Source organism: Rhea pennata, chromosome 3, assembly GCF_028389875.1.
Source record: "Rhea pennata isolate bPtePen1 chromosome 3, bPtePen1.pri, whole genome shotgun sequence".
Lineage (NCBI taxonomy): Eukaryota > Metazoa > Chordata > Aves > Rheiformes > Rheidae > Rhea > Rhea pennata.
The window spans coordinates 116,939,462-117,083,640 of record NC_084665.1 but is presented as its reverse complement, the minus strand read 5'-3'; the positions used below and the strand labels follow the sequence as shown (position 1 = coordinate 117,083,640).

At 36.7% G+C, this 144,179-nt stretch overlaps 1 protein-coding gene and 1 long non-coding RNA gene across 10 annotated transcripts; one reads left to right on the top strand and one right to left on the bottom strand.

Moving 5' to 3' along the window:
- Positions 1-61,152: 61,152 nt before the first annotated feature.
- LOC134138957 (uncharacterized) lies at positions 61,153-67,164 on the bottom strand. The gene is made up of 3 exons (XR_009958039.1): positions 67,078-67,164; positions 64,392-64,521; positions 61,153-61,617 (listed from the first exon to the last, which is right to left on the bottom strand). It is a non-coding gene; the product is annotated as an uncharacterized LOC134138957 (long non-coding RNA).
- Positions 66,354-126,554, top strand: CYRIA (CYFIP related Rac1 interactor A). 9 transcript variants are annotated; one of them, XM_062573147.1, is made up of 13 exons: positions 66,354-66,570; positions 81,795-81,846; positions 83,652-83,719; positions 101,955-102,034; positions 114,809-114,930; positions 115,832-115,937; positions 117,036-117,172; positions 117,256-117,333; positions 117,608-117,724; positions 117,814-117,893; positions 119,338-119,464; positions 122,182-122,303; positions 124,355-126,554. In XM_062573147.1, exons 4-13 carry the CDS (start codon positions 101,962-101,964, stop codon positions 124,416-124,418), a joined length of 1,026 nt encoding a protein of 341 aa, XP_062429131.1. In that variant the 5' UTR covers positions 66,354-66,570; positions 81,795-81,846; positions 83,652-83,719; positions 101,955-101,961; the 3' UTR covers positions 124,419-126,554. The 9 variants fall into 9 exon arrangements, with proteins under 9 accessions (XP_062429131.1, XP_062429134.1, XP_062429135.1 ...); XM_062573150.1 differs by lacking the exon at positions 101,955-102,034 and adding an exon at positions 101,687-101,766 and having other exon boundaries at positions 66,355-66,570; XM_062573151.1 differs by having other exon boundaries at positions 66,356-66,570; positions 122,233-122,303.
- The last annotated feature ends 17,625 nt before the right edge of the window (positions 126,555-144,179 follow it).

Here is a 144,179-nt window from a genome sequence, read left to right as displayed (position 1 = left end):
ATATGAAGGTTGGGGGCCACCTGGGCTACAGTTACCATGAGATGATAGAGTTCAGGATCCTGTGTGGAGGAAGAAAGGCAATAAGTAAGATCACAACCGTGGATTTAAGGAGAGCAAACTTTGGCCTCTTCAGGGACCTAGTTGGAGAAATCTCATGGGTTAGTGTCCTAGAAGGAATATTCAAGCATCACTTCCTCCAAGCTCAGGAGTGGTGCATCCCAAGGAGAAAAGTCCAGCAGAGAGGGAAGGAGACCTCCATGGATGAGCAAGGAGCTCCTGTCAAAACTCAGACAGAAGAAGAAAGTATATAGAATGTCAAAGAGGGGACAGGCCACTTCGGAGGAATGTAACATTGTCAGAGTATGAAGGGATGCGATGAGGAAGGTTAAGGCCCATTTGGATTTAAATCTGACAAGGGATGTCAAGGATAACAAGAAGGCTTTCTTCAAATAAATCACTAGCAAAAGGAAGATGAAGGAAAATGCGTGTCCTCTGCTGGATGGAGTAGGTGCCCAGGTGACGCAGGATGCAGAGAAGGCAAAGTTACTGAATGCCTTCTTTGCTTCAGTCTTTACTCCTAAGGGCAGCCCTCAGCAAACCCAGAGCCTGGAGGCAAGGCAGAAAATCTGGAGAAAGGAAGATTTTTCCCTTGGTTGAGGAGGATTGGGTTAGAAATCATTTAGACAAACCTGACACCCACAAATCGATGGGCCCCAATGGGACACACCTATGAGTGCTGAGGGAGCTGGCGGATGTTATTGCTAGGCCGCTCTCCATCATCTTTGAAAGGTCATGGAGAACTGGAGAAGTGTTTGAGGACTGGAAGAAAGCCAATGTCACTCCAGTCTTCAAAAAGAGCATGGAGGACCCAGGGAAACACAGGCCAGTCAGCCTCACCTCCATCCCTGGAAAGGTAACAGAACAGCTCATTCTGGATGCCATCTCCAAGCATATGGAGGAAAAGAAGGTGATCAGAAGTCATCAGCATGGATTCAGCAAGGGGAAATACTGCTTAACCAATCTGATAGCCTTCTCTGATGGAGTGACTGGCTGGGTGGATGAAGGGAGAGCAGTGGACGTTGTGTACGTTGACTTAAGCAAAGCTTTTGACACTGTCTCCCATAACATCCTCCTAGATAAGCTCAGGAAGTGTGGGTTAGATGAGTGGACAGTGAGGTGGACGGAGAACTGGCTGAAAGGCAGAGCTCAGAGGGTTGTCATCAATAGCACAGATGCTAGTTGGAGGCCTGTAGCTAGTGGTGTCCCCCCAGAGGTCAGTACTGGGTCTTGTCTTCTTCAACTTTTTCCTCAATAACCCGGATGAAGGAACAGAGTGTCTCTTCAGCAAGTTTCCTTGGAACAGGTGCAGGGTCCTGCAACTAGGGAAGAATAACTCCATGCACCAGTACAGATTAGGTGCAGAACTGCTGAAGAGCAGCTCTGCTGAGAAGGACCTGCGAGTCCTCTTGGACAACAAGTTGACTATGAGCCAGCAATGTGCCTGTGCAGCCAGGAAGGCCAATGGTGTCCTGGGCTGCATTAGGAAGAGTGTTACCAGGAGGTTGAGGGAGGTGATCCTGCCCCTCAACTCAGCCTTAATGAGGCCACATCTGCAGTCCTATGTCCAGTTCTGGGCTCCCCAGGACAAGAGAGACATGGAGCGGAAGAGACTCTGGCACAGGGCTATGAAGATGATCAGAGGGCTGGAGCATCTCCCCAGTGAGGAACAGCTGCGAGAGCTGGGCCTGTTTAGCCTAGAGAAGAGAAGACTGAGAGGGGATCTTGTCAATGTGTATAAGAATCTGAAGGGAAGGTGTCAAGGGGACGGGGCCAGACTCTTTTCAGTTGCCCCATGTGACAGGACAAGAGGCAATGGGCAGAAATTGAAACGCAGGGAGTTCTGTCTGAATGTGAGGAAAAGTTTCTTTACTGTGAGGGTGACAGCACTGGGACAAGTTGCTCTGAAAAGTTGTGGAGTCTCCTTCTTGGAGACATTCAAAGCCATCTGGACATGGTGTGGGGTTTTTTGATGTGTTTTAGATTTTAATAACATTTAAGAACACTATTTTTTGGCACTCAGACTTTTTATCAGAACAAGTTTATATATACTTACACCAATTGTATTATCTGTATCACTAGGGAAGAGTAGGATTCACTCAAATATTGAGGGATTATCTAAATCTTTCACACAAGAACTACATATTTTGAAATAGAAAATGCATAGCTTAATTAGGGAAATTAAAACTAAATGCCTAGAGAGCACAGATCATATTGAAGTTGCATCTGAATAACTTCTTAAAACTATTTGGGGATAATTTAGGGTAAATTATACTTTCCACAGAGACTGTAGAAGTAGTTCTGATCTATTCACTTTCTCTGAGTTTCCTTGACCAGAGCTCTAATAACGTCCTTTTATTTTCAATCATATTTCTCTTTTTAATATTTATTTATGCATTTATTGCATTTTGAAGACAATTGCTTACATCCTAAAAACAAGAAGCAATCTGGACAAGGACTTTGATCCTAAGTTTACAGCTTGAATACTAAATATATACACTACCATCTATTTCTGAATTTTTATATAAATATCCCAGTTTTTGAGAACTCAGACAAACCAGTCTGTGGACATTTTAATATCAATTAACTTTTGACCATCTACTTGACTAAAATCTATTAAATAATTCACCACAAGTAGTACTCAATGCAAATTTAGGCATTCTGTTGAAGTGGTTATACACCAAAGGTTTGTATTACCAGATATTTAAAAAAATAATTTAGACTTTTTACTTTTATTGTTAATATGATTCTTTGGTCAGTGTTGGGGTAGGAGAGGCTCCTGCTGTGCTAAGAGGTTGTCAGAAGTCCCAATATATGTCATGACTGACAGGCTAGTTGTAGCTCACCCCTTTTCTGGGTAAATTGGGTACATTCACTGTCAGGACTCTTTGTTAGTACAATGATTCTATATCAATATAACGCATAGATCAGATAGACTTCCTTAGAGAAGGAAGCAGAAAATGGTAATAATGTTCATTGGTTTATATTCTACATTAGGCTTAAACTACCTGCTCCAAGAAATTACAGCTAACTGTTCCCAGCCCCTCAGCTCCAGTCCAGTCCCATACAGAATTATTTAGGATTTGTATTTGTTTGGATATTAATTTATATTACTTGTACTATAGGACTGCTTTAGGCATTTCAAAGGAGAAACTGGAGACAGACCTGCATACGAAACAGCTTGGTCTCTTATTTCCTGAAAGGTCCCAAATGCAATTTTTTTAATATGCATATATAATTGATATTAATAACCATTAGATAGGTGAGGATTTTGATTTTAGGAATTTCAGTACTTGGCAAAGAAAGAGGAGTTACTTTAAATGAGAAGATTTGATCTAGATTTTTGGCTATGAAAACTAGTTTCCATATCATCTGCACCTAGTGAATGAATCCATGATCCTGGAGTTTCTTCCCAATGTTTCATTGAAAACAGTGCTAGTTCCAGCTAAAGATAATCAGAACATAGAAAGTTAAAATTTTGACAGATGATAAAAATATTATTTCTTCTTTTATTCTTTACAGAATCACAGAATGGGTGAGGATGGAAGAAATCTCTGGAAATAACTAGTTCAAACTCCCTGCCCAAGCAGGTCACCTAGAGCACGTTGAACAGGATCATGTCTCAGTGGGTTCTGAATATCTCCAGAGAAGGAGACTCCACAACCTCTCTGGGCAACTTGTTCCAGGGCTTTGTAAAGAAGAAGTAAAGTTTTTCCTCATATTCAGGCAGAACTTCCTGAACTTCAGTTTATGTCCATTGCCTCTTGCCCTGTCACATGAGACAACTGAAAAGAGTCTGGCCCTGTCCCCTTGACACCCTCCCTTCAGGTACTTACACACACTGATAAGATCCCCCCTCAGCCTTCTCTTCCCCAGGTTGAAGAGGTCCAGCTCTGGCAGCCGTTCCTCCTAGGGCAGATGCTCCAGCCCTCTGATCATCTTTATAGCCCTTCACTGCACTCTCTTCGGTAGCTCCATGTCTCTCTTGTCCTGGGGAGCCAAGAAGTGGACACAGTACTGAAGATGAGGCCTCTCCAGGGCTGAAGAGAAGGGCAGGATCACCTCCCTCCACCTGCTGGCAACACTCTTCCTAATGCACCCCAGGAGACCATTGGCCTTCTTGGCCACAAGGGCACATTGCTGGCTCATGGTCAACTTGTCATCCACTAACACTCTCAGGTCCTTCTCTGCAGAGCTGCTCTCCAAAAGGTCAGCCCCTAGCTTCTACTGGTGCATGGGGTTGTTCCTCCCTAGCTGCAGGACCCTACACTTGCCTTTGTTGAACCTCAGGAGGTTCCTCTCCACTCATCTCTCCAGCCTGTCCAGGTCTCTCTGTATGGCAGCATAGCCCTCTGGCGTGTCAGCCACTCTCCAATTGCAAAAAAAAAAATTTATGTCCTCTTAATTTAAAATTATTTTTACTATCATTTTTTTCCCCAAAAGCCTCTCTCACCAATGTCAAAGCCCTTGCAGAATCATAGTATTTAACAAAATCTCCAGAGGTGTCACTAGATCATCATTTGGATAAGCCCTGTAGTCTAGAAAAAACCTTTGCCATTTTTTTCATCCCTGGGCTTTCATTCATATAAGTGTATATAGCACTGTTCTGACTTGAACAATGCTCAGACATGAATAGCTTCTTTATATAATATTTAAATCTTTAATGGCGATAGACATCACAAAAGCAGAACATTACACTGAACATACTATTGTTTTTAATATTTTACAAGAAAAAAAGTTAAAAGAGTTTCATCTGTTGTTTGACACTGGTGTCTTTTTTAAAGAAAAAATGTAATCTTGATTTAATTTTTACATAAAATATTTTGTTATTATATAATATCTCAATTATTTAAATATTAATTCAAAATAATAAGGTCAAAATATGCTATCTAAATTAAACAATCCAAATCAATGCAAGTAGAATTGCTCTTCTAAAGAAGATACTAAAACACTTCTTCAGCTATGGCCATTCCTGTTACCTGTTGGTTTTGTTTAACTACAAGACACCAGGGGTCACCTCATGGGTAGCACACGAATATGTAGGTGGCCCTTCTAGCATCTCTACATGAAATACTTGATGTTTGGCAGATTAGCTACAAGTTGCTATTCTGTTTATCATAGAGCTCTAAAAACTGTCAAAACCGTGTTTCATTTGTCTAAGGGTTGAAATGCATTGGAAATTTATCATACAATAAGTTTTAATTATTCCTTTTAATTTATTTTTAATTAAAAATATACTAGGTATTTCTTCATTAAAATAATACATTAGCAGCTACTTAGCCTCAATTTTAACCCCTCTGAAGACAAAAGTCATATGCCTTCTTTAGAAATTGCTTGTGTGTATATCTTCTCAAAATCTGGAGACCTTATGGAACTAATAAGTATATGCAAGCAGTCTTGAGATAAATTTAGTTGGAAACTATGTATAATATTGCTACATAGATTGCTCACTGCCAGCAAGTGAGCTTTTAGATAAAAGAGCTTCCAGAGAGGGTTAAATCTAATAGCTTTTTTTTTTTTTTTTTTGTTTCATTGTAAATCCTTAGGAGGCCTGAAAAAATGTTTTCAGTTAATTTACTGAAGCAGGCTTTCATTAGAAATATACTGAGCAGTGCTTTAATCAGTACATGAATCCACCAGTTTCAGATAATTTCTGCTAATCATCATTTCTCAGTGTAAAATGACTTGAACAAGGATTTTTGTTGGTAGTATAATACACAAAGACACAAAGCCTTATGAGTGTGATGCAAACTCATCCTAGCCCATGGAGCCCACTTGATCACCTGGCTGAACTTGTGCTAGGTCTACCTAAGGATACAGAGTAATTAGAATTACATATCTGAAATTTCATGTCTTGGTGACTGAAAAAAAATCTGTTGCCTAGAAATAGGCACCTGGTCTACATTTCTGTAGCAAGAAAACAGACCAGGGAGCATGTCTGTCCTTCAGTCTAGCTGGCCCAGCATGGCTTTCACTCAGGCAGCTATGCTTAATCCCTCTTAGAGAAAAAGGGATTAATGTCTCCAAGCTGCCCGTTGGGGAAAGGGCCATGGTTGTGCCAGAGGCTGTGCTAACAAATCAGTGGTAGAGAGCTGCACAAATTTTTGTCATGGTCCTATTTTGTTTTCTACTACAGAGGTGGTCATAGGCTCTCTTTTCAGAAAGAATAATTTGCCTCAAAATGAAGTCTAAGATATTCCAGCCATTAAAAAGCTTTGGGAACTGATAAAAACTGAAATCTAGTTTTTAATGTCATTCTGTAATAAGGCATTAAGACCAGAAAGTGCTGTTAAAAAAAAAAAAAAAAAAAAAAAAAAAGGAAAGAAAGAAAGAAAGAAAGAAAGAAAGAAAGAAAGAAAGTATTGGCTAATTTATTTATTTTATTTTAAGATGTACCAAGTGCTCATTAGAGCACTTACATGGAAAGAAGAAAGGTGAGTGAAGTACTTTTATTAGCCTTGAGAGAAGTGCAAATGCACAGTTTTGCTTTTTTATCACAGAATCATAGAATGGTAAGATTGGAAGCGACTTCTGGAGAATCTAGTCCAACCCGCAGCATAGCCCATACGGGAATTGAACCCGCGACCTTGGTTTTTAAAGGATGTACCTTGCCATCCATGTGAATGATGCTTTCTTCAGCAGAAAACTTCTGGCTCAGAAGTATCATTACAGCACCTCTTGCAAACACTAAGTACACTTTTTTAATGTATTGTATAAATAACTCACCTAGGTTCCCTCCCTTCCTCCAATTATTCATGTTATATGTAAGACTATCCTTCAAAATATATTTATGTAGCTTCAAAATCCACCCCCTAAACCAAAATTGAAAAGAATGCCTTTAACCCTCTGAAGGCAGGAGTTCAGAGGTTATAGAGGCCATTCAAAGCAGCTAATGATTTGTAAAAATAATTTTTGCTCCAGATGTTCAAAAGCAGCTAGTGATATTAGCTAACGTAACTGATGACTGACAAACATACAGTACCAGAAAGAGACTGCTCTTCTGAAGCTGTAGAGGTCGGAAAAAAAGCCATAAAAGCTGGAGTATTGAAAGCAGATCTTTGAAAATGAATATGTCAGAGTACAAAATGCAAATAATATTATACACATTTATGATTTAAATTACTTGATTCTGGTTTTATACCTGACTGCTGACATGAAAAACAGATGGTATTAGTCTAATGGTAATGCACAGGACACAGTTGCCTTTGTTATTTCAGAAAATTCCACTTACTGAGTCCATAAATTAACAAATATTGCATCAAAATGCTTCTACAGAAGATAGAGTTTCCCTTGCCCAAATGTCTAATTTTTAGGCATTTATTAGTTAAAGACACAAAAACTGCCTTTTTCGATTAGATGAGTAGTTCATTCTGTCTGCCAGGGAGCAGTGTCAGATGCATAACACTGCATCTGACAAATGAATGCAAAATCATCATCAATGCAAAATCCTGCAGTGGTTATTTACATAGAAAACTGTCTAAAATAATATTCCTCTTGGTATTTAAAGCCTTGGAGGTTTGAAGGTTTGTCTTACTTTTACATGGAGTCTTATATGCAATTCATTTTTAATTATTTTCTGCTTTTATAATACAAAAGCTAAAAGTATTTGAGCAAAATATCATCCCTTCTGGAGTCAGCTCTCCTTCTGCAAGAAGGCATAATCATTCTCTCCACTGCAAGAATGACTGGCTAAAATGCTGTGCACTGTGAAAATCTGGAGGTCAGAATAGATGGGCACAGTGGTGCTTTCTGGCTTAAAATTGATGTTTTGCAATAGTAAAAGGATGCACTGTAAAATCATAATCTACCTGAAATCCATGCAGATTTAGCTCAATGAGTATACAGGCTTTACAGTGTATGTTGCCTTCCATTTTGCAAAATTCAGCCAGCAGAATATAACAGGATGAACTTAAGAATTTATTAAGTGTATCTGAAAAGAGAGAGCATTATATTTTTGAAGTAGAATGTGGAGCTTTAGCCACCTGTCTCCAATTATACTCAGTGTGACTGCGAGATTAAAATGCCATGTAGCTCACTGCGAAAATATGTCCCATAGCATCTCCTTTCGGGTCAGGAACAGCAATGCCAATAACAGTGCAGCAGAGAAACAATTTTATTTTGGATACTTTCAGTGATTAAATATTTAGATGGATCCACGGTAGCAATGTTAAAAACTCTCAAATACAAAACTGAAGTTTAAGACGTGCTGGCACCGAGAAAAACTGCATATAAAAGAGTATGCACATTCCTTCAGCACCAGACTGTGAACAAAATAAAAAAAATAAAAAAAAAAAAAAAAAAAACAGTAAGAAAGGAGAGGAATGGCATATTTGCATTACCACAGTTTTACAGCCCTGGATAAACTCACTCCCTGTTAAAAAGTGAGGGTTGCCATCTATAGTAGGAGGACTTTATTCAAACAAATGGATCCAAAATATTATCTGTATAAAATGTGATGAAGTAGAGTTTAAGCCATTGAAAACACTGAAGGGTAGAGGGCTGTACAGACATCTAGAGCAGCTGTTTCCACCTGGCTGAACAAGGACCTTTTCTATATCTTCTAGAGAGTGCCAGTGGGGCTGAGGAGTTGCTCTTAGTGCATGCCTCAGCATTTACCTTTAATCTGCCTTTCTACCTGCTAGACTTCTTGCAGCACTAATGCATTACCCTCTCTTCTACCCACTCGGCCAGCTTTAACACTTACCCACCTCACCTGACTTTGATGCAGAATCATCAATACTGGAGAGTTTTTGTGATTGTTGTTGAGACACTGCAAGGAGACTTTTTATCCTTCTGCATCTGCTGCAGCTCTTTTTGATTGTTTTTTTTTGCTTTTGCCTTTCTCTACGTAACCTTTGCATTATCTCTGGAAGATACTGACACACTTCAGTTAAACTAGATGATATAATATTATCAAAGCACACTCAACTATTCTGATTTATTATTATTATCATATCATTATTTTCAACAGTGAGTGCTCAGGCAACAGAGGAAAAACATTACTGTAATCTACCCATCCATGTGCTTTGGCAGTGCACTATTATTTGGTTTGTGAAAAAGAGTGTGAACCTATGGCATCTGTATAGCTCTTCCCTTGAAAAGCTGGATAGTATGCCCATTAAATTTCAACTAATTCTAGTATTTGCCTGAGAAGTTTTGGAAAACACATAGACTTTATTTAATGTGTAACAGTTTCCACTTCTTAATGTGGGGAACCAACCAATCTGAAACAGTGTGTCAGCCTTTTCCTGTCATCTTCATATTTAAGGAGTCACCATCAGCCAGCCTCTGACTGTGTGGTCTTAGCTGCAGATAGTGCAGAACTGTGTACTGTTCAGAGACTTCAAGAAATTTTCAGTAGAGCTGATTTGAGGAAATGGAAGCAATGTAGTTATGTCAGTATGGCGGTCTACCCAAGGAAAATTTAATAAAACCATTTTCAGGACCACGGCCACACACGGATAGTGAAGCTTGGCTGGTCTGACCTTGCTGGAGCAAAACTCCGTTGCGCAGTACAGACACGTTTCATTCTAACTCAGCGGAACTACCAAAAGAGCAATACGGCCTTTTTTTTTTTTTTTAATCTCAAATTAGGGAAGTTTATAGGACTACAGAGAAAGAGGTGAATTTTTATCTTTGCCAATATTATAAACTTTTACATTCCTCCTGTTTTAGTAAAGACAGTTCCCTATTACTCTTACCTATGACCATTCCTTCAGCCTATTTTTGCACAAGGAACAGGTAAACAAACATTGCACTTTTTAATAACAGAGATATTATTTTCTCTCAGTTTCTCTTTATTTTTGGCAATATCATAACCCTAACAAGCTAAAGTCTCATTTAGAAATAAATACAAAATCAAATAGTAGAATTCCCGGTTTTAATTTCCGGAAAATTTGTCATTTCTCCAGCAGATATTTATAAAATAGATAGCCAATAAATGTCAAAACCTCTGCCAAATTGTGTTTTTCTGGGCTTTTGGCCATTTTCTGCTTCCTGCTTTCTTTGCTTCTTGCTGTGAAGTTGTAGGTGTGTGATGGTCAGGAAAGGCAGGACTGAGACTGGCACTTACAAGCACTATGTTTGCTGTTTTTGTATTCACAGTTAAAATAACATCTTTTTCCTCCTTGGTAAGGAAGTGTTTGAAATACTTGTAATGATACAGTTGTCTTATCAAATCTAAAGGTAAGAAAGAAAAATGTCAAAGCTGACTTCTCTAAGTTTCGGTGGGAGTAAAGCCCCATCTAATTAAAAGAGGAAACCTTACTGCTACAGAGATCAGCATGAATAACTGTCAAGTAAAATCACATGTAAAAGGAGTGCAGCAGGTCTGAGCTGGTCGAGGGGCACGTGCCGGGTCACTGACCACAGGACATCCTCGCATTATATCATGTCTAGCAACTTGACTATTCTGTGAGCTCAGTCACCACACACAGTCCGGAATTACAAACGGGATACCACCTTCTGAATGTCAAGGGGTGTCACATACACTATCACACACTCTCTTTATTGCTCTCTAAAACTGAAAGAGAGAGATTTTAAAAAGTTGCATTAGCTGAAAATGGCCACCACGAGCAAAAATGCATAATAATCTTTGCTCTCATGCGAGCGAAGAACCAGGGGCTCCTAATTTCATCTAGGTTTTCTACTTTTCTCATAGGCTCCTCTTCCACAATCTACATGATCTGAAACATTGGCAATTAAAGTTACATGACTGTATTACTTCATTATTATACTTTAAATTATTTTACTATATTTACTGTATTACTTCTTTTGTCAAGAATCATTTATTGTTTATAAGATATTTTCATTTTTTGAAAATTCAGTGTAATTCACTAATTTACTGAAAACAGATTAAAATAAAGATGCAGAACATAAGTGCTGATTATGAAATAATTCTGAAACTAGGATAATTCCCAGAGTGGCTAATTTGCCTGTCTATACTGAGAGTTTGAAAAAATGAAGTTTAAATAGAATGATGAAGAGCAAATTTATGAAAGTCTAAAGAGTAGCAAAAGTGAATGTCAGCACAGCTGGATACCTTGCAGTGTGAGGTGGGTCTCTATCAATATGCTAACATCTGCACTCACAGGATTTGTAGCCTTTTCAGAAAAACATGCACAGTTTTTGCTTCATCAGGTCTTCAAGTTTATAATTTGTAAACATGAAAAAGATACAGTGGACTTTTGGGTAAGGAACTGATGCTAAATGATGCTGAATAAATTGGATATCATATAGACAGTAAATACCTCCTCAGGGAAAGATTTGTAATAATATTTAATGCTCCAACAATAACAACAAAAAAGAAGCTGTAATGGAATATAACATTTGGAAAATGAAGCTGAAGGATTTCAGATTGAGATTGGAACATGAAATTTTAATCAAGGAAAATTAATTTTAAAAACAAATCTTACCTCATTTGTTGGAGTTCTAAACTGAGACTGAATGTCTTTCAAAAGTCTGTGATACAGGTTCTAATGCAATTACAAGCCTGAGGCTGGTATTCATCATAATTCTGCCCTAAGAAATCTAAGAACCAGCCATTAGTATTTACACTGTTTTGTAATTTAAGTAATAAAACCTGCCATCAACATGTTGATTTATGGAGCAGCAAAAACTCCATTAATGAAGGAACATTGTTACAAATGCCAGTATTCAAAGCTAAAAAATGTCAAACTCCATTTGCCATGCAGAGATGTATTGATTGGGGATATCCAGGCACATTTTCATGTTAGCAGCAAATGATAAATACCTTACACTAATCCACACAGTTCAGTATTTCATAGCTTTGCCTAAATATAGAGGCAATGAAGATTCATTAAAAATGGCTTAACAAAAAAATTTTTTTTTTTTTACTATTGTGAAAGGACTTTTTTTTTCAAAATTTATTTTAAACACAACAATCAGTTTTGATGAAACTTCTAATGTATCCATAGAAAATTCACATTGTTTAAGTTGGACAAAGTTATAAACAATTGAAAATATTTTCTTATAGCGAAAAATCTTGGTCAGTCTTAACTATGGGCAGCCTCAGCTGCAAGTTTTTATTATTTAGTATCTATGGAAATTTACCTAAACAAATACTGAAAAAAGACTGGAAGGTTTTGATTTTGCCCTTTGTGTTTCATAGAATCATAGAACGGTAAGGTTGGAAGGGACCTCTGGAGGTCATCTAGTCCAACCCTCAGCGTAGCCCTGTATGGGGACTGAACCCACGACCTTGGCATTAGCAGCACCATCTCTAACCAACTGAGCTAAACCTGCCCCCCCCCCCCCCCCCCCAGAATACCCATTTAGAGAGGAATTCATCTCACCAATCATCACCTCCCAATAAGTAGGCTTCTAGTCTAAGCACATCATATACGCTCCCTCTACGGCCAATGATAAAACATAGGTATCTCCAGCGAGATACTCATCAAGATGTGAAGCTTAAAGTGGTGTGCATATATCTTCTGGAAACGTTTCTCCCTAGTTGACTATGAAAAGAGCACTGGTGAAGAGCTTAAATTAAATGTTCAGCATTTAAAGTGAGATATGTGAACCTCTCTCACATTTTATGATCTCTGCTCCGAATACACATGTAAGAAATAGCTTGTAGATCATAACCCAGTCCTTCAGTTTGTAGTAATATGAATAAATCCTAATTGATGCAAGTGTTTATGTACATGAATGATGGCAATGAAACTGATTCCTTTAATAGTGGAATGAAAGAGGATGATGCTGGCACAGAGCAGAACCGAGACTGTAGCACCAACCACTGCTAATGTGTCCTGTTGGAAAGCAGACCCAACCGTAAATGCTTTGACAGAGATTAGTGTCTTCTTATATTAAAGAATTAAGATTTTATGTGCATGTCTCCCTATGAAATGAAGTGCTGATACAACACTGAGTCTCTTTTACAGCAAGTTCTATGATAATTACCAACATCAGGTTGCACAGGGGGTTCTGACTGGTTTGCTTGTAGCGTATCGAGCCGGATGCCCTTCTGAAGTCAGAGTAATTAATTCTACAGTGTTTTCAATCTACCTGCACTGCTTTGAGTTATCTTGTAATTTTATTGGTAAAGTAAGTATTTGTGTTCCCTAATTAGATTTGAAAAATAATTAATGGAGTCCTCGGTTTATTATGCTAGCAGATGCACATACGAATGTGCATTTGTGTAAGATGTCCTCAAAACGTGCTATAGCACTAAATATATATTAACTGCCTAAATTCCCTATTAGCAGCTGTCTTATAGTGTCTATTCATCTATTAATATTCTCAATTTGTACATGAACAGAATAACATGGTAAATGTTAATTTATGAAATTTATATATATATATATAAATATATATATATAAAAATATATATATTTAAATAAATATATATATATGACGAGCATTGTTATAATAGAAGCCATTCACTGAGCAGATAAGTAGGGAAGAACAGAGGCAAGTTAGCTTCAGTACTGCAAAAGTACTATTTTCTTTACTGAAGTTGAGTCAAGTCAAATATGTACAAAAATTATCCGCACTGAAGGAAATGACAAAGGGGACATGAATTCACTCTATGTGTATCCAACTGTCTGCCAGTAAATCAATAAAAAATTATAGTTCAAGTTAAGTCAGATAAGCTTCAGATACGTCAGGAAATAATGGGAATAATTATACTTTTTTGTGTTTGTGAGAGTAAGTGCAGTGCTTTTTCTTGTATCTGTGAGAGATAGCTTTGATTTCTTGCTAAGCGTTAAATAAAACTATTTTTACTGATATTCATAGCAGCTCTGAAAATCAGATGGAACTAACTTTTCTCTGCTAGCATGATTTGGTAGCAACCAGATGAACCTGAATTTTCCAATTAACCTGTATTCTTAAGGTTTACTTTTACTCTATAAATGTGCTTCCCTGCCATAAATTTCAAAAGCCTGAGAACCCACCCACCTTAGACAGTTGTCCAGAAGGTGATAAAGTCTTAGCACACATGCTGTCTTGGCAACATCAGTGGAGAATAAGAAACATTTCCCATTGATTATTCTTTAACCTTTGTCATTATGCTGAGAGAAGCCTGTAGAACTAACAAACTGTCCTTGGTTCACTTTTCCGATGTTCCACCAGGGAAGACCAAAGAAGATGCTAGTTCCTTTCCACTTATATTAAAGTTAATGATATTTATAATGCAAATGCACAAGTATTGTATATAGGTATATACAATATAGCAGTACCAGCAAGCTGCTTTTCATATATTTTTTGCTGGAGATAGTTGTTTGCATTTATTTTGTTATAATTGTATTTCTTCTGTAAGAAATGAGGTGTAATGTTGCATGACTGATCACACAGAGGAAAATACTGAAATTTGAAGTATCAGGTATACCTTTGGAAGCAAAATAGTTCAGAATAAAAAAAGATACACTGCATATTATGTTGTTGTGAGTGAGGGGCTTGGAGAAGTAGATTCAGGAGATGAAAAAAATGGTGTTGCAGGAAATAAATGATTTTTATTTACTTATGTGGGATGATGAAAGGGGTAATGTGCATTACCTTGATGGACTTGCCTTAGCAGCTCTGATGAGTCATCTGTGCAGTATCACATTGAGTCACTCCGCATTGTTAGCTGCCACTGTAATCACAGAAAGACTTATTGAAAAGAAGTAGGTTATATAAGAAAAACTAACAAAATCCCCATCAGACTTCTGCCAGAGCCAGAGAGTGTAGTCAGCCTGCACTCAGTCTGGAAAAGTCACGAGTAACTGAAAACTCAGTCATATAATGGAAAGCTCAGGGCACCCATACCGGGGACAAGATTGTTGCAGAGAGCTCAGCTGCTCCTCCGCCACAGGGAGCATGATGATGTGCTCACTGGCAAGCACCAACAGAGCCGCCAGCGCTGCCATAGCCCTCTTGTAAATCCACGTTGCTCTACCTGTGGCACAGCAGGTTCCAAGCACAGATGACCGCCGTTCGTAACAAGGAGCAAGCAAAATACAGCCAACAGGATGCTCCATATGTTACAGCCAAAGTTCAACACATTACTAAATTGTCTATTGAACAAAAGCATGCGTAGTGCTTCTTTTGTTTATCATTAACGACATATTATTTGGGTAACAGAGATGCTGGCATGGAGTTCAGCGCAGAATTTTAATTATTTTTTGGTGGGAACGGAATAAGGGAGGAAAACAAGTTATATGAAAACTATAATCAGATCTACAGCCCTTCATCCTAGGAAATCAATGATTCCTGTTGAATTCAAATGTTTTTTTACTACCCTCTGAAGAAAGATCTGAGATAAGATTAAGCAGATTTCTAGTAGGGACTCAATTTCTACAAGGGTAAATTTTCATTTTTGCGGTGAAGTCAATAGGTAATGATTTACACTATCTCAGGAAAAAATCACAAGTCAACTAATACTAAATCAATGACTTTTCTGTAGTAAAATAATAACTGGCAGCACCTGATCCTTTAATGAAATCTCAGGCCAACAGGGCCAGGATTTTCTGTTCTTTGGTTCCAAAATGACTTTGTACAGGCTCTCAAAATAAAATCTTTAAAATCCAACATACTTCAGTGAGATCAAAATCAAAAAAGAGTTTTGTCTGGGTTAGAATTTTAGATCTCAGATTTAACATATATATTTATCTCATGTTTTACTTTCTTTACCTTCTTTTTTAGGTATTGACTTGCTGGTACTTGACTTGAATAAAACCACTCAAAAGGTTTTGCACATTGGGAACAATTAACTAGGTTATTCTGGGTTCTCTACTCAGTAAGGCTCAGTTGTTATGACAACCAAACTTTTATGACTTCCTTAACATCAGTCCTTTAGATTTCTGCAGTTATAAAAGAAAATGAAAGGAAAAAAAAATCCATCTAAGCTATGGAGGAAAAAAATATCTACCCTTTCCAATATTTAAAGCCATACCATTCACCTTCAGCAGTAAGGACCCTGCCTTGTTAATATCTTCTGTGAGTCACAAAGTTCTTCCAAGGGCTCCTGAAGACTCAGTACAGAAAATATCTGCAACTCACCATTCATCCTACATATTCACTGACTTGGAAATTCTTCAAAGATTACAGCTAAAATAAACATAGTTAATGTAGTCCTGATGTTTGTTCAGAAGATGTCATGCAGTGTAATTAAATCTGTCACATTTTTTTTCTTTTTTGTTATTACTATTTTAAATGGACTTTGGACAGTTTCATGTCAGAGGCTGTCAAAATGCTAGTATTTTTCATTAATAACTTTGCCTATCTGGGAAACTGCATTTCCTTCCAGCCCTTTCCTTATTTCAATATTAATTAACAACTTCTTAAATATCTGAAATCCTCCATTTAGGAATAATACACTGTATTTTTTTTTCATGAAAAGAAGATAAAATATTTTATATGACAAAGGATAGAGGACTGTACAGAAGACAGAGGGCTGTGGAGAGCCATAGAGACTTGAGATCAATTCTTCGCTCATCAGCGGAGTTCCCTGTAAGCTTTTGTAGATTAGTTAGGCCCAAATTCAGTGAAAAATATAGATTAGATGTCTTACTAATCATCTGCAGTTGCTCCATGGAGTGCAAATCAGTCTGATGACTCCTCATCTACATTCCCTGAACAGGGTCAGTCTGGGGAGAATGAGATACTTCAAAAGATAGCCGTATCGAAGCACATAGAACTCATGCTGATAAAAATGGTCAACACAAAGTTATGTCTGCATATGAACTCCCTATGAACTTTCACACCTCAAGTGTACTGGAAATGCAGGAATCTATCTGCCCACAGGGACTGAAAGCCCTCTGCTAAAGCAAAATTCATACAATTATCTTTCGATAAATAAACAAGGTTTATTGAAGGTTTTGAATTGCAGTGAGCATTGACACCTCTTTTCTGTAACAACCGAAAGCTTAGAGATCTAACACAGAACCAGGAGAGTTGTTTTTAATTTCTATCCCAGTTCATGCTACCTTCTTTGGGTCCGGTGAATCTTTCCTTCCTTTTTTTGCGAAAGCTTCAACAGAAGTGATGGAAAGCTCTCATTTTCCAGGATAACCCAAAAGCTAATGATTAGGACAATTCCTTGAGCTGCTGATGTGAATAGCCTCCCATGTCCCCTCCAAATTCCCTCAGAATGTGGATTAACCCAGCCTGCAGTTTATTATACAAAACTGAGCATGAAAAGGAGCTGCAAATGGGAAGGGATGGAAACAAAAAGGTGTATACATATCTTTTTGCATATGTTATCTATGCTTTGCTTACGAGTATTAAACCAGGCTAGTCACGGTAGTTTTATGTTTGTCTATTTGGGTTTGAATTAGTCTTGGGCTGCATACTGGATTGTGTGACTGATGGCTTACGGACACCCCTAGAAGGAACAGTTTCATCTGAAGGCTCTGCATGTAAATACATAGTGGTACAAGTGAACTGAGTGCCAGAAGATCTAGAAAACAACTGAGTAGGGGATTGTAGAGTGACATTTTCATTTTAGACTATCTAAATCCCTCCAACCCTGTTTACTGATCCTACAAAGAGATATTGTTTGGAGGGCAATGCTAATGATTGTGAAGCTTTCCAGTATTATGGTGACGAGAATGAGATGGGTACATAAGTGATGACTGTGTCTCTCTGAAAATGTGAGAAGAGGAGAGAATCTTTCATTCGGCTTGCCCAGCGTGGGAGGGAGGAGAGGGAAAGGGGTCCTGTAAGTATCTAAAAACAGTACCTACAGCTGGGTGATGATCAAAACACGATTTATATTTCCGCACAGAACCATATTGCAGCTCTATTTAAATGTGAATTTCAGTGCAAAATGAAGTAAATGTCTTCTTTGTCCTACAAAGCTGTGGAATGTGCTTGGGAAGCCCAGTTAGAAGCTGATGTTGTCAGAAGCTGCTAGAGAGGAGGTGGGAGCATGTCAAAAGGAACTTCATATGAGCAACTCTTGTAATTTGTTATTCGTATTGCATTAGAGTGGATTCAAGTCTGTATTTACACTAAATGAAGCAAAGGTATAGGCCCAAGCAGTATCACATGAATGTCCATATTGCTTATTTTCACCCGTTTTTTGTCACAATTTTGGCCCGTGTGCCTTGATACTCACATATATACTCAAATAACTGTGTATACCATTCAGGTTTAGCTCAAATCAGGAATCTCAGTTCAACAGACCTTTTGAAATTGCCAACTCTGGTTTAGAGTTTAACAGACTTTACCTTTGCAGATATATCTGTCCTCTGCTAGCTGGCATCAGAGCCACAGATTGGTCCCTGGCCCATTTTACTTACCTTTGCTGCCAATAAAACATTTTTATTCTGCCAAATGTTTGCCTGAATAATCTTGAAGTTTTATGATGGTTGTACCTCGATTTCATCATCTGAAAAATGAGGATAATATTCTGTTGTACTCATTTGTGAAGCCATTAGAGGTTGATGGATGTGAACTGAATGAGCATATATTATATATTACAATGAGTATATAGTTTTAAAGCTTTAGAGTTACTTTGACCTTTATCACTCATGAATTAATAATCCATCCAATTTTTAAGCCGTAAACTATTCTGTGCTGGTATAACAGACTCTGCTGGAATTCTGCGTTGGCCATTGGTAACAGCAGGCAGGAACTAGTGGTTTTCATATTTTTTTTCTTTTTCTTTTTGTGAAAATGTCTTTATAAGAGTGTGAACTTAGTAGATTTTCAGTATTGATTTGATTTCTAAACCTCAGAGAATACACAAATCACGATTGAACAAAACAAGTTCAATAACTTAAAGCCAGCAACTTGCACCCCTTTGTTAGTTCATATTAATACAAACTCAGACAAATTTCTTGTAAGTACAGATGCAAGACAAAACAGAAAAGTGATCTAATGAGTATAATGAAGATATGGGTGGAAAGCCTGCTGCAAATAATTGACATTAGAATAATCAGCCCCTCTGAAGTTTCAGTGTTTCTTCTGGATTAGCTCATCACACTAGTCTTTGAATAACAAAGAAAATAAAAAAGTGGAACTGAAGTTGAAGCACTGTCAGAAGCCACAATTTCATACCGACACTTCTCTACAGGTAGTGGGGGAAAGATCATATATAAAAGACATGATATCAGAGCTGGAAAGGAGATGACAAATGTAAATTCTGCTACGCGACTCTGCAGAGAAAATATGAACATGACAAAAGCACACACAAGACACGTGTGGGTGAGGAAAGGCATGGGGCATGGGGCCAGGAGAAAGCATGTCAGAATAGAGAGAAAAAAATCCAGTCTGATTTCTGCTGCTCATGTTTACTAGGATTCCACCTGTCATTCCCCAAACTGCTTCCTATCCAAAGTCATAAATTCCTGTGCCTCATAAATAGGAGATCACTGTGGAAAAAGGATGCCATCCATAGGGAGCTGCAGGTTTTGGCAAGACATTTACTGTTGAATTTACATAATAGTTCTCATTATTATGTTCTGGCTCATGGTCAATAAACTGAAAGAAGTTATACATGGAGCACTGTTAATAATGCTTGCTTTTAACCATTTGAGAACTGAAAATTATATCTACTGTATGGTTCCAAGGCCAGTATACCCTGTGTGCACTGGGTGAGAGGGAATATTTATTCACATTGCAAAGCTCTTGGGAGCATGCAATTCTGTACCCTGTAAAGCATAGTTCTGTCTAGTAATAAACAAAAGAATCCTGTGGGTATAGAATAACTTCTTATTATAAGGACAGGAGATCCCAAACTTAGTTTGATTAGGCAATAGCAGGTCTCCAAGAGTGACACCATCGTATTTGCAAATTTACGTGTTCAAGAATAAACCTGCTTCATCCTTCTCTTCTTCCATCTCCTACCATGTATATTTAAGTCTATCACATACCACTAGTCTCATGCTCCCTACTGCACTCTGCCATGGCTGCAGTCTTTTATCCTGAGAAGATACAGATCTCAGACCTGGATCAGCTGTTGATTCAGGTAGTGTAAGAAGAGCAGGCTGGGAGCTGCTGCTGCACACAGCAAGGAGCTGCCTACAGCCAACTGATTTCCTATAACTGCTCATTCAACCTGGACCTCAAGGATATAATGTGCTTGGGAGCTGCGATGAGGTCCTCAGGCTCTGGCACAGTTAAGGACTTTTGCGTAAGAACCTGGACAGCTCTGAATGGTATTTCTGTCTCATTCTAGATACTTGTGAACTTATGATAGAGGAGCCTGATTTAGTTCCCAAATTAGTCAGTGACTGTGTCATAGATTTCATTAATAGTTTATTTTCTCTATTCTTCAGTTTCCCTGTGTATGGGCAAGAAGTAATATCTGAAAGAGATGTTAGGAGAAAAAGACCTATTTAATAATGACATCAATTATTTCATTTTTCAATTGGGATCAGATAGTATGTAAAGGTATAAACAGAGCAGTGGAGGGATCCCGTGGAGTCATCCTCTGAGTTGCAGCTTTTCTACTACAATATGTTCAGCACATTGCAGGATGGGTCTATTAGCAACATAAGCTTTCAAATCTGCACACCAAATTTCAGTTCCTTGACATATGTATGAGATCAAAATGAGGAATTCAAATCTACACTTTTGCTGTGCCTGAGCTGTGGAAGCAGTGGTGGCCCAGTGGGCACTGAAGGATAAAGATATGGCCACACAATTTTGTCATCATTTTAGATACAGTAGAATTTGAGTATCTTTTGTCCTTTCCTTTAAAGAGAGAAAGTTGAAGATACACCTATATCTATATCTATATCTATATCTGTATCCATTCCATATCCATATCTATAATTGCTTGGCCAAGCATACAAATATATGGATAGGCTGCGTAATGCCTTCAACAAGCATTTCAGGATGATTTACACTAAGAACATCATAATATGTGAAATAGTTTAACATCTTTATTTTTTCACTCTACTTCTCACACTTCTGGCAGCATCATGACAAAGGAAAAAAGAGTTTCTTGACTATGTATGCCCTTGTCTATCAGTCTTGACTTCCTTGTCTATCCATTGAACTTGGAAGGGTTTCTTCTATTGTATTTTAATCAGAGCATGCACAGAGAACATAGTTTCTTCTTCCCTTTTCTCATCCTTCATGTTATCTTCTTTTTGCCTCTAGCACATAGTTTCTTAAGCTGAAGGCAGTGATATTTAGTGAACAACCTCAGTCTTTTGCTGAAAGACAGATCAGAATTGCTGCAATCTTTCCAAACACACTGCTTCTTCATCTGTATGCACCACAGCCAACCCTTTCTCTGCAGACTAGATCAATCTCAGTATTAGGGAGATTATATTGCAGTCAGTAAGCCTACAGTCTTTTCTTCACAGTGCTGTTGGACAAGGCTACACATTGAAGACTAGATGGATTTGACATTTCATTTCATCCGTTCAATATGCCAAAAAGGAATCTTGAAGAAAAAATGATTCCAATAGACCACTATGTAGTTATTGGAAGCAGTCCATCTTCTCTGTGATCTAGTTAAAGACAAAGGTTCTGCTTAAGTATACGTGTTATTTCCCCAAAATTTATTTAATATTTAGCCAAAAACAAATTGCAAATGTTAAAAGTCCTGTAGGCAACATTTGGTAGAGAAATGGGAAAAATTGGGAAGTAGAGTCAGGTTTTCTGAGTTCTAATCCTAGCTATGACTCAGTCTAAGATCTTAATCAATGTGGCTCAATCTAGCACAAAGTATCTCATTCTGTTCACCTTTAAAGCTAGTAAGAACATTGCAAGCCTTTCATTGACTTTTAATGACAGGTTGGCAGATATTTTGAGATCAAAAAAGTTTTAAAAAATAAAAATATAGATAAACTTGCCTAATTTGTCTTTTCAGTAAAAATATGTAAGCATAAATGCTTTGAGCTTTGAGCGTTCTGCTGAACAGGATTTGGAACAGATTATACACAATGTGAATCTTAAGAGAAACTTCACATTTAGAAAAAAAATCAAAACAAACTTTTTATTTTTTTAAAGCTATATGTTAGTAGTGTATCTGAGTGACTTAGTACTGCTTTAGCAGTTTCTAGGGTTTTTTTCCCCTCTGATGTTAATCTTAAAAAAACCCTAATTCTAGGTGTTAGTAGTCTCAGCTGAGATAGCTAGGTAGAAAAATTACCAAAATAGAGGAAGAGATATGAAAATATCTCTTGGTCATAGTAAAATTTGGCCAAGATAATGTATATGATAAGGTATGTTATGGGTGGCCACCCCTGGCAGGCCACAGAATCCCTGCTGCCCGGCCGCCGGAGCCAGCCCGGTGCTCCGGGACCCCGGGGTCGCCCTCTCCTGGGCCGATGGACACGGCTGCTGCTCTCCCGTCTGCAGCGTCAGCCAGGAGCGAGGCTGCGTGTGCATCACACGCGCTCACCCCAGAATAGGGGAAAATACCGACGCTCGCCCCCAGCAGCGGCTGCGCGGGCGCGTGGGCACCACGACCCGCGTGGACCCTCCTGTCACTGTCACGTTACAAGATCCCCTTTACCCGCGTCTGGCCCAGGTGCTGGTCTGGATCTGCTCGCTCCTGTCTCCCCAGTGCTGGCGCCTGGCCCTGGCAGCACTTACACAGCACACAGAAAGATCGTTAAGAAGGGATTTAATGAGAAGACAGATGACAGTGACCAGGCGCAGGTCTTGGTCGGACAAGTGTACTGACCCACAGCTGCTCACAGGCGACCAGCCTTCTGATACCCCTCCTCTCTGTTCCCCTCTTTGTTCACCCCACTCCCATTCCCCCAAATGTTCCTTAGAAAGATTTGCATAGTCACGTAGCTCCCCCTCTTCTCTAAAAATCTTCATGTTCCTCTTGTTTCCTCCTTCTTATCAGTTATAGAGTCCAGCTTGGCCATGTCTGCAGTTTCTTGCTGGACCATCAGTTAGTGACTGAAGGATTTGCTCTTTGTCATGGTCTTCATTACCCCTTGTCCACCAGGTTTGTGTCTCTGTACGTTTTGCTTATACCCTCCCCCTTTGCTTACTGGCACTGAAAGGGTCCTCGATCGGATAACCTTAATGAAGCAGATGCTTTATTAAATGCCACATATCCTTGCAATATAGGTAGGATGATTCCCAGTACAATTAAAAATGAATCTGGGATGTGATGATAAGTGAGAACAGCCCTTGATTTACAGATATTCCCTCTGTGCCAGCTGAGAATCTTGCATCTTTCAGCTTCTCACAGCATTCTTAACACCTTAATTTGTTCACTTTGTTTTACCATTATATTGTATTTTTGAAAAGTAGAAAATGGAAATTAAAAATGAAATGCCTAAAGCCTCATAGAGCATTTCTGTCTGCATACCTCGCAATTGTGTGTAATCTTTGCTCATTTTGAGTGGCTCAGTTGCTGCTTTCAGTGTGTCTGTTTGGGTGTGTAAGAACCACAAAAGCCTACTGGAGTTCCAGGAAAGGGCAAAAACATTTACCTGTTCATTTACATCAGGTGAATAATACATCTCAAAATGTGGTGCAAATTATGGTGGTCTGTGGACTGGGGAGAGCAAATGTAGCAGTTCTTAATTGAAACTCTTTGGATATTTTTTGGATATTTTGATTTGTGCAAAGGCAGCATCTTTGTAGTGGTGCATGGCACAAATTCACTGCCAAAGATTGTCACTGAGGCCACAGGGCTGTGTGGGCTAGATATCTGACTCCAGAGCACTTGCCATTTGTTTGGGTTTGTGGTTTTAACATTTTGTTTTGCAGCAGTAGAAATAGATTAATTTGTAGGGCCAGGCCTGGAGAGAAATGGGAAAATTTAATCTGATCTCCACTGGAATTTTTGGGGAATATAAATGAGATTAGAGCCCTGTGACAACAAGTAATTATTATGCTTCCTTGACACTGTCAACATTTGAGTATAAAATATCTGTGGGGTCGTTTTAGGCAAGGCATCTCTCTTCTTTTTGATTCTCTTTTTATTGACTGGAGAGAATAAGATTGATCTTCTTTAATATTCACGGAAAGATACGATGATTAATTACTGAAAACTTCATATTCCTTATTTGCGCAATCATCTTCTTTAGTTTATTCATACAAATAATTGAGGGAAAAAATAGTGGAAGAGTCAGCACAATGTTTATGATATATAAATAGATGAAATGCTCCAGTCAGATGATGAAGGGGGGGGGGAATCACACAAAATCTGAAGCTGTAGATTTTAAGAAACTTAGTTTCTGAGGAAATTTCAGAAATGTCTGGCTTCTGTGTCAGGTTTTGCTTTTTTCATATTTTTGTAGATAAAAATTTGATACAAGAACAACTGATGGGACATTAAGCGTTTCTTAATTACACACACACAGTTCCACATAGGCAGAACAGTTGTGCTAACAACTTACACTTGCTGTTACTTCTTTTTTATAGCAAGAAAACATTCACTGCAGTCATACATATTTCAAATCTGCAGCACCTTGCAAGAGCCCCATTTGATTGCCAGTGATTTGAGACACATTCACAATTCACAGCCCCTAGCTGGAATGTCAGAGTTTCTAAACTGGGATTTGTGCTTTAGATTGATGATTATAACTGACTAGAGGAAGCTGGGGAAATTTGACCAGTCTTTGTGTGAGTTTAATTACTGCCATGTGTGCTGCACTCTGACAGTTAAAGGAGGATTTTTTATTGCAGATTTTTTTTATATTGACATTATGACCCATGACAATAAAGTACTGACTCTCAGTAGATACAAAAAGATGTCAGAAAGGAAGCAAAAATGAATTTAAAGGAATAATGGCAAGTTAAGAAGGCCTTTGAATTAATATGTTACATAGGTCTGACTGTGTGAAGAACTGGAGAGCGTTGGTTATTTTCCAGTGCACATGGTTGCAGTAATTATATGAAAATAGAGAAAGACCACTGTGTGGAACTCTTACTCATACTGGTGACTTCTTATTTGTGTGAGAAATACTGCTCAACAGAACAGGAAACGTCATGACTTAGCATCGCCAATATTTAATAATAGCGCTTAAGATTTGACCTGAACTTGGCTTATCTTGCTCTCTACAAGCATTCATGTCTTGCTTGGATCTGACTCAGAGCATGAGCCTTTGAAATTTGATGCTGAATGCTTTTTCCTGTTCCTATTTTAAAGCATGGCTAATGAGTACATAAGTAGTTGCCTAAGCTGTTATACAAATACAGCTGGAACACTTTCAATTTAAGTGTACATAGTACTTTTGGCTTATAGGAGCCATCTGAAACAGACCAGAAGCACTGATGGAGTTACAACTGTTAACAAAGCCATTAGCTCTGGGGGAATGGCTTCCTGAAGCGGGATGAGTTTTGGACTCCACTGAGGTTTTCCAAAGGAAGGTACGAGCAGTTTGTCCGTCGATGAAAGAGCCCTTCTGATACTTACCAGCCCCTAAGCTGCACATACCAAAATCGTGTTCTGAAGTACTTGAAAGCTGCAGGGCATGTACTTTCAGAAAAGAACACGTTGGGTATCAATAGATTACATTTTAGCTACTAATGTGTCTTAAGTTTTGAACATATACTCCAAGTATATGAAATTATACAAATCCGTTTAAAAATTACAGACTGTGCTCCCACACTTCTGCGGAGCAATCCTTGCTTTTAGTCTACATGTAACTGATTTTGTTAACTTCTTTAAATACTTACTTTAAGTAAGTACGAAGTCAGTGTTAAAAAAAAATCAGATTTGGGGCTGATGTTTTTGTGGAGGGACAAAAATTTCACCTGCCCTACTTGCAAATGGAAGAGGATTTATATCCAGACACCCGTCTTACTCCCTTCTTCAGCTTTTTTATACGTATATATATAATATTATACATATAAAACATACAGATCATCTCTAAGTGGGTTTGCTACTGCAAATCTATTAAATTCTCTATTGCATTCTAACCTGTACTGATAAAGCTGACTGCTGTACAAGACTCTGTGGCATGACTGTGAACCATAATATCGTATGGTATATCTAAAAAACTGTTGAAATAATACATATGTCAAGACTGAGAACATTGTTTTTCTGTGCCATGCCTCACAGTTCACATCTGTAGCTGTGATAGAATGAAAAATTCACTTACTTGTATAAGACAGAGCTCTTGAGAAGATCTTGAGAAGCTGAAGATCTCTTGCCCTTATGGTGCGCATGCTCTCTTCACTCAAAAAAAAAAAAAAAAAAAAAAAAACATATTGAATCGAGTAACATTAGGGCTCGGTACAGTTTTCTTATTAAAAGGGAGTGATGTTTCTGACATAGTTCACTGCAGAAGCTGGGTGCTCCACTTCAGTTATATTTGGATGTCTGTTAAGTGCAACCAACTCATTATGCCAGAGGATCCTATCATTCAAAGATTTATCATTGTCTTCCTACCCAGGAAGATAAATGATTTCAACCTCATAGATCTTCTATCTTATCTAGAAAATATGGAACAAAAGTTCCATAAGAAAACTGGAAAATATGAACAAAGGTTGGCCAAAGAGGAGATTTCTCTTTGTGTTCTGATATTAACATTCTTAGTCCTCAATTAAATTCTTGAAGGTTCATTTGAAATGCACTCTAACTACGGAGATTCCAAACCTTGCCCTGAAGAGCAAAGACAGGAAGGATTTTGTCTGCACCTCCAAAATTTTCTCAGATAATTCAAAGTAAAGAAAAGGAAAAACATGTCACGTTTGCCAAAGTTCTTTTTTTTAGAATTGTTTAATGATTAAAATTTTTTTTTAAAAAAAGATCATTTTATTCTAGCAAGACAAAGCAAAGTCTTCAGTTCCTGATTAAAATTTCGATAATAAGCTGCTAAAGTCCCTGTTGGGGTTTTCTACCATCTCATCTAGCTTAGTGGAGCTAGCAATTGATTATTCCTCAGACTGCTAATTGATATCTGTGGAAATGCAGATGAAGCATACAGAACTTACCTGGGAATAAGATGTTATGGTAGTTTGGTATTCACAAATCACTGAAAATATTCACTACATGCACATTTTGTCAAAATCACAGTCTCACTGCTACTTGTTCATAGAGTATGACATTAATCAAATGTGTGACAAACTTGTCATATGGCATATCTTTTTCCACGTATTTTGCTAGTTCAGGTGCTTATACAAAGGTGCCACTGACTTTGATTTGGTGCTAAAAGATATCGTGAAGGTAGGCTTTACTATTTCCCTCAGTAGTTCAAGCTATAAATTTCCAGACTGACTCAGTCTTTCATCTACCATGAATTGGCTCTATAAAATACAGTGTGATAGCTGTGCTAGTGTTACCAATGTCAATGTCATCATGCTAACAGAGAAAACAAAATGAAATTAAAATAGACATGGAGACAGATTGAAGTTGTGGGTAGGGAAGGTCAGCTCCCCTCTGTGATGATGCTAAGTCAAAATTTACACAGAAAAAAAAACAAACATAAAAAAACACAAAAAAAGTTGTGATAATCACCCAGCACCTTATTCTGAGGTCCTGTGGCATCTGGGACATGATGTTTAACCTGCTAATGACAGGAGTAATTCCTCCAGCTCTGGTGCTGAGCAGAGCCTCTCCTGCCCCTTTCTGAGAAAAGGCAATGACCATTCTGTTTCTCTAGAGCAAGAGGCTTTTGCCTTTTCTGGGGAAGATGTGCTTCAGTCTATCTTCCTAGCCCTGAAGGAAGCAAATCCAGCACAGCAGGGGCAGATTTCCACGGCTACTGTGCTTCTTTCCATTTAATAAGCCTTCTTGCCTCCACTTTTTTGTAGTGATACACAAATCGACAGTTTCTCACCTGCCACTCTCAATATCTAAAGTGAGCTGACTTCTGCCCAGAACACCTCTGAAATGCACATGTTCAAAGAAACAATTTGGCTTACTAAAACCTCCTGATTTTTATTTTCTTCCAGTAAAGTAAGTTCACATCAGATCAACAGGTGGAACAAGCCTTTGCTGACCAGTACTGGCTGTGCCGTGTGGAGTTCAGACTGAGAGCATTGTGTCATTATTTGAGGCAATTTGTCAAATATAATTTTGATAAAGGCAATAAAGCAGCATAATCTCATTAAACTTATTCTTCCTGTAATACAACATCATAAAATCATAATTTCTTCATTCCAGAGGATAAAAAGGAAGCCAGAATATTAGTGTTTGGGAAAAGCATATTTGCATGATAGTAGTTTAAGAATCATAGAGGTAACTGGTTTCATAAGCAGCATTTTCTTTTGTACAACAAACCTTACCATACCACAACACAAGGCAGTTATGATGAATGACTAATGATGCCAAAATTCTCAAGCATATACTCACAAATATTCAGACAATATTCACTGCAGGAACAGGCAGGAGCAGAGTAATTTTATGTTCAGGGTAGATGGGTTACAATCTCCAGAAACTTCTAGGACTGTGAAAGGAAAAGGAAGGCTTTTAAAAATGAAAGGACAAAAAAAAAAAAAAAAAAAAAAAAAAAAAAATGTTGTTACTGCTGCTATGGAAACTCAAGAAAGAACAACAACTACTTGCTAATTTTTTTCTGGCTCCAGCAGGGAATGAACCTAAAGTGCTGAGATCTCAAGGACAAGAACTGCTGCCATAACTAAATACTATGTTTTTCTTGGCTTTGCTAGTAAATTACCTTGGAGTTGTTCCATTTCTAAATCTTTGTGAATTCTTCTTTCTTTCTTTTTTTTTTTTTTTTTTTACCTAAAAAGCAATGCATTTTAAGTATATGAAGCATGCTGTTATGAAAAGAGAACTAATTTCACAAGGGGAAATAGATTAACTATTTGACTTGGTCCTGAAAATGGGGGTGTAATCACTGTGTTTTATTTGTAACTGTAAAGGCCAATGCTTTTATAAAAAGAAGAAACATGCTTAACATACAGATGTGCCTACAGCACCTGGGAATTATGAGGCAAAATATCTTGCTTAATGTTTATTCTCATGCAGCTATAATGTGGTCATCACAGTTGAATCTGGCTAAGAGGCTGCTGCTGAAAATCCCTTGCTTCTGACTTACATGTATTTCTACTCTGAAACAGTTGAAATACTTCTGCCAATAATAACTTAAGTCGTGCAATATTCTATTAATAAAGGCTATCACTTTGGACTTCTTCTGGAAAGCAATAGACAACTGGTTTAGGGATCAGAGTATCACTTTCAGCACGATTTGGCCATGCTTTCCCACTCAGAAGACAGTAACTGAATCCTGAAGTTACTGAAATGAAATGACAGCATGCATCACAAACCAGATCTGTGATTGTTAAAGTTTAGAATAGCATAGACAAAATTAACCTTCGGAAGTATGCATCTATAGGGAAAAATATCTGCAGTCATCTGACAGCTAAAAAGCGAGAGAAGATACTTCTGTTCTTCTTTGCTAGGATTGAAGGTCAGTGCTCTGGTGGTTGAAAATCTCTTTAATAGTCTTCCCTCATTCCAATTCCTCGAAATGCTCTGTACTGCCAGCCAGAATGATCTTCATCTTATCCAGCTTGTGCTTAAGGCACATGACAGTATTCCGAGAAATTCTCTTTGCCAGATGTTAAATGGACTTTATACCCTGTCCTCCTGTATACAAGAGAAAGCGATACAACTTAAATTTCTTTCAGCTACGAATCAGCTTATTGTTATATCTCAGTGACAGGAACATGCTCGCCAGACAGGGAAGGACAGAAAAAGGAAGGTGGTGGGGTAGAGCAGGTGCTGATAGTCTTTTAAACCTGGAGGATTCTTTAATTAGGATCTCTGAGAAATACTAAATAGTTGTCCAGGGCCATTTTTCAGGATGTCTTCCAGGAGAACAGCTAAAAACAACTCAAGTTCTGAACTGGAATGAAAACTCATCATAGAAACTACAGATGGTGCAGAGGACAACACATCATCCATCATCTATTCTGCAATGTTTCCCAGAAAGAGTTGGTCATTTTCCTAAAGTACCATTTCTAAATTGTCTTGCAAGTGTACTTCAGTCATAATGAGTGTGGTAATTTGGAGGAGGTACTGTTATCATTCAAAACAGAAGCAGATACTAATTCCAAAATCCTCAAAATTAACACTTAAGTTCCCAAATACTTCCCATCCAATTAGGCTCTTTCTGACTTAAGAGTTTCATAAATCAATAAGTTTTTCTTTTCCCACATTCATTTCAGCTGATCATTTACAGGAGCATCTACTGTTTTTAATGCAAATTTTAATGGAAAGCCTTCCCCAACAAAATACAAATGCAGTACAGTATCACCAGTTGTGATCGTGTGTTTTTATTATAATTATATACTTATTTTAACAAAGACTACTCTAAGGTATTTTCTCATCAGGAGTGCAGAATTCTGGAAATCCCTTGTTATCAGGTAGCATCAGAACACTGTGCTTTGGAGGAAATGGAGTGTCCAAATGTTTTTTTTTTTTCATCCCCTCCTCAGTAAAAAACTGAATGCAGATGGAACATCTGAATGGGTTTTCATACTTTGCAATATAGTTGTGACAGAAACCTGCCTTTCTTTTTTTGTCATGCTATGTACATAGATAGTGGTAAGTCAGTCAGATAATCAAGTGTAGAAATTTAAATTAGCTATAAAAATATGTAACTGTAGCATGCAGAATTACAGAGCAAGGTGGATACAACTGTGAATTTCAAATTAAGTAAGAGCTTAATTAGCTTATTATTTTATTATCTCTACAAGGCCATTATGATATCTTTCTGCCATATATAAAACTGAGTCTTAATAAAGTTCGGTCATATATGATACCTTTATTTTATTTTCTATTTTTTAGTAAATTCAGCTCATCCTATTTTGAATTGATAGAATACACCAATATTGTATCTACAATTAATAACAAATACATATTTTTGCTATATACACTGTTAAGTATTTATCAGACAAGGTCAGGCTAACCAAATGGCACGATCTCCTGATATAAATGGTTGTGGATGTGCACTAAATACTCCTTTTTTTTTTTTTTTTTTTTTTTTAACTGGGGAAAAAACGGGGGGGAATCTCTTCATTCAGCGGTGGTTGACCTTGTTACATATCAGTGGGCTATTTACAACCCAAATCAGCTTAATTTGCCAGTGCAGTGAGTGGAGGGCAATTCATAGTCTCCACAGTCCTAAACATAGTTCCACTGAACATATCTGTGATTCTGTAAAAGTCTAGTCATAATTTTGCCTACTACAGAACATGTTCGTTGCATGACAGCAGTTCACTCTGACACTTGCAAAAGTGCAGGTGTATTTGGGGCTCTTTAAAAATGAAATGCAAAATGCTTGTTATTTTTAGGAGAGCCAGGATTACATTCTGTCTTTTTAGATGCTTGCAAAGTAAAGATTTCAGGAATGTTCGTCTGCAAGAAATGATTTCCCTTAGGCCATATTTACTTTGAAAGCATATCATAGTTTGAAGTGTAGTCTCAGCTTACACTTGCAAAGTGTTTTTGAAGTTATCATTTGTGCCAGACTTCCTGATCAAAACTACATATACTGGGAAAAGCACAGTTTTTCCCATATGCCTAGTTATGTTTGCTAAAAATTATAGTTTGTCTCAGCATGTTGTGGTCATAGATTTGAAAATAACTGCTTCCTTTAACTCTCTATCTGTTCTGTCCACTAAGCACATCTTCCTTCCTCATCTATTACCTTGGTCAGTTGTGCATACCATTATAAATGAAAAAGCTGCTTTTACATTTATGCTTATTTACTCCTTTGCATAAAAGCTAATGGAGAGAAATAAAAGTAAGATTATATTATTCCAAGAGGAGAATTATATAGAAACATATTTTTAAAAATTTTTATAAATATTTTGTAGCAACCAAAGTGTTGTTGCATTTAGATGGTTTTATATTCTTTCCTATAGCCTTTCACTGAATCGGCCTGTGTTTAACAGTGTTTGAATTGTTCATTCAAGTTTTACGTTTAAGGGATGTTGTTTCCAGTGGTTGGATGTTTCTTTGTCAACTAGCAAGATTTAGTCTGACGTTAAAACACTCAAATTTGGGTGTTTATATAAAAATGTATATGGATGAAGGATGGTCTTCGGTGGCAGCTGGGGTTTATGAGAGGTATTACAGAGAATCTAAAAGTCAAAATAGAAGAGTATGTTAAGACATTGTGTAAGTATTCCTCATTCCTATGCACTATACTTGAGCAAGCCAGTTCTGTAAAATGGGCTTAAGATTATGCCATACCGTATAAATTTATGTCAGTATTTTAAATTAGACATTTCATGTCTGTGTTTGAATTGTGATGAATTTGCAAGACACAACAGGATTCATAAACAGTGATAACCTAGAAATGGCACTTCTTTTCCCCAAAATAAAATTATTCTAAAATGAAGCAGTGATGAAACGCTTAGTTAGAAGTAGTGAACAATTAAATTTTCATGCCCATTAGCTGAATGGTCCACCAGACATGGTGAAATCATGGAGGAAAATATTGATGGTGCATTCTTAAAAGAGTTTAAAAATTTAGCTAAATCATTTTCCACTGAAAAATGTGAACTTTCGCACCAACATTTTGATTATACTTTCTATAGTATAGGAAGAACTCACAGTACAAATTGTTTTGGCTTTGTTCAAGAATATTTGACCTTGTTGCTTCATCTTGACTTTTCTACTCTGACATTTGAACATTTTTAAATGAAATGTTTGATAAATGTGAATCACTTCTTTTCCATTTTTCATATCCTAATAGTTACATATTTTTTTCTTCCCTTTAAGAACAAAAACTTCAAAATTCTCAAGCTTTCTACAAAAAGACGTTTCCACTAAAACAAACACTCTTTTAACCTGTGAAACTGATGTACAACAGCAGCAATAATTTGGAATTAAAAAAAAAAAAAAGTGCACTGTTTGTGTACCCTCAGACTTTTGCGTCCCAGTTGTCCCCATGTCCATGTCTACACTACCAAACTGAACAGGACTTGGGCTTGAGAACGCCTACATAATCATCCATACCCTTAAACTGCCATGATTTTGTCTCCAACTTACTAATACTCCCATTGACAATGCCTGGGCATGCTTCAGAGCTAGCACGTGCCACAAGCATGGTCAACAAAGTCTGGATATGACTTCTCTGTTTTAGGGAAATAAGAGACATAGCATAGGCTGTGTCATGCTGAAGAATATGTTCAACATTTTATTTATTAGCTAAGGTATAGCATATAAGAAGTGAGGTAACACCTCCTGTTAGAAATCTTTTTCAGAAGAAATGTTCACAAGATAAAAATTGTGGCACTTCTATTATAAGGCCCATAAATCTTTCATTATTCATTATTCATTATTATCTGTCTAATTTTTCTAAGATGTAATCAAATAACACAGCAACAGTTTTTGCCCTCATGCCACATTTCTTGACTAGATACTGAATAAATCTAGGAATTATTCAAGCTACTGATTCGTGGAATCAAAACAAGACACTTGTTCTTCTGGGTGTATATGAAGCCACAAAAGAGAATGGCACTAGGGCTGTGCGTACAATTTCATTGTTGCATTAAATAGATAACAAAAAGTTATGAACAACAAGTTCATAACAAAAGTTATGAAATAGTTGGTCTCTTATTGGCAAGCATTAAAGCCCTATATTTTATCATCAATATTCACTACACTGTTCAGATAAGAATTCATTCTGGATATAACTCTATGTTAGGAGATTTACTGCAAATTACTGTTCTTTGCATAAGCCTACAAATGCCAATAATCAAGATACTGGGGCCTCAAAGGTAATGTTCAGCACTCTGCAGCCAACATGTAAGGGTCGCCCAGATAAGTGAAAGGCAGATTGTTTTACATCACATTGATGATTTCCATTTCATTTCTTTATCTAAATCAATGTAGAATCTGAGAAAGCTTTTCATTAAATATTTGCATGTAAATCAAAAATAATTAAAATCTTTTCCATGAAAAAGAGTGGATTTTTTTTATTTTGTATTGAATAAATCATTTAAAACAAATACCAACAACAATGAAAAGATCTTAGCAAATTACCTTTTCTTTCTCTCTTGAAGTGCAAGCAGTCACAATGTCAGCACTTTTACTTGGATATTCGTCACATGAATCTTAGTGCCGTTCAATAGTATTCAGCTCCAAAAAAGATCAATGTAATGAATTGTCAGACTTTTCCTACTATTCTCACCACGAGGTTGTTCAAGGTTGCAGTTGCATAAGACCTGGCTGCCCTCGTTCTCCTACACCCTTTCCGCCCAGTAAGTCCATCCTACACAGGCTGTGGCTTAAGACCAAATGACAGTACAGAGGTTAAATGGCTTTGGATACTAAAGAACTTTAATCACAGATATATGCAATTTTATGAACTACATGACTTCCCTGGGCTCTTTTCCACGCTCAGTTTACCCCGGAGATTGGAGAGATGGTCCAGGATCCTGGTACAGGATTGTAGAGCTTCTGTCTCCAGAGGGTTGTCCAGAAACTCTTGATGGCTCCAGTATTCTTAGGTGTCCTTAGTTATAGGACTGAGTAGGGAATACCTTGCTGATGTAATCAGCATTCAAACTTCTTGTTGCCATTGCTGGCACTCACAATCTGCTTTTCCAGACACTTCTGGATACTTTTGAATTTCTCGATGATCAACACATTGTTTTTATAGTTTGGCTATCTGCCTCCCTGAGCACAACAAAACTATGATTTTGGGGGGACAGGTGGGGTTTATTGCATTTTGTCTACTTATGCTATCATTAAATGTTGACAGGCTTATGCTAACAGCTATGTGTAACTCATGCGGACTGATATTAGATGCTGTTAATGTTAAAAATAATTGCACTCAAACAGGCCATATGCTTTCAGATTATTAAAGATTTTGTCATTGACTTCAGTCAAAGTTGGGTTTATTTTGAATGATCAAGGGTATAAGAGCCTGAGAGTAGGTTTGCTTTGTTTTGCTTTGTTTTGTTTTGTTTTGTTTTGTTTTTTTAATGTCTACTGATCTATCTGTCATACACACAACATTTGCGCCTTAGTACATGTGTCCCACTGAAATCTGAAGTTGTGTTAAAGATTCTTCTAACAAATCTTCTCCGGGAAAGAATATGGTGAAATACACCTGTCATCATTTTCAAAATGTGATACTTAAGATAAAAGGCAATAGGAAAAATGCATATTAATAGAGAAGTAAGGCACTTTTTGCTTTGGACTATATCTTCCTACTGACATGATGATACTTGCTTGATCCACTTTGACAGAGAACAATATTATTTCTTTTATTTTTTTTTCCTTTTAGTCAGATAGTTGCATCTTGGACTGAGGAAACTGTAATTAACTTCATTAGCTTTAGGGGTTCTCTGTAGAGCCTTCAGCTCCAGTAACTGCTTTTACCAGATCCGCATTGACTGCGAAGGATGCTTAGACAGCCACTGCATGGCAAGGTTGCTACACACAGATGCCTAAAAACATCCGCGCTGCCCAAAGTATTCTGCTTAGCTTCCAGCTGCTGGTATAGAAACATGCAGGATAGAGTTTCTGTAAATCTCATGTTACACCAGCAAACACCATGTACCTGTCTCAGGCACTCTCTGACATTTCAAATAGCACTAGAAACCTCTGCCTGGGGAACTGAATTGTGCCCCAATACTCCCAATAGTCACTTTATATATAGATATCAAATCATAGGTGCATCAGGGTTGCCCTGAATCTTAGCCAAACTGATCCACATGCAGGCAGCTTGCAATGTTGGCAGGTAAGACCCTGTGCTTGCTCATATCAACAAAATTACATTTTAAGATAGTGGTTTTATTTCCCTTGACAAATATTGACTACTGTGTAAGATTCCTTTCTGAAGATGCCTAAACCAAAATATCAAATCTTTTGTTCCCTTAAATCATTACACTGTCATTTCAACAACAATATCACAGATTAGACCCTTTGGGAATGGCACTGCCATTCCCTGACTATTAGAGCTCCTAGCCCACAGCCACAGGGAGAGAGCATCTGAAAATATATAAATCATCCAAGAGTGCAGAAAACCTTGGCAGTTCCTCATTTATATATTCTCATTCCTAAATATTAATGAAAATGCTGTGACCTATGGTTTGTAAAGAATGAGGATCTCAACGACAGATTCAATAATAAATATATTTCATCTTGACCTAGAAGGGGATTCAGAATTTTGGCCTAGGATGAGGCTTGGAATATATTACACAGTATATTTTTACACTATTCTCTTGACTTCCAAATTCTAATGTCTTAAGCAGAGAGATTTGTAACCAAGGAAACACAAAGTGTTATTTCTTGTATTATTCAGTTAATTTGACACAAACTTCAGAAAGTATCTATCTTCGCTAAAGCTAGAATGTTGTCCTGCTTCCTTCCCTATAATTTAACTCTGCCTTTGATAAATGACATGCAGCTTCAATGTCAAATATCACAGATACGCAGGCCATGGTGGGAAAGAAAAAATCATTTTTTCTTGGTCTATATGAAATAAGATTTCAAATTCCTGTTTTGGCCTCCGCTGCAGAAGTAGAAATATCATCCTGCATGACTTTCTACCTAAGACTGGATCCTCAAATGTTTATGTTTTCTTTTTTATCCCCCATTGCCTTTTATTCTTTGTCTTTTTCCCTGCACAGCTGTCTGAAGTTTACCAGATAAGCTATTCTGCGCAGACTGCAAGGGTTATCCACATGGCTGTCCATGATGGGTAAATAGTCTAGGTTGCAGGTAAAGTTCATTTGGTTACCACTTGCAATGAAGACTTTCTATGAAATTCGTTAACAACTTGAGAATAAAATCAAGGTGTTGAGATGTGAAGGTACAAGAAGCAATCAAGTTATACAGTGTCTTTAGCTACAAGTATATGCTTTAATATAGCTGTCATAGTACCAAAGTGATTTGTTATTGGTGAAAAAATGAGGAAGTTAGACTTGTGGCACATATAAATTTGAATTAGATTAAAGCCTTCTGGTATACATGTAACAGATTGACAATGTATTATAATTTATGCACTGTTAATCAAGTCTAACTTCTCTATGTGAGATTAAATACAGGAGTAGAAATATTTTTATCTACATTGGTAGCAGGTAGTCAGGAAACTTTGGCTCAGATTTTATTAATGAATTTCTTTTTTAGAATGATGTGATGACTACACATGGAATATTGATGAAAAACTAGACCCAAACAACCAAGGAGGGTGTAAATTTGACCTGAACAAAAGACAATCACAAGAAAAATAAAATATCTTGCCAACTATTTGTTAATAAACGCACAGTACCCACTACAACTGCAACCCCCAAAGAGCTTTTGTTTTTGCAACACTCTTGATCATACCTTTATCTACTAGTGGTGTATTGAATCTAATCTTGTGTTGTCTAACACTTTGCAAAGCACTTCAGTCGTTACTTAAATTGATAATTGTTAATACTGTCCTTTTAAGCCTATTGGTTAGGTTCTCTCTTTTGCAGATTGCTGAATTGTCTAGTGTGAAAAGAGCATAAAATGGATTAAGAGTCCTTGCATTTTCTGTAATCACATAACAAAGACCCTTTAAAGATATATTCAAAGTTTCTTCTTACAGTTGAACCACATATTGTAACTGCTAGAATAATGAGAGTTCCTTGACACTAAAAGATGGCTAAAATAATCAAAGGTAGTTTTGTTATTTGCTAATAATTTATAAAAAGTATAAAATAGTTAATTTTTATCACTGTAACATGATTGATCATTTAACTAGTATATGGTGTATAAAATATCGGAATAAGTTGGACCCAGGAAATAAAAGTCTGTGACATTCAGTTTTAGGTACTGTAAACTGCACTCTATTTTGTAAAATGGGTTGCGTGAGGGCACATCTTTCGTAAATTGATCCATAAATAAAAATAACATTTAACATGTTTTTTGGTGGTTCTTTGAGCTCTAGCAGCTCTATAGGCACATACTTTTCCTTCTAGAGTGGCAGTTGCAGACCTTACAGGATAGCCTTTGGCATCTCAAATAGTACTAGTTAACTGTGTTTATGTAACTGAATCACACTTATTGTGTCCATCCAATAAATATAGTGGTACTTTCCTCTCCCTTTTCTTAATTTAGCAACTTTAAAACAAGAAAATTAACCAGAGTTAATTTTCTACCTCCAGTTTAAGGGATTTTTTAAAATTGACCTATTAAAAATAATACCTTTTCACAAGGCTACAACATCCTCTCAGTCTTCAGGTTTATATAAATGTGCTTTAGTGTGCTTTAGAGCAGGGATCAGAACACTATTGTTTGACTTTTGAAGAGACTGCCCTAAGCAGCAGCCTGCAGAATCAGTCTCACTCCCCATCTCACAGTGCAACTAGCATCCAGAGGAGCTGTAGAATAATGCAAGGCCCTAGTACCGTCACTGCAGGCAAATGTAGTCATTGATCTTTTAGGGAGTATGAGAGTAACTCAAATATTCTCATTACTGGTTTTGAAAGGAAGCTTCTGGCTATGAATTCTAAATAGATTTCATTACTAAAGACAATTCATTTTAGTACAATCCATATTTTTTAAAAAAGCAGTCATACCTGTAACACATTTTTTCAAGACATTTTCCTCCTTATCTTCCTTGCACAGGCACTTGCTACAATCTTTGGATGGAAAAGCAAACACAAGGCAATGGATCCTGACTAGGAGGTGTGAATTCTGTGTGGTTTCTTCCTTATACCCAGACTTGTTGTTGAAGAATAATTTTTAAGTCTGTGACTTCAAATTTTACAATCTCTAGTTACGTATTCATAATAAGGAGTAATTGTTTTAAAAATCAGAAAGATTTTTGAAAATCCATCAAGTCAGAGATCATTCTGCTGAATCCAAAACATTTACTCAAAGAGATAATAATCCTTTGCTAGTTAGTACAATGTGTTTTTTCAAGCATCTGGATGTGGGTGTTAAATCTCTAACAGCTGCTAGTGATTCCCTGCTGTATTCCTGTATTTTTATTATTGTAATTCATGTATCTCTTGTGTATTAGGAGCATTTTAATACACAGAGTTACCAAGCAACTGCTCAAGACAGCTTTATTATATGCATGTTTCTTGTATGCTTCATGAGACTGCTCTATAAATTATCAAAGCAAGAGAACAGAAGCGTTAGCTGGAGAAGGAGATCAGCTAAAAGCAAAAGAAATTTTAGAGGACAAATACTGTGAAATTCATTCTAATAAACCTCAACGAGTGTACAAACTCTTAGCTGTCTATGACTTCAGGCTTCTTACTTTGTCATGTGAAGTTCTCTTTAATTTCCTACAAGTAAGTTTTTCAGGGATTTTGGTCTTCTTGGCCCTAAAACAATGTCTATATGGAGGATGTTCCCAAAGAGACAATCTTAAGTAACAGCTTCATGATCCCAACATAAAGAGTGACTTAAAATTATGAATTTTATGTGTGATGGTTGAGTATTCCTCTTTTTATTTACTATCTAATTTTTGCACTGATTAGTTGCACCTCAGCATATTTTCATGTCTTTTCTCCATAGACAAGAGAACTCAGCTTACATCTTTTGCGAAAGCTGGGTATTTCCTGCAATCATGATTTCTTAAAGCTGTAGCTTTTGGAGGATAGCAATTAAATAGATATTTGATACATACTGGTCAAAATGCTTTGGTTATGGTTAGAGTCTCAGGAACTGTCACACCACATTATTTTTAGAAAACTGTAATGTAATTTACACACTAATTCTGGAACTGTAAAAAATATATACTTTAATGAGAAGTATGAAGACAATATGGAAAATAATATGCCCCTTTGAAAGATAAAATATTTGTAAGAATGATGATACCAAACAGGGCTATAACATATACAAATGAATATATGAGACATGAAACCTTGTTTGTGCGTAGGGTTTTGGTTTTAAGGCTAAGTACTTTTGAAAGTGCTTTAATTTTGCTAGACTAGAAAAGGCAAATGGAGTTTCTTTGCTTCTCTATTACTAACTCCACGTGTGGTATAGCATTATAGCATGAATCCTCCAGAAATTCCTTTTTTTTCTAGCAATAATACACCTAAGAGGATCTGCAGGAGGTGGCACATGTCCTGCAGGGCTTGTGTTCAGCCAAAAATTATAAATCCTTCTGGATAAAAGTTGGCATGGAACAGAGCCATGTGTCTTCTCACTGTAATCTCTAGAATGCCAGATTCCAGGAACATAGCTTTCTGCTATGATAACGGGTAAGTTATCAACTGTCTGTTCTCCACAGACAGTTGTCCTCGGCTATGCTAACTGGTTAAACAGCTTCTGGGTCCAGGCTAGCCTTGGAAGCAATATAAATGCATCTACATTTTATTACGCTTGAACTCATAATTAACAGTTCAAGCAGAGCAAGCTCCAGTGTCTCTGCATCCTTAGCTGTGTTAATCTGCAAGATGGATAAAACGTCTGTGAGCAAACGAGAGACTGCCATTTTTTAAGTGCCACAGTATGCTTTCATGTAGTTAATCTAATCGGATATAAATATGTTGAAAAGCTGCAACTTCCCTATTTCCGTTAAAAGGATGCTCATCTTAAAGTTAAGGAAAGTTGAAAGCTCTGGTAGATACCATACACTTCGAAAGAAAAGATTTATATGACATTAGCAAGTAAATCTGATAGTTGTTTTAACTTATAGGTCACAGGTAAAGTGTTTTAAAAATATCTGGGTTTAGAATTCACATTAAAAGCTGTGTAACAATCCTTTCTTGAGCAACCTAGACCTGGGAAGTATGCTAGCAGCTGGCATGAGGAAAAAGCTTATTTCCAAGGGTGTTGGCTTTGCTCGCCCCATCTAAAATCACTACAGGGTTCACAGCAATGGCTGAGCATGCAACTGCAGGACGTTTCATGTGATGTAATGAACATAATAGACCAGTTAGATGGGACTTACATTGGGAGCTTTTAATTTCTATGTGGTTTATCACAACATAACAGGTGGGAAGCCTAGTTTTGTGTTTCAAGAACACAAAGAAAATTCACTCATAAGGATGATTCACTTGATCCTTTAGAACATGGCCACACAATTTCACACATTAGCATGCTGTTTTTCTTGTGCCAGGCAGCTGTAAAGTTCTACTTGGCATTTTGGGGTCATAAAGCATTAATCCTTCTAATGTTATCTAAAGGATTGATCTTTGTTATCAGAAAGCTCCACTGATTACCACAGGCAGGCCAGCAAAGCCAGGCCTAGAAGAGTACGAAGGGCTACAATGATCATGCTGTTGGGGACTTCCACAGCTGGTGTGGAATTACACTCACTGGCCTTCCCCAGGTCCCCAAAGAAATTATTCGGTAAAGTAAAGCTGATCTAGACTTAATTTCTTAGGCTACTCCATTTTAGTTGGACAAAGAACTCAATACTGTAGATAGAACAAGTTTCTACACGATTGTTTTTTGTGCAATATCACCCTCTAGAAAAAGAAACCTGCCTTGTGTTTCCTTTTGCGTAATGCATTAACGCCCTGTCACCTATAAATACCCCGTCCCAGCTTACTGTCAAATTCCATTTGTACTTCTGTTTAAAATTTTATTTTCCTCCTTTTCAGCACACTGATATTCTTCTTTGTTACTGGTTTCTTTGGAGCTTATCTACACATTATTAGCCAAAATAACTCCTTCTGAATATTATTATTTTGAAAAAGAATCTTATTCATATTTAATTCGATTTCATTCCTGGACTAATTTGAATAAGTGATAAAATACTCTTATGAGATGTCCAAATACTCTGGTATTTAGGAATAGCTGCTACAGATGAGATTCATACTCTAATCTAAATTAATTGTGTAGCTGAGCTCTTAGAATAAAACCTATTGCTATTAAGATTCATCCTAGTCAAATGAGAAGACTATGATCAATGCTGAAATTACACTTAAATAAATAATATAATATAGTAAATAAGTGCTAATACAGTAGTACCACAGCTATCTTTTTAAATTCTACTTTAATCATATTTGACCTAATTCCCAGAAGCCATGAATGCTCCTGGAAATAGAAGGTTTCTTATCTGTTAGATTTTCTACTTTTTCCATAGATGGAATAAATGTTGCAATACAGAATTGTCTAAAGAACTTATAGAGTGAACAATAAAGGTGGATTCACATGATCTAATTAATTAATTTTGTTTAATCTCTTCACTCCCTCTTCTAGTCAGTGGAAAAATAGGATACTTCAATGTCAGCTATTTTAAGCCACTATCACAGGGGTACCAATATCATTCCACTGACTATAAATGGAGTCTAGATGGTTCAAGTCAGTAGAAATTATCTCACTCAATCTCTACCTTTTTTTTAATGCAGGTTCCTGCATCCGTATGCCTTTTCAGCTCTGGTAGATTGCCGTCATTATTGGGATATTAAATCCACAACTGCCTTCTCATCCACTGTGTATTTATGTATCTGCACTGCAGAATCGAGTAAGTCCTGGGAAGGACACTAAGTACTGAGCTGCTTTCCTCACGCTGCAGAGCTCTTCATTCATCTACCACTTTTTTGAAATCAGCAACAACACTTCTCCAGGGCAACATCTAGGAAGAATTTGGGGGCAATTTACTCCTGGGAGTCCACCTAGTAGGTTGGATCAGTAAATCTACCCCAGATTTGGTTCCCTCTGCCCTCCACAGTGCTCTGTCATCTTCCCAGCGCACCCCAAGCCCTCCTGCTGCAGTGGAGGTCAGGCATCCTTGCTTTCTGGGCACCCTTGCTTTCCGTGCGCTCTTGCTTTCCATGCCAGGCCACTCTGTAATTTCACTCTCTGCAGCACTCTGAGCAACAACAAGACCTGACATAAGAATGTTATCTCTAGGTCACAAGGCCATCAGATGTGCACACATGACCTAGTGCAATCTTATACGGACATGTGCAGTCTGCCCTGGAGGAAGCTAGGTCAGAACTGTGAGGTTTTTGTTAAGAAAATGAGCTGACTTCACTTTCTATCCTTATGCTTTCTCCTCCTAAAAGTAAAAATTATTCACTCCTACCAGTGAAACATGGATTAGAAGTAGCTCAAAAGAAAATAAATTATCTCAGTGCAAAGTTATATAAATTTTCAATGCCATTCCTGAAAATGTTCCTATTTTTTTTTGCCAACTACATAGATGTAGCTGAGAAAAGCTATCACTTCACAAATAAAAGCATATTGTCAATGACAAACTTGTCAAAATCCTAATTTTCTACTGTCTCTTATGACTGCACATCTTTCTTCCAAATTTTGTATGTCATCAGTGCAATTACTGAAAGTAGATGGATTTGGGGGTCTACACAAGCTAATTTACGTTATGACATTGTATGATTGCCCTGGAACAGAACAATGTATCTACTATACCCAAAGCTTAGGTAGTAGGCACTAACAACATTATTTAAAGCAAGGATTTGTCATAACAGTTCTGCACTCTCTCTTAGCCCTCTATAAAGAAGAGAATACAGCTGTCTCCAACTTCAGATTTTTATTTAGCAACAGAAATAAAAAAGATATTGATTTTTATTCTACACATTTATTCTATTTCTGCTACTTCCACAACAATCTTTGAATTAGTATACAGACCAGAATAAAGATTTCTTACATTTTAAATGTAGTGAGATCTGAGATTAACCTGATTTCTGAAGAGAGAGGATTCAGTAGCTGTTAGTTTATTATCAGTAACTTCAAGCATCTGGCTCTGATCTCCCTGGGTCTGGGATTATTACAGCTATTTTTTGTGTTGATGGAGGAGGGAAAGAAAAAGAGGAGCAAATGTCAACACAGTGATGTCTTTAAAAGGTCAAAATGAAATGCATAGTCAGATCCTCCATGGAAGAGGAGAGCACTGCAGTAGAAAGGGAATCAGCGACTGTCCCTGAGGAAGTATTGATATTCCAGCACCAGGATAAAAATAAATAATTTTAATGGTGTTTGTCAACAGGCACATAGCTTCTAACATGATCTCTTTGAAAACAATGAAAGGTCAGCTAGGATCCTCCTCTACATGGTGTCTGCAAAGCTGTTCAGCTGCCAGCATCTCTTCACTGCCCTTTAGGCCTGGAGGGGTAGCAAGCCCAACCTCCTTAAAACTTGCTAGGTAGCTACTAAGTCATTGCCAGATCCCATTGACAAAAGACCTCAAGGCACCTTTTTTGTACACAATCAGTCTGATCCTAAACCTGCTTCTCCACAGCAATTATCATTTCTATTCACAGTATGACAGAGTCTGGTTTATAAAATCTCAAAGCAGGATGAAACTCACAGGATGCCACTGAGGAGCTTGCAGAAGATCTTTCGGCAACTAATCAACACCATCACCTATAACTAATTAGGACCACTTGTGTACAACATTGTAATATTAGCTGCAGAGTGATAAATCATAAAAATGACACCATAATAACTGCAAATTATAGGAAAATGTAAGCAAAACAGATGAATTCCCCTGCTCTTTTTTTAATTTCCTTTTGTTAGTAATGAGCACCACCTGCTGGATAATGTCTGCTTCCACTAATACTGATCTCTAGGATAAGAAACAGGTTACACAAACACACACACACACATGCACACGCACACACACACACGTATGTATACAGAAGAAAAATGATGCAGATATTGCCCTCACATACCAGCACGTCTTTTATATAAATGGCCACACAATCCTCATAAAATGTAGACAGTTGAAGTACTTTTTATCCTCTGGTTCTAAACATTACATATGAGAAACTCAGTATGGCAACATTGCTTGCTGGAGTTGAAGTGCTAAAATAAATTCCTGATGAGTCTTACAGCTGCATGCTAACTGTGCACCATCAGCTCTTACCCTCATGCAAGCATTGTCCAGAGTGTGACCTTAGAAGGACAAGCTCTAATCCTCATGATCATCCTGTTTACTTTGTGCTAGAAAATAAAGATGTAAAAATAGGGTTTTACCCTCCCACATTTATTTTGAGTGTATACCCTCTCTTGCAACGTGGCAGCCACATCCTGGCACTTGCTCCTTGGGAAATCCCATGAGCATTTCTCTGAAAGGTCTGTTTTCACTGTCTGACTCCAATACTTCTCCCATTACAGTTTACTAGGATTGTGTGGGGAAGATACAACCCCAGCTCACCTAATAATTCCAACTTTAGATGCCTTAGAAGTTATGTGGATGCAAAACTGAGACCTTAAAGAAGTATCACCACTGATCCTTTCTTTGTTCTTCCGAATTTTCTTTTTTTTTTTTGGCATTAATTTTATAAATAGGAATTTTGTGACTGATCTAGCCATTTCATAAAAATCCCAGGGAAAAAAATGACAGTGTACTATTATTCTCTTTGCTAAGTCTCTAATATATGATTATTATTTGTGTTGACCTATGTAGAGCTATGAAAAGAACTGTACTAAATGTTTTTGAGCAGAAAGTATCCCTGACCAATCTATAGTTTGGAAAAGAAATAAAGAAAGGAGGCTATTTTCTAGAATTGTCTTTTTTATCACAAGACTCTGACTCCTCCGAAAATAAGACAACATGGGGATATTTCTGAGGGCAGAAGCAAGAATTAAATTGTACAAAGGGATGGGGAGGAGCAAAATCAAGCCTATCTGAAAATACATTTGAGAGTGGTTCTACCCATGTGTCCCAAAACTGCACCTGTTCGTTACATAAAATACAGCATGTGCCAAATAGGAATCTACTTAGGAACATTTCCATTTTTTTTTTCTTTCTGTAGACAGGAATATACAGACTAAATAGAAAATATATGGTCTACAAAGCTTTAGGGTAAATAAATTTCTTCTACTTGTGATTTTACTGTGAATATAGCAAGAAAATAGGACTCTAGATAATACTATTTATCTCTACAAAATGTAGAGCAAAAGCCAGCATAATGAATGCCAAAATATTTTCATCCTAAAAGGTCCTCTTAATTTCCTTAGAGGCTCTGCTTTCTGGAATGTAAATTGATAAATTTTTTTTCCTCAGTCCCTTTGTGGCTATTTTTTTTCTGTCATTTTGAATGATAATGCTAAGGGTTTTGTAAGCATAGAGTGCATTGCTGGGGGACAAAATTAAAAAAGTGGAAAAATATTTTATGCTATCGATATCAAAAAAATGGAGTCAGCAGCACAAGTGCTATTTTTTTATTAGTGTACTCCAGATGGCACAGTGTAATTGCCACCACACTCCCACAAAAGTGGAAGTCAAAATATTAAGATTTATGGAAAGATCAAAGCTCTTACTGTATGAGAATGATATTGTAATTTCTATTAGCGTTAAAACACACTTACTGACATAGAAGACATATTGGAGAACCATAATTTCCAATTTTGGTTGGAAAGGATCTTTAGTCATGCCATCTAAATCCCCACTCAAAGAAGGGCCAACCTCAGAGCTGACATTCTGACATTTTCTGTCTGCAGTTTGTGACCATTGCCCCTTGCCTTGGAGGCTAAGCATGGTTGTGAGGAAAATAACCATACATTAAATAGTCGAAAAAGGTATTTAGATCCCCCCTTAATCTCCTCTTTTTCAGGCTGAACAAGCCTTCGCTCTCCGTCTCACCTCATATGCCACGTGCTCCAGCCCCCTGATCATCTTAGTGGCTCTCTAACATATTCACTCCAGTTGATCACTATCTTTCTCACTTCTACTGGGGAGCATAGAACTGGACATAATACTCTAAATGCAGTCTTACAAATGCCACCAAACAGAGGGCAATATTCACTTCCCTCTTCCAGCTGGCTGTGGTCTTACCAGCACGTCGTTAGGCCACACTGCAACGAATACAACATCAGCTGCAAGTAAATGAAACGCTGGTGATACTTTGCTGCTGCAAAACAACTGCAATGCTGGTGGGTTTGGTTGCCTGTAATTCAGTTTCCAGATAGAAACTGTAAACTTAGTTATTATTTAGTTAATAAGCATTATAAGGTAAGACATATTATTTATTCTATATAAAATACCTTAACAGAATTATTCAAACTAAAGAACCATCCTACGCGCCTATACAGCAGAATATCGTATGGCCAGATGTACACAGAATTTAACTGCAGCAGAAGCACAAGCTACTTTGCACTTCTGTGGTTACTTTTATCCAGCTGTTCTATAAACACCAGTAGAGTTTCACAGCACTCCTACAGAGCGGCTAATTATTATATCCATTATTCAGAGGGGAGGAACTGAAGCATAAATAAGCAACAGAACTAATTTCAAGATCCTCAGTGGTGGCCTAAATGACCTCTTACTGAGCAGGAGTTTTAGGAATGATTTAATTAGAGGAGAATTAGGTCAAGGCCAAATGCTCTTGAAACTCTCATGATACCTTTTCTATCTCAAGGTCAAGCAGAAAGCAGAAGTCAAGAGAACACGTTCATTTTAATACATGATTTTATTTTGAGTACATATCATACTTACAGTTAGAAAGTTATATTCCTCCTCCCTATGTGCCAGCATTCTCATCTGGAGCAACACAGATTAAAAAAGGGAAAAACTACGTAGGTCCACATAAAATAAAAATAAAATAAAAATAAAATAAGAAAAGACAAAAAAAAGGAGACGGCTTAAATGCAATAATAGATAGATTCTTAAAACCATTTCATCAGTTCAGATGTTCAATATGTTATCAACAGTACTTTGGACACACCAGGACACTCTTTACACATTTTAAGAATGAATCTTGGGAAAAGCAAATTTTCCACATGCCCCATTTTTATCAACATGTTTTCATAGCATGATTAGATAGTTTGATTATTTTTAAATACTTAAATGTCTTCTATAAAAAGTTGGTTTTTTTGTTTCAAAACAAAAGAATACCAAAAATATTATCAAAAGCTAAGTAAAAGATGGTCTCCAAAAATGGTGAAGAGTAAATGGGGAAATTTTATTTGACTATTTTATTTGAAAATATTTTGAAAATATTTCAAAAATAATCTGGAGGACCTTCAATTTTGGAGTACCTAATACTTCACAACAAAAATTAACTCTTCTGAAAATGTTAACTTTATGAAGTAATAGACATGAAAAAATAGGAAATAGCTATATATTTGACGAGTACCACAAGATGGCAGTGTTTTATGCCACCGGATTTATGTTCTAATGGTGTCTTAAATCAATAAAATGGTTAACAGAGATTACAAAACCAGTATTGGACGCATATATATGCCTATAAAAATAAAGCAAAATAAATAGTAATAAATGAAATATTGTGAAAAGTTAGATAAATAACAAATCTGGTAAAAATAAGATAGAACCCATTCAGTAATGAAACATCTGTGCCAAAGTTATCAGCAGATGGACACGGGCTTGAACAAAAGACAGCTGGTCTGATTCAGATTAAGTAAGAACTCATTGAAGTGATTACTCAGAATTTAAACTTTTATTGTAAATCTGCAGATTCCGGACATGATACTTAACTTTCCTCTCCAGCTTCATAGCATTTCTCAATCTTACTTTCTTTGCAAAGATAAATTCTATCAACACTGATTTCTGTAATCAGAAAAAGCATTTAGCAATAGAAAGTTCTAGAGCATGAGCACAAACACATTGCTACAGAATGTATGTACTAACATTATTATAATTTAACCTAAACTTTTCAGGACAACAGCATGACACAACACGTCATGTTGTCATCCTGTGACACAGGAATTTGTTTTATGTTGAGAAAAAGGAGGATCAAAAGAGCTTCTCAGGCATACCCAGTACACTTAGTTCAGTATTTCTGGTTGAAACGTAGGACAGTTGACAGTTACTTAGACCTAAAGAGTTCTGGTTCTTCTCTTAGTTGGTTGATCTATAAAGCACAAGTAGCTTTCTTCTCCACATTCTTACCTAAATGTTAAGATCAATTTTACTTTAGAGTCAGGAAGGCCATGGGCTACGTCTTCTCTATATCCCTCAGGTTGCTCCAAAACTTATATGGAAGAAGTTTTTCATTCCCAATTACTTCAGCAGGAAAATGTAGTCCATTAAATCTTCTTCTGAGTGGTATGACAATCTTAATTTCAACAAATATGTTCTGCTGGAGAATATGCCACTCCATTAGTATACAACTTGTCTTTATATCAATATAGGTGAGGGAAAGCTTTCTCACTCGTCTAGCTGCCATTTTTTTAGGCATATCTCTGAAAGACAGGTGAAGGACCTTTAAGTTTTGAGTTGCCACTGATCATGAGTAGGTCTCTGTCTTCACAATGGAAACAGGAAAGTCCTTCATGACTTTCAAAGAGTCTCTGACACTCTTCACTTTTAGAGGTTATTGCCATATTACCATTTTTTCTTCATTTTCTTCTTCCCTTACTCTCAAAGATGTTGTTGTTTATAAGACATGTTTCTATCCTGTCTGACACACACAGAGGCTCTGACATTTCCAACTGGAATCAAATTGAAGGCATAAAGGAGTGAAAAGGGAGTAGGACCATACACATAAAGATGGGCAAGACAAAGACAATATGCTGAGCTTTTTCTTTAGTTGTTGGAGCTTATACTTTCCTCTTTGGGGCAGTATAACCTTCAACCATACACATCATCAAAAGTTTGGTCACATGATTCATCTCTTCATATGCTGAGGCCTTTACGTGATAATTCTATAGTAGAGAGTAAACACCACTTTATTCAGAGTAGCTAAGAATTATGTGGCTATTTAAACACATATACGCCAGAACAGAAGAGAGGGAAATTGCTCAAAAGTTTGGATCAAACACTTCAAGAACATTTTCACACTTCTTTCAACTGTTTGCTCTGCTCTAAAGCACACTTCAAGCTCCCAAGTTGGAGTGGACGACTGCTTCCAGCAGAACATAGTAATTGTTAAATATGCATTAAGAAAAGCTTTCTGTTACTTTCTTGTCTGGCTAGTTACATCTTGTCACAAAATCTTTAAAAGATCATGGTCAATCAATCTTCATGTTTTTTCAGCTGCAGAACTTAACAGTGCCAGTTGACTGCCATGTATTATGAGATACATAAAACCATCAAAACTGTTGTAGATTTGGCATGCACAAGCGAAAAAAAAATAGAAAATATTATTTATATACAAAATGATGTCATATATACAGCAATATTACCCCAATAAAGAAACATCAAACTTGATAAGCATTGCAAGAAGTACTTTTAAGAAGTACTTATTTGTTCATTTAAAACATTTCATCCTCTTATTAATAGTTATGTGTACTTGGATAGTTCTAAAGATCAAAAACTCCATTGATCAAAAGTCAATATACGCCCATTACAAGCAAATAACTTTGCAGCCACCATTTTACAAGACTTTGTAGAAGAGGAAAGGGGGAAAACAAAATTAAATAAACAAATAAACCAGGGATTTTTGGTATTTTATTCAACCTAAGCAAAGAAGGAGATAATGCAGGTTAGTCTTGGTAAAGGTTTTCTCAGCTGAGATCTTCATATATCTGTTGGGGACAGAAGGAGAGATGGGAGTGGGGAAGAACCAGACATAATGTTTAGAAGATTGGCTCCAGACCCTGAAAGAGGTGTTTGTAGTGAGACTTCTGTTCTGCTGATAGCCCAGTCTTGCCATGTCTCTAAGCAACAAGATTTGCAATATACATTTTCAACAACGCAGAGCAAATTGCCTCAATGTGAATAAATTTTAAGTCAGATTTGAATCTCTATTTAGTGAATATTTTGCTATCACAGTAAATAGGGGAATAAATATTGTCATAGTTTTAAAACTTTCTAATAGCTTATTATTGTTCACTATTTGTATCAGAATGATACATAAGAATTATTTGTATTTAGAGCTTTGACTAATGCTCAAAACCACTGTATGGGCAAGGTCTTTTAGGATATGTGATGCAGTAAAAAATGGAGCAGACAGTCAATGACTTATTAGAGATAAAATCTACTAATGCAAGGTCCATCCCTCCAGTAAATTAGTTATCATAAGAAGACTTGAACTTGCACAGCTGGTTTGTACTAGAAGAACAATTTTTATCACAGAATAACACAATCACAGAAAAGGTTGAGATTAGAAGGGACTGCCTTTCAGCCAGTTCTCAGTCCACCTCACTGTCCACTTGTCTAACCCATATTTCTTGAGCTTACCTAGGAGGATGTCAGGGGAGATAGTGTCAAAAGCCTTGCTGAAGTCAAGGTACACAATGTCCACTGCTCTCCCCTCATCCACCCAGCCAGTCATTCCATCATAGAAGGCTATCAGATTAGTTAAGCAAGATTTCCCCTTGCTGAATCCATGCTGACTACTCCTGATCACCACCTTTTCCTCCATATGTCTGGAGATGACATCCAGAATGAGCTGTTCCATCCCCTTTCCAGGGGTGGAGGTGAGGCTGACTGGCCTGTAGTTGCCTGGGTTCTCCTCCTTGCCCTTTTTGAAGACTGGAGTGACACTGGCTTTCTTCCAGTCCTCAAACACTTCTCCTGTTTTCCATGACCTTTCAAAGATAATGGAGAGGGGCCTGGCAATAACATCCACCAGCTCCCTCAGCGCTCATAGGTGCATCCCATTGGGGCCCATGGATTTGTGAGTGTCAAATTTGCCTAAATGATCTCTAACTCCATCCTCCTCGACCAAGAGAAAGTTTTCCTTTCTTCAGGCTTTCTTTCTTGTCTCCAGAGTCCAGGATTCCTGAAGGCTGGGCTTATCAGTAAAGACTGAAGTAAGGAGGGCATTCAGTGACCCTGCCTTCTCTGTATCCTTCATTACCCATCCCGTCCAGCAGCATGCCCACATTTTCCCTAAATCATGTTTGTGATATTTTGATCTGGCATTAAGAATCCTAAAAATTTTATTATATTCTCTGACCAGAGGCAAAGAGCTGAATTGCTATATTGCTCTCTTGGGGTGGACGTTTTACTAAATGTTTGGTTCAGTATATAAGAGAACTTGAAAAATCCTCTTCCCTTTTGAAACAATTCATCAAAACTTCAGGTGTACAAATCTAATTCATTGTGAAACTATTTTTTAAACTGATCTGTGAAATTACAAGAGTTAAAAATAACTGGCATAATCTGACAGTCCAGCAAGCAAGAGAAAAGGAGTAGAAGGTAGGAATGAGCAGGTTGGGAGAACCTTCACTGTTGAATTGGCTACAATGTCAAGGAAATGCTACATGTTTTCTTCTAGTCAGTTGATAGCTGCATATAGCCATGTCAAATGTACATCATATTTTTAAAATTGAAGGGGATGTACAACCATATAACAACATGAAAATCCAAACAAACTTCCTGATGGCATTAAGGACCAAGAAATCCATAAATAAGGAAAAGGTGGGAGAGAAGCAGGAAGAGAGTGTGGATCTGAATACCATTCATATTTTCAATTATAACAGGACTGAATTTTGACATTAATTTCCAATGGTTGTGATAGTTTATTTCAGTGTTTATTACAAAGTCATACAGCATGAAAGGGGTGTTGGATCTAGATTTCCTTTGAAGACAGCTCTGAGATGCAAAAGAAACAATGAGTTCCCAGTACCAGATCCGCTGCAGTCTGAAGATTTAGTGTTGAATGAGATACATAGCCTTAGCCAGAGGACTGTGAAGCATCTAGCATCTAGCCAGATGAAAGATGACAGAAAGCTTTAGAATTAATATAAATATTACATAAATATATGTGTGCTTGTATTTACATTAAAAATACATTTTACAAGCCTTTGCAGCAGTATTGCTTATCTTCGCTCACATGCCTTCATAATGAGAAGAGATTGCTACCTTCAAAAGTTCCCAGCTGGGTGATCTTGTTCTGTTTCCCATCTCCTAAGTCTGCAATTTGTAACAGTGGGATACTAGATACAGATGAAAGTTTAGCTATGATCAACACCTTGCTATTTCATATGAATTGAAAATTGAAGAGACCCGGAAAAAAATGTTTCATGGAAAGGAAAGAAAGTCAAATAGAGAAGATATCCTGTATAGCAGATTAGTCAGGGAGATGTGGACCTTCATAAAAAGTGATTTTATGGGGCTTATGCCTCTACTTTTACACAGATAAGTGAGGTATTGTAATATGCCCTTTTGTTGTATCTTTCTGCACTCTGTATCATGTGTAACTATTTTATCTTTGGAAAAGTTATGAATATTGTAATACTTTCACTGTCTTAAATTTTGCATCCTAGATTTTCCATGAAAAATCATGGGAAGAAAGGAAAAAAAATAAACAAAGGTACTCAAATGAAGGATGGTTACTATATATATGTTTTAAAAAAAAAAAAAAAAAAGAAAGAAAGAAACTTGAAATAAACCAGTAGACCTCATAGGAATGTTCTTTTACAAATATTATCACAGTTGGAATGAATACCTCCTGCAGTCTAAGCCTGCTACCATAACAGGTCTGACTTCATTGCCAGACATCCCAACAGAGAGGGAAAAAAACAAAGAAATAAAAAAAAGTAGCTACATTTTAAAGACGTGCAATGACTCTTAAGTGCTTTACTTATTGACTATGACACAAACATGTAATGTTTCTAGTGTCACTTCCTACAATCAACACTTTAATATGTGCATTTTTTTTAAGAAGATGTATTTCACTAGATCCCTTGAAAAGGCTTTTGAGAACTGCTTATAACAGCTGCCAAGACCTGCATTTGCCAGTTCTTTGAACAGCTAAGCCTTCTCTCAAGTGACCTCTCTGCAGCTGGGACATCAGGCCTACTCTTTCTCACTTTTCTTTTAACATTCTTCTTTTAACTCTCAAGAAAAGCCATGCAAGATTTGATCAGGCATTGACCTGCATGCTTACAAATGTCTACAAGCATTTGATTTGTGATAGATCCTCAGTTACATCTGAATGCTTGTAGTGCACATGTGGATTTCTGAGTTAAAAAGTGATCAAATGCCTCAACAGACATTGCTGTAAAACAGACACTGCTGTACTGCTAGGCATGTCTGCCTCTGCTGAAGATTCAAATCAGGCTTGCACTGAAAAGGGTCACTGGATTTTAAATACCTATACAGAAAAACAATTTTCTTACATAACCAATTAAAAGACAGAATTCAAGAGCTTTGCTTTTTTAAGAGGACACTTTTCTCAAGTCTAGTATATCCTGGTTTCCATCAAAATACAAATTTCTTATAGGCATAGAGTTGTAAAATAATTATAAAAGGATTGAATTTTAACATTAATTTCTAATGGCTATAATAGTTTATTCTAGTATTCTAGTATTTATCACAAAGTCATGCAGCATTAAGGGGGTGTTGGATCTGGATGCCCTTTGAAGACAGTTCTGAGATGCAAAGGAAGCAATGAGTCCCCAGTACCAGATCCAGTGCAGCCTGAAGATTTAGTGTTGCATGAGATACTGCTTCTTAGAATGGGCTTAACTGTGAAATAAATGTATAAATATCTGCTCCAAGATAGCAGAAATTCTGAAGTTGGTGAAGGCCCAAATCAAGGCCTTACAAAACACTACTGTTGAAATCTTAAAGCATCTGTGAGATGAAGTGCGGAGTTTGAAAACTACTTTCCAGATTAAGCTATGGGATTTCAGCCTGAACATGAGGGGGAATTTCTTCCCTGTGAGAGTGATGGAGCACTGGAACAGGTTGCCCAGAGAGGTGGTGGAGTCTCCTTCTCTGGAGATCTTCAAGGCCCGCCTGGATGCAGCCCTGTCTACCATGCTCTAGGTGACCCTGCTGAGCAGGGAGGTTGGACTAGCTGATCTCCAGAGGTCCCTTCCAACCTTACTGATTCTATGATTCTGTGATAGTTCCAGGTAACACAACTGTATTCATCCCTACATGCACCTAAATGTTTTGAAATGACAATTGCTATAGAATGATAAATTTCTGTAATTGTGTCACATTTTTGTCAAATACACTAAAAGATTTCTCCTTTTTTTCTCCGTACACATATCATCAATATAACTGTGTATATTCCAGGTCTATTACTGCTTTTCCTAGTAACTTATTCAGAACCACCATAGCCATTATACCTGACTGAAGTATACATAGCACAGCACAGTCATAATATGTCAGGCTGTGAATGAGAAAAAAAGGATGAAAGGTCACATTTTTCCTTATTATGTGAAGGTTATCTCCCTGTGATTAAGGCTGTCAGATTTTTTTCATAAAATTATCCCTCTGCTCCCTGAAGTTTCGCTCCTGAATTTAATCAAAACTCAATCTGTGCAATATTTTTCATGTGTGCTGTTACATATAGTAACATGGATGGACATATATAAATTCTACCTTGAGATAACAGTTTTTTGAAATGTTGGCTTTTTTCCACTCTATAAAACAGTTTTAATCTTTCATTATACACATGAACACAGGTTATTTTATACATGTTTTACTTGAGAAGTAATTCCTGTGATTTCCTTTGGACTATATTTGACATTTGAACTATACCAGCTTATGCTAATGTGAACTGGCCCTTGACAGCTACAGGACTATGTAGCTACAGTATTGCATACATACCCTGTGACTCCAAACATGAATTAACCTTACTGGAGGTTCTTTTGGTTCTATATATACATGGCTAAAGATTTCAGATTGAAGGAAAGGAAATCAGAAAACTCAGGCTTACTTAAGCCAATTTAAAATAAATATTATTGCACATTTTCAGCTATTAATTTACAACTTCAGACTTATGGCTTTATATTAGTCTTCTCTTGATATATTTATTTTTCATAAACACAGTCTGAATGTTAAATGCCAACTAAATTTGCGTTGTATCATTTTTTCAGTTACAAGAATGCGAGCACATGTGTTTCCTGCTTGAGGTTCACATTTACAGGATATGGAAAGTTAGCACAACAAAAGTAATGATTGTGTAGAAGGAAATTCACTTTCATTAACAGGCATCCTATTTACTCTACCGTCACCTTGTATGGTATGCTGCATACCAGTTCAGACAGACACCAAAGCAATTTTGGTGATAAACTTCCTGCACAGAGAACGGAAACTTTGACAAAAAACAACAATAACAAGATACATCTGAGTTTACCCTGGAAAAAATCTGTCAGCCAGATCCTGCCCTCAGATATACCTACTCAGCTCCTGTTGAGCTCTTTGGTCACATTCATATGTCGTTCCCCGAAGATGACATTGAGTTATCAGGTTAGGAACACCATTTTCAAAACACCAGCTCAATTTAAACTATTGGGTGGATTGCACAGTTGACTGATGTCTACAAGTGGGGACCAGAAAAACTCATTTAAAGGAAGTCATTTTCCTTGCATTTAACACAGTTACAAGCACTCTGCATTGAAAACTAGGCTCCATGCGCTAGTAACACAAAGCACTAAAAACAGTATGAAAAGTCGAACATCATGGAGGAAATTCCATGAAAGTGCAAGAACTTATATATATATATATATATTTGTTTGCTTAGGGTTTCTATAATAATAAAGGTTTTTTTTTTCAGAAATGATATTTTTCATTTTTATTTTAAAATTGAAAGAATCAAAAGATGATTTAGTTGTTGATTTCAGGCAAGTATGATCATCCATCATAGTTCTTTGCAATGGCTATAATACTAAAATTTAAAAGGACTGAATTTACTCACATGTATTTACTTTACAGAATTACATTCTGTGGAGAAAGATTTGACCACAAATCAATTCATATGAATGACTGAATTGAGAATCATGGAAAAATATTCTTCTCTGCTCTGTGATGCATGAATTTAATTTTGCACAATAACACAGATCATTGAAAATTATCATTTCTGGCGTTATGGAGGAGCTTGTTGCTGATTATAATCAGAGGGTAAAACTGAACTTGAGTACAAAAGGGGTGAAAATCAATTTAAAGATCTGAAGTTCTAGATTTTGATATAAGTGTATGAATGGTTCACCACTTATAGAAACATGGCTAGTAAAAAATAATAATGCTGTGAAGAGGAGATAAGGAGACTCCTGCTGAAACTTAATGCTGCCTTTGAACTTTAAAACTTTGACTTAATAAGGTCTGCACTGGTGCTGCTTATTAAGGAGCTGTCACTAAGGGCCAGATTTGTTTCACAGCGGAGTTTCTTTATTAAAAATCCTCTGCATTTCCATAAAGTTCTGATTCAGACAGAGAAGGAGGAGTTATACTGAACTTGACTGCTGACCTGACAGTGAGAATGGAGCTATTGTACCCAGAACTGAATATGCATATCTGTGCTTCTTTTTGCTGAGCTTCACACAGCAGTTTCCCTCAGAGAGAGAAGAACCCTTTAGAGATCTGAAAGCTGCTGACTGCCAGAGACTGAAACCCTGAACAAGACCTCAAAGTCAGTAGGTTTCATAGCCATTAGGAGGTTAAAATACAACTTTTAACCTTACCCTTTTTTCTCCATTTGTTGTAATCAATGGATTACAAGCTGTGTATAGCAGCATGGCACATGTCGTCATCTTTGTGCTATTCAGTAAACTGCAAGCTAGATGTGCTCAATTAATAATGAAGACTGCCAAGGAAGCAGAGCTGGAAATGCTTATTTGATGCTGCATGAACTGAACCTGCTTGGTTGAATAAAACACTAATTACCTCATTGATTCTTTTGCATTAGCATCCTCTTTCTACTGTATTTTACTTGGTAGGGGGGAGATAATAAAATGTTGTCTAATATAAAACCGGATATAAACTAATGTACAGGAAGGAAAAAACTTCTCTAAGGACACATTTTCTTTAGAAGGTACAAGTTTGGTCAGTGTTGATGAAAGAATAAAGGAATGACAAATCTGATTCAGCATTTGGAATAACGTATTTATTTTTGCTTCTTGTTTATTGCATAGCTTTTCCTATTACAGTTGAACTTTCAGAGTAGAAAAAATGTCATCCATAATCACTGTATACATAAATAAAACACACAGAAAGGAACTTCATTCTTTCATCTCAGCAAAAGGCAGAGCTCTTCTCTGTTCCATATGCAGTACCAGGAAGGCCAGCATCCAGCTGTCACACAGAAGATTTTAGCTGAATTTCACATTCTATGATCAAGGCAGATCTGCTTATGGTTTGATCTATTAACAATGGCAAGAAAAGGCATCATATTTGTTTTCTCTCCTGTTGACTTGGAGATCTAGAAGCTGCCTTATCAATTGAATAAGATTTTTCTTTCTTCTTCTGTCTTTATCCATGACTTTCTTCTGTCTTCATCCTGATGGAATATGTGGTATTGGAAGATATTTTCCTTTTAAGTCACACTGATACATCTCTCAATTCAGTACCACTAGTAAAAACTATAGCTGCAGCAGTAAGCAATCCCCAGTAAACAAAGAAATGTAGAAAATGTCTTAAAATACTTAAAGCAGAGACTATGCTTCTCTCCTATTATGAGACCTATAATGATTTGAGGAAAAGTTTTTTATGAGTTTCACTTGTTTTACGCAAAATTAGTTGTTCTACAATTCAATGTTCAGTTGTTCCTTCTAACAACTGAAGGAACTAGGATAAATAGGAATGAATGAAGAGGAGAAAGAACTTTCTGTTGCCACCTCTTAATAAATTAGAAAAAAAAACCCTCTTTGCATGTCATGTTATTAGAGAAATATTTTGATTATTGTGTGCCATAGCAACAAAGGTGAAATAATTGCAGAAGGCAGAATCACAGAATCTCTAAGACTGTTGCAAGAAGCAACGCCAAAGTAATGAGATCCTCTTTTTGATTGCTAGAAAGTTCTAGTCACTACTGGTAATTTAGGAGTAATTCAGTATAATATTTCAAGGTAAAATGAGGTTAAATGGCTTGCAGACTTCTCAGTAAATGAAGACATAGCAGGGAAGAGAGAGGCGATCAGGAGAGGTAACATCATTGGGCAGAGAGAAGAAAGTGAGATTCCCATTCAAGACAGCTATTGGGAACTCAAGTCTATTGTACACTGCTGTTACAGAGGAATTAGTAACAACTTTCTTATACCTGTGAGAGTCATCAGGAAGATAGAGCAAGGCTCTTCATAGTGGTGCATGGCAGGAGAATGAGAAGCAATGGGCAAAAGTCAAACAAAGAGAGGTTCAGAGTGGGTATAAGGAAAAACTTTTTCACCAAGAGGTAAGTTAGAACAGGTTGTCCAAGGAGGTTGTGCAATCTCCATCTCTGGAAATTTTCAAGATCAGACTGGATAAATATCTGAGTCACCCGGTCTGTTTGCAATGTTGTGGAGAAGGTTGGACTAGAAACTGCCAGAGGTCCCTTCCAACATGAATTATTTTATGATCCTGTGATCCTATGATTGTTCAATATATTGTGGAAACAATTTCCCACCTATATAAATAAAATTACCATTTATTATTATAATTGACTGGCATTAATTACCATTCACTATAAACATCTGTTTGACTGCTGACTATTGACTTTTCATAATTACTGGTGTATTTCTCTTTCAGGCAGTAGATTAGTAATAGCGTATTTCATTTACATGGAGACTCTATAATTGCAAGAAGTGATGTAACTACTATTTAGAAAACTCAGGAAAAGGTGTTTAGCTTTCCTCATTTAGATGCCAGAAAAGGTCTGTGTAGTTTACTAATAACGAGAATACTTCCTTTTTTGTTAAAGCAGCATTGTCATCAGAATGACAATTCTGCAGAAGGATGCTATATAGGCTATAATTTCTCTATCAGTAATTAGAATGAAAAGTTTGAAATGTAATAATACAGCTAAATAATAATGTAATTTTTAGCAGCTCCAACAAATTATCTCAATGTTCCTACCATTTTTATTATATTATGTATTATAAAATAGATAAAAGTCTATGCTTGGAGTGCCTAGATTGTGGAGGACTTAAATTGCTTTCACATTGGCACCATCTCAAATGGAGTCTTTAACAGTCCCATTATAATTAAATTTTCTATGAACCTTTGATTAAAGGAAGAAGACAATCCTTTGCAAAGATGTAAAATTTCTGGCTTTTTAGATATTCTCAAGAGAGGAAAAAAAAAACATTTTCTTTTTTACTTTTGAGTGACCAAAATATCTTAGCTAATTTTCAACTTATTTATCCTACTTTTTCTCAAATAAAAATGAAAAAGAAAGCATAAAGGGGGCAATATTCTGCTGCCTTGCATGCAATGCAAGTCCTCTACAATTTGTGTAACACCTTAGAAAAAGTGCTGGAACAGTCATTAGTGATTCACATCTACCTTAAGATTTGCTTTGACTCAACAAACAACAGATAAACCCCAATGACTCTAATAAAACTTTAGAATGTGCCTTAAGTTTTTTGTTGTATCAGCAGAGTCAAATAATTGCAGAAGGGAGAACTAGGTTCTGGATTCCTTAAGCTTCCTGAGCTATAGGCAGACATGTACTCTAGCAACAACCCATCCTTTTCTCTCTAGTTTGTGCTGGAGGTTGTCACTCTTACTTATGTGTGCTTGCAGAGTTGACAGGGGAGTATATACTAATATAATTCAGTCAAAATAAGATGACTTATCAAAAAATTACTACTTAAAATGCTTAATATAGTCTCATTTTGACTATATTAGTAAGTCATCCCAGCAAATCTAAGGCGACAATAATCACAGGCAAAAAGAAGTTGACAGACAGATGGAAATGGGAATGGTCTTCACCTTCAGCCTTCACTTGCAGAGTGGAACCGAGAAGGCAACATCCATCCACAATTTAATGCTTCTGTACAGGAGCACCCAAATCCTTCAAGAGATTCTTTCCAAACACAGTGCAAGGCAGGGTATTAACTCTTCTTTAGTTCATTATATTCCTTAAAATAATTGGGCTGCATCCATAAAACATGTACTAAATATAGCTTTTAAATTTGAAAAGTCAAGCTTTTAAGAATTAAAAAATGTCAGAACACAGACTTTAACATAACTTTCATGCAGTCAGTTGGGCACCTACCCTGCTTCTTGATTGAGTCAAGGACTGTGTGTGTTCATTTATAAACATTATGTATTCATGCATATGGAGTTTGAAAGAATACCATAATATATATGAAATATGAGGTCCATACTGCGATTGTACAGGCAATTTAAATGCTGGCTTTTTCTAATATAAAAGTTAAGAACCTAATTTAGCAACCCAACCATTACTTTATATACTTCTGTGTAATTTTCTGTAATGACAACTTATAACTTTATACATCATCAAATTGGAGTTTTGACCTTTTAACTCTAACAAAGATTTCAGTCAACCTAAGTACAAATCTAAGTTTGCTGACTGCCATGTAGCAATAGAGTAAAATCATATGGCTGAAATTATTGTTTTTATGAGCTATGTCCTCACGAGCTCCTTTGACAGAGACTGTTGCACTCGAGGAAAACTCTAATAGCTCATGAAGTATGTCCTGAAGATCTTATTTGTCATGAAAATAGAGTGAAATACAGGTACTAGGGCAACTGAAAACTTCAGTGGACTCAGGAGTTGCTTCAGAAACAGTTCATTCACTCTTGCTATATGTACATTTAACTATGATAGCGGGGCTGACAAAGCGACTGAGAACCATTTTGATTGTCCAGTTTCCATTTATTCTCTATATAATTGAGTCCGACTGGTCAGCAGTGGAAGATTATTGGCTGGGAACAGAACAACAACAGGTGTTATGCCCACTGAGGAATAACTGGTAGGAATAATTGGTTCAGTCTACTAGCCATGCTGCTACAGAAATGTTAACATATAGATGCTGTCAACTATTTCTATAGTACACTATACAAATCATCCACACATATCCATCAAAACTAGAAGAATATTTTCTGAAAAATGCCCTTCCAATGATAATCACATGCAGTATGATAGAAACCCCACATTTACCACTTAAATTTTGTGTTTGGTGTATATGCTATATCTGCTAGTTATCAAGTCAGCATGCAGAGATGCAATGAGATGTAACGAGTCTGGACTATTCCTCCTCTTCCTCCTCTCTCCAACTGGCTAAGTTCCGTGTAAGTTTGGGAACCATGCAGTACTGAACTAGGAAAAAAAAAAAAAAAAGGCAGAAATAAGACTGTAGTGTGAGGTAATCAATACTTCACAGGACATCGCTTGGGTTGCTACTGCTTTTCGTTTAGGAGTAAAAGTACATCAGTCATGTCACACAAACCTTTTAGCTGGACAGATACACTGGGAGAAGGTTTAATAGATTATTTTTAAAAATAGATATATGACTTGTCTAGATTCCTAGTCATCTATCTGTAACTCTGAACGATGCAAGTTACCCATCTTGCATGGGGCTCATGATTCTTGCAGTATTGGTTACCTCATCTGCATAAAATGAATAGAATAAATTGTTACGAATCCAAAAATATACGGTTGCCAGGATACATCTTGCTAGATGCAAATGAAAATGGGTTTGTGCCGACCAGCTTAAAATACTTTGATACTTAGACATTTTCTTATTAACATCGATAAATGAAACATTGCATATCCAGTGAGCTATTGAAATTAGTTTCATATTTGCACTTGGAATAGTATTTTAAGCAAATTTGAACCAATTTGTATACAATATAATTCCAATAAAAATGCTACTGCTCATTAGAAGAAGGACACAGAATGAATAAATATTCTATGTTAGCTTCTTGATAAACTTTTTGGATTAAAAAATAAGTTCTGTGTCAATTGTTTTTACGATTTTCAGTGCTATAGCTTTAACAATTATTCATCAGTGTATAGGAACACTATTATTATGCTTTGTCTATGTATAATTGGATAAGGTAATTACAAGTGAGAACCATATAAAAAAAAATCTTAGGGTCCAACCACATTCCTATGCAACCATATAGCCAAAGTCTCATTACTTAATATACCATATATTTATCCTGACTTGTTAAAAAAAGTGTCAAAAATATAATTAATTTTTATTTTAAACAATATATTTTAGAATACTCAAATATTTCTAAACTGTATATGTACATGTTGATATCTTAGGAAGCTTATACAAGAAATTTAACTACATCACTTTTCTCGAGGAAGTTGTTTAATTTGTGTAAGACAATGCAAATGAGTCTGCATTTAATCCCTAATGAAGACAATGTAAAAAATAAATGCACTTTTATTGTATGCCATTCAACATGTGCACACATACATTTAAAAAGGGATTATTGTTCCTATATATTGGCTTCCAAATAAGTAAATAGGTTAGATTTCCAGCTGTATTCAGTTAGGACTCCTTGATTTTTGGAGACCAGTGTAGCTGCTCCAATCTACAGCAGTCTGTCTCTAGCCAAAGGCTGAATACCCATGGTTCCTCTAACTTTTTTCATTGGTTGATGCTTGGGGTAAGCTGGGCGGTTACAATAAAGGCTCAATGCACACTGAAGAGGAAAACCCTTCAGGTAGAAAATACCTGCAACAATTGAGATGTGGAAGTTTTCTCTGCACCCTTACAAGTGATTGATTTATTTGAAGTGGGAGAAAGAGACTGACCAAACCACAGTAGAATATTTCTCTGAGTAATAAACAGTTTCAGACATAATTCAGAGATGTAGGATGATAGTAACACATTAACCCACTCTCCTCTTTTTCTTTTTTTTTTCTTTTCTTTTCTTTTCTTTTTTTTCCTCTGCTTTGCTTTGGCTTAAGATTCACTGGTTTTACTTCTAATTTACAGTAGTATAACTGAGAGGAGGAATAGGTTCCTAAATTCCAAAAACATACTGAGGTTGGGCTTCACAAGTCATAAATAACTACAATTTTAAACAATATCAGTGGTACAAGTTTCAATTATACAAGCGATGACAGGATCATACTGAATGAATATTCATACAATTTGCTTCATAGAATATATTAGTGTTACCCTTTTCTCTGTGCTAGCTACAAAAAATAAACTACTCTCAGACAGAGGATATGATTCAACAGCCACTAAAACTGAAGAGACTTTGCTTTGAATTCAGTAGCCTCTGAAATGGTGTTTAAAACTATCCCCTTGCAGAATGCTTCATTTTGGTCCACATAGAGGTAAAATGAACGTAAGAATGATGTCCTTTTATTCCATATGTCAACCTCTACATGTACCACTTAAGAAAACCACTAGATATTTCTGTTAGTTCTGCTTAGCAAGTTAACAATCAGAATTGGGTAACTTCACACTCCCATCTTTTCTGAGGTCACTGGTTGCATCCAGATGGTTGTTAGGTCAGATCTGCACAAAGCCGTGAATTTCAGAACTTGCAAGGCACCATGTCCCCTACAAAAGCATAGACTATGTCATTCCAGGTAGATAGTCACTCAAATATTTACTGGCTTTGTAGATGATTTTACAAATCATTCCTATTGAAAAAAAAAAAAAAAAGAAGAAGAAAAAGCAGTATCTCTCTGTAGTCATTTAAATTACACACTGAAGATTGAATTTAGGGTACCTAAGGGGTCAGATGTCTAGTCGATATGTTGATATGTTACTATGTTTTAGAATCTGGTTGTGTACACATTACCATAAATGTGCAGTAAAATGTGTTAAATTTCCCTGAAATTTGAGATAACAGACTCAGATGTGATTCAGTGTGAGAACTGAACTCCTAAATTTTAGATGTCTGGATGCTGGGGTCATGATGGCTGAGTGTCTTAAGGTACCACTGTAATGAAGAGAGATTCTTCTACTTGTGTAGCTGTGGGCATCCTGACTTATTTGAATCGTCTGTATGGGTCATAGGACCTACAGGATACATGTATGCTTCTGTGAGAGCAGTAGAAAACAAGGGGAGATATCCAAGGGTCTCTTAAAAAGCCCTGAACGCCCATGCTTAACCCACCCATGCATCAGGTCCATGGTGCTTGAGTACCTCTGGGCTGGTTCAACAGACTCTTAGTGGGTGGTCCATGGCACGACCCGTCAGACAACTGAGTGCAGGCATGTAACTGCTTCTTGTGATGCTAAGGCACCTACATGAAAACACCAGAATCAGACCCTAATATTGAGTATAATGGGAGGCTACACATCTATTCAGTGTCTAAGATCATGCCTGTCTATAGATCTAAATTTAGAGGCAAAATTCAGCTGCCTAGAGGCATATCCTTTCATCTAGGTTATCTGAGATACTGGCTAGTGTGGGACACTCTATTTACTAGTGAAAGGTGTGAAAACCTGCACCTTTTCACAGCAAAAGCTGGAAGCTGCTATGTGAGATGCCTCACAGAGTCTAAATGATACTAGATAACTATACTCAGGAATATGAACCCTACCAAACGTGTCTTAAACTGAATTTATCTCCTTTGTGCACTGGGATAACAGCTTCACACGGACAGTTACTGCTGCTTAGCTAATACACAAATAGCTGATTAAACAATTATTTCCTGGTCTCTAACGTCATTGTCCTAAGTTGAGAATCTGAAATCTATTACTGAGCTGCCATTCTCCCTAAAGGCTCTTCAACTTCAGTCTTACGGCAGTATGTGACGCTAAAGCTACACAAATGTTCTACAGTTCATTTACATCAATATATAGCAGTGCTTTGTTTTGACAGGATTTAAAAGTTCTGTTTATCTAACTTAAATACTATTAGTATCTAGAATTGAAATACTCTTCTGGCTAAGTCTCTGATACATTCAGTTAGATAACCTTGAGCATACATAACATGTATTAACAGATAGAATATTTGCAAGTGATGGCTGACTACTACCTCTTTTTTTGTAAAAGCATCCAATAAAAGATATGTCCATTACATAGTGATCAGAATACATATCCCTGAAAAATAACTAAGGAAAGGGGAAAACTAAACTGTTAGTTGGAAATCCGAGGTTCAATTCTCTCCTCCTAGGACTGCTTTCCTAGATAATGCTATTTACTTCTTTTATAACGGACTTTGAGACTTATGAATGAAAAATGCAAGTCAGTAACATAGTGTCCTATTAAGCTGGGTGCTATAAGGGTAATTATATGTGCTACAGTAACAGAGACTGAGCCTTTTAATAGACTAACTATGTCATTTGAATTATTTTATAACTATTTGGAATTTTTCAGACCAAAAAGATCTAATTCAAGGACATCTGGCTTACCTAAGGAAAGAAGTTGAGGTCATGCAAGTGTCGCTGCTGTGGGACACTTGCTTAGCACAAACAAAAGGCCAGTTAGCAGCAGACCCTATGTGCTCGTAGCTCTCCCAGACCGCCGGGGTTCACAGCGCCTCAAAACTCGCCGTATTCGTGAGAATCACACCTGCGCTGCACACAGGCACTTTCCCTGACACATTTTCTCAAGTCGTAACACAGCTGCCAGCCCCAGGCTCACTGACACCGCGCTACAACGGCCCTGCGGTCAGCACCGTGCACGTTATGGCTTCTCACGTTTAAAGAGCTCTGTGAGCAAAACCCTGGTATGAACAAATAACAAGGTACTTCTGTGCTGTGCTTCCAGTGCTGTTGCTAGTAGGCTTTCTTTCCTCCTTTCTCTCTTATTCTTCTTTTCTCTTTCTTTTTCTCTTTTTCTCCCCCTTCCTGTAAATGACACACAGACTGGCTTTTGGGGAAGGGGAAGCCGAGCTCTGCGTAGCCACTCTTACAGCTTTAACCTAATTTAACCCTCGAAACAGTAAGAGGAAGTATGAAGTATTTTCATGAGCTGTGAATGGGCTCAGATCTGGCTTTGACATCTTAAGGAAGTACTGCAGTCAGAAATGCAAAAAAAAAAAAAAAAAAAAAAAAGGAAGAAAAAAAAAGGGGGGGGGGGGAGGTGGTTGCAGCCCTGCGGGGCTCAGACGTCCCGGCGCACACGGACCGGCCGGGGACGGGAAAGGGGCCGCGCGAAACGGGGCGTGCGTGGGTGAGCCCCGGAGGCTGCGGCGCGGCCCGGGGGGACGGCGGTGACACGGGCACGTCCTCCCGCCTCTGCCGCCGAGCGCGCACGCCCTGCGGCCGCCCGCAAGGGGCTGAAGCACCCCGAGGCACCGCAGCCCACGGGGCAGCTGGAGCCCCCCCACGTCCCCTCGGAATAAGGTTGGTGCAGGGCTGCGGCCCCCACCCCGCCCCACACACCCGCCCGCGTTTAAAGCTGCGCCACAGCCCCGCGGCCGCCCCTTCGTCACCCGCGACCGCGGCCCGGCCGCCCCCTCTCCCGACGGCGGGAGGCCGGGGCCGGCTGCCGGGGGGAGCCGCGCGCAGCCGCCGCGGGGCGGGCGCGGGCATGGCGGCGGCCAGCTGCGCAGGTGAGCGGCGCGGCGCCCCCCTCACCCCACCCCACGCCCCCCCCACCCCCCACCCCGCGCGGAGCGCGGCGCGCGGCGGCAGCGCGGCCGCCGATTGGCCGCGGGGCGGTGGCGGGAGAGCGGGCGGCAGCGGGGGGGGGAGAGCCGCGTGCGCGCCCGTCCCTGAGGGGGAGAAGGCGCCTCTCGCGCGCCCGTTCCCGCCGCGGCGCCGCAGCCCGCCCTGGCCTCCTCCCGCGGGCCGGGCGGCGGCCGCTCCTCCCCCCCCTCCCCCCGGGGGCCGCGCAGCCCCTCTGCTCACCCCCGCGTTGTGCCGCTCCCGGGGGCCGCGCCGGGCAGGAGGATGCCGCAGGGCGCGGCCAACTGTTGCCGAGGAGGAGGAGGAGGAGGCACCGGCCGGCCGGCGGCCGGGAGCGTGGCCAGGTGCCGGCGGCGCGGCGCGGGCCGGGCCTCGCCTCGGGGCTCTGAGCGCAGCGCGGCGGGCGGCGTCGGTGGCCGCGCGCTCCCCGGCGCCCGCGGCGGCCCGGGCGCTGCGCGGCGCTTCTCCGCGTTGCGCGCCCGCCGGGCGCCGCGGTTCGTTTGCCGCGGCGCTGCGCAGAGCGGCCGCCCGGGCCCGGCCGCCGCCGTAGCGCGGGGGGCCGCACGGAGGGCGGCGGCGGTGCCTGGCTGGAGTGAGTATGTCCGCGCTCCCGGCCCACCGCCCCGCTTGGGCTGCGGGGCACAGCTGACCGCGGCGGGCTGTGAACGTTTTCCTCCTCCTTTTTTTTTTCTTTTTTTTTTTTTTTTCCTTTTTTTCCCCTCGATTAATTTACCATTTGGAGAGTTAGACACGAGAAGAGATGAAAAGCCGTGTTCTGTAGTACTGAATTCATACTTCTGTGTGAATCTCTCCACCTCTCGCATATGTAACCGTGCTTGCGTTTATTTTTTTCTAAATGAATTTCAGAGTAGATAAGCTTTCATTTCAATAACCTGTTTTTTTTTACAGTGTTAAAGCCTTGGTGATGTGTGATATGCCAGTGTGTAAGATGTGAATGTTCCATAATTCAGTAGAAACACAGAAAGGCTCTTAACTTCGTTCTCTCAGTGTTGTTGCTAGTAACTTGCTGCGGGTGGTGATGTGGGTTGGTTTCCAGCCGGTTTCTAGTGGTTTTGCGTTTCCATGCAGCCGCTCTTTGCGCTCGGTTTTTCTTTACCAGCTCCTAAAGGCAGTTGGTATGCATGTGGGGGAAGGGTAAGGAAAGGGGACAGAGATGTTTTTGCTTTGCTTTTCTTCTCCTGTTCTTGCCATCTGTGGGGTCGGGGAAAAAAAAAAAAAAAAAAAAAAGACTTTGTCTGTGAACTCCTCGGTGGGGAGATCTGGAATGAAATGCACTTGTGACATGACATTGCCTTGTGGGCAAAGAATTTAACATACTCAGCACTGATCTGCAAAAATACCCCCAACTCATATTACAGGGAAGAACTAAGTCAATACTTCCCTTTTCTCTGTTATGCTTTTATATTTTTGTAACATAAAAGGAAGATCTATACATCAGTAATATACTTATTTATTTATTTAGGAATAAACTTTGTAATTTCTTCTTTGGCCTGGTAATTTCTACTGCCATGTAAGTCGCCTCCCCTCCTCTACCCCGGCACAAAATACCAACCAAAAATTCATGAATTTAACTTACCCAGAATAACCTTTTCCAAATTTTTTAATAAAATGAAATTGCAGATAACGTGAGAATCGCTTGAAAAGGTTTGATATAAATTCAGAAATGCATAAGGTAGTAGCTGAGTAGAAAACCCTTCAATTTCTTTGTATTAAACCAATTAACGTAGTCTGTCTGCTGATTTCACTGCAGTGTAAATTATGGCAATTTTAAGAGAGTCTCTGGGTTATTTATATGGTTTTGTAATGATTCCCCAATATTTTATTGTTTATTTTACTGTATTGTACTTTTTTCACTATGCCCCATACTGTCTTTGTAATGACACTTTAATTTCCCTATGAACGTCTTTTCTCTATTAAAACCAGAAAATAAACAAAACCACGAGACATTAAAAGGACAGCATATGCCAGTAATTAGAATGAAAAATACTTGGGTAATTCACAAAGGAAAAGTAGTGATCATTTTGCATACTACTGCATAATTACTGTTGGCAGATATCATTTCACCATAACAGTGAGTCTATTAGTAAATTTTATAGTGCTAGAGAGATAATTCATTGTTAGTATGCTTAGCTTGACCCTGTGACATCATTTTTGGCATTGTTCTTAGCCTCAGCAGTAGGATAGTCTCAAAAAGATGTCAAAGATCTGCTTATGCAGTATGTTTCAGATTTCAAAATGTTTATGTATTACATAAAATGATTGGTTAAAATGTGTATCAGAAGTATTGGACATTTAAATGAATAACAATTCCTGTGCTTCAATGAAAATCCTATTTTATAGGTGTGCAGATACCGTGAAACTTAGACCTTTTCAATCAATCATATTTATATGCATCTCCAAATACCCTTTTAATTAGAATTTTTAGAGAAACTGTAGAATAGTTTTGTAGAATCACTAGCATTCTTTAACAGTAGATTTATAATGCATGCAGTAGAATGAGTTTATTTGATCATTCAGTTCACATTGTGTTCTATTAAATCCCTGAAAACAAATCATATATCAGTATGTATATTCCTCTGTCCTCCGACATTCGAGGACGGAGGAATATACATACTGACGTATGTCAGTTTAGAGGAGCTGAAACCTCCTAATAGTTCCTTTGTATTGACTTCAGTATCTCTCTGTATTTGATTCAATATTATCAGTTATTCTTTCAGCGGTGATTTTTACTCATGTTATCTATGACAGTAAGATTAAATCAGAGAAAACAGTTTGAGAGGCATATTTAATACACGGCGCAGCTTGAGAACTGCAAAAATTGCAGTAATAGATTTTAACTTTGCTCTTTTAAGTTAAATTTTATGAGGCTGATATGCATTCATATGTAGTTAAACACTTGAAATCAAATTCTTCTTTTTACTTTGAGATATGTAGGTCTTAACTCTTGTGAAGTATTGAATTTATCTTTTCTTCATTTTGCCATTCCAGTTCACATTTCAAATTAAAATGAAAGGCAGGAGTCTTATTTTCTGGACTCATACTGCCTGATTCAATTCTTGATTTTAAACTACTAGCAGTAGTTATTTCCCCAGGAGAAAACAGTAGTAATAGATACAGGACAACTGCTTTTTAGGCCAGAGGCAAATTAGGGCAGCACTGATGCACTGGTTTTGTTAAAGCCTTAAATTAATACACATAAATCACGTTTATGTCCCTCAGATCTGTTGAATATCATTGATATGGATGGGAGTTGATGCATATAGAGTACAGAATGGGTCATGTTGAGATCTTTAGGTTGTTCCTCCATATATCTGTGGTGAGCGCTGAATGACTAAGTCAAATCTAGGCTTTGGAGTTTGCACAGTTAAATAATACTGTGGAGATGGTGTGACGTTTTTAAGGGGGTGTATAGACTTACATTTTAGATAACAGCCTAAATTACTTTTAAGTGAGAAGGGGACACAAAATCAAGTTTTCCACAACGTGGGTAATTGATACAACTAATGCATGTAGTTTGCATTGCTCTCTGGTGCACAATAACTCTAACTTCAGATTTAAATAATTATTAGAAACTTTGTGTATGTGTATATAAATACGTATGTACACATCTGTACATGGGATTCTTCTGGCAGATCTTCTCCCTGTAGAATTGTGGCTGGTATTTAAAAATTATTTGAGTGGGCTATTACACAATAACATGCCTCAGAGTTAAGAATGAAGTTCTTAACTCATACTTACAAGCACACTGTTGCCTATATTTTCACTGTGAAGAAAATAACATGCATCAAGCTTTGCTTCTGCATACATCCAGAACTTTTACCATCTTAACTGTTCTGGAGAATAGTAGCTCCTTCATGTCTGACACCATTCTGGTGTCCTTGGATAGGAATATTTCCCCTAAAATTAAAAATATAGGGGAAAGAAATGCTAAGAAATGTGTTAAGACCTGTAACCCATTACGCAGACTTCATGGAACTCAAGCTGTGGCAGTAATGTTCATCTTACTCTCTTTTCCTTATATTCAGTAGTGCAGCGTCAGTTACTCAGGATGTGGGAAGCTTAATTTTTGTGTCCTCGCTTCAGCTTGAAGTAATCTAGGCTCACATTTCTCTTTTCCTAAGACAGTGCAGCGAACATCATGTCGTAAGCTGTTCTGCAGTGGTAGGTAACCTTCATTCTACCTGCAACTGTGTTTCTTTGAAAAAAGAATTAAGTTTTTTTTTTTAATACCAGAAGGAAGGACTCTTGCCTGTGGTCAAGGTCATCTAAGGTGAAGGAAGTATAGTTCCTGTGGCTGTCTTATTCTTTTATCCAGTAAATGCTCTTCTATTTCACGGCTTCAATAGGAAGCATAATTTATTGGTTAGGACACTAACCTGCAATAGGGAGATATGGTTGCGAGCCAGCCATATATCCTGAAAAGGGCATACCACTCAATTTTTCCACTTACTTGGTGATTGCTATTAAATTGTTAAATGATGGTAGGTGTATTCTTGCTTTCTCATCTGAAGCTTTAAATCTGTGTGAGACCTTTTTTCATCAGTTTGTGAAAGCTATGACTTTGTATCTTGCTCTTGGGGAGGCCTGGAAGGTTTTATAAACTTTCATGAATGCCTTATGAGCCTCCAGCATGGGTGAAGTTAAGGTAGAACATTTCACCTTTTTTTCCTGTTAGATTAGATGACTTTCTATTTACCCCCCTCCCCCCCCCCCCCAAAAAAAGTCCATTGTTAGATATCCAGAATTATGGTAGCCATGCTCAGAGTTCTCTTTTCTGAGTCCACTTTGTGTCTCTAGTCTCATGTGCTCTAGTAAATCTAAGAAAAGTGTAGATTTTTTTGGATGAAATACTGATTTAGCAAGAGTGGACTGAGGTTACCTTTAGAAGTGTTTATTTTGGTGTTAGAACAGTTTGCGCATAGTTTGTTTCAGTTGGCTAGCACAGGCCTCTTGTCCTATTTGAGATGCTTTACGCTTGGCTTGCAGATGCCAGAACTACAGAAGACCCATGTCCTTCCTGGGTAGCCCTTCTGGCAAGTCAGGATACTCCAAGATACTACAGTTGGTATTATTTGCTTGCACAAGCAAGTAAAGAGCTCAGTAGTGTGTTACGATAGTGGTTGTCTAGGCTGAATGTGGTTAGACTGAGAAGAGGGAGGAGAGGTTGTTTTCTTATTGTTCAAAGGCTTTGCAGTGAAAGCCTACCTTTTGTTTTATTGTCTTTATTGCCAGTGGATTTGTTATATAGCCTAATCATTATTGTTCTCATTTTGCAGCAGCCCCAGATTGTCTGAGATGTAAGTCTGAGTTAATGGCTTTCTGGGAGGGGAGAAGACAGTCCATTTTCTGCTTTCTCTTATGCATATTAATGGTGGTGTGGGGCAAAAATTCATTAGTATCATGTATTATGATACAGAAACGCTGAGTGGTGGTGCCACTTATGGATTGGAAAAAAATTAAAATTCTCCCTGGTAACAGATCTATATGATCCTATCTCCATTAAATTGATTCCAAAATTGTGTTTAAATAGCCTTCATGAGGTATGCACAGTGATGATCAGAGGGCTGAAGCATCTGCCCTAGGAGGTACAGCTGCGAGAGCTGGGCCTCTTCAGCCTGGGGAAGAGAAGACTGAGGGGAGATCTGATCAATGTGTACAAGTACCTGAAAGGAGGGTGTCAAGGGGATGGGGGCAAACTCTTTTCAGTTGTCCCATGTGCCAGGACAAGAAGCAATGGGCAGAAATTGAAGCACAGGAAGTTCCTCCTGACTGTGAGGGGGAATTTCTTCCCTGTGAGAGTGACGGAGCACTGGCACAGGTTGCCCAGAGAGGTTGTGGAGTCTCCTCTGGAGATCTTCAAGGCCTGCCTGGATGCAACCCTGTCTACTATGCTGTAGGTGACCCTGCTGAGCAGGGAGGTTGGACTAGATGATCTCCAGAGGTCCCTTCCAACCTTACTCATTCTGTGATTCTATGATTTGGTTTATTGTTTGATACAGATGATTAGATCAACTTAATTTTTCTGGAAGTTTCCTTTTAATACTGTAGAAATTGGGGATGAGGAGAAATGATGAAGGGACAGTTGTGTAGTGATACTCCTGTAAGCTGTTCAAATATGTTTAGACTTCAGAAGTCTGGATTGTTAAGTCTGTGTTTTCTTTTCAGAAACCTCTCTTTTTTTTTTTTTTTTTTTTTTTTTATCAGTTATACCTTACCCACCCACACATACATAATCTGACATCTTGTTCTATTGTTTTGTAATTTAATAATGCTTTGGTGCTTGAAGGGTCATCTCTCAACTGTTGGCAGCTTCTATAGAGGAAGACTGCATGAAGAATGTGAACATCTTTCAAAGTTTATGGAAATAAGGCTATAATAATGTTCTTAATTTTTTCATGGAAGAGGAAATAGGATCTGTGTACTGCTGATAATTTGTAGACTTTTTAATATATTTTTTATTATTAAAGTGTAAATACTCTGTAGACTGGAACACTATCCTCACTCTCTCAAAAGATTAGTTTACAGTAGACTTCTGTAATATCGGTTACTACAAGGATGGCTTGTGATGAGATCATGATTGGGAGGCTGGAAAATGAGTCTCTCTTAAAATGTTCCATGCTCTGAATACTTGAGAGATTTTCTTAGAGTGCAACACTTTGGTCAATAGGGGTTATATTTTTAATTAGAGAAGGCATTAAAAAAAATCCATTTACTATTTTGTAACAATTTCTCTTGTACTCAGGAGTAAGATAGAATATTTCAAGACTAGAAAATATTTTCTGGCAATCAGCCGTCTGTGGAACAGATTCATATTTCTCCAACTAGATAATCTTACTATGTTTATATTTTCCTTTGCGCAAAAGACAGGGAGAAAGCATATGTACTAGATGTTTTGGAAGTATAGTTATATTCTCCTCTGCTTTTGTATTGTGAGACAAAAGTGATTGGGATCTGACTCTTTATTCCTTCATTTTACTGATGTTTTGATTCATTATGGCACAGACAGTATCATGTTGTCCTTTGCTGAACTAAAAGTAAATCTGTCTTAAAAAAAAATCCCCTTTTGTTCTACTATTGAGGAACACTGGGCTGCCAAATCCTGGCATTCTGAATCACCAAAATTGTAATAGTGTTCGTACTTTACAACTGCAGTTATTCAGTGTTTTCTATGTTGTTTATAAGTCACAGGGACGCCTACAGGTTAAAACCCTACTTTTTAAAGAAATACTCCTTGTTTATACTGAAGTAACCTTTTGTCGAAAGAGAATTAAATACACATTGTTAACATTAAAGCTTCCAAGGAGCAAATCATGATCTTTAACAATAAAAACAACAACAAATGATAAATACAGAGGGAGAGAGAATAATATATCGCGATATCACATTTCATTTTCCATGTAATAGCAATTTTAGACTTTAAAAAATAATGGGATTATTTTTCTCCTTACAGAACTCTGTTCTTTTAGCCATTTGATCTGACTTGATAATGTTCTTATAACCAGGGAGTCTGTTTTCTTCCTTTATACATATATACATACATACACACACACATATATATATGTGTGTATATATATATATATATATATAAAATATATATATATATAAAGGACACATGCAAATACTTATGTGTGTTTTAACTTTGATTCTTGGGCTGTGACTCAGCAAGTGTAATACATATAGTTGAATTAATTTGTTCACAGGATCAGTCTCAAAGAAAGAAGTGACATACTAGTTGCAATATTAAAATCAAATTCAGACTGATTGCACATAAGTAACTAAAGAAAAACAATATGGGTCCAAATCTACAATATATAACTTGTAATGCTGGCAAATTCCCAAATTCCACAAAAGATTTCTACATGTATTGTGTAGGTCTCTGTATGTGTGGTTTGGCTGATGTACAGTGTCATCTGTGTTTGGAGAAGAAATGGGTGTTCTTATAAATAGCTAAAGAAACAAGAAATTATAGGTAGTTGTCCTCTTGTATGATTTAGTTTTTTACCTCTAATACTAAGGCTGAAATAATGATTTATTTCTTTCTGTTCATCATAGAACACCTACTATTTCTTTTTGCCCGATACATAGGGGATTCAATATATCATTTACCTTTCCCTAGTTTTGAGCCTACTGAGCTGATCTTGATAGCTTTCTGGAAGAGACCCAAGTTCTACAAGATAGATCATTAGTCATTTTCTTTGATTCTGTCTTGTAGAGCTGTGTTTGGTACTGAATAAAAAGAATTGACATTAAGTTGGATGTGCGTGATAGGGTCCGAAGCATAGTGGAAATATGTGGAATATAAAGTACTGTATTTCACAAGAGTGCATTTTAATTGCTGTTCTGAGTCATGCCATCACTACAGCTGTTTCCAAAAGAAGGCATTTATATGCTAACGATGGGATATTTATACAAGGAAGGAGATATTAGATAAGCAAATAAAAATACTACATGCCCTTTATCTTTGTTTTTAATGTATTCTTTAGCGACTAGTTCAACATGTATGAAGCATTTAGTGACAAGTAATTACGTACGTATTGAGTAAATGACAGTTGATTCATGGAGTCCCTCTTTCAGAGTATATATTCTTCATAAATACATAGAATTCACTAAAGTAGGGAGGAGTGAATAGTATTACAGCTTTGAGCTTCTTAATGCATGTGGCAATGCAGTCCTGCTTGTGGTGCTGACTTCCTTTCCTCTGTTTTACCCATAAAAGGAGAAAACTTGCCATATGACTTGTTTTAGAAATAATCACGAGATAAGGATTGGGAGGGGGTGAGGTTATTCAGGTAACTTTTGTTCTTGTGCTAATTCTTTCATGTGATTATGAGACATTTTCTGCTTTCTGTGTTATATGTGTTAATACTATTAGATTATGTGTTTTACTTTTGTTGATGTCTTTTGAAGAAAATACTGTTTCTTCTGATCACATTTTTGTTTTTCCTATATACATGGGAGATTCTGAAGAGAAATGGAATACAAATGAGTTTAGAATGAAGAAAAAAAATCTTACTTCTTTGGCACTAAGCTATCCTCCAAACCTGGAGAAACTTTCTTCCTGGTGATTAAAACAATGACTGTGTGTGGTATTCCCCTGTTTTTTTGCCAGTGACTCTAGATACACATGCCTAAGTTTATTACTTCATTTTGCACTGTTAAAGCTTCTGCTCCAGTTTCTCAGGAAACAGAAATACTCAAGGTGATTCATTGAGGAGGACTTGCTCAGAAAACAATTCTGGAAGTCTCAGGTGCCTTTCTGAGATTGGAGGCCTTTTGCTCACTTGTTTTGCAGTCTTACAATGACTTCAAGTGTAAGTAAAATTAGAGTTCCTGATCATCTTTTGACATATTCTGACGAAAGAACATAGTCCTCATATTCATGAGGGTCACACTCTCTTCATAGGGTGAAGACAAGTACAGCTCTAAGTTCCACCCAATTTATACTATGGTTTACCAGATGGCAATCAACTGGTTTATGTCTATGTTAGTATCAAAATGTGCAGCCAGCACTGCAGTTCTGTTTACTTAATGATGCTATGAAACAATTTGACTTGGAGGCATATAAATTAGCTGTCTCTCTTCTTGCTCTGTATAATCCAAGATGTTTTAGATATCATAACAGGGTGATGTACCAGAGGAAGGCAGGCTTTTATTGGACAGCTGTGGAAAATAGAGATATTTGACCCAAATATTTGCCTTTGTATGAACTGAAGTATTTTGTCAGGGCCACTGGACAAAATTAAGCCCATACATACTATCTGACAATCTGGACCAATATTCTACTGGCAGTAATCCAGGCATGGTACAGTGAAGCAGTCAGATGGTCATCTTCAGTCTATCTGAACACATTTTTAAAAAGTCCAAAACCTACAGAATGCAAATTTTCAGTCACTTGTAGTGTGTATTACACTTCCAGGTACACAAATCAACTATTAAACTTAATTAGTTCTGTTTGTTCTCTGGTTAACTCTAGTTTTTTATGAACCCTTGATTTAAAAACAGCAACCTAGATTAAGATGTGATATTAAAGCTAGAAGCCATAGTGCCTTGTAAAGGAGACCTGTTAATTCCAAAATGCGTTGGCTGCTGATGGAATTAACTTCTAAAAATGGTGTTCTCCAGAAGTAACTGGGAACTATAATCATGTGTTTATCAGTAGTAAACTAAATAAGGAGTGGCGGCATGTGCTTGTCTGTATTGTTACGTTTTTAGTACTGTTCGTGGAGTGATTTTGTCCTTTGCCAACTAACACTCTCCTACATAATGCCCAAGCATAGTTCTGAGGTTAGTATAGACAAGGAACCATTAGCAAAATGCTATCTGGAGATGACCATCCTGTTTTTGAGAGATAAGACTTTAGCTCTGCAGCATGAGCTGTACCATGCTAGCTGGTTTCAAGCTCAGAGAATGATTTTTTTGCCCTGATCTATTTTATTTACTGATACATACATGGCCACTGATGCTATTTTCCAGGAAGCTAGGATTCAGAAACTTATTTGGGAATGCAATGGCAGGATTATCTTTGCATGTTCGCAAGGGCAGGATAAAAAATTCTATTGAATCTAGAAGTGAGAAGCAACATCTGGAAAGCTGGAAAAATAATTCAGAGGGACTTCATAAATAATTGAGTTTCTTAATGTTTGTCTAGGAAAAGCCCAGGGGTATACAGAGGTATAATTAGTCATTTTGAAAGCACTATTTAAAAACAAAAAAAATGGGAATTGTGGCCTACCATTTTAAATAAAAATAAGCTAAATGTAAACAGATGGCATTTCCAGCATCCTCTGACCAGAAGATATATATCCTGGTTATAGTATAAAACTTGTACCTTCCCTAGGTTTTGTCTTCTGTTAACTCAGGTAGCAGTGGCAACTTGCTAACAACACTCTGAATGATGATCTTCAGGCTTTTTAGGGAATTTCTACCTCAAGCAGATGTTCTAACCTTCTTTTGTTGTCTCTCTCTCTCTCTCTCTTTCCCCCCCTCCCCAGCAGTGTTAAACCTATTAGCATCCTAATGGCTTAGCAGAGTCTGGTCCAACTGACAAGTCATGGGTTGAATCTAGTCCATGGAGTACTTTCATTTGTCTCACAACTTCTTCTAGAGGAAACGAGGAATAGCTATTTGGACAATGTAGGCTGCCTTGTGAACTGAACGTGTATCTCTCCACTTGGATGTGGTCCAGCGTTCAGAAACGGAGCCACTGCCTCCTGGTCCCCATGGAGGCAGTGATGGGCCAAGCGTGTGCCATTTCCTGTACTGGGAATTCCTAATGCAATTTATGATTTGAGGGATGTGTGAATAGTGAATCAAAACTAGGATCAGGTGCCACTGTTGTAGAGGATGGACTGCCCTAAACAGAAGAGCTCTGTATTGTTAGACATTTCACTCATCTCTCTGTGCAATATTTAAGCAGTACTAGCTTGCTACTAAAAACTCTTAACAGGCTTGTACTCTTTCAGTCTATACTTGGACAATTTTGTGCTTCTTTCTTTCCTCCTCCTTTATATCATAAAACAAAATACAGATTTGTAACTTCATTTTGAAACATGTACCTTCTACTTTTTGAGAAAAGGAGTTCTGAAATGTGGACTAATACTGCTGTTGCGTTGTTACGATTTAGAATCTGGCTCCTATATTGCACACTTAATCCTGTTTAACTCCTGTTTTTCCTTTGATCTGCAACGTTATATAGTCCCTTGTGTAATGCAACTTCACTTAACTTTTTATTTGCAAGCAACTTTGCTATTACTGCTTGGTTGAATACTGATCATACAGCCTTAATTATTTCTTACACAGCAGGAAACTTTCAAAGTAGCAGCTGTGTTTTGCCTTAAGTTAAATTGGTTGTGGACTATGACTGCTCAAATCCCTGAGAGTATAATAAGCTTTACTCCCAGCAAGTTCCCCAGACTACAACCGTTAAGAGGACTGAACTGACTGCTGTGTTTCATGTCATACATGCATTTTAACTAGGGATAAATTGACTTACTGAGTGTGACCAAAACAGTAACAGAGAATTCTCTTCTACATTAATAATGTGATGGTTTTCCTCCTTGTTGCCCACCTCCCCTTAAAACAGCATATAAATTTTTTTGCTGAGGTTTCAGGGGCATACATCAATTCATGTTTGTTCCAATGTGTTTGTATCACATTGGTTTTTAAGCAAAGATCGCTTTTTCTTCCTAAATTTTCATGATGAAGAGAACGATTGTTAATAAACATGTTTATTCATCCCCTGCTTAGGTCAGAGTGCTATAGAGATTATACTGGTGTTTTTAAAACATTGTCCTTGTTCTGTACTGGATGGTATCTCACTTGATTCAAATGTTTTACCTCAACAAACTTGCCTTGCAGGCCACTCCACACATTTATTGCTTGCTACAAAAAGTTTTTACTGACATGTGTTTGCAGACTTTTTTTGTTTTATTTTGTTCTTATTTACATTTTATACTTGATCCTATCAGCTATAATAAATTGGAGTGACACTATTTTTACATAACATTTGAGATGTTTAGTCTAATTTTGTTTTAGACTGAAACAAATTTAGATAGCTGGAATATTAAAAAAAAAAAAAAAAAAAAAAAAAACTAAAAAGTAGACTTCCAGAATGTAATACATAATTTATTAAAAAAAAAAAAAAAAAAAAAAAAAAAAAAGCCCACAATACTGTTTGCTAGTACTTAAGTTATGCTTAGGATAGCTATTCTATACAAATCTCAAAATTTTTGTAATTTTATGAATCAGCTGAGCAGGAAATACTCCTTTTTAGTTCTTAGGGATTTTTTTTCTTTTTTTTTTCTTTTTTTCTTTTTTTTCTTGTTTCCAAAATGTAGTCTTTCTATATAAGAATGTGGTTGGCCTTCAGAATAATTGTATAATTGGCTACTTTCCAGGCAAAATCTGTCACCTATTTATGAGTATATTTTGCACTTGTAACATGAGTTTACTGTTGCCAGCACTGTTAATTTTCTCCAAGTAAACCAAGTTCTATATCAAAACAAATGGTCTACATAAACATGTGGAAGTAACCAACATACTTCAAGAAAATTCTCATTTACATTTTTCTAGGTCTGTATTAGACTTCAGAATGTTAAATTAGTGTTACTAGTACTATTAGGGAAGGCTCATGTTCTCTGAACCTACACACTTTTAAAAAAATTTTGAAATTTCTTAAAACAATCTAATCTTGTTTTGCATTATACATCTTCTAAAGTTTCTGGTAAATATATTTTATTTTATATTCTTACATCTACTTCATATCAGTTACACTATTTCAATTCTTAGAGCATTTTTGCTATTCTGAAGGGTTTTATACTAGATTTTTTTTCTGTCCCAATTGCAATTCGCTTAAAGGTTTCAGGCATTTTTTTAAACGATAATTAAACTCTTAAATCCTGTTCTATAATTAATTTCTCTAAAAACTGTACCTATTCAAAGGGAGTTGTGAAATATATTCTATACGTTTGCAGGAAATGTAGCTCACTATTAAGTTACGATTTTTGTAGTCATATTTCTATTTAATACTTCAAAAACAAAAAGAAATGTAGTCCTTCCCCTCCTCCCCCAGTATGTTTTTATTTCAGCTGTTGCCTATGGCTTCCATGACTAAAAATTTTTGAACTTCTTCCGATCATGGATCACATAAATAGTTCTGCAGATGTCCACTCTGGCAGGAGATGTTATTAATTACCATATATGTAAATTTTAGCTGTTTAGGTAACAAATATTTTCCTCTCCTCTCACATTCATTAAGTCTCTTTTCCTGTCAAGTCATCATATACTTCCAACAGGCAGGTTAATGTGACATCAGATCATTCTGTGTTAGATTTGCCTTTTCAAAAACTAAAGTTTCCAATTCTTTCTTTTAGGAAACATCTAAACTTCATAGGCCTGTTTGTTTACCTGCATTTTTTGTTTCTGTTTTTTTCAGTCTCTTCCCACGTGTAATCCTTTCTTCTCATTTTTCTCCATTTTGTAAATCTTTGTTTCAGTTTAACACCAATCTTGTACATGTTGTTGCTTAACCGCTCTTTCCTGTTAACGGATGAATTAATTACGTAAGGTTTGGAAAATGCCTAAAACAGTTAGAGTGGGGATAGATGCGCAGTGCATACTGCACGGCCTGCACAAGGGGGCTGCCCCCTTCCTGAGTCCCCGGCTGCTGCACAATTCAGTCGCAGTGGGGTTATTGAGCAGGGAAATTCCAACTTCTCTGGTCAGGAGGGGAAGAGTCTGTCTTTCTTTTTTTTAATCTGACCAGTAAATGCTCTAGAAAATCATGATATCTGGTGACTGTTTTCTGCAATTCAAAAATTATCTTCTACTGTATCTACTACTCCTTGGGAGTTCTTAATCTTTCTGGGTCCTGCAGGGTGTTTCCAGGCCTGTCTCTTTCACTAGGTGTTCCTGTTTGGCCCTTGCCTGTGAACAGCTCTGATGCCTCTTTTTCTGCCTTCTTTCTCATGAGTAGTGGAGTTAAGAGTACAAAGTTTTGGGGGATTTTTTGTTTGGGCTTTTTTTGTTTGGGCTTTTTCTTTCTTTCTTTTTTTTTTTTTTTTTTTTTGTTTCATTTCTTCATGACTCCATGTGACAGCAGTGAACTGTGGAGAGTCTAGTCAAATTTAACTCTTCAGTATTTTCCTAAGCTTTGTGTGAGTTTTCATTTGCTGTCTTAAACACAATAACAGTAGTTCACTATCTTGATGCACTGTACTATGAGAAAATTGACCTTTCAGTTTGTACATAAATCCAGAGTAGAAGATACTGCGGCAGTACTAATTACTTTAAAAAGAGGGATATTACTATGATGTTTTGAAGGCATGTGGTAACTTCTTTGGCTTTTATTTAGTAATTAAAAATGATTTCTTTAATAACAATTCCTTCTAATACATATATATATCTTTTTTAACTGACAGACTGCAGTTTCTGTCTTAATTATAAAGAAGGCTCCGGATCATCCTTAACAAGGTAGGAGTTAACGCATATATGCTTGTTTTGCACGAATTTGCTGTCTAAAAGATCAGTGTTGTAAATGATGAATGAACTCTCAGCCTCCCTTGAATGACATACTTGTATACAGTTTTACTGTTGTACCTAACTGATGCTTTAAAAATTCTTTCTAGGCATAATACTCTGGCCTTGGGTTTTATTTGTTTATTTTTGTTGTTATAGAACAGCTGAGATTTTTTTTTTTCCTGTGCAGTTTGTACAGTTACTCCACTATTTGTTTTGACTCATTTCACTATGACTTACAAATTTTGGATCTGCTGTGTAGACCTTAGGACAATTTAAAAAATCGGCTAGATATGAATAGGATTTGTTCTCAACCCTTTTGGAAGTTCTACTTCTGTTTTTTTTTTTTTTTTTTTTTTTTAGGCCATTTACTGCCATTTTTTTTTTCAAATCTCAGCAAGGTTCCTATCAATCCTCTCAAGTATAAACTCTAAATACTGTCCACTGCTTCTGGCTGTAAATTATCTCTGATTCTGTAGCAAAATAAAACAATGTTGAAAATAGACTTTTTTCCCTAGAGAAAGGGAGTTCCCTGACTTGACCAGTTACTACTTGGTATAAAGGTTTATTTATACAGAGGAGCTATTCCTAATTATTTGCCTGTGTGGATGCTCTACTTGAAATTAATGTTTCATTCTAATTTAATTTAGTCTGCTTTTACAGTATTTTGTTACAGCTTGCAGTAAAGCACTTATTTTTAGGAAAAAAGTATCTGCATCCCACCCCTCTGAGTTTCAAAAGAGAATTCTTCTGTAGGCAGTGATCAAACACTCATTACTTTTTCAATTTTAAGAAATAAAAGTCCATAGTTACCTAGAGCCAGTTACTACTATTTTTTTTAATTACAGCTGCAGAAGCATAACTGTGTGGTTTCCAGAGCCAAAACAGAACTCAGATGATTTATGGACCTGATCACTTGACCTCTGTTTCCATAGTCATAAGAACAAGGAACCAGTATTTTTGTGAGGACGACTGTTTGAAGTTATATTAGCAATGTTGTGGTTATAGCTGAAACCGAAATTCGGTTCCAAGCTCCCTTTTAGTGTCTTTCTCTGTGTGTTTGTTTTTAGCTGTCTTCACCCTTGCTCTGGGAGCAAACTTGCATTTTTGTAAGTTCTTTTATTTAGAAAGATGGAAGAGTGCAATAGGGGCAGCTGTTCTTAAATTCTGGCTCTTATGAGGACCCAGTCCCCCCCCCCCCCTTTTTTTTTCTTTCAGCCTCCAGCATGTCCATGCCGAGTAAAATGATCACTGACATTTAAACTTCATTATTTTCATAATTTCAAAAGATTGGAAACTTTGAGTTTAGAACTGCTTTAGCTGGATTTCTTTCAATGTAAATACTATTTCAAATACTGAGTATAGGAATTATAATAAGTATTATGGAAAACTCTTTGTATTTTCAGTATTATTTATTTTAATTATTAATATAATGTACACTGGTACCAATGATAACTGTTTTCCTTTGGCTATACCAGTTCTGGCAACGCTTTGTCATAAGATCTAAATTAACTTGAGTCTGTTCTGCAGAAATTATATGGAATAAAAATTCAGCTTAATACATGAACATTTCAATTTGGTAGTATTTTTGAATAATATAACTTTAATTGTGTTCTGATGTTCCAAATTTCACTTTTAAAAGAATAATTTCAGATTTCTATTAATAAAGTCTGATACTTTTTAAGTTAGATTCATTTTAAAATTGAGAGAGGGCAAAGCACAGTGATTACAAGTGTAAACGTGAATTTTTTTTATGACAGACGGACATTGAATGTTTAGCATCACTTCTTTGGATTGTTGAATGTGAATTGGAACTGCTGTACTTTAGGTAAGATATAACTAAGTGTTCGTGTTAAGTACCTCCTTTCTTCTACACTGATTATAAGCAAGCTGATGAATGTAAAATGTTATTTTACCATGTATAAAATGTTTGGTTTTGTTGAATGTGCCTAATACTGTTAGATATTTTAAACAATACTAGTTCAGTTGCTTTAAATCTTTATTTTTCGTGAGAGAAACCACATCAACAACTCTGCATGATCTAACTAAATATGTTACTTGATTTTAAGATGAAGTAAGTAGTTGTCTTATCAGCTTATTGCCACTGAAGGTAGTCGTGCAGTTCTGTCTCCTCCATCTCATGCTCTCTTTCACCAACACTTGTACTCATCTGTAATGTACCAGTTTTGGGAATTACTTGCAGAAAAATCTGTGGGATTTTGAAAGCTTCTTGGAGGATATTTTTCTATCAGTTTGAACTTCTGAATCAGCTCCCTGTAGGATCACATAAAGGGCTGGTGTTGACACAAGGAAATCAGTGCCAGTACCCATGGCAATGAGTTGTTAGATTGGCTTTACTGTATTGTCAAACTTCATGCTCAATCTTTGCTCCAAGAAAAGGTTTAAGGCATGAGAAAGAATGCAAAGGAGTTGTAGGCTCAGGCTAGGACTATAGACTTCAATATCTCAGAGGGAGAGAGAATAGAGCTAGATGGCTGTGATAGGTAGAGGTAACTATCACAGTGGTTGTGGTTGAAGATCACCTTCCTCATAATGAAATACAGGAAGTCATACTAATTTGACTAATAGATTAGGAAAACAGAAGAGGGAACCAACTTAAGTGTCACTCTTCACATATGGCCAAGTTATGGTCAGTACTAATAGAGCTGTGAGGCTCTAGGTCACAGAAAATGGTTCTGGTGGTTCTGACTCAAACTGCTGCTTACTAGCCTTTTTAGGCTGCTGAGAAATGTGAAGCAGACATGACATTTGAACTGGGCTGTCTGTTGCAGCATGTAACACTTAATGGTAATAATCCCATATTTTATTAAAGGAAGGAAAGCTCTGTGAGATAGTGGCTTTGATCCAGTGGTTTTTAGGAGGAAACAGAAATCAAGTATGGAGAGAAATCTTTAAGCTAATGCTGCTTTAGTTACAGTGAATGCAGTCTGTAGTTCAGCTGTTGTGAGGGTCATTCAGCAGGGGATGCTGTGAACAAATGACAACCAAAAAATCAGTTTGTTGTAGGCAAGAAGAAGCCCAACATGGCAGAAGTCTGACTGGATTGTTATCAAAGCAGACTGGCAGTACCCAAATAAATCCAAGGATCTCAGTGTCAGTCTATCAAATTAAAGGTATGCATTAACAGATGTTTCTTTGAAAGAAACAAAACCACCTGCAGAGGACTTGGAATGTCTTAAAGATTTGTTAATTGAAGGCTGCAGAGGATTCTACTGAATGTGGAATGAGTATAGCTGAAAACCAGTAGTATTCCTATTTTATTTCACTGAATAGCTGAACAAACTGTGGTCCAAGGGAGGAGGTGGTTGTTGAGGGGTGGAAGGAAGGATTTGTGCTTAGATTAAAGGCTGTAATCATAGCTTTAATAAGTTCTATAGTGGAGGAAATTATTCTTCTGTATCTTGTAAACTAATAATGCAATACTTGGAAGAACTGTGTACTTAACTGATGCAGCTGCTTTGTGTATTTTATTTTTTCCACTTTATTTTCTCCATTAAGGGCCTTTTACTTTAATAAAGTCGTCTGGAATTCAAAAGAGAAATTATGCATATGATATACCTATTGAATTGTACACAGAATTACATTTAGGGGGTGTTGTATTTTTAAATGAAGGAGGGCCTTTCTTGGTGGGAGGAGCTCAAAATCCAGGGTTCTTCATAGGCTCACACATCCTGATTGGGGGACTGAGATGAACCTCTCTGCATGGGGCAGGGAGGTCTTTGGGACAAGCAAAATAAACTGACAAGGAGAATTAAGGAGAAAACTGTAGGAATGTAGATGAAGACTTGTAACATGTTGGAAAAAGATGAAGTGATGTAAAACAAAATATGAGTGAAATGAGGAAATAGAGATTTACTAAATTATGGATTCTTTTAAATTTAGTCAGTAGAAAGTTAATGCAATACAGTGTAATTCACAGCTTTTTTTAGTTCCATTGGTAGGAGCTAATAAAAAGTGAGGAACTACAACTGATTGGATTTTCTTTTCTTTTTTTTTTAAAGCTGCGTAAATTCTTAAAATCGTTATTGCTTGCTAGTAAAGACCTTTTACAGATATTAAGAAAAATAACAAAATCAAGCCTTTTAATATGCCTTTAGTAGCTTTAAATATTGACTTTATCAGACGCCTATGATAAAATGTGGACTGTAGCAGCATGTGATCACTTTGTTCTAAAAGAAAAATTTCTGAAAACCAAATCTTAATATGACAGTGACAAACTAACAATAATTTCTTAACACCAGTGCAACAGAAGTAATTCTCTGTGCTCATAGCTGTGCTCAAAAAGTCTTATGATGAGATTTTCCCCTTCTATTAGACTGAAAGGATTGAATTTTAGTCTGTTGTAGAGATCTTCTCTTTAAAATATTTTGAAGCGTGTGGTATGAAATATTGTTACAATTGTTTAGAATTTGAATTCTACCAGATTAAACTCTCGTTGTCAACAATGTTTTTTGTGTATGTATATGCATGTGCATGGTGATCTATTACAGTTGCTTTTTAAATGACATTAGGGAATGAGAGAACCTGGGATGAGAAGAGAATTCATTTCCAATTTCCTGTTTTCTAAGAATATACAGTGAAGCTTATTAACTCAATATCATAATAAATAGTGAATGTTGAATTATGGTGATACTGTTCAGGTCTTCAGATGATAACACTTCTGTATATTCTAAAAATAGGAACTGGTTGACAAAAATTACACTTGGTCATATTCTGCCAAAACTGATTTGAATTATTAAGATGAATACAGCAATGCAGGGAGATCACCTCAAACATTAAATTCAGAGATGCCTTTTGGAAGCTTCATTGACTGTATAAGGAGCTGGCCTTAATTCAACTAAAGCTGAATGGTGTGTGAATTTTTACTTCACACGCAGATATTCTTAGACATCCTCAGGAACCACAGTAAAATGAGTGTTTAAAAAAAAATAAATAAAAAAAACAGTGTAATCATATACTTTATAATACATTTTAATAATTTTATAAAAAAGAATTCACTGTTCATTAAGATGATGATAATGTTTCACATGTCTGTTACTGTGAATTTTTTGGAAAATTGTTCTATACTTGTAGAATATCTAGTACAAGAATTCCGTACTGTGACAAGTGGTTGCATATGGCATCAATGAAACTAATAAATAGTTTTTAACTCAGTTTACTAGTTAATTCACTGTCAGATATTTTACAGATATAATGATATGAATGTGTTTCAGGGAGGTATATGAAGAAAGGTCACGTAGCAACTGTAATTCCATGTCTTGTGGTTTTTGCCAGATGTGTTTTATGAAGAAGTGGGTATACTCTGAATATGGAATTCAGCTTTAGGCCTGATTTTTATCTGTAATGATGGACTGCAACTCAGTAAGTGCCCAGCATCCAAATACTTGTTCTGACTTTTGTATCCACGATGGAGTACTGTTTCCCAGGAGGTGTTAGTGGCATGGTGTTATCTAATACTCAGTAGTGAAAATTAATGGAGTCCTTGAAATTAAGGACAGAATTTTTCAAAAGTAGCAAAAACCCCACAAATTCTATTGACTTTTCCTGAAACAAAGACTCTAATTTTTCACCATTAGCAAGAGGTTCTTTTAAATAAGAACTGTTTCAAAGATCCTTTTATTTTTATTTTTTTTAAGGCAGTATCTCTTTTACAATGTTCACCTTCATTAACACAGCTTGCTGACTTCCTTCCTCAGCTACAGCTCTTCCTACACTAAGAGGTCAGAAAAGAGCAAGATCAACAAGTCACACATCTGGCTGTCTCTCTTTCCAACTGGAACAAAGATACAGTTTTTAAAAGGCTTTTTGAGTTAATTGTAAACAATTTGCTTTTGGAGTCGCTGACTTTCAGCAAATGTTTGCCGTAGGCGGATGTAGGGAAAAAGGACTATGTCCTAAAGCAATTCCTCTGTGACCGGTGAGGAAAAAATTCCCCCAAAAAATCTCCCCCCCCCAAAAAAGAATGTCTTCTCCTTCTAGCATTGAAGTATGCACAGAATTTTGAGTGCATGTAGGACACTTCACAAGCGTAAAATACATGCTTTGAGGTAGAAAATGCAGACTTCGTTGCTTTATTTTATTTTCTCATACTCTCTTACACACTGACAATGACTTTTTTTAACATTATTTTCAGTAGCTGTTAATTTATGTACGAATTGACAGTGATACAAAACAGGGACAAACAATTGGAGTAGAACAAACTTAAAATTAAGAGTTCTATTCTAATTCACTTTTACTGTGTTTAGACATCTCTTAATACTTTTGTCCAGTAAATATTTCTGAAAATAAGCGTATTTACTTTCATTAATCTTTAAATAACATTTTTAAAACTCAATTCTAAACAATCATTGAAAAGAAATATATTTCTTTTTTTCTTTTTCCAAATATATTTTTTTAAGGGACTAACTTTGAGTATTGGCTAGAGTTGATCTAATCTTAGTCTGTTAAATCTACTTTTTTTTTTTTTTTTTTTTGTATGTGTGTTACTTGAAGTAAAGTATCTAAAGTATCTGATGACTTTGGTGCTTTCACACTTTGCAACAGGAAATAAAAGATATATTGGTTTACAGTATTTCTGAAACCTCAGCCACTCTTAAAATTTTTGAGCTCATGTTTCTCCAGCATATCGGTTGCTAGTTTAATGTCTTTCTATTATGATATTTTATTTTGAACTTGAGCCCTGTGCTACATGCTTGCACATGACTTGATGTGAAGAGAAAATGGTAGTTCTAGCTTACTAATAAATTTGACTATTTGGAATGATGCCTAAATTTCTGACAAACAAATCACCCAAAGATATTTTTTTCCTTCAATTTATTTGTAGGAAGAAAAATGCACTGTACTAAGATTATATTTGTCAAATTGATGTATTTGAGTTCATAATGCCACTTAGTGGATAACTGCCTTAACTACAGTCTTTCTCCAAAAACAAATTGAGTGGCAGAAAGCTATGTATTGTAGTTTTCCTTCTGGTTAGAATACATTGATAGTAGCAGGTTTTCAAAAAACAAACACACACTTTTACAATATTGCTACCCATTTTAGTTTTTGTAATTCAGTTTCTAGATGAAGTGTATTAAATTGTAAGTATCATTTGTTTCAGAATCTGAAACTTCTTAGAGGAAAACAAGGATCTTCTCATTACGTATTTCCTTAACTTAGAACAATTAATCTTCTTGGACTTTTTGCACTAGTTCTTTAGGTTAATGAAATATAATTTGTAGTCTACTGATAATGGTGTTTTAGGTAAGGATTTTATTTAGCATTTATGACTGGAAATGTGTGTCTCAGGAAACTATGAAACAGAACAAGCTGATTCTTCAAGGATTTAACAGAAGAAGACCTAACTGAAGGTAACTGAAGTAGACCATTTCTCTGAAGACATTGTGGAAGGCACACACAAAACGGGAGTATAGTGTGGATCTTAATTTAATTGGAATCTTTTGTAGACATTAAATAATATTTTCTTCGGAATATACCAGAAAGATGAGATAGACACAAAGTCTGTTCAGTCACATTGATTATTACTTCTTGAAATACAGTCTCTGCACAAAAACATTCGATTGCTAAGTAGTTTAGATAGTGTTATTAATAACCTGGTGCTTCTAGTGCCAAATTAAAATATATTAAAAAATTTCAGCTGAGACAAATGTGTGTACATACACATGGTGTGTGTATGTGTATTCTTTTCCTAATATCATTGTATTCAAAAAACAATCCATCCTATAATAAAAAAAAAGAACACTGTCCTTTTTCTGCAATTTAATTGATCTTGCGGAAGAGATTTTTTCCTCTGTGGAAGTATATATTGGTTTATTGACTTTTTTTGGCCTTTAAATTCTTTTTCAGCCTTTAAATCTTTCTTTGAACTCTTTTTTTCCTGTAAATTTCTACTATTTCCTATGAACATAGGTAGTCTTCAATCATAGCTTGACTGCTTTTTAACTAAATCTCTTACTTAAATGAACTACAACTAAAATAATAATTGGCTCAGAGGCGAACAAACAATTCAATTCCTTGTTATGCCTCAGTGCCTTAACATAAGCTGATTGTGTAAATTACAAAAACTGAAAGAAAACACGTAGATTTTGATGTTATATAATGCTTGTATCTTCTTTAAGAAACTTTCTATCTTCCACTTGTTTATCATGATAATAGGAAAGACATGTTTTTCTCCATCTTAGCCCATCCTCCAAAGAACTTATGTCATCTAAGGCATGAACAGGAAGAGAACCCGAATTTTACAGCTCTTGGTGCTGAAATTGCAGAGATACTCTTTCTCCCTAAACAATGTCTATACACTGTACTGTTGCACAGACGCTTGTATTTACTGATACTTAGAGTAGAAAGCTTTGAGCAAGCAAATAGAAAGCTCTGATTTAGACAATTTTAATCTTGATTTGTATTATTGTTACAGTTTTAATCTTTTTTTATTAATTATTCTGTAACAAACAGCTCATTTACAGTTTTTAGATGAACATGTGTGTATACAAGCATATATATGTTTGGGGGTGTATATGTATAGTTTCTACACTGTATTTAAGATTTTTAACTAGTTACCCAGGAATTTCTGAAAATATTCTTAAATGTACTGTTTAGATGGTTATTAATAATTGGCTTTTTTGCTAGAAGGTAATGAATGATATCTTTTCAAAATGGCTTCTTTTATGTGTGATTTACGTCTCCTCTATGCATAAATGGGGCATTAGTTACAATTACAGACTGAAACAAGACTGTTCTTGGATCCCTTTCAGGCAAAAATAAAACTTTAAATATAAACCCAAGTATAGTGTCTTTGCTATAGCTCATAGTTCTAAAAGGCACGATTTGTCTTTCATACTGATGTAGTCAACAGGCAGTAAGAACGTGTCTGATGTAACTACATTTTTGATTGCAGATTATCAGCATTTCAAAGCTTATGTTATCCTATCTAATTTTTAATCAGATATTGCAAAAGGAAGACCAGATTTCTTGGTTTTCATCTCTTAGTTTTTTGCTTCAAAAGAAGTAGCATTAATCTAAACTTGTTAAATAAGCTTATAAAAATGGTATTTCCATTCATATGTGGAAAACACTACTGCTGCCAAAGGCTCACTTAGCATGTGTTACATGCCATGTTTAGATGCCCTGCTATGAACAGTCACTGACTAGTGATTTTGCTTTCTGCTAAGTCTGATTAAGTGACATGTAGCTTAACATTTGGGAGAAGTGTCAGTAGTTTTAATAATTTTACATGTAAATTTACATTTACTTTTAAACTAAATTCCTGGTTTAACTAGGAGGAAATGGAACACAGTGTAAAATTGAAAAAACAAAAATTACTGTCCTAAAACTTGGTTATTAAAGTACTACCTAGATTAGTTTAGCTTTAGTCAGAAAAATAAGGGTAGTGGAGAAACTCACTTGCTGATAAGGTAGCTATATTCCCTGCAAAAAATGAGTTTTCAGTAGCTCTTACAGAAATAAATTAGCACTGATGATTCAGGGCAAATATTAAACAATCATTAGATCTAAACAATTAGCCTTTTCTTAAGAAGAAAGAGAAGCTCATGAAGTTCTATAAGGTTTTGGATGAATCTAGGCCCTGGACTCAAAAATTTAAAATGCTGCTTAGAAATCATGTTTTTTTTACCCTGTGATATGAAAGTTATGTAATGGTAATAAGGATTTCAAATAAAAAGCTGGTGGCCTAGTTTTCATTTAGGTCATTAATTTTCATGTGGTTTTTGTACCACTTTTTTGTTTGTCTTTTAATAATATAATACTCTGCAATGATTTGGTTAACTAAAAACGTTCAGAATGCTGAATGGCTCCTGGTGATTTCTCTTACAAACAGCAGAGGGCACTATATAATCAACCAAAGACTTCCTGAGCTTGTTTTATCTCTTTTTTCATGTGAAGCCATATTGAATGAGCAAATGTCTGTAGGCTGGTCTGTGAGTTTTAAATGTCTCCTTCACAGGAAATCCACTGAGTAGCATTGTAGGGTTGTCAAAACAACTGTACAATGTCCACTTTTGTGCATATGTTTAGCTTTGCTCACATCATTGAACAATACTCTGTTTTCATTGTATAATGGGCCGCTATAGGCTGCGTGTCTTGTAATGTGAAGGGGATAAACTGTAATAAAAGGACTTGTGATTAATCACTATAAAAACTTATCAATTAATCAAAAATAGATTTAGTAAGAAAGGGGAAGTACGCCATAGACACTACTCTGCATCTATTTTGTTTTCTTAGTAAAAAGTTACTGTGCAAATTTCGTTATTAAATTAAGGATAATTTCCAGCAGTGATTTGAATTAATTACTGTAAAGCCTCTCAGGGTTGGCATGTTATTTAAATTTTCGTTTACTTATGAGAAATTTTTTTTTTAATTAGAAGGATGATTTTAATTCAGCGCCATCCACAATACTCTTCCCTTACTTGTCATCTTATGTAAATAGTAGATTTGCATGGATGTACAAAAAGAGTTAGAATGTCTTTTAACAACTCATGCTGGGGCACAGAAATTTGGTTTGAATTCTGTGGTAGTAAAGCAGTTTACAAACAGATTTTGATAAGGGATGTGTTTCTGAATGTATTAGGCACAATGCAAAATTAAGAATCTCTTTGTGTTCCCCTCATTAAGACCACTAATGTGCCTGTCTATTAACTAAATGCAATTTTCAAGGCAGGATATTTTACAGAAAATCTCATGATATCAATCTTCCCCTATAAGTATTAATGAATTAAATATCTGGTGTGAAAGAATAAAAGTCAATAAAATAATATCCGAAGAGATCAAAATGATATAAAGCTAACAAGGCTAAAAGGAAGAGTTTTACTAGAATTTATACTTTTCTGTAACTTCCATTTAATATACAGATTAGGCTAGTATTTTGGAGAAAATGTGTTCCTGTTCAGTATTCAGTCCCCCACTCCCTTAACTATGAGAGCAATCTTTGAGAATTTTTTCAGCTTAATATTTTTCTAGCTGGTTATATGTTTAATTTATGGCCCAGTATGATGATCAAATACCTTTTCTTCAATCTTTCTGCTTACCTGCAATTATAGTTTGGGGGGAGGTAGTATTTTTCATTTATATTTACTGAATTAAGTGATTTTGAACTGTACCTATTTTTCAGATTATTTGTATTCCTGTCTAGTTTAGTATGTATTTCATTTTGTACTTGACTGTCTGTCACTAATTAGAAGTTTTGAGCATAACCATATCTATACAACAAATAACAGATACAGTATAAAATTACCTTCCTATTTTAACAGTAAACCACTCATAACTCCTTTTTCAGTGTTGTAACAAATTTATGGTGCTAAGTAGACTTCTCTCTTTTCTCACCTACAGTCATTTGATAAAGCTTCCTTCTTTATATATTTCTTTTCTTCCTTCTGTCCTTCCATATGCTCATGCAGGCATATTGATTTTTAATGCTCTGTTTTGTCCATTGGAATAGGCTGTTGTGTACTTTAACTGTTGGCTTTCCTGTACTTCTTTATCCATTAGGTTAACTTTCCAAGAGACTTGTTCTTCCAGATAGCTGAAATTATTGAAATCATGATCTTTAATTTGCTGTTTTCTCTTTCTTTTCTAAGAGTAAACTCTGCTGTTTTTAATTCATTTCTCCTGTATTTTCTTCCTGTGATTTCAGTCAGTTCCTCTCATAAGTATCAATCAAACCTAAAGTAGCCATTCCTCTAGTAACCTCCTCCATGTCCTAGAAAGAACATTATCACTAATCAACTCCAGGAGCATGTACAGATATGTGATCAGTTATACTTACTAAAGCTTCTTGCACAATTCTGCTATCAGATGCCTCCATAGTTCAGCAAAACCTTCTTTACCACTCTCTTGGGATTAAGTTGTCTCTAAAATATCTAGGGATGGTACCTGCTCTTTGCTCATTTACCTTTATCAAGAGACACATAGTAATTTTTTGTTCTCTTACCTTTTTATGAATTTAAGGAAAAAAGTGTATATGTTCCTTCAGCCTATTTACACTATTTTTAAATAATGTCTGTCTTAGTGGAACTACTATTCCCATCAATAGCATCATACTATGAAAAAGTCAGCTAGTTTTCCTGTTTTGTGTAACAAGATATATTAAATATGGCCAGTATTACACAAATGGAAATACTGTAAACTAATTGCAACTAATCTGTACCAAGAGCAATATTTCATCTTTAATCCAAAAATCTTGAGCAATTGATACATAGTGTATCAGCCATAGCTATCTTAATTCTGGTAGTGTCAGTATATTTCTTTCATGAGAATTAATTATTGTCTTAGTATTCTAAGATATTGTTTGATTTCCCCCCCCAACCCTTTTCCAGAAAAGGATACTTGTAAATACTGCTTCAGATCTGTATCTTACAGTTCATTACCTTATGAAAGAAAAATACAGATTTTAGCCAGTAAAATGAATTACATCCTATATACTAACACATTCAGAGCAGCTCACTAGCAACTGTGCAATAAGAAATCCAGTCATTGTAGGGTTTATTCTGTCTTGACTGAGATTAGATGTGCTGGTTTTGCATCTATATTTTTTTAAAGAGAAGTAAAATGGATAAAGAACAAAGTTAACCTGCAAAAACTTATCCCCGTTGTCAACTGGAGCAGGAAATAACTTGAAAATAAAATCACTTTGAGGAAAATCTTAATCATAGTTCTACAAAGAACTAGTATATGCTAGTTTTTATCATGTTTTTTCAGGTACATACATTGGATTTTCTATGAGAATAATACAAAATATTTTGTATGATATTTGGATGAATAATTGGTAATTATCAATGGCTTGAAACAAGCAGCAACATTTTTTTTTCCTGTTTCTGACTTTTTTTTATTTGAGTCCCATTTCTGATTTTATATCTGAGAATGTATATGATCAGTAATAGATTTCCACTCATATCCATTAATATTGAAACCAGATAGCTTTTCAGATACCCAAATCCTTAGACTTCCAAAACTCTGTGCACTATTACATTAATTTCTTTTTAGATTATCATTTTGGTGAGGGAAGACAAGAACAAGGACAGGGGAGTTTTAAGATGAGGAAGATAAGACTGCTGCTTCTCTTGTAAGAGTTCTTCAGAACTGAGTCAAACTCTATCTGGAAGAATATGAAGTGGTTTTGTTTTGAAGGGAAAAAAAAAAAAACACTTTAGCTAGCCAGACGTGCTCCCTTTCTGCTAAAGGCATTCCTGTCTCATGTGTCAGGTAAGCATTAATATCCTACTTTGTTTACCTAATAACATCAGTTGATATAAGCTCTGTTTGTTGTCTCAGGGGGGAATTTGTCCCTTCATATATACACATTTGTGAATGTGATGCCAAAATTTGTTGAATTGAAACTAGAATACTATAATTATTGTACAGTGAAGGAGCATGATATTCAAATACGTAATTGCATTTCAAGCATATAACTTCAATTTTATTCTGATCCTTTTCTAGTATGAGACCTTAGTTATGCCTTATGAATCTGAATCCAGATATTTTGATTAAAATATTTAGTAGTCTGGCTTTCGTGCCTTCATGATGGCTCTTTTTGACATTGCCCACTTTGAAATGCGTGTGTTTTCTGTTCCAAGTATGCTCTGGTGTGAAGATTGATATATAAAATAATTCTTCCCAAAGTGGTAAGTTCATCTGAGGTAATACTTTTTTTTTTCATTTTCATTTTAGCAAATCCATGAGCTAAGCTCTTTAATCCTTGGGGCTACAAGTATTAATGTTGCTGGCCAACCTTAACATTTTGTGATTACTGAAAAATGCACTTGTCATTATAAACTATTTATTCACTCCTTTTGACTTGCCTCACCTTTTTTTGTAGTTTTCACTTGTGTCCTGCAGTCTACATCTCAGCTGACAGTGAAAGCCCTTGGCTTGAAACCTTATTTATCTAGGAACTGTATTAAAGTAATTGTTCAAAGCAGAAATTATCCTTTTAGCTTGGATTATATTCACTTTGAACAATGTTCTTCTCGTACCCACTTTTCACTATACTTTTTGTGTGTGTGTGTGTGTATGTGTGTGTGTGTGTGTGTGTGTGTGTAGGGGAGGGAGATTGCTGTTTATCCTTCCCCTGCTTAAGGAAGGTGTAGTCCTGTTTTTAATTTGCTTACTTGTCAATTGCTTTTTGGTTCTTGATATGCAAATAAATTTTACAGGTTAACTTTGTTCATAAAAAGGAAATTATGAAAAATCTTATTCATATTTATTTGCCATAAGTGTGGATAAAGAGGTTTTAATTTTTCTGGGAAATAGGGAAATGAGTATAGCTTGGACTCTGAAAAGAACTCTTTTTTTTTTTTTCCCCTAAGGTACAGGCCTTGCTAAAGATATCTGTATGTGTTTCTGTGAAATACCTCTGGCTGTTTGAAATTATCATCTCAAGCACATTTATAAACTATTTTTGTTATGTTTGTAATATAACAATGCAGTCTTATGCTTATTTCTGAAATTTCCTTACAGGAATAATACCATTTTTCATAACTAACATTTATTTGCACAGTCAAGGCTATTATGCTATCAATTCAAACACTTACCAGTAGAATAATTGATGACAGTGATACTAGCATATTCATGAAAATATTCCTGAAAATATTCTTAACTATATGAAAATTGGAGAGATCAGAAAAAAAATAGTGTGCCATATGTGGATAAATATAAAGTACTGTATGGAGGCAAGAATAGTCAATTGCCAAAATACAGAAGGGGAAGCAATGGGTAAAATAAAACTCTACAAGTTATATTTGAGCAATGTATAAAGGAGAATACTTTCTTAAAAGACACAGTTCCTTCATTATACTTGTGCTATACTTGGATATAGTTAAATATTTTAACTAGAGTTGAGTGACCTGTTTTCATAATAATTTGGACCAATTGGATAAAATTCAGAGCAAAACTTTGCAGAGATGTAATAAAGCATGATTGCTAGATTGTACAAGAGCTTAAGAGCTGGAACTAATCAATACTAAAAATAGAGGTAGATACAGCGGTATTCTTATGTGTAAAAAGATATTACAGATAGTAGTGTTTTAGTGAATAGGACAGTAAGTAGAGAGTTTAATGTGTCAGTAGAGATTCCCTTTGACACTAAAAGCTCTTCAAAAGGTGGAGATTCTAAAGAATAGGTTGGACAAATGTCTATCCAGAATGGCTTAGAGCTAAAGTTGTTCTGCTGGGATCTAGATAACTCTTAACTGTTGACAAGGTTGGTGGCATTACTGTGGGTGTGAATCAAAATCCATACTTGAATGTTCCTGACTCCAGTACTGCATATAGCAATAATATTCTCATATTCATATATATGATAATGTCCATTATGGTGCACGAGCCTCACAGAATTCCATTCTCCTGCTGATCCTGAGCAAGCAAGGAGCAGGGATGATGCGTGAGCATCATCTGAAAGAGCTCCAGTTGCCAGATGCCTCCATTGTCTGGATAAATTCAAGTGCTGCATCATTCCAGTCTACCTGGAATTAGCCTTCCACAAATACTTTAAGAAATGACATATTTTTTTAATATGTCTGTTGCATAAAATGGAAAAAATGCAAAAGTGCTAATCAGGGTTTCTTTATTCACTTAAATTATTTAATATTTTCTGAGTTGTGCATTTCCATTTTCTTATAAGCATATCAGCGATCTTTGTGGGTAAATATCACAACGGTTTGGATATGTGCTTTTGATCTGAGAGACCTCCTTGGGATCAGATGCTGCTGGTTTTTTTGAAACTGCAGTTAATTATTCATGTGGTAAGGTCAGTTCCACTGCTTTAATAATACTAGTATGCTTAGTACAGTAGAGTTTCCCTAGCCTGCAGACTGGATGCCTCTCTCTTCCCAAGTGCAGATGTACTGAGAGAAGTTATCAATCCTAAGTATTCACTGCCACTCCTGGACCTGGAGTCTCTATTTCTCTAGACTCTATCAGTGGAGCTGCTCATGAGAACACTCCTAACCCCATTTGGTTAGGATCATCCAAATGAATTTAAACAGTAGGTATTTGCTGATCCAGCTGATTCTGACAAAAGCCTTTGGGAGTATGTGTATATATAAGCAGGCAGATTTAGGAAATTTCTGGCAAAGGAGCACTGATGAGCAGCCAAGAGTTGAGCTGGTGTATGTGCCCGTTTTTTCACTAGCACGTTGTTTAAACGCTTGTCTACTTAATGTAGCTGCTGTGATCCTGGTGCTTCTGAGTCTGTTCTGATATAAATTAGCCCTATAGAGTGAGAGGAAATAAATGGTTTCTTTTACAAAGCTGTGACTTGTTAGCAATGTATATACTATTATAGCTATCAATTAGGGGTGAAAAAAAATCGACCGCTCTAAATTATGTACTTACTAAAACAGCATATAAGCAAAGATAAAGAAGAGTTAAATAATGTGGCATTTAGAATGCTTGCAAAATCAGGTTGACAATAGCCAGCTTGTGAATACTTGCTAAGTTTTCAAAACTGTATTTCAGTATGCTTGAGAATAGTTCATGTCAGATTTGAAGTTTTCATTTTAGTATTGGATGGGTGTTTTCGTTTTAGTTGATTTTTTGGGGGAGGGGAGGTAGTTTATTTATCAAAATTTAAAAAGTAAATTGATCTGGAGTAGGAAGAGAATTTGTTTTCTTGTCCTAGATAATTCCTCTAGATTGTGTAAACTAAATTTATTAAAATTCAGAAACTGGTTTGATAGAAGACAGACTTGTGTTGTTTTGACTTGAAGTTCAGTACTTTAAAATATGCATTTGGATAGTGGTATATAAAGCACTTTACTGCTTGTTCACCATTGTCTTTATAATATTTATATTTCTATGTGCATCTAAGTACTAAGCATCAAGATGTACTAATTAGTTTTAAACTGTCAGCAATTAATGCCTTAGAAAATACTTTCTCTGTGCTTATGTGCATTCATACCTAAGCTTGAATAGTTCAGAAAGTAGTAGAAAAGATGGAAAGTGCAAACACAATTCTCATGTTAAATTGTCATCACCTCTAAAGCATACTATTAAAAATCTGCATTTTAAGGGATTTGGACACTATGGAGAAGTTACTATCACTTAGGAATGCTGCAAAAGCAATATTTTTAATATATACATTAACTCTTCAATATTTAAACTCATTTTTAGGTTTAATAATAATAGTAATACTTTCCAGTCCAATAAAATGGAATGTTACACTTGTATAAATGTTTTGTTACTGTACATCAACTGCTTATTTGCATTTAAGTCACAACTACAACATACATACTGACCTGTTCAGAATTTGGTTACTTTGAAATCTGGTTAAAATTATCCCAGAAGTGACATGCAATTCATGATGTATAAGTTATAGTATTAAAATTTCCAGGAAAAGAAGGTTTGGGGAAATCCAAAGAGCTGGGAAACATAAAGGTATAATGAGTAATTCTGCTTGAGGGTAAGGAAATATGTGCCTTAACTGGTTTGTTAAGGTGAAGGCTAACCTTTTAAATTGGAATTAAAAGCTTAGTGTTAGTTGATGGCTTAGTGTTTAAAGTGAAAGTTACTTGCAGTAAGGTCTTACCTTTAGTTTTGTGTTCAGAAAACAATAAAGAAATTATAAATGAGATATATTTAGCAACTGACTGAAACACATCTTCTAAATGTTGAAGCTGAATATCACTGTTCTGTTTTTGTGCACATTGGAGATAGATGTCAAAGTAGCACCTTCAGGATCATGGCCGACCATGAAAATGGGTGCAAATCTCTTGGCAGCATTCTCATTTCATACCTGTGACCTGAACTGCTGCATCAGTGTCTAAATAGGATTTGAAGGAAAGGAAAATAAAGTGAAAAATTAGTTAAGGAATATAGTGAAAGTTTGGGAAAAATACTCATATTTAGAAATCTCTGCAACCTCAATATGCTATACTCTCCTGTAAGGAGGATCGGAGATTGCGCACATGACCTCAAGCTACTCAATGCAAATGAGGGAACGTAGGCTTGGTTTTTGGCAAAGAGAACAGCTTTCTTGCTGTTTGAAACATGTTGTTAGGCAAGCCAGTCTCCGGATGCGGTATTAACTTTAGCAGTAGAAGAAATGGTTGGATTCTCTCTGAAGATTGAAGGCTATGAGGTAAGATACAGCTTAAAATGAGAGTTGAAAGTGAGGAATCCAAACTGAGTCAATTTAGATTGTGATAGAATTTCTTAATAATATAAATTGTTTCTTTCAAGGTTATGAAAAGGAAATAAATATGTGTGTTATCCTGTCCCTTTTACACGATGCTGATAAAATGTATTATTTCAGTGTGAAAAAATATCAGATTACTGAAAATACCAGGTTTAATGTTGTATAAAATTTATTCTGTTTTGTTTGCATGTTTTTCCTGAGTTCAGAAAGTCCAGATCTTGTTCTGAAAGTAAAACTGTGTTACTTTTTCTGCCTGTAAATGGACATAACTATGAAAAATGGAGAATTTCCCTCATGTTTCAATAGTGTGTATACAAAGTGCTGCTAATTATTAAAAACTTGACAGTTTACTCACTGGATTGATTCTAGCAAGGAAATTCTGAAGAACTCTTTCATGCAAAACATTAAAGACAGCAAAGGCTGGGTTTATGCAAAACTTCATGCTCTGGATGGATTGTTGACTAAATTTATTTCATTTTATGGGTTGATCAAGACTGCTTTAAAATCATCAAGCCTTCTATTACAGGGCTTTTCCTAGGTTTTCTTACTATGGAAATGTATCCTTCCTATACATATAGAAATGAGGATTAATGGTACTTTTTCTTCTGTAATGCTTGGGGGAGAATCTGGGGGGAGGGATCTGTTTCCTCAGATGAAGCACTGGCCATGTGCATGCTTAGAATCAGCTTTGTGTTCTGAATTTTTAAAGGCAAAAAAGTTAAACTGAAAAATAGATTAACATCAGATGTTAGCCCCAAGATCCATGGTTTAGAGCATTGAGAATATTTCTTTGATGCAAAAAAAAAATTTCAATCAGACATTTGAATCTTAAATTACATTTTTCTATATCCCTCTAGGCGGACTCTCTTTATTTCTTATATATTCTTTTCATGACTTAATTTTTTCTCTTGTGACAAAAAGTTCAAGTTTGCTCAAGAAGGCTATACTTCTAAAGTTTCTGAATAAAATGGGTCCCCCTAAGGGCTGTACTGGTAAAAACCTACTTTTTCTTCAATTCTCCGTTCTTCTTTTTCAAAGAAACTTGTCTTTTCAAGAGTTGGTCACTTTTCTTTTTAAGAGCTTTTCTTGTGAATTGGAATGTTAAAGTTTCCAAGATGGCTGAAAAGAGTTTGAACTTAAACTTTTTTTTTTTTTTTTTCCAAAAATGCATAAATTTTTAAAGTTAAACGGAGTAGGATTTTCAGCTATTTTTCTAATAATTTTAACAGGAGTATTTTATAAAGCTTTACTTAAAAAAAAAAAAAAAAAAAAAAAACTAACTCTGGAATGGGATTCAGTAATCTGGGCCTAGCAATTCAGAGGATTAAAAATATAGGTCTGGATAGTTCTAAGTTTGTTTTTCTTCGCTAAGTAAACAAGTTCATAAATATCTTTCTCTGCTTAGCAAAGTTGTACTGACACTTGATTCCAATTTGTTGATTCTGAATTTATACAAGGTCTTACTGTCTGTCCCAACATACAAACATCACAGAATTGACCATCAAATTGTTTCTCGTGGTTCAGAACTTGCCGTAAGATTTAATATATGATTCAGACTGTGTCAAGCTTTTAGTTGTAAGATTCTAATTTTACGTATATAATTGTTTATGATTTTGTTGCATTTACTAGGTTTGCTGGGATGGGTAATCTTCTTAAGGTCCTTACCAGGGAAATTGAAAACTATCCACATTTTTTCCTGGATTTTGAAAGTAAGTTCAAAGAATTACAAGACAATGAGAGAATCTTTTCCCTGACTTTACAACGAACTGAGGAAAAACTTTTAAAATCTGATTGCTTGCAGCATAAATTGTTCAGCAGAACGAGTCTGTCCAAGTCCTTGCCTCCAAAATTGTTTGTTCACTCAGGATTCCTTTTCTCTTCCTTTTGTATTTTTCAGGAACCAAATGGGAAATCTTTTAAAAGTTCTCACTTGCACAGAGCTTGATCAGGGGCCAAATTTTTTCCTTGACTTTGAAAGTGAGCAAAGCTTCTTGCCTGGCTTGCCTTCTTTGCTTATTGTTTCCTAATAAACTGCATGCGCTTGTGCATTATAAAGCAATTTGAAAGAGATTTGCAAACAAAGCAAATTACACTTCAGTTGAATATTGGTTCTGATATTTATAAAAACATATAAAATGATTTAAGTCACTTCTGAGCAGAGAAGAGGGCAAAATGAGAGATATATGAGCAAAGCCTTATCCTGAATTAGTTTCAAGACATTTATAAGCCATCATTAAATTCACATGTGAATGAACGTTGACATCAGCTTTCTTTAACAAATCAAAGGAAATTTTTTTCTCATGTTTTCATTCAATGAAACTATATATATTGGAAATAAAAATAAAAATCTTGAATCTAAACAGGGTAGGTGGCACTCTTTTTTGCCTGGTTCAGTAGTGATTTAACTGGGTTATTACAGTTTCTAAAAAGCAATAAAGTGATGTCAAAGTGTATATGCTTGATTGCATCTCTCTTAATTGCATGTTTTTTCAGATTGCAAAACAGCATTTCGCTTACTAATTCCCTGGTCACATCTGTATCTATATCAAAGCTATTTTACTTTTGCTGGTTAGTTTTCCTGCATGTATTTCTAGACATTTTCTTGAAAACTGGTCCTCAAATTCTTAAATATGGATTTAATTTTACCCCACCACTTATGTGTGATGCTTTTTTATTTTAAAATGCTAACAAAGTATGATGTTTTGTCTTTAATATCTTTATTCTAAGAAACACCTTTTTGAAAGAAACCAATTAAAAATCATTTTGAAGCATGGTTTGAAAGAGAATTTCAGCTGATCAGACAAATTTTGTCACTATAAAATAGTTTTCTTGAATATTATTATTCAACAGTTATTTTTATGAAAAGAAGGTTACTGAACTGATATGAGACTTTATGTATGCACTGTGAAGCCCTGGTTCAAAAAGTCAGTTAAACACCTATTTAAATCTTAGGGATGAAATTGTTCAACCATGCTATCTTAGATGAGAGCCAATTTATGAATATAACTTTGCACTTAACTTTCTCCTCCTGAAGTTATTTACCACATTATGAAGAATCAGTTTCTTGTGGATGAAAGTTAATTGGTTGGTTTAGACTTACAAAAAGGTACTGCAAGCCTTGTATCCTCTCTTCAATTTCTATAATTTGAGAATTTTATTGTGAAACTGGGTTGTTAAACCTTTGTCTAAACCATCATGCAATTTTGTCTATCAAACTTCAGAATATTTTAATGGAGTTCTGTGGCTTGCCAAGCTTTTACAAAGGTTTTCAGCTGGGTTGAGCTTCCAGGTTTAATCAGTCCCATCATGTCATGCATTGTAAGAATGTGCTATTAACCAAAACTGCAGACTTGGCAGGAAACAGGTGGTCTGGCAGTGGGAGGCCTTGTAGGAGTGGAGATAATAGTGAGCAGGGAAAATACCTATTTTATTGCCTTGGCAGTGGAGGGCTTTTCTTTTCCCTCTCTCTCCAAAAGTATGTTTGGTATGTTTGCCAACAAGAAGTAAAACAGGGAGATGCTGAGAACATCCCCTCCTGAAGGAAGTGACAAGTGATTAGGCTAGGTAAATGCTCACACCTGGGCACTAACTTGAGAGGAACTGAGCTGTCTCCAGATTTAAATACATTGACACTCCTGATTGAATGGTTAAAATGTATTGCAGTTTTATTGCTTTTAAATTAAACTCCTGGAGGTTTTATTGGGTGAAATGTGTATTATGTAGAAGAGATGTAACTGAAGAGCCCTTTAGTTGGGGACTTCGATCTCCTCTATTTAGCCATTGTAAGGAGTGAAAGGAAGCTCTTTTGTTAATAGGCATGAGTAAGAATCTACTTACATGCTTTCTGGATTTGTTTAATGACTTTCTGTGTACTTAGTTTTCAGTTTGAGTTCAGTGGATGAAAGTTGATTCAGAGGAGCTATTAAAATCCTTCAGCCTTGTATCTATAAGGTTGAGTTGCTGAAGATAGAATCATTAGTTCTGGTCTGGAGTTGGGGCCGGATTTTTGATACCCTATTAAAAAAGATGCTTTGACTACTAAACTATGCCTGAAATATCTCAGACATATATACACTTATGTAACCACCTGGGCACATACTGAAATCTTTGCGTATATGGTAGATAGTCTTGATATCATCTGCGTAGTATGAGGCACAAGTTTATTTTATGGATCTGTGCTGTGTTACTCATCTTCCTGTTACGTGTCCATGTTCTTCCTCTCCCCTCCCAATTGCTTTTAATCTTTTCATGAACCTTTCACACAAAAATGATTGTTTACCCAATAGTTAACGATAGCAATACAAATTTAGAATGAATGTATGTTTTTACTTGTATGTATATAGAACAATTTTGCATACTTTATAGATTTGGGGAATTGTATTATTTATGTAGACACTGATGGTACTGAAAACATTGAATTTAACATTTTGTTTATAATTACATATTGTAGAATATGTATTCATTTAAATTCAAGTATTTTAAAATAGAATCCCCATAGGTATTCATAGATTCACTATTTTATCAAACTGATCCAAAAAGTCAGACATTTAGCATACTGTTCCTATTTTTTCCTGTACTACTTTTTATTATTGTCTATCTGATGTCAGCAGTAGTAAGTACTATTTGAATCCAGTGCAGTTACCAAGGTTTCCTTGTAAACAAAAAAAATCAAAAAGACTTCCCAGAGCTTTGGATCAACACAAAGTAAAACAGAATGACTTAATGTCTCTTTTGACGTGAAATAAGGTTATGATAGAATCATAGAATATGATAGATTCATAGTAGAGAAACGAGAGAACTTGGATGTGTGTTTCGTGTTATTGTTTGTGTTACGAAGAAAAAGTAAGTTTAGTCAAGCGATAGAGACTAGAATTACTTCTATAGTTTTGTAATTCTCCTGTGACAACCCTTAGTATGATGAACTCTTGATATTCCAGGATAGAAATACAGAAATATTCTGGTTTAGGCCCCCACCTTTTTTAATAAACAGTATGTGATAGTTGCCAAGTAATTTTATTGGTCTTCCCCCACTCCTCCAAAGTGACTTAATCTGAATGCAAGCAGAGCTAGCAATTTTGTTTCTGCTTTCTTCAAAAAGTGCTTTCCAGTCACAGTGGTTGTTGGACATTGCAAATAACTTAGAAAATGGTTTTGATCTGATGAATTTAAAATAAGGCAGAGTTAAGATTACTGTAGATACAAATGTTTGCTTACCCAATTATATTTCCTTTTTTTTAATTCCTCTTAATTGTATTAGTGGGATGTGCACGTACCCTGAATATTGAAGTAGTTATACTTTTTTATTACATTTAAAGGGCAAAATATACACACACATAGTGTATATATATATATATTTATATATATAAAAGATAAATATAAAAGATATATGTGCACTGACATGCACACATACATACATACAAAGTCTTTTATATCTAGGTTAATAATGAAAAGTTAGGTAGCTGTTTTAAGGAGAACAAAAATCCCTCTGTTTTGTTGCTAAAGCCTTTCAGCAAAAGGGATTTTGACTGTATTTATATTGGGCTCAGACTCAGTATAGGACTATCATAGATTTCATTCAGTTTCAAATATGAATAGATTAGCTGTAAGACTCTAAATATTTACTAATCTTCCAATTATCTTCCAAGTAGATCCATGTGATGGATCTTAGATGAGAAGCTGAAAGGAAGATAAGCTTGATTGTAGAAATGCAATATTCCTTTCTGTCCACAATGATCTATTCCAGCTGTGCAACACCTTTTTGACACATTGATCTGAGAAGAATATTATACCTGTTTGCATCTTTGATTTAGAGTGAAAAATAACTAAAGTTAAATAGGCAAAACTATAGTTTCAAATTCTAGATGATCAATTGCTCTTCAGTATCTTTCTTGAATATGTTGCTATCCTCATATAAATATCCAAGGAAGGCTTCTGCTAAGTTCCCCTGCAAGAATTAATGTTGAACATTATGCAGGAAGCATTCTAGAGAATGTCCATTTTTAAATGAAAGGTGTTTTGAGATTGTTTAATGTATTTCATTATTTTCATCAGGATATTGCTTTTTTGGTTTTGTGTATTTTTTTCATTAGCAGTACACTCAAATCTCAAACTACATCTGTCAGCACCACTTCTGAAATGGTTAGAGTTTTAGGGTACTCCTGCTCTGATATTTTGTACTGCTCTTCATTTGAACTTTATTGTAGCTGAAAAGAAAATATGTGACATAACATGTTTATTCCTGCTATGCAGGCAGTGTGCCATACAAATACTATTTTTTTTAAAAAAAGGAAAAGCAATAAAAGTAAAACAGCCTTTTTCCTGGTGAGCAAAAGTGGAACAGAAACAGTCTCTCCTCTTACCTCAAAAATCAGAGGCTTTGTGTGTTGATACTAGCCAAAAGTAATATAAATGTTTATGCAAATAAAGCGGTAAAAGAATGTTAAAATGTTAAATTCACTCATTGTTGACTTGAAAATCTAAATCTGTGCCACTCAAAATGGGTGATCCTATAGGTGACACTGTTGCATAGTCTCATATCCTTATGCTAGGATATGAGACAAACACATGATTGCTACGTGGAAAAATGTCCTGGCTAGGTACAAACTCTCTCTCTCTCTCTTTTTTTTTTTTTTTTTTTATTTATTTTTTTTTAAGTTTACCTCTTTTCCCCACCTAACAGTCTTTAAGCCAGATCAAACTGTAATCCAGATGACTGCATGTTCAGAAGAGCCCTAGGACTGGCACATGAGCGTGAATAAAAATTCAAGACAGAAGGACAAGCAGATCAGCAGACTTGGACTTAGGTCCATCATGAAACTGCAGTGTGAGGTCAGCATAGTAGGATTATTCCCCCCTCACCATTAAAGGGTAATCCCTTTAATAATACATGTTTTTAGGCAGTGTATTGTAGAGATGAGTTGCCCTGTGCAACATCTCTTAAAATCTTATTTTCTTGTGAATTATGATTCTCTAGAACAAAATTTTCTATCTTGATGAAAATTTTTAACAGAGCATCTTGTATTGGATCTTCTGAAAAACTCCATTGTTCTGCATTTTTAAATATACTTTTTCAAAATGCTTTTCATTGGTTGCACACTCCTTTTGCTCTCATATTTTTCACCAGCCTGCTCTTTTCATACTTAGCTTTAGCCTCTCCAGTACATTTCTTTTGGATAATTCTTGAGTTCTTGAAAAATAGTAGTCCAGTGGAAATAGACATAGAAACACATTGAAACACGTAGAAAAAAAAGTATTTTCAGCTAGCTCAAAGATATTTTTTTAAAAATTCTATTTCAATTTGAAAATGAGGAAGAATTATTGAAAAAGAAATTTGTTTCTAAATTTCACATTTTAATAACATTTGGAATGTGACTGTTTTAATTTTCCCCTAGAAAATTTTGAGATACATAAAAATTTGTTAAAAATCTACCCTCTTTTTTCCCCTCCCTGCAGATGCTTCTGTGATTGGCTGCATTTTTTGTGATACCTTTTAGTGTCATTATTTTTAATTCTAAATTGAGAACCAAGTTTCATAACTGTCATGGTCATACTTAAATGGTCAAATCCAGTATTAATTTCAGTTAATGATGTATATCAACAGTTCTGTATGCTCTTCAGTAATCATTTTAGAGTTAGGCAGCTACTATGGATCTGCGCAAAGAGAAGTTAATTAAAGCTAAATTTTATCTTAATATAGAGGGTTGTTGTATAGGTGCATTGAATAATTCAGCATTTTGATGCTTCATTCAGTCCAACCTTGAAAGCCAACAGCAGTACCAGAGAGTGATAATTGTCTCTCCAATGTGTGATGGTGAAGAGTTTTCTCCTGTGCAGATGATAAAGCCTTTTCTTTGGGGCGAACTAGATATATTCAGCCAAATTACTGGATTTTGTGGTGGGTTTTTTAGGATATGCTGGAATAGTCTATGTAGAGAAGAAGAATCTCTTCATTTTTGGAAGGTGAACTGGATTGTTCTTTCACACTTGTACCTTGTTGTGAGTATTCTTATTCAAAATACAGATTTGAACTGATTATATACCAATTTCTTAATCACATCTCGTTTCTGAGTTGGGAGCTAGGTTTTCTAGGAAGAGTACATGACGAGCCAAGTCTTCCTAGTGAAGACTTTAATTAGAATCACAGAATCACAGAAAGGGTTGAGGTTGGAAGGGACCTCTGGAGATCATCTAGTCCAACACCTCTGCTGAAGCAGGGTCACCTAGAGCACATTGCACAGGATCATGTCCAGGCAGGTTTTGAATATCTCCAGAGAAGGAGACTCCACAACCTCTTTTGGCAGCCTGCTCCAGTGCTCTGTCACTCTCACAGGAAAGAAATTCCTCATATTTAGGTGGAATTTCCTGTATTTCAGTTTGTGCCCATTGCCTCTTGTCCTGTTGCATGGCACTACTGAAAAGGGTTTGGGCCCATCCCCTTGACACCCCCCTCCCTTAAGGTATTCATAGACATTAATATCTGCTGTCAGTTCTGTCTCCTCTAGGCTAAACAGGCTCTCGCAGCCTTTCCTTATACAGGAGATGCTCCAGTCCTCTGATCATCTTTGTAGCCCTATGCTGGACTCTGTCCAGTAGCTCCGTGTCTTTCATGTACTGAGGAGCCCAGAACTGGACACAGTACTTGAGATGAGGCCTCACCAGGGCTGAGTCGAGGGGCAGGATCACCTCCCTCCACCTGCTGGCAACACTCTTCCTAATGCAGCCCAGGATATCACTGGCCTTCTTGGCCACAGGAGCACATTGCTGGCTCATGGTCAACTTGTTGTCCACTAGTACTCCCAAGTCCTTCTCCACAGAGCTGCTTTTCAGTAGGTCAACCTCCAACCTGTACTATGCATGAGGTTATTCCTCCCTAGATGCAGGACCCTACATTGCCCTTGTTGAACTTCATGAGGTTCTTCTCTGCCCAGCTCTCAAGCCTATCAAGATCTGTCTGAATGGCAGCACAGCCCTCAGGTGCATCAGGCACTCCTCCCAGCTTGAGATCATCAGCAAACTTGCTGAGGAGGCACTCTGTCCCCTCATCCAGGTCATTGATGAATAGGTTGAACAAGACTGAACCCAGTACTGACCCTTGGGGAACTTCACTAGCCACAGGCCTCCAACTAGACTGCACCTCTGAGCTCTGGCTTTCAGCCAGTTCTCAATCCACTTCACTGTCCACTCGTCTAACCCACACTTCCTGAGCTTCTCTAGGAGGATGTTATGGGAGACAGTGTCAAAAGCCTTGCTGAAGTCAAGGTACACAATGTCCACTGCTCTCCCCTCATCCACCCAGCCAGTCATTCCATCATAGAAGGCTATCAGATTAGTTAAGCAGGATTTCCCCTTGCTGAATCCATGCTGACTACTCCTGATCACCACCTTTTCCTCCATATGCCTGGAGATGACATCCAGAATGAGCTGTTCCATGCCCTTTCCAGGGGTGGAGGTGAGGCTGACTGGCCTGTAGTTGCCTGGGTTCTCCTCCTTGCCCTTTTTGAAGACTGGAGTGATATTGGCTTTCTTCCATCCTTCAAGCACACTTCTCCTGTTCTCCATGACTTTTTAAAGATGATAGAAAGTGGCCTGGCAACAACATCCTCCAGTTCCCTCAGCGCTCGTAGGTGCATCCCATTGGGCCCTGTGGATTTGTGGATGCAAAGTTCGCCCAGAACATCTCTAATCCTATCTTCCTCAACAAAAGGAAAGTCTTCCTTTCTTCAGAAAGACCATAATGTTTAAGCCTATAAGATTAGCCCATAAGGTAAACTGTCTTAAAATGTATTTTGTCAATTCAAAACCTGTTTTGTCCTTTAGATCTTGACCTAGTTTTAATTAGTAACAGGTGAAAGAATTCTGAGTATTTGAGGCTCTTTTCATAGCAGATTATGAATGTGGTTTTTTTTTTTTTTTTTTTTTTTCCCCCAAAAAAATCTATTATCAAGTTACTACTACTCGCAGAGGGTATATATTTGTATAGATACTTTTGGAAATAATGAGATGTTTGTGATAACAAGAGCTTGTTTAGAACTCTAAAAGATTGAAGTTTTATAACATGCTATTGAAGGCTTATTTTAAGTTACTGGGAGGAAAACAGAAAATGTCTTTAAGTGGCATGTTCAGTCCCATTCCTCAAATAAAAGCAAATAAAATTTCTAAACTTGGAGAGCTAAGTAGGTAACCTGAGCATGTTCCACTTCTTCCTAAATGTTAGCAAAGTGGGCTTGTTATCTGATCCCAATTTGATCTGTCCCCCTCACCAAGAATCAAGGCCACTTATTTTCTAGGATTGCTCCCCACCCGGATGCAAGGATTCATGAAGTGTTTGGTGATAATTGTTCATGTACAGTTGCACACCTCTATTCTTGGAAGATGTCTGGCTACAGAGTCACTGCCCAGTTTTTGCATAATAGGGTATTAATTAATACCTTTACTCTAGAGGGGAAAGATTTGATCTAATCTGTGTCCAGCCCGAGGGAGATTAAAGTCTAGTCTCCTGCCCTGCAGAGAGTGCCCTAACGAAGAAGTTATGGTTCAGTTAGAGAAAGATCACATCCATCTTCTCTTGAAGCCATACATCCACTGAATGGCTGAGGGAGGCGCAAACAAGAAGATACCTGACACTAATTTCCCTGGCATTGAGTTGTGCCCATAGCAAGTGCTAGCAATTTAGGGAGCTTAATTTTGTTTTGGTTAGTTTAGAAAGGATGAATTTTAAAATCCAGTATATAATGGAACTTTAAGTCAAAGGACTTAAACCATGGGTAAAATACTATTTCAACATAATACTCTTTTTAATATATAGAGTACAGTAGATTTTCATATCCTGTGAAATGCTGTATAGTACACTATAGTAAATAATGCTTTTCAACTTGTCTTTTTTAATGACATAAACTAGCTTTTTGTCTAATTGTGTCCCAGATTGGAAGGAGAAAAATCAATGTCATTTTAACCAACCTGAAATAGGACTTCAGTATAATACAGTAAAATACATACGCCACTCTCTAACTTGCTTTTGCTGGCTGGTGAGCTTTAGCAGCCATATTTAGCAGTGGACAGGAGAAGAAAGGCTGGAAGCAGAGCTTGTAAGACATCTTGTTTTACTTACTTTTATGTTACTAGGCTGTCAGAGCTAGCTGACTGTGATAATTTAGACAGATATGATGCCTCCTTTAAAGAAATGCAAAGGCTAACCATCTTCAGTGGAAATCCTCTTAACCTGTGAACAGTTTGGCTCAAGGTGGAATATTCTGTGCTTTTGGACTGCATTTGATATTCAAAAAGGATATATGAATAGGAAGCACTTCTTTTACTACTCCACTGTATTTCTTCACGAAAACTAACTCCTGAGATATTGTTGTATTTCACTTTGTATTGGTAAAGGCTTTATAACCATTGTCTTATATGTAGTCTTGTCTTATGAATATTAATGTTTTCCTGTGTCTATATGGCAGTTTCTGTGTTATTTTCTAATGTGAAGTTAGTGAGGAATGATGTAGATACTTTTGGACGGTTTGGGTTTTTTGAACCAAAGGCTAGGCATTTTCCTGAGAAAGAGGAGGATAGCGGTTCTACCCTCCTACCCTATGATGCACTTGAAAAATCTAATGCATATTAAAAGAAATTAGTAATACTTGGCCTATCTTTCCTCTTCATATGAAACCTCAAGACGCATCTAAAGCATGGAATAGACCATGTGTAAACATTGAAGACTTATTTGTTCATGGATTGGAGGAGTTATCATACCCCCGTTATTGCTGATGGAGCTGATAGTTACTCTTCTCTCCAGAGCTATAATTTCTGCTTTTTAAATTAGAATTTGCTGATAGAAGCTGGATATAGAATAGTCAAACCTAGTCTGACTCTTAAAATGATAGAGAACTGTAATTGTTAGTTCTAGGATTCACAGTGGAAAAACACCTTTGAAGGTGGAAGGGTTTACTAATCCATCTTATTAAAGTGAATGTACTCCGAAGACTAATCATAGGTACTATACAGACTATCAAACTTTAAATACAGTAAATAAGTTTGGTGATTATGGTAACTTATTATTTGAGAGGACTTATCTGCGGTGTGGATAATGGTTAGTGCTTTTAGTTTTATTTATAAATGTGCTAAAATGAATTAAGCAGATACTGGTTTTCTGTCCATTGCAGTCAAAAGAAATAGTTACTAGGAAGCAGTGATTCCATATCAAATCTTGCAGAAATAATGTTTGTTACTCAGATGAGAAGAATGAGCTTTGGCTTTGTTAGAACAGAAGACAATATAGAAAGTTACAGAATTCTTTATGACTGGATTTTTATCCCTTTTAATATTATCATCATTATCATCTGTTATTATTACTGTTCACAACATGACGAATTTTTTTCTAAAGTGATCTATTGCGGGCATTTTAGTTGACCATTTTTTGGTGAGATCTTCCTGCAAAATCCCTTTCGAAACACAGTCGTAATCTTATCTGAGCATCTGTTTGCATAACATATACTTTATAAGTGAGATGCATGTTTAAAAAAAAGGTCTAAATCATCCTCTCTACCTTTATTTTTAAGCTAAGCACTTTCTGCGTAAATATAAACCGCTTCTGCAAATGCAAGCTAAGCCTGTTGCAGTCCTTTTCCTCTCCCTTCACTTTCACTCTTCCATCTACCCACCTTCCTCCTACTCCTGTTTCCCCAGGTTCTGGGATACTAAAGAAAGCTCAATTGGTTTCAAATATTCATCAAGTTTGAAAAAGTTTAATTGGGAAAAGCTGAAAAAGAAGAACTATAAATGGTTTTACTAAAGAGCATGCTTAATCTAAAAGTGCTGAACAGTCTGTAGTATTTAAATTTCTGTAGGAGTTAATATTTTTAAAGCAAGTAAACTGTAAAAAGTAGCATGAAAGTACTTTGTTAACCAGTCCATGCTTCAGATGATCTGAATATGCAAATTTACATTCTTAATTTGTACTAATAAACTACTGTTTTTTTATCTTAAAATTACGTTTTCAGTAAATATTAATTAACTTGTATTTAACTGTTAAAATGTAGATACTGTTACATAGGTGAATCTGTTGTTCTGTGGTGTGTAACTTTTTAGTAAGATTGCCACTTTAATCACTAAGCTCAGGAATATTTACTATTTTGTTTCCTTCTTTCTCAGAAGGTACGTGGTTGTGGGTCATTGATACCTGAGATTTCTTGCAGCTTTGGGAAAAGAACCAGGCAGTAAAACTGTGAACTTCACAGAGTGAACTGTATCTCAGAGCTGTGATTTTGCTGTTTGAGAAAGTTTTCCATTTGTCTCTACTTTCCCTCTGAGATGCCTCTGAGGTGAGAGCTGGCATCACTGGTATCAGGGAGTAAGCTAAGCCAAGAAGGGCATGGGCTTCCAATCTCAGTTTTTCTCTGAAGGATGCAGAGTAGTCTGTGTGGTGTTAGGAAGGAGACAAGGTAAGTGTTTTGGAGAACAGGGGAATTTTTTAGTCACGTGAAGTTATTCTGGATATAAAATGCAGTTGAGTAAGCCCAGCTAATTATTACTTTCATCCAGTTTCTGTTTTATCAAGATTATTAGGACAATCTTCCAGAGTAAAATCAAACTTCCAGAATGTAAAATCAGAGTCGTTTCATTTGCTTATTTTCATGGAACTCATAATGAAACACAAGTATAGAAAAGTTCTTCAGCATAAGTTGCTTCAGAGCTATAGACAGATAAGTCTCAGCCATTCCTGTTTGGTTAGTACAAGGACCACTTGATGTATTTAAACAAACTAAACAATGAGTCTTAATATAGGTATCTAATAGTTCCTAAACAAAAAGGATAATTTTCAGAGATAATATTCAAGGCACACTTGGGGGGAGGTTACAGATCCAGATGCTAAAAATTTTGACTGGGTTAAAAATCCTTATCCTAACTGGAAAAGTCATTGAGAAAGGCTTTGAGAACCTCTATTATTTACCATCTTTACCATACATTGCAAGTTACACTGTTTTATTTGGTTCTGAAGGGGGGAAGTGGGCAGTGAAGGAATCCCATGCTGGAATGCAGCCAGAGAACTGAATCTCCTTTCTTTAAGGAAAAAAAAAACTACATAGAGAAAGTATTTTTAGTATTTCTTGTTTATTAAGGTAGATTTGTATGTAGTAGTTCTTTCTAATCGGTGAGTTTTGAACTGAAGGTATTACAGTGCTTTTAATTCCTTATAGTTGTCATAAGATTCAACCCCCCCCCCCCAAATAAATAAATAAAGACATATTTGCATGGTTAGGGAAGTTGTGTCAACTAGAGAAAAATTAAAGGGGCATGGTATTCACCTGCTCCATCCACTGCAAGGTCTGATTTTATCCCCAAGCTGCAAGAAATCAGAACAACCCTTTGTAATTAAGTTGTAGAGCTGATGAAACAGAGGGACGTTTTTTACTAAAGGACTGATGCATTATCCTATTTTCTGATAACATTCTGATTCTGCTTTACTTTTACATGCTTGTTTTTGAGAAGAGCCATTCTGAGCAAGAACTTGCCAAATTTTATAGAAAAAAAACTTTGCTGTAGATCAGAGACTGTTTCCCCCCTCCACCACCCCCAGCTTAGAAAGTACAAACTTTGTTTTTACTTTCTGATGCAGAATTGCGGTGTGGTAAACTTATAGAGTCAGAATGGAGTTACAATCAGTCAAATTGAATATAATGTTAAGTAGAATTCAGTAATGTTGCCATTTTTATTGCAGCTATCTTTTGACTTTGTGCCTTTTGCTTTTATCTTTCTCAGATGCACAGCCCACAGAAGGAGAAAGGGAAGTATGGAATCAGATCAGTGCAGTTTTACAGGACTCAGAAAGTATGCTTGCAGACCTTCAGGCTTACAAAGGAGCTGGACAAGAGATTAGAGATGTATGTTTCTTAAAGTTAATGACAGTTCTTGGGAAGCAAAATCAAGCAAAATTCAATGTGTTTTTTTCTTTTTTTGTATCCATGCACATCTTAATATTTTCATATATTTTCATAAAATTGTATTTGGAAAACATGTTACAGAGTATGTGTAACATTGGATGTAAAGCCATAGTGTCAAATCCTGAAATGATGGCTGCTGAACTCTTATTTGAGTTTACTATTAATAATTAGTAATTATTTTGCTCTTTAAGAAAGATTAATGTATGTTATTTCACATATCCTACAGTAAAAATAAAAATTGAGTATATGGAAGAAATAATACTCAGATGTCAGAAATATACTATGAACAAAAAGTAACTGTTCTCCTATGTAAATAAAGTAATGAATCACAATAAATTACAATATTTTCTGAACTTCACGGGTGTCATATTGCATGAAACTGGTCCTATAACTTACAACCAGCCAGATATTTTCTTGCATCTACTTCACAATTAGTTAGTGTGAGCTGATGGTTACTTAAGAATATGTTGCCGATTTCAAAAGCATTAGAACCTTTTAAAAAAAAAAACAACAAAACCCAAAACTTTTTGCAACTAGTAGTCATACAAAAGGTCTTCCCGGATGTTTCTGCATATTCTTTCCCCAAAGAATATTTTGAAACATTCCTGTATGGCGTGTTGCACTTGAACAAAGAATATTAAATCTTTATTTTAAAGGGGCAGAGAGTAGGTGGAAAATAATGGTATTTTTTGGACTTAATGATTTTCTGTTCCTACACAGTGTCATTTGTTCATAGTTTTACAATACTTATATTCCAAAATAATGTACTAGAAAACTTCTGAACCACCTTTTACTTGTCATTCATGAGTCATAGTTCTTCACAGTGACATTTTCATTTCAGGCAATACAAAACCCCAATGATATCCAACTGCAAGAAAAAGCATGGAATTCAGTATGTCCTCTGGTTGTAAGGCTGAAGCGCTTTTACGAGTTTTCACTCAGATTAGGTGAGCCCTGTTTTAATATATCTGTTCTATTAAGTTACTTTATACAGATACATGAATTTTCTTTTACCATTTTTAAAAGTTATTCTTTATCAACAGAGATTTACCTGCTGTTTACATTTATCAGAGCATATTTTTAATTTCAAAATTATTGTAGTTTATCACCTCATCACTTAAATCTATGCTATCTGTACTAAAGAATATAAGCAGTATGTGTGATTTTAACTATAAATTTTCTCTGTATCATGGTTCGGCAATTCACTGCTCTTTATTGTACTAATGCAATTTATCTTTTGTAAACTGAGTTCTTGAAGAGATCAGAGTTTTAAAAAGAATGAAAACTGAAAATATTTTGAAACTTCTTTTGTAGGGATAATGGAGGGAGGGAAGTGTCAAAACGCTGTCTTAGAGGGTGAAAATCTAAGGTTGGGCATACTGTAAACTGGTTTTGCTATTCCCACATCTACTGCCACTCCCCATCCCCCTCCAGCCCCTTCCAAACCATATAATTACACCTTGAATTGGGAATCTGAAGGAGGAACAGTGTACAAAAACTTACAAAGTGGGAGAACCCACAATAGAAGGCAGTTCTACAGTGTCACTCTGTTTACTACACCTATCACTTTCTAAGTAATGCTAGCAATTACAGCTACAGGAGGTGGACCACATTGCTGTCAGTGGCTAGGAATACAATTTTAGTAACATGCGAGAACCTTCTCTACATTGAGCTGATGGTCGGTAGAGGAAAATGAAGAAGAGAGGGCAGAATGTTTGGATGCAGGAAAAATGCCTCTTTTTTAACATTTTTTTTTTTATTTAGCATTTTTGATAGGAAGTCCAGATAAAGGATGACAGGGTAAGAAAGGTGAGAAAAGGGAAAAGAGCTCAGTAATACAAAAGGGAGAGAAAATGGCAGAGATGATGAAGAGGCAGATGTCTGGCAAATGTTTCTCGCCTTAAAATAATAAGAAAAAACATTCCTGCCAGGCCTATGCATATTCAAAGATTTCTTTCCCTTCTGACAAAGTATATTTATAAACCTAATTAGAAAATTGTTATAATGTGGGCTGAATAAAATTTTTGCTTCTAACTCTTATTCAGAGAAAGCCCTGCAGAGCTTATTGGAGTCCTTGACGTGCCCACCTTATACTCCAACTCAACACCTGGAACGGGAACAAGCTCTAGCTAAAGAATTTGCAGAAATCTTGCATTTTACTCTTCGTTTTGATGAACTTAAGGTTAATACAATCTTTTATTATGTCCTGATTTTTTCCATATATTTTGAACACCTGAAACTGATCATTTCCTGTCTTCCTTTAAGATGAGAAACCCAGCAATTCAGAACGACTTCAGTTATTATAGGAGGACAATAAGTCGCAACAGAATAAACAATATGCATGTAAGTGAACACAGTTTTGATATGCTGTTCACACTGAGGTATTTACCAATGTGCATTTATGCCAGTTGTGGTAATGTTTTGTTTTTATTTTGATTTGATTTACTAGCTGTCATGTTCTTTCCTTCACACAGAGTTAATCAGGAATCCAGATCAAGTAATTAGACTGAAACTATTCATGCAACAATCTGCATGCTGACATGAATATGCACTACCTACTTTCTTGCTGCTGGAAATTTTAAGGGTTTTACTAATTTTTTCATCATATTTTCATCAGCTAGACATTGAGAACGAAGTAAACAATGAAATGGCCAATAGGATGTCCCTGTTTTATGCAGAAGCCACACCAATGCTGAAGACACTTAGTAATGCAACTACGTATTTTGTATCAGAAGTAGGTAATGGGAGAGAAAAAGTACAATACATTCTTAATTTTAGTTTTACAAGATGATTTACTGAATCGCTGCTGTTTTTTAACCCTAGAATAAAACCTTGCCAATTGAGAATACAACGGACTGTCTAAGTACTATGGCTAGCATATGTAAAGTCATGTTGGAAACACCGTAAGTTATACATTAAATCTTTTTTTTTTTTTTTTTGTATGAGAGAATTTACATTGTATTTTAGGATAATCAGTTTTTCCAAATGAATTCCACTATGTTGGCCTTAAGTTGTTACCAGGTTTGTATCCAAAGTATAATCTGATACTAGAAAGCCTAGTCTCTTATTTTAACTACCTTTGATATTTTTTGTGAACAAGCATTAAATTTTGTTAAGGAAGGCTTAATGGTCAAGTTATTGCTTTTGTTTTATGAAAATTCTGGAGAGGTGTACATGAATGGGAGTCACATCACAGTCCAGGGGATGTCTTGAAAGTAGTCACTGAAGTCTGACCTGGTTGTGTAAGCTTATTATATGATTAGAGAAATAGAAAGTTATGATTCATCCAACAGAAGATAAAACTAGATATCAAACAATATAGTCAGTGTATTTAATTGTGTGATAATCAAACATTTTCAGATTTAGCTGTTCATAGCCTTTTATTCTGACCACGTTATGATGCTGGACTGTTTAAACAGAAGAAAAATGAAGCCCTAATAAACTGGGAGATAGCGTATTACAGCTTCTAATGATTTATTGAAATGTTAAAGTAAAAAAAAAAATCTAATTTTATGTTGAAAACCAATGAATGACAGAAGATAAATGTATGTATCACTTAGCAATGTATCATCTACTCAATAATACTTTTAGGAAACCAGTGAATGCTTTGTTTTTCAGGCTTCTTCTGTAAAATAGTTCAGTTTTCATTTTCTGATGATTTCAGAGATTAGAACAGATAGGAACTGCTTAAACTGTGCAATCAGTATGCTTATTTTACCATTGAAAAAATGATGGAAAAACTCTTTGGCATGAATTCAGTCCAGTCCCATGTAATTGGCCTCCATGTTTTAGATTCTTAAGGTAACGTGAGTTGTTGAAGTTGCCTCTAGATTTGGGGGAGAGAGCAAGAGGTGCCTGTGAAGGCAATCCACCCAAAATGAATCCCTGAGCTTACTAGCTGCTGAAATTAAAACCCACCTATATTTTAACTACTTCAAAGTAGGAATTTAAACTAAAAGAGTAGCTTTCCTGTGAGGTCCTAGGATGTTACATTTCTAAGAATAAACAAAAAAATAGTCAATCTCCATCATATTTCATGACTTATGGAAGCCTTTGGTGAAATGTCCAGGACTGACTTCACAGAATTGAGAATCTGAACTTTGAAGGAATGTTAGAAAGGAATTACATATCTTTGTTTCCTAGCTTTCCTTCTAAATTGGCAAGGATTTTTGAAGTTCAAAGACCCCACTTGCATATAATTTCTTTAAAATATTACTAAGGTTCTTTTTCAACCTTAAAATACAATTTTTAGAGTTCATACATTCATAATCTGCTTTGCAAACTGACCAGTTAAAAAGTCAACATTTCTGCTTTTTTTTTTCTTTTTACTTCTGTTCTATTTTCCAGAGAGTACAGGAGTAGATTCACCAGTGAAGAGACTCTTATGTTCTGCATGCGAGTAATGGTGGGAGTTATTATTCTGTATGATCATGTTCACCCTGTGGGAGCTTTCTCAAAGACATCAAAGATTGATGTAAGAGTGACTTTTTAATATTCTAAGTTTGAGAATACTCCTCTAGAGTTCTTCAGCGCAAACTTACTCTTTTTGTATAAATCATTTTAATAGTTTTCAAATTGCAAAATTTAAATTCATCTTCACCTACATATTTTCATATATTAGCTTGTTTAAAATTAAAATAAAGACTCTTTTTTCTTTAAATTTTCTTCCTTACACAGGTAATCATTTGTTTTTGTTAGCTCTGCTCTGCTACCAACTATACAGTTACACTGAAATAACTTTGTATTACACCTACTCTGGAATAAATTCTACTGTCATAGTTTTTAATAATCATGTAATTTATTCTGAAATGCTCACTTTTTGCAGTAATTCTGTTGTAAAATAGCCAATATTCCACATTTTCTCTGCTTTGGCTGAGACCTAAAGTAGCAGAACCTAGATGTTATTACTGTCATGTTGATAATGAGCCTTTAGTTTTAGTTTTGGCATAGCCAGATGCAGGGAAATCAAATTACTTTTTCATCTGACATATTACAGGCACACATAGAGAAGTGCTCTATCTGTGCTATGTGTTTTTATGTTTTTACAACCCTGAATCTCCTGAAACATGTCTCCCAGCGGAAATAAGTTGTAATTCATTAAAAAGATGTTAATAGCCTTTCCCTTTGCAAGATAACCTACTTCAATGTATAGATAAATATATATTTTATTATTTTTGAGTCATTTTCAGCATTTTTTTTTTGCAGATATGAGTATTTTTTTGCATCACTTGTTTGACTATTTTTCGAAAGGAAAACTATGCCACAAAGAGGTGAATTGATTTGCTAAAGGTCATGCAGCAGATAAAGCCTGTGAATTGAATGCAGACTTCCTGACTTCTAGTTCAGTCTCTTGTCTAGAGGGCTGTGTTACTATATAAGCACAATTTTTGCTAGGACTAAAAGTACAGTGTTTGTTCTTTGTTTTTCACTTTTATCATAAAGCTCTGTAATCTTACAGGATAAAGTAGAAAGGAAGCACTTCCATTAGGAGGTATGAAATATGCAGTTAAGTTTTTAAAAATGGATACAAAATCCCAAATCTTAATTTACTTAGTTGAGAGAGCCTTCTCTAACAAAAAAAAAAAGTTACAATATTTCAGATGATGTGTTGGTTTTAATGAAAAATGACTTTTCTGTAGACCAGTCAGTTCTTGAGAACCATTTCAAGGAAAGTTCGAGGACAGTGGAGCAAATTACCATTCCCCTATTCTTTCATGACTAGAGGCTGTATTTCAAGCTGTTAATTAGAGGCACCTAGCTTAGATGTCCTAATTAATTTCTTTATTTTTTTGTTAGAATTCTTAAATCTAAGGAGAAAATCAATGTATTGAATTTTTATTCCACTTTGCATTTAGGTGTGATCTGATGGGGCATCTAGGCCTGTAATGAGTGATAGGAACGTGGAGTGTCTCAAGTGTCTCTGATTCATGAGAAGTAACTTTGTTATCTAACAGTATGTCCTGCTACCCTGAGCATTTCATCTGATCTGCTATTTGCATAGCTAGCTTTATCTTACAGGTAGAAATGAGCCAACAGACCTGTGGTTTAGGCTGGTAATTGAGCTAAGCATTACATTTTCCAAATTTTGATTGCCAAATACATGGACTCCAGTTAACTGTTTCCTAATAAGACAGCATTGCAGTTTAACTACAAAGAAAATACTAGATTTAGCACTGTAATGTGACTTGGAAAGTTAGAAGGCTCTTTGCGTTATCTTTATCTGTTGTGTTAAATATGATGGAATTCATTAGACTGAGGGAGGATCTTATCAATGTGTATAAGTACCTGAAGGGAGGGTGTCAAGGGGATGGGGGCAAACTCTTTTCAGTTGCCCTGTGTGACAGGACAAGAGGCAGTGGACAGAAATTGAAGGACAGGAAGTTCCACCTGAACGTGAAGGGGAATTTCTTCCCTGTGAGAGTGACGGAGCACTGGAACAGGTTGCCCAGAGGGGTTGTGGAGTCTCCTTCTCTGGAGATCTTCAAGGCTCGCCTGGCTGCAACCAGGGGCACTTCAGCAGTATGATTCACCATATCTGAAACTATATTCTGAATAGGCTGGAGGAATTTCTTGTTTCTCTTTATTGAGTGTATAGGGAGTCAGTATAGTTGATCAGATGAGTTCAACCTTTGCTCTCTGTACTTCATTTCCTTTTTTGTAAATTTGAACATTGTTTTCAGTCTGTTTTTTAGAGTCTCCAAGACAGATGTTCTTTCACTGTGGTGTTTAAAATCAAACATCCTGGACTTCTCAGATTAAGTTTGTAGCTATTAATTATGAAAAAAGTCATAAGTTATCACCAATTAGATTTACAACTACAAACTGAATAATGAAAATTACTTCCCTGTGTGTAAGCACAAAACTGAAAGTCAGATTTGAAGCATCTCCTCTGACAGATGCTAAAAGCAATGGCATGGAACTCTTTACAAATCTTACCATTTTTAGCTTATATCAGCTGTTCTTTTTTTTAAAAAAAAGTTAGGATTGGAGAAATCATATGCAAGGTAATATACTTATTAAAGTATGTATACGTATTAAAGTAGACATTGTTTTTGCTAAAATTAGACTTTTAATAGACTTAAGATAGTTTTCAATAACTTACAATGCTTTTCTTATGTCTCAAAGAACAACATTAACACTTAGTAAGAAACTAAGCTGCCTATCATTAGTGAAATTTTTCCTTGTTTTCAGCTAGTACGATTTATATATCATTGTTCAATAGTGGCATCCTTCTGTTCCCAGATGAAGGGTTGCATAAAAGTTTTAAAGGAACAACCACCTGACACTGTGGAAGGACTTCTGAATGCTCTCAGGTATGTATGGGATAATTGTTTGATTCAGCCTGAAATTCTTCTTTTTCTCTCCCAACCTCTTTGTATTTAAGACTCTTCTCACTTAAGAAGCTTGTTTTATTAAAAAAAAAAATGCCCTTTCAGGTGTTTTATCTGGGATTTTCTTAAGTAAAATTAATACCTTTCAGTTCCATTTCACTTTGATAGGCAATGAGTATGAATATTGGAAGTCTTAAAGCCCCTATTCAGAGATACTTAAATAAATCTTTGTTTAATCTCCTAAAATAATTACTAACTAAAAGGTAAACATTGTCTAAGGTAGTTTTCTAGGTTCCCATTATTCTCAAAGAGAAGGAATTGGCATTTTCACAGAGTGATTTATACTATATTTTTCTAAGATAAGTTGAATTACTTTTCTGTCTATATTGGTTACAGGCAGCACCAAAACACTGAATTTTTGAATTTAGTTATAGAAAAGTTAGGTGACAGATTTCACCGTTGACTTTTTTGTAGACTTAAGTCATTTCTGACAAATGACCTAGAGCTATATTAAAAACTAATGCTGATGCTCAAGAACTAGTTGTTAGACATTTTTTCTTAGAACAGTCTTCAGAATTTGAAATAATTGCCTAAGCTGTCTAGAGTATCAAGAGTATCAAGTCCTCAAAACGGGATGCAAATAGCTAGCACTCTGTGCAGACCTGGTAAAGAAGGTTAGGGAAAGTCTGAGGAGGGAACAGGAGAGAGAAACTGCAAATTTAGATAACTAATTTACTCATCTATTTCTGCATTAGAGTGTTTTTTAGACAGATTGAATAGAGAGTGTCAGTTTTTAAGGCACAAGTATATATTTTTTTTCTTTTATTAAACTATCCCCAGTAGTTGGAACACTTTCAGAAACTAAGAGCAGAACTTCCATTTCTCATGTAAATACCCTTGATACTTGCCTTCTCAATTTCCCTGTGATCTAGTAAACTTTTAAAATTCTACTAAATAACACAACTTCAACCTAAGGCCTGTAGGTAAATGTTTAAGGCACTGATTTGGAAGCAGTACCTATTGGTCTGACTTCTCTGAAATTGAGGAGAGAGACATAGTACCAAGTTTGGTATTTTGTTTTGGTACTGTAGTACTACAGCTGTATTGAATTCTGTAGCTGTTGAGCTATTGGATAGAGTGAGAACTACAATCATAAGCACCTCCATCTTTGCTGATCATGTCTGTTGAATTAGAGTTGATGTGGAGTTAAATCCCAGAGGTATGTTTTGAGCTTATGTGATGAGTGGTCTCTCTAGGAACATAAACAATGGGGAATGTTTGGGCTTAAATGAAAAAACAATATATAGTAAAGCTCTTCAGTCCTTCCAGGATATTCCCCGAAGTATAACTCACCGCTGAACAAACTACTGGTTTAAAACAAAACAAAATAAAACAAACCCTCTATGTAACAGTACATCAGAAAATGTAAAGGTACAGGACCTTTAAGAAATCTACTCTTAAAATTATACTTCTAGTTTCTGCCTAAATTCAAGCTAGCTTCCTAAATCCTTTTGTAGTTTTCACCCTAATTTCTATGCCTTTCCATGTTTTTTTCTTTTGAGACCTCTAAGTGAAAACAAAGAGAGAACTCCTGCAAAAAATTACGATAATTTAGTAGACAAATGGTAAACAGTATCAAATGCTGTCCTTGAAATAAGATTTGAATTCAGTTTCCTGCTCAGTCACAGATGTTTTTGACTGCAGACATGTCTTTTAAATTTAAATTAACATATTTGTTGCACTGAAGTTACTATGAGTGTTGGCTTGAGACCAGGAACTGCAATTCTCCACCTGCTAACAGGGAATCATTTATTGAAAAGGGTATATTGAAGGTAAGGAGGACCTGACAGACCATTAGCAGTTAAGCTCTAGTGATCAATGACAACATATAAGTGTCTTTAAATACACAGTAATATAATTTCTACCATCAGTATCATTCTTTCATCAGTAGTAAATACATAGTAGTTTCATTTCTAAAACAGGCACTAAAGTTCACTTTTCTGTTTGTTTTAATTTGTAATTGTAATTTTTAGGTTCACTACAAAACACCTGAATGATGAATCTACTTCAAAACAAATCCGAGCTATGCTGCAGTAGCATCCTGAGACAAGTAGATGTTTGTTTCGGCCACAGAAGATGTGTATGTTTACATAATTTAATACTGTTTGATGTTAATACTTGTGTGTATTTACATAACCATTTTCTTCACATTGCTAAAATGTATGAACCTGTAATCATGACCTGACTGACTTTATATAGTGCAGCCTAATTTTTTTTGCTAGCCTTTATCTTTTGACTTTTAAAATACTTTTTTACTTAGATGCTTCCTCTACAACAGTCTGTGCATTTTAATCCTCAACCTTCTCCTCCACAGAAGTAAGTAGTAAAGACAAAACGAAAAACAAATAAACAGAAATGTTGAATAGTTACCAGAGAAGTGAAATTTAAAAGAGTAGAAAGTTAACATAAGTGAAAATAAAATTCAAATATTGGGTGTGTGTTAAAAACATAGGCTCAGGTTTTTAGTCACTTAGTTTTACGATGGCTCATCAAATTTGTTTGAATAGAAGGTAACCTAAATGTTCATCACCCTCATAAAATGTATTGTCTTTCCTGTATTAAATAGAAGGTTGAGAACCCTTTAATTTCAAGGATTATGGGCTAGCTGACATGCAAATATGTATTGTGAAAGAGGTCACTTTACCTCTTTTGTTTAGTATAACCTGTATCTTCCACTATTGAGACATTACTATCCTTTTTCAAATTCAATACAAATAAACATAAAATGTATTCTAAGATCATTGCTAGATTTTGAGTCTGTATAATTTTACTAGATTTAGAAAGGAAAGGGTGAAGTCTAATGCCTTTGCTTACATATAAGAGGATTTGTCACTGTAACTATGTCATGGCAAAAATTACCTGCTAGAGACAGCTCTAACTGGTAAGTAGTTTTTTTACTGATATGAAATGGTTCAAAGCAGAACACTCTTCCGTAGCAGCAAATTTCCCTAGTATCAAATCGGCCTCATCAGACTAGGGACAATTTAAAGAAGTTTTAAGAGGTGAGCTGTTATTAGGCACACTCAGTCAAGTTCCATTATACTAATATTCATCAGCCGATTCAGAGTGAACACAGAAGTATATTTCAGCTCACTATTCCTTATTGGTTTTTTAGATGTGATAGACACTTCAAGGAGTTGAGTTCTTTGCTGAGTTGTTTGTTCATAGTTTCTAGTAAATTTTTCAGTGAATGGAATAGAAATATTTTGCCAAAAGTAGCAAAGTGCTCTTGCTCTGTTAAGTGTTTCTGGAGTGATCTGCTTGAGTGAGTTGCTGTATATATTCTTGCAGAGCTCACATTCTGAAACTGTTGATTTTTTCATACTTTGCTTGCATGTATGCATGAAAACTCCAGTTATTGTGCACAGATTTGTATTTGTTTATGCTTGTGTATGTAAGTCAGGGTTTGTGTGCTGTTACTGGAATTTTCATGCGTTCACATGGAATTTTCAATTTTCACTCCCAAATGCTTTACTCGTAGTATTTTGAAGATGTATTTGGTCTGCTAAGACTCAGCTGCAGTGTGACAGATTTTGTTATTGAACTCAGGCCTCAAGCAGTATTAAGATTATAAAGTCTTTGGCATAGGAATTGTTGTAGTTTGTTTCTGAGCAGACCTACCAGGTTTCAAATCTTGTTGGAACCCACAGAAGCTAGTGTTATGCATATGATACTGTATACCACTACAGCTGTAGAGTTCATTTCATAGATCTGCAGTTGTAGCAGCAGATCACTATACTGTCATCAGGAACAGAATCAGAAATTGACAGTACCCTCTTCTTTCTTTTGGAAGCAGTGATCACACCATGTTTTGAAGTAGAAAATCCACTGTTTACAAACTCCATTTTTAATGAGGGGACAATTACAAACATATATTAGGGAGAATACTCTCACTATACCACTTTCAGATAGGTAAATGTAGGTGAATTCTAGGTCATTCTGTTGAACGTTAGTAGACAAAGTTAATACATGTTTACCTGCACTTATTTATCAAACAAGGAACTCTAGGTAGCCCAGAGGAGAGTTACTTGTCACTTGTATAATAAAAATGTAAACCTTAAAGCCTTCTGCAAGTTGTCATGTGCTGTTTGCTGAAGTCACTGATTTTCTTTGCCTAGTATGATGTTTTTGTACAGAATTTTGTTTGAAATAAAAAAAAGTTTGGTACAGTTAGCATTTGGACTGTCTGTATTTAGAAATGATAAAAGGAGATTGTTTAAAGTTTTTAGACTGAGATATAGTAGGTTTACCTAAATGTATAATTTATAGCCTCTTAAAAATGAAACATTTTTAATAGTTTCAATGCCACAACAGTATAAACTCAAATCAGTTACGCAATTCCTAAATTTTTCTGATGGTTCATGACACTTGTCTTTCACTATGACTAGGGAAAATTGTTAATACTGCTTTACAGAAAAACAGGAGAGATGAATCTCATTTATGCTGTGGTGGCCATCTTGAGTTGCCTTTCTAATCAGCAAGATCACCAAATCATTTAGTCTTAAGATGAGTGCAAATTAATTGTTCTCTGAAGAGAACAAATGGTCAAAGCTATTGACCTCTGTTGACCTCATCAGTGCTTCTTGTTCCTTTGGCTCATGATGATGCAAGAACACACAGTTTGTCATATTGTAAATATTTAAGCCTCATACTGATAGTGTTTTTGGAACCTACATAAATGCCTGTGACTAGTTTGGGTCAGAATAGCCCTAGAAAAAATGGGCTTGTTTTATGGTGGGGAAAAATATTGTTTTTGGTTGATAAGGGTTTGAAAGACCAGAATTTGCTGCTGCAAATAAATGAATAGGTGTCATCTCAACTCAGCATAGTTTAAGACTTAAGCTTTTGGCTACTAGTAAGTGACTATTAGGAAGCATAGTTACTAAGATTGTATTTACTGATATGTGACAGGCCATATCACTCAGATAAATATGTAATATTTTCCATGTCTGTTAACATTTTCAAAGTAAAGCAAAGTCTTCTGTGTTGTTTTTTATGTTGTATTTCAGCTAAATTCAAACTGGAAATATGGTGCTAGTAGTATGTAAATTACTTATGTTCTTATATTTAATCTAAATTAAACAATGGTAGGACATAAATTCTTCAGCTCAGATGTTTTGTCTTTCTCCTTTCCTTCTATTTCCTTCTTGAGAAGCTTAATGGAAGCAATATACCACTACAGAAAAACTAGTGCTAGTGTGTATAAACAAATTTTGGCAAACTCTGCAGCACAGAATAGCTGAGTTTAGGAGGGGCCTATGGAGATCTGGCCCAACCCTCCTGCTCCCTAGACCAGGTTGTCCCTGAGTGTGTCCAGCTAAATTTTGAATATCTCCAAGAATGGAGTCTCCACAACCTCTCTGGGCAACTTGTTTCCACATTCAGTCACCTTTATAGTAAAAAATTGTTTTCTTATGTTCAGACAGAATTTTGTGTTTCAATTTGTGCCCATTGTCTTTCATCTTGTCACTCTTGTCACTGGGCACTACTGAGCAGAATCTGTTCTCCCCTCACCATTAAGTATTTATACACTTTGGTAAGATTCTCCCAAGCCTTTTCTTCTCCAGGGTAAACAGTCCCAGCTTTCTCTGCTTCTCGTCATATGACAGATGCTCCAGTCCCTTATAGTGGTACTTTGCTGGACTTGCTCTAGTATGTCCATGTCTCTCCTATATTAAGGTGCCCAGAACTGGACACAGCATTCCAGATTTGGTCTTACTAGTGCTAAATAGAGGAGAAGGTTCATCTCCCTAGACCTGTGGTCAATGCTCTTCCTAATGTAGCCTAAGATCTTGACTTTCTTTGCTATGAAGGCAGATTGCTGGCTCGTGGTCAGCTTGTCCGCCAGAATGCCCAGTTTCTACAAAGCTGCTTTCCAGCTTATTAGCCCACAGCCTTTTAGGGTGAATGAGGTTATTCCTCCTCAGGTGCAGGATTCTATATTTCCATTTATTGAACCACATGAGGTTCCTCTCTACCCAGTTCTCCAGCCCATGAGGGTCTTTTATAAAGCAGCACAACTATCTGGTCTATCAGCCACTCCTAGTTTTGTATCATCAGTGAAGTTACTAAGGGTGCATCCTGTCCTATTGTCCAGGTCATTAATGAAGTTGTTAAACAGGACTGGCCCCAGTATCAAGCTTTCCAGCTCTAACAAGTGGTCTCCAGATGAACTGATCAGCAACCAGTAGGGTAACTGATCACAACCCTTTGAGCTCAGCAGTTCAGCCGGTTTCCAATCCAAGAAATAAAAAATTTTGCTTATACAAGAATTTGTTAATAGTCAGTGGTAGGTAATTGGAAGAGTTCTTTTTGATTTCCTTAGAAAATAGGACACACAACTCTTCTCTTGCCTCTGATAAAATTCTCTAATTTCCAGAATCTGTGGATACAATGAAGCAGATTAGGCAAGGTAATGGGAGCCAGTGAGCTAGAACAGTGACATGGTTTTGATTTGCAAATAAGTGTGTAAACCTCATTTTAGTTAAACTGAAATATTATAGCAGATCTCCAGGTATCTAGTACTTTAACACAGCAGTCTGTAATGCTTCCTGCTATAGACCAATAAAGATGAATTCCTGACTACCACATAATCAGAGTTCTGCAAACCTGAATCTCTTTTACATCAATTTGATACAAACGTAACTCAGTTGATTTCAAAAGAGCTGTTTCTGATTGACATTGGTGTAAATGATACCCTTTGTATTTTCTCAGTCATTGTCTTTCACCTAAGTTGCTTATTACTTAGCAAATTGAGCTTTGTGCTAGTGCAGACCAATGATGTAACATGATAATCTTGCAGAGACCTCTTGCTCTTGTCTGCTTTGAAATTAAAACTAAAATTAGCAGTGCAGTAGATGTTTGAGAAAATCAGTAAGTATATAGTTAAAAAGCAAACCAACCAAGCATTAATCCCTAGATAATAGGAAGATATCTCAAGATTTTTCAACAGATCTAAATCTGTGGTCCAGCTGAAATCAATATAACCCTTAGATAGCTGGGCTGTGACAATTAAATGTCTAGATTTGAGTATTAAGAAACTCTCCAAATATCTCTTCCCATTTTAGAATTATTATTATTAAATTATTATTAAATTTAAGGTTCAGATATGTTTTATGTATAGAATATGTTGGATAAAAATCGACATTACAGCCCATGGGCCTGTTCTCATTCTGCTACTGCATTCACCTGAGTGAAATCCTGAAGGAAACATAAATGGCTCTTAGTAAAGTGGCAAACAGCTACAGCTAATCTACTGCTGCCTTGTATATTGTGGAGGAGTTTGTCTGTCTTCTCTAGACACACAAAAGAAGTTGGATGATGATAGTACATGATCAGCCTGAACCAAATTGCCCAGAGAGATGGTAGATTCTCCATACTTGGAGATATTCAAAAGCCATCTGGACAGGATTCTGGACAACCTGATACAGCTGACCCTGCTTGAACAGGAGAGCTGGATTAATTGATCCTCAGAGATCCCTTCCAACCTCAACCATTCTGTAATTTTGTGATTCAACTAGTTTGTCCATAATGAAAAGAGAACAAAGCACTAGACTTGTCATGAATGCATTCACCTGGCAGTTCAGAACCTGACCATCCTAGGGATTTTGTGACATGGCTACACACCAGTGTCAGATCATATGAGATAGGCAGCAAACTTCTGAAGGGCTTTGGTCAGGAAGTATTTCAACCCAAAATGAAGAATTTTGTCTATTTACAGGCATGATTTTAGGGTGGTGGTAAGACAAAGCTTAAGGAAGACCTTTTACCTTACCTCCCTTTCTCTAGTTGCAGCACAGCTCTGTGCAGAGCCTATGTTTCCAATCCATTTGCAGCCTGAAGGTGCACTCCTGCTACTTGATTCTTAACTTTATCATGTAATGTAATGAATACAGGGGGAGGGAATGTGAGGTGACTCACCTTCGCTTGGTCCTCCCACCACCTTGTATTGTTGTAAATCCAAACTTCCCAGTGAATTCAGAGAGACTGCAACTGAACCTCAGTTTGTTAAAGTTACAGAGATTACTGGAAAAAAAATGAACTTTTTTTTTTTTTTTTTTTTTTTTTTTTTTGGCACACAACGCTGTGGTTAATTATAGTCACTTTAACTATTTAACTCAAAGAGTGTGCAGCATCAGAGGTCAAAAGCTCTCTAGTAGAAACCTACCCCAAAAGATTCCTTATACTGACCTTGAGCTAGGATTCTTAGATGAACTTTACTGAACAAGGATACTTGAACCTAGTTGCTGAGTTGCTGTCAATATAAGACAGAAGCATATATCTCTCTTCATTTTTTTTCCATTTATCTAACCAACCTTATTAAAGGATTTCTTGGAGGTGTTTATTATGTGTATCAGGTGAAATGTACATATTTGTTCTTCTGATTAATTTTTGATTACACATACTCAGGTACACATTAATAATAGGATCTGTAATATTTACACAGTCAAAGATTATTTTTAACTACTTATTTAGCCAGTTCTCCACAGCTGTGTTTTAAAACTACAGTCGAATGCTACATTTGTTTAACACACTGTCAAAGTGACATTTGCTTTATTAATTTTGGAAGTTTAATAACCTAATGAAGATCTGTTTTGTTCAGTGGTTTCACATTCACACTGAGACACACCGTTTTGATTGTGTTACACAGTAGTTATTATTTTGATTGAGATATGCAAATAAGACAAAATATTTTGTCTTTTTGTTATTCATGGTATAATTGGCCAGATCGTTAAATAATATAGCTCAGTATAAGTTATGTAAAGTCAGTGAAGGTATTCAAATGTAGGGTGTCTGAAAATCATTTTAAATTTTTTTTTTGGAAACATTGCTTCTGATATAAGATTATTTTTCAAACAAGTACTGGTAGTCCTCCTTATTATAAGTATTGGCCAAATGGAAAATGGAGTTTTACCAGTATAGATGTTACTGGAGTGTACAAATGTTTGAATCAAGAGATTTGGTGCTACAGAAATGAGAAGACATGGAACAATTTGGGTAGAGTTTGACAGATGTGCCTAAGTGACAGATCTTTGTTAATGCTGAAAAACTTTACATTGCTCAGTCATTTCGTACTTCTAAAATACATACCTGGTAAAATAAATAAATAAATAAATAATCTGTCTTCTCTTCCTTAATCTATGATCCCAAGAACAATTTGAAATGTCATAGTTAGTAGCAATCAGCCAAGAAAACATTTGTGGTTCTTAACTCTGAGAGGTACAGTATCAGATCTAATTCAGAGTATTTTCATACCAGGTAGTAGTTGGACCATTTCTGTGTAAAATATGAAATGCCCGTAAAATAGCAGTTTTTGGCATAGTGTGGACAGTCAATCTAGGATGTTCTGTGTGTTTGAAAAGTCTGTTTTTTTCTGTGTGTTCATTCAGTTGTATCATAATCGTATTAGAAACTTCTGCTGGGAGAATTCCTCTGAGACATCTTTTATTGACTTCATGGGTCAAGTAGCATAAAAATGAAAGATAGCATTCTAGACTTTGCAATGATGGGTCATTAACCTCCCTGGTCTTGAAAGCAGAATGAAAATAATTCATGATCAAAGAACTGACATCAGAACTGCTAAAAAGACATCCTCTCACCTTCTTTTTAATGGAATTACTTTTTTTCCTCCCTTTTTAAAAATAGAAAATGTATTTTTGCCTCTATTTGAAACAGAGAAATTCTTCCAAAGCTTTTTTTCAGATGAGAGTGGTACTCATTATGAAGCATCAAATTTTGAATCCTGCCTATAAAAGATATCTTCACAAATACAGGTAGAAGGGATTATAACCTTAATTTTCATTTAGTCTCTCAATGGACACCACTTACAACAGCTTTGGGCTTTGCCTAAGGTAGCAGATTATGTGCTGCTCCCTGCAGTCCCCTAAAAACTATGGAGAGACAGGCTGCTAAAGACAGTGGTTCATTCATTCTTAAACTCCAGTTTTAGAGTAAATCGCTAGAAATGCCTCTCTCTCTCTCCACTGACCAGAAGGATCCTAGATTGCTACCTTGGACAAAAGGCTCATCTTTTAAACTGACCCTAAAGAGATGTGCTTGCACATCTAGGTGTTCTCAGGATCAGAAAGACTTTACTTTGAGGAGGGTCCTATGCTCTCCTGTGCTGGGATATCTGCAACTGTGAAGAAAGTACACAACATGAGCAGCAATACAAAACAAAACAAAACAAAAACAAAACAAAAAAGGGTTTCACTCCAAGTTAGTTGATTATTAGGGTCTGATCCAAATTTTGTTCGAGTTAGTTGCCTTCAAGTAGCCAAACTGAACACAAACAGAAAAATCCAAACAATAACTCCTCATTCTTACAAGCTGTACCTTTTTCTTCATGGTCTCCAATAAATTGTCTTGTCTGTCTAGTAGCACTCGGCTCTTTGACAGCATAACCAGCAATGCTAATTTCCCCAACAGGGTTCAGCAGTTCAGCCTTACTGGGTTACTAGAAACATCTTTTGACTTACTCTCTCACTGGTCTTTTCCATCTGTATCCACTTTGAACAAACATTCTCTAGATACTGTTATGTTTTGAGACATACTGCCTTATATTTGCCAAAGTACGAGTTTCACGCTCGGCCATGTTATTTGAGAGTTAACAGAAATTTCCTTAGTAACGTGATGTGAATCTGTACACACGTTACATATTGTAATTATAAGAACCATCGAAATAATTATTTTATTACCATGCATAATTGTTCAATTGGAAGGGCTCAATGGATGCTCAAATAAAGCATTTACATCAGCAACAGAATGCAACAGTTGACATAATTACAGAGCTGGTATTTTTAATACATAGATTTAAAAAAGAAATCCCTACATTCAAAACTGCAGCATTTACTAAACCCAAGCAGAACTTCATTTTTTTAATATATATATACATACAAATATACACATTTTTTATGTTCTGGGATTTGTTTTCATTTTAAAATAAATTTGTATCCACCATTTTATGCCCATTATTTTGCTTGCTGTCTTTGACATATTAGGAATGTGTACCGATAGAGTAGGTTTAAGTCCATATTCTAGAATATATAGAGAAAAGGTCTGCTCATGAAACCATCCAAAAGTTTTGTTCATACAAGGAAGAGAAATAAACATGTTCCTTAGCTGGAAGGCTGAACATCAGAGCCAACCACTGTTCAGTAACTGTTTTCAAAGACATTGGTATTTTACATTTGAATCTATTGAAGAAAATTGCAAACTACTGATGGGCAAATGACAAACAAAAGGATTCAAGTTTAAGATGAGCTCCAGGTTTAATTTAGTTCAGTAGAAAGACTATATGAATCTTGGCTGTCTTTGGATCAGTTTTTAACAGACTTTTAATCATTACCTCTATTTTGAAGACAGATCAAAAGCAAATAAAAGTTATAGCTCTTCAATCTCAGACAAAAATTCTCATTAAAAGCTTATCTCGAGGATATCTGGGAGAATTTGTTTGAGTCAGTTGTGGGACTAGGTCATTTACCAAGCTTTTAATTTTCTTACACTTTCTGTGTTTTCCCTGAGTTTGACCTGCTATTATAAACTGTTTTGATCTACAAACATTCTGAAAATCATAGGCAAAAAAGTCTCTGCTGGAATAAATTTGTCCTAGTCAAAAGAAAATAGCTTTTTATCATAGCTATGATATGCTTGTGAAAGGAAAATGTCTTCCATGTGCTTTTTGTACATCATGAAAAACAAGAGAGCATAGGATCTTACAGAATTTGGCCCACGGTTTAATCTTATTACATATCTTAATTTTTGTTGTTTTTCACTGTGGGTCAGATTTCTCCTTTATTAGCAGTGCTACTCTCTATCAACTATTATTTTTTCTCCTGTACTTAGATTTCATAGAAATTTTTTTGCTTCTAGTAAGATCTGTTTTTGTCTTTTAGGGAAAGAAAATAAAAAGGCCGGTCAGTTATCTCACATTTCAGTTAAGTCTAACATATATTTGCTTAGGGGTAAAAAAGGTTGACAAAAAAAGGGGAAATGTCAAAAATGAATAATAAATGGCATATAAACAGAAGCAGATTTTCTGTGATATGTTACCCCTGATAAACTTGATAATGTTTCCCAAATGTGTTGTCTTGGTTCAGATCCAAGTCTACTGGTCAGGTTTTATGTGCTATTTTTAATTTTACTGCTTAAAAAACTTTACATCATCTTGTAGGAATTCCCTCCTGCTGCATAGCTGTATCTAGTTATTTGTAGGTTAAAATTCATCTTAATATAGGCTCATATAAAACATGTGTTACCACAGAGGCAGCAAAAAGACAGATCTGGGTGGGTAAAACAAGCTGGATTTGCAAGGAAGCTTCTTCTTCTTCTTTTTTTTTTTTTTTTTTTTTTTTTTTTTTCCTTTCTTTTTTTCTTTTTTTTTCCTTCCTTCCTTGATGAAATATGTTTTCCTTTGAGGTCACTTCACTGTTTGATATTGTAGACTCTAAGGTCTTTCCATTCAGTAAACTTTCCTTGCCCTTTTAACAGTGAAATCTGAATGTGAAAGGTGAATACAAACAACTGGGGACAGAGAGACCTGGAAATGTTTAGGGCCTCACGAAAAGCCTCTGGAACTAGGCAATAAAATCAAGAGGTATTGCAAAACAATTTCTCTCTTTGAAATGCTTAGAAAAAAAAGCTCAATTCTCTTCTGTTACAGGTCTAGCAGCACTGAGTTAAGCTGATCTTAGTGGAGTTCTCAACTGATCTTAGTGGAGATACTTTTTAGAGAAAGAATCATCCTCAACATAAAATGTTAAAGACAATGAAGGCAGTAAAATGGACTGAGAAAAGAAAGGAATGATGCTTCCAGTGACACCTGTCACTGACAACAGTGATATCAGAAAACATTACCTTAGTAAAGTTACAGTGTCACTTGCAGATGAGTCCATTAGCTAGAGGAGTTCTTTTCACAGTTAACCTATAGCAAGTAGTAAATAGGCTGATAGTAATATCCTTAAACATCCAGTTCATGCTTCAGTACCTCAGCCTGCATTAATTCAATGTTTGCAAGTAGACTAGGCCTGATGAACTTCATCGTAACATCTTGCCAGTCAGCCCATGGGCAAGGGAATAGACCCTGCTGCTGTTTAGTTTATCAGTAGAGATGTGGCCTTTAACTAAGTCTGGGTCCTTTTGAGTCAGTAATGTAGGCACTTTGAATCTTATCCCCCAAAAAATTGTGACTCAAGAAGGCACTACTAAGCTACCCCCAAAATGTACTCATTTCTATTCAGGAAAAAGTATAATTTTAGTAAGTAATATTATGTAAAATTTTAGTCAGTTGATGAAATATAAACTCAACTATGCACTGTAAAATATAAGAGGAACTTGAGTGTGATTTCTCATCCTCTGTTGAAATACTATGACTGATTTCAAATGTAGGAATTTATCCTGACTGAAGTTTCTGAACATTAATACAAAATACATTCTAAACAATAATATTTTAAAACTTCAATAGAAATTAATGAGTAAGATATCCTTATGCTGACTCTCACAATGAAAGCAATCTTTTTGCCTTTGTTTACTAGTTCATAAAATAGGGATAATTATACAAGGCTAGATCATTTAATCAGTGGATTAACATGGCATGAGTACACTGGAGTCTGAGATGATTACATTTGTTTTTCTTCCGTATTTGAGTACTTTAAGAGCCTTTTGCTAAAACAATGAATTATGATTAATATAATCTGAGAAAGGTGAAATGTAGTATAATTGACTATGAGCAAAATTTTGTTCTTTATGTATATTGTATAATTATTATCAGTTGTTAGTCAAAATAAGAACAAAAGAAAATCTAATAATTATAATGATGGCTCTAATAAACATAGGTGACAGACAAAAGCTGAATTTTGTGAACAATTCTTTATATTAATTTCATTACTTCTTGATTTTATGGTGGGGGGAGCAACCTCCCCTCTTTCAGTGTAACCAGCTGAGCACCATGTTTTGGGAGCAAACTTGAATCCAATATTATGAGTTTTGTGGGGTTTTTTATACATATACATACCTACATACATACATACATACATATATATATATATATATATATATATATGCCTGTAGAGTAAAACCACGGGTGTGTGAATTACTGCTGACACAGGCTAAATGCTAAGCCACCGACTTCACTACCCTGTGCATTGCTTCACTGCCAGAATCCCAGGATACAAGGTTGTATTTAGAGACACTCATGGACCCTGGCTGGTGCTGATGTAATGGTGCATTCCTGAGGATTGCAGGCTATTTTAAAAGAGATATATACTGTTCATGTGCCGAGAGGTTCTCTGCTACATCCTGCAAAGAGTTCAAAGAAGGAGGCAAGACACAGCAGCAGTAAGAATAAAAAGAGAAAAATGGGCTGTGTATAAGATTTTTTTTTTTGGGGGGGGGGGGAAGAGCAATGAAAAAACAAAAAACCCTCTGAGTGAGTTGGAACAGGGAACAATACAGCTTTATGCAAACCACACTCCACGGAGGATGATGTATGTATAGCTCAGGGAAGGGGTTTCCTCACTCAAATTCCTATGTAAACAACTCAGGAACTTGAGTCTCTTCTTTTGCATATTGTTTATTTTCTAGTGCAATTGCATTAGTTTTAATGACATCAGAGGATAATTCCTCCAAAAACCCAGAAGCTTTCTTTTATTCCAAATGCTAGAGGGAAAAACAAAAAACAAAGACCAAAAAAAGAAAACCACCAGTTTATGATTACCCCTGTGGTAAAAGACTAAGAAGAGAGATCTCACATGTTAAGTATACATCACACTGCTTGATTCATAGTGGGAAGGCAGTATAGGAAACCATATAGATCTTTATACTCTGTTGATGTATAAATGGTCTCAGATGTATCTTAGAGGTGACAAATTATATGAGAAGATAAGTATGAAACCAAAATATAAGAGAGGATGTTATCTATAGAAGGCAGCTGAGATCTCTGGTGAGCTGAACTGACTCAATTCCACAAGATTTCCACCTGAATAAAGACTATCTACAAACTGAGCAAAGACCTCAGTTTTTGGTTAACTGTGAATATTCAGTGTCAGAGACATGAAGTTTTCTAACCATGTTATTTAGGTTGCAATTTCTGCTTGTAGAGGCAGATTTTTTATTTTGTCTCCTTTCATGTTTGAAAAGGCAGAAACTGGAGGCTGTAGGTGAAACAATTTAGGACACAAGGATTAATATGGATATTGTCTAATTTGAGCACTGGAAGACGGTTGAGTATCAGCTTGCCAACCTGTAGAATAGGCTTCTGTCTGGTGTGCCTTAATGCAATCATAATCTAACTGGAAAGGCAAGTCAAAATTTGCATGGATAACACAGAGGCACAGGATCAAGATAGTGCAGTCGGAAGTCGTCATAGAACCAAGGTACACCTCAAAAATGGAATTGTAATCTTGGAATCCATCAATGATAGTCAAAGAAATGAAATTTAAAAATTTACATGCTCCAAAGTATATCACTAAACTCAAATATTACATACGTACCTATAAAGTGCTTCCTATGGTATTCCATGTTCTTTCAGTTACAAGTTCAGGAAGCTTTAAACTGTTGGGATGGGGACTTTCTTTAGACATCTGTTCTGTATGATAGGTCTGAACATATTTGTAATAAGGATAGCATGAGCTCAATGTCACTTAACGTGTGCATTTAGTGATGCTGCTGCACTTGCATAGAGAGAACTGTAGCTGGTACTCAGCAATGTGAGGAAGTAAGCAAGGAAGAGACATAGAACACGCAGTTTGTGCCAACCGGAAGAGCACAAATATGAACAATGAGTTATATAATAAAAAGGTAATTCATTTTTCCCATCCTCGACATGGAAGGAGCAAGTCTTACCTTCTAGCCTGTGCCTGTGCTTGTGCTGCAGGGTGCTACATTTGCCTCCAGGCAAACTGCAGTTATGACATTGCCCCTTAATGTAACTCATGTATTCTACAGCAAACTGGATACGGCAGGTGAAAAGAGGTGATCCCCTCTGCCCATCTGAACCTTGAGCTCCAGCACACTGGACGCAGGCTGGGAAAGAGAAAGGCTCAGCCCATGCAGCTATTCAGAGCTACAGAGATTTCTGTGTATGGACACACAGAAATAATACATTTGCTTTAGTCCAGTATTTACAAACAAGAGCACTGCCTGTAAATGCCCATTCTGTCTACTCCTGATTTGTATGGCTCAGTTCTAGCCACCTCCCGCATTTTTGAAGACTTACTAAAACTCCTTTAGACTTCATTAGGTTAAGGAACTCTTCATTTTATTTCCTCTAAGATTGTACTTCCTGGCTCTCCGTCGTTGTCATTACTCTCCCCTATTTTCCATTTTCCTCAAAGTGGATCAGCCAAATAAGACACTACCCCAGGTAAAGCATTAGGCGTGACTGCTGGACTTTTATGTTATGTGTGAGCCACAAGAAATCTTACCCTTTTTTGCTAGACTGTCGTTCCCTATCACATACTTTTACAGCTAATTATCTTTCCTTAAGTACAGTACATTGCTCTTATCCTGTTTCATCCTATTTTATTCCACTAAATTTTCCCAGTTTGTCAAGATCATTTAAAATTCTATTTCTGACTTGCAGTGCATTTTCAAGGACCCTTGCAGGGTTTTTTTTACAATGTTATGACTATATTTAGGCTGTAGCTGAAACGGGTGTTTTCCCCCACTCCAAATCTATTCATGTATACCCACCTTATTCTATGTGTAACTTCCATCTACAATATGCAGTTGAGAACTAATCCTTTGTGGGGTTTATTTAATTTATTTATTTATTTTGGTCATGTTAGTTCCCATTGCCCTCTGAACAATTGTGTCAAAGGGAAGAAAATGTCATGAGGCCAATTTTTTGCAAGCTGCACTTGAGTATTCTTCTTATACTCTCAGTCCTTCCCATACTCATATGGGACAAGTATTGTAAGTGCAGTCTGGAGTGTCTGTGGAGAGAAATTTTAGAGATTTTAAATCGAGACATTTTCTGTACCAAATATAAGGAATATTTTCCTTCATCATTCTGCAAGGAGGCTGTGTCTAATCTTCAAGAACTTTTTCTTTGCGTCATATCAAACCATCTCCTCTAGTGGTATAAATCAGAATAGCCCTGATTAAATGAGGAACTCTCCTTTATTGCAGTTGAGAATGTGACCTTACCAAGCACCAGATTTTGAGACACTTTACACCTGAGCCCTGCTTAACTGCAATGGCTGTGTAGAAATACAGTTCCTATTTTGGTACCTGAGTATAAAACTAAAAAAAAAAAAAAAAAAAAAAAAAAAAAAAAAAAAAAAAAAAAAAAAAAAAAAAAACAGAAAGAAAGGGGAAAAAAAGGAAAAAGTAGGAGATGGAAAGATTTCAGTGTGGGTTGAGGATAAAAGCGAATGTTTACCTTCTAAAGGGACTGCAATACCTACTGCCAGCACTAGAAATAATACATGTGATACCTGTGATCCTTGGGCATCTCGGTCAGTGTCAGGAAAGTTAATCTAATGGATGCTGAAAATCAAATTTGGTAGAATTGCTACAGTAGCAAAGTAAGTTGCAGATTATACAAAATCTAAGGTCAGGCATAACAGGATAGGCTTTAATTATGCGGGTTTTGTGCAAGGCATGGTGGTTTTTAAATGTATTGATCTCTGAGTCCTAGCGTTATACACAGCAGACTTAAGCTGTGCTCGCATATTCTGTGATCTGGTCTTGAGAGTACGATTGGCATGTATGAGGCATAGGTACAACACACAAAGTTTCCAAATAGGAATACCAGTTCATCATGATCTCCTTCTGTTGCACCAGTTTTTCTCAGGACAAGCAACAAGGCTTTTCTGCTTCAGGAGGTTCCTGCTAATTATGCTATTCTTGAGAGGAGAAAAGAGACTTATCTGGCCCTGATGGAAATTTTTCTTCAAGTAACAAATTAAAAACATTACAATAACTGAAAAAGAGAGAAATGGATGAAATATATGAGCAACTTCACCACACATACAAAAAAAAAAAAAAAAAAAGAAAGAAAAAAAAGAAAGAAAAAGGAAAGAAAAAGAAAAATGAAAAATGATTTTACCTGAGGAAACCCTGTTTTTAGAGAGAAGAAAGCTTCAGTTTATGGGTGTGAGCCAGGCTACAATCTTTGGCACATTTTATTTACGAGTATAGTCTGAGGTCTTCAGACATACATTTCTTACTTCCCTACTATCCAGCCTGCAGACTGAGTTGAGGAAATGTGAATTGCGTTTCCCATCTCTTTTCTTGTGAATGAGACGTTCTCTATATCCCACAGTCTGTGGTTCTTCTAGCAAACACAATAGCCCAAGGCTTGTTCCAAGATGAGGGTAACTGATACAACAGAGCTTGCACCCATATCTACTTTCTTCCTCCTTAAAGCAAGATGTACTTATCTATATGGCCTACAGGACACAGCCACTTGCCTGAGCAACCCGCTGAACTGGGATAATGTCAATTGACCCAAGTGAAAACGCTGCCATGGAGTACTGTAACAACTAAAGAATATATGACTGTGTCTGCATTAATGTTTTAAGTTTGGATCAGGAACCTGGAGTTTTTGAAGTAAATCTCCCAGCACATCCCCATGAGCTTTGGTTCCCATTGTGGAGCTGTCTTAGAGCATGCCCAACTCACTCTTTTCAGCCGACACTAAACCAGAAGATGTGTGTGAGATGTTCAATTCATGAGCTCCAGCTGCTAACAGCATCCTGCCCATATGGCCAGAATAGAGCCAGCCTCAGCACCAACAATTTTGCTCTACAAATCTGCTCCTTTAGGCCGCACAACTTTTTAAATTACATGTAACTCAAGGATGATCAGTTAACAATATCTGAGTTCATGTTTTGGCTCTGTTTAGTAGAGGTATTATGGTTAGGAAAGGGTCAAATTCACTTATTTAGCTCTACTCAGAACTTTACTATACACTTTATTATAATGCCTTTACCACAGTCAGCAGGACAGAGTGGTAAAAGACTCAGTGTCTTCCCGGAATTCTCAGCAATCATAGGAAGATGTGACTTGCATCAATATAGCTTAAGAACATATTTGTATCAGGCTGACTGGAGCCAGAGCATCTCAGAGAGGAAAAGCAAAGACAGACACCCAGAAAAAAAAACCAAACCCAGTAAAACCTACCTTCCTTCCAACTAACTGAACTCTCGTATATCATCATCAGTTAGTAAGTAAAATACTTCAGTGTGCAGCATCCTACTTCAAAAATAATCAGGAAAAAATAGCCCTTTTAAAATCCTAGCATTCAGGTGTTGCATTATAAAATGTAGTCCAGAAGACCAGTAGAAGTCAGAATTCACAGAAGAATAAAGCAAGTGCACACCTGGTGTGTTGAGAGGTAGTCCCACTGAAGGCAGTTTCACACAGTGGAGAGTCGGGTCCCAGTTTAGGATGATCATTGCAGGCTGCTGAGAGGAACCAGAGGGAAAAAAGAATGTTCTCACATTTCTACATGTTCATTTTCTTGTCCTTAGCAGTTTCTCATAATAGTTTCCAAGTGCGGGAGCTGGATAGGATGGATTTTTTTGCTGTCAGCAGCTACCTGAGCTATTTTGCTTTATTAGCATTATGCAGGATAATTTCTTGCAGAACTGTAAAGGCTTCCTGGGGAATCATTTAACAAAACCTACTTGAAGTCAGTTTGATTGTGAGATGATTTTAAATTTCTATGCTGAATTTTCTCTCAAAAATATTTGAGAGAGAGTTTTCAACTTATCAGCCAATTTAAATATTCCAAAATTAATGTATCTCTATATAAAATGGCTCATATTTATATTTTTCATTAGTAAGAACATTAGAGAACATGTGAACTAAAGTTTCAATACATGGACTTGGATTATAGACACAAAGATGAAAATCTGTAATTTGTGGAAACATTATTAAGGCAATTTTAAATAAATATTGTGATATAGCTAACTTCTGTCAATGTACATATCAGAATATTATTCACTCAATCTTATCCATTATGGTACTGTTCCTTGGAGAAAGTAATAAATGCTACGGGGGCCTGGCCCGGGCGGCCGGAGCCCGCGCGCGGGAGCCCTCTCTTTGGGCAGCCCCTGGCCAGGCTCTGCGGGGAAGAGGAGAGGCTGCCCCAGGCCGTGCAGGTAAGGCGGCGGGGCCGTGCAGGCAGCCAGCTCCTCGCCCCCGGCAGCCGTGCGCGGCGCTCGCGCTGTGCCTCTCGGCGCACAGGCCCCCGGGGGCTCTGCCTGCCCACGCGCTCCTCAGGCGCCGGCGAGGCCGCCAGCTCCGGCCGCAGCGCGACGGGGCCTCGCTGCGCCCCGCGCACTCTTCCCTTTGCTCTGGCCGGCAGGATCTCCTGGCCGTCCTGCACCGGGAAGGCCCTGCCGAGGAGGGCGTGTTCCGCAAGGGGGCCAGCGAGAAAGCTCGCCGGGAGCTGAGGGAGGCCCTCGATGCGGGACGCGCCGTGGAGCTGCAGAGCCAGCCGGTGCTCCTGCTGGCTGTCGTGCTGAAGGTGCATTCTCGGGCCGTGCAGCTGGCAGAGCACAGGGCGACGGCTGAGCTCCACAGCCTCACCTCCGTCTGTCGGCCTTGCAGGACTTCCTGCGCAACATCCCCTCCACGCTCCTGTCGGCGAGCCTCTACGACCGGTGGATGCTGGCTCTGCAGAAGCCGTGCAAGGAGCAGCAGGTTCAAGAGCTGAGAGAGTAAGTGCGGCAGGCAGGGCGCGTGCAGCGTTCTGGAGGGTGCGGGAGAGGCCGGAGCGTCCCCTGGCAGTCGGAAGGCTCCTGCAAAGACGCGTGCTTTCTGTCAGCTTGCTCGTGCTGATACCGCAGCACAGAGCCGCAGGCCGTGCGGGGCCTTGGCCAAGCCTGCCGGCACGTCTGCTGACCACCTCCACCTCCCTTTTATTCACCTCCTGGGAAGCAGGCACTGTGCTGAGGCAGCCGCCTTTGCATCAGGGTCTTGTCGCTCCAAAATTACACACTTAAGGAGCTGCTCAGCTGCTTGGGGGGGTTCTCCATAGGGCTTGTGTAAAGGGGTGAGGGAAAGCAGGGGCCTTGCTCTCTGGGCAGGAAGCACCATTTGTGGGAACTAGCTGGAGACTTGCTCCCCGCAAGCAGCAGCGGCCACTGCCCCGCGAGTGACGGCGCGCGCTGTCTGTGTTCCTGTAGGGTGGCTGAGCAGCTGCCGCGGGCAAATCGGCTTTTGCTCGAGCCCTTGCTTGCAATGCTGCACTGCATCAGCCTGAACGCAGAGACCAACAGGATGGACGCCAGGAACCTTGCCATCTGTGTTGGTCCCAACCTGCTGAGCACAGGGGCAGAGAGCACGCTGCCCCTCGAAGTGCTCAGGGACATGACCGAGAGGGTATGTTGACCTCGCCAGGTAGCTGCCTGCCTCGGGCCACAGCCAAACCGTGCGCACACACCCCACGGCCTTTGCAAAAGGGACCTGCAGCAGCACTGGGGGGACGCCCCTAAGCTGGGCTATGCACAGGCTGACAGACCAATCTCTTCCCTGCAGCTGCAGCCCCAGAGCTGCAGCTTTGGGGACAGAGACATTAATCGGGAGCAGCAGAGCGCTGAGGCCGTGTTCAGCCCCGTGCCCTGACGTGCATGCTTTGCTGTGTGCTGCAGGTGACGATGCTGGTGGAGCTGCTCATCGGTAGCTACCCAGCAATATTTGGGGAGCAGATGGGCTTTGCGGGCAGCCCCTCCGCCGAGGAGTCCTGCGAGCACACCGGCACCTCCGCAGGTAGGATCCTGGCCGCCGTGCGGATTGGCACTGCTCCGCACCGCTGGTTCTCGGTGCGGAGCTGGCTCTGGGAAGAGG

Bases quoted from the DNA above. Each gene is read 5' to 3' on its own strand.
- CYRIA (XM_062573147.1), top strand. From the start codon at position 101,962: ATGGGAAATCTTTTAAAAGTTCTCACTTGCACAGAGCTTGATCAGGGG. The intron at 117,334-117,607 runs GTAAGTGAACAC...TATTTTCATCAG, and splicing joins ACAGAATAAACAATATGCAT to CTAGACATTGAGAACGAAGT. The intron at 117,894-119,337 runs GTAAGTTATACA...TCTATTTTCCAG, and splicing joins AAAGTCATGTTGGAAACACC to AGAGTACAGGAGTAGATTCA.